This window comes from Suncus etruscus, chromosome 7 (genome assembly GCF_024139225.1).
Source record: "Suncus etruscus isolate mSunEtr1 chromosome 7, mSunEtr1.pri.cur, whole genome shotgun sequence".
In the NCBI taxonomy this organism is placed as follows: domain Eukaryota; kingdom Metazoa; phylum Chordata; class Mammalia; order Eulipotyphla; family Soricidae; genus Suncus; species Suncus etruscus.
The window spans coordinates 9,549,585-9,664,563 of NC_064854.1; the positions used below are offsets into that span (position 1 = coordinate 9,549,585).

At 55.6% G+C, this 114,979-nt stretch overlaps 6 protein-coding genes and 1 non-coding gene across 7 annotated transcripts; 3 read left to right on the top strand and 4 right to left on the bottom strand.

Annotated features, from left to right (window-relative positions):
• Window positions 1-10,480: 10,480 nt before the first annotated feature.
• On the bottom strand, window positions 10,481-27,604 carry GMEB2 (glucocorticoid modulatory element binding protein 2). Its single transcript, XM_049777144.1, has 10 exons — window positions 27,574-27,604; window positions 21,966-22,136; window positions 18,152-18,249; window positions 17,867-17,994; window positions 16,437-16,540; window positions 15,222-15,379; window positions 13,720-13,791; window positions 13,436-13,573; window positions 12,733-12,855; window positions 10,481-12,191 (listed from the first exon to the last, which is right to left on the bottom strand). The coding sequence occupies exons 2-10, from the start codon at window positions 22,094-22,096 to the stop codon at window positions 11,542-11,544; spliced, it is 1,602 nt and encodes a 533-aa protein (XP_049633101.1). The 5' UTR covers window positions 22,097-22,136; window positions 27,574-27,604; the 3' UTR covers window positions 10,481-11,541.
• Window positions 19,702-19,807, top strand: LOC126015265 (U6 spliceosomal RNA). The gene has a single exon (XR_007498148.1). It is a non-coding gene; the product is annotated as a U6 spliceosomal RNA (small nuclear RNA).
• A 5,007-nt stretch (window positions 27,605-32,611) lies between the features above and the next one.
• Window positions 32,612-39,039, bottom strand: STMN3 (stathmin 3). The gene is given in 7 exon segments (XM_049777732.1): window positions 32,612-32,974; window positions 34,119-34,305; window positions 34,880-35,072; window positions 35,160-35,166; window positions 35,168-35,224; window positions 35,226-35,257; window positions 38,928-39,039. Coding segments are annotated over 7 exon segments (555 nt in total). The 5' UTR covers window positions 38,947-39,039; the 3' UTR covers window positions 32,612-32,914.
• A 12,921-nt stretch (window positions 39,040-51,960) lies between these two features.
• RTEL1 (regulator of telomere elongation helicase 1) lies at window positions 51,961-64,516 on the top strand. The gene is made up of 32 exons (XM_049777105.1): window positions 51,961-52,129; window positions 52,470-52,668; window positions 52,756-52,849; window positions 53,162-53,240; window positions 53,555-53,615; window positions 54,493-54,568; window positions 54,988-55,072; window positions 55,328-55,393; window positions 55,824-55,989; window positions 56,519-56,557; window positions 56,633-56,711; window positions 57,146-57,243; window positions 57,419-57,474; window positions 58,679-58,753; window positions 58,884-58,965; window positions 59,928-60,060; window positions 60,145-60,258; window positions 60,474-60,514; window positions 60,620-60,705; window positions 60,780-60,857; window positions 61,117-61,194; window positions 61,288-61,431; window positions 61,603-61,718; window positions 61,806-61,929; window positions 62,009-62,159; window positions 62,248-62,394; window positions 62,573-62,676; window positions 63,137-63,338; window positions 63,414-63,536; window positions 63,783-63,899; window positions 63,997-64,197; window positions 64,296-64,516. Exons 1-32 carry the CDS (start codon window positions 52,028-52,030, stop codon window positions 64,400-64,402), a joined length of 3,423 nt encoding a protein of 1,140 aa, XP_049633062.1. The 5' UTR covers window positions 51,961-52,027; the 3' UTR covers window positions 64,403-64,516.
• Window positions 64,517-66,133: 1,617 nt separating this feature from the next.
• Window positions 66,134-69,440, bottom strand: ARFRP1 (ADP ribosylation factor related protein 1). The gene is made up of 7 exons (XM_049777737.1): window positions 69,216-69,440; window positions 68,879-68,966; window positions 68,648-68,730; window positions 67,438-67,519; window positions 67,234-67,304; window positions 66,996-67,096; window positions 66,134-66,919 (listed from the first exon to the last, which is right to left on the bottom strand). The coding sequence occupies exons 1-7, from the start codon at window positions 69,306-69,308 to the stop codon at window positions 66,832-66,834; spliced, it is 606 nt and encodes a 201-aa protein (XP_049633694.1). The 5' UTR covers window positions 69,309-69,440; the 3' UTR covers window positions 66,134-66,831.
• Window positions 69,441-69,633: 193 nt separating this feature from the next.
• On the top strand, window positions 69,634-75,357 carry ZGPAT (zinc finger CCCH-type and G-patch domain containing). Its single transcript, XM_049777738.1, has 6 exons — window positions 69,634-70,276; window positions 73,828-73,961; window positions 74,065-74,220; window positions 74,383-74,502; window positions 74,601-75,018; window positions 75,095-75,357. Exons 1-6 carry the CDS (start codon window positions 69,783-69,785, stop codon window positions 75,231-75,233), a joined length of 1,461 nt encoding a protein of 486 aa, XP_049633695.1. The 5' UTR covers window positions 69,634-69,782; the 3' UTR covers window positions 75,234-75,357.
• A 4,580-nt stretch (window positions 75,358-79,937) lies between these two features.
• On the bottom strand, window positions 79,938-107,530 carry ZBTB46 (zinc finger and BTB domain containing 46). The gene is made up of 5 exons (XM_049777285.1): window positions 107,432-107,530; window positions 86,972-87,949; window positions 82,649-82,933; window positions 80,608-80,783; window positions 79,938-80,336 (listed from the first exon to the last, which is right to left on the bottom strand). Exons 2-5 carry the CDS (start codon window positions 87,918-87,920, stop codon window positions 79,971-79,973), a joined length of 1,776 nt encoding a protein of 591 aa, XP_049633242.1. The 5' UTR covers window positions 87,921-87,949; window positions 107,432-107,530; the 3' UTR covers window positions 79,938-79,970.
• Between the last annotated feature and the right edge of the window lie 7,449 nt (window positions 107,531-114,979).

Sequence of the window (114,979 nt, forward strand, 5' to 3'; positions counted from 1 at the left end):
GTCTCCCTGGGCCACCTGCCCTAGTCCCTAGCTACATGTCCACTAGCCCCACAAAACAGGGGTCAGCCACGGCACACGGGTCCCAAGGGGATCCCCTACTGAGGTCAGACCAGCAGGGTGAGTGACTCAGACCAGGAAGGGCCTATGAGGTCACACCAGAGTCCCACACGTCAAATACACACTGAAAAGCAGAGTGAAGCAAGGGTCATATTTGAGGGGAGGCCTCACACCCAGTCGTGCTCAGGGATTACTCCTAGCTCTTCATTCAGGAATCCCTCCTGGCGGTGCTCTGGGGACTATATGGGGTGCCAGGATGCAAGCCTTCACCCACTGCACTATATCTCTGGACCCCAAAACATCAGCCATATTTGGGGCCAGAACGATAAGACCATGGATAGGGAGTTTGCCTTGCAGGCGGCCAACCCAGGTTCTATTCCCAGCATCCCATATGGTACCCCAAGCCCACCAAGAGTGACCCCTGAGTACAGAGTCAAAAGTAACCTCAGTGCTACCAGGCGTGCCCCAAAAGCAAAAATAAATAGGGATGGAGAGATAGCACAGTGGTAGGGCGTTTGCCTTGCACGCAGCAGCTGATCCAGGACAGATGGTGGTTTGAATCCTGGCATCCCATATGGTCCCCTATGCCTGCCAGGAGTGATTGCTGAGTGCAGAGCCAGTAGTAACCGCTGAGCACCACTGGGTGTGACCCCCCCAAAAAAAAACCCAAAATAAAAATAAACAAAAAACAAACATCAAATATTAACAACCAAGACCCAGAGAAAACTTGGAATGTGACCCAGAAGTCAACTCTCCTAAGAGACCCTTTGAGTCTAATAAGCCTAACCAAAGTACCAGTGAAAGAGCTGGGGACTGAATACTGAGTTTATTTATTATTTATTTATTTATTTTTGGTTTTTGGGTCACACCCAGCAGTACTCAGGGCTTACTCTTGGCTCTACGCTCAGAAATCGCCCCTGACATCTCGGGGGACCATATGGGATACAGGGATTCGAACCGTCCTTCTGCATGCAAGGCAAACACCTTACCTCCATGCAATCTCTCTGGCCCCTATTTTTTTTAACTGTGTGTTTTGACTCCATGCTCAGGAATCAATCCCGGCAGGTTTGGGGGACCCTAAGGGATGCAAAGGATCGAACCCAGGGTCAGCCACATGCAAGGCAAATGCCCTCCCTGCTTGTGCTATCACTTCAGCCGGGCCAGGAACACTGAATTTAAATTCACTTGCGAGCATTGGTACACACAACAATAGGCAGGAAAACAGGCAGGTCTAGCAGAGGCTAGACCTCGGATACCAAAGGAAGAGGAGGGCATCATGGTTGAGGTGAAAGATCAGTCTCCTGACATAACATCTCAAAAGACACTCGCAAACTAGAGCCAACATGTTCAAAGAGCATGCCAAGGGCCTTTTCTATGAGTGAGAGACATACTGTTGACTGTGGGCTCAAGGGACAACTCAAACCAGATGCACCCTGGCACTGGAACCACTGGCTCAATATGCTCACCCTCACAGCCACAGAAAGAGCATTCGGAACATCTGAAGTGCCATGAGCAGCTGGGTACAGAGGTACCATCCATAGCATCATCATAGCGGGGTCAGGACCCACCAGTCCCTGTCAGTTAGCAGAGATGGGCCTAGGGTCCTCAAACAACAAGGCCACACCCCACATGCACCACTAACTGCTTCGACTCTGGGAGGACAGGACCCTTGCCAGGAGAGAGCTAGAACAGGGAGAAGGAAATGCAGAAAAGGCCCAGTCGAGGAGAGGATTGGCCAGTGAGCATCAACCAGACCCAAAAAGCCACCGAAATCCTGCCTGAGGAAGTGATCTGAGCACCAAAGGACTGCGAGCACTGAGGGACAGTCCCTGCACTGTCCTTCTTCTCAGCCCACAACCAGGGAAGTGACTCGGGGCATTGTAGGACAAGAGGAACCAGCTGATCTCTCTTTACCAACCTCAGTCCCAAGGATGACGACAGAAGTGTTTCAACAGCATTGTTTTTTCTTTCGCTTTGTGGTTTGTTTTGGTTTGAGAGCCATGCCCAGCAGTCCTCGGGGCTTGCTCTTGGCTCTGTGCTCAGGGATCACTTCAGGCAGGCTCAAAGGAACCAGATATGAGTCGGGCGCAGAATGTGGGTCAGCTACATGCAAGGCCCGCGCCCTGCCTGCTGCACTATTGATTGCTCTGGGCCCCGCAGCAACAGCGAGAACAGCTTCCAACGATATTCCCAATGAATATGGATGCGGGAACCTCAGACTCCCGCATCCGTGTCCGCATCCATCCCTGTTCAGCACTGTAGCTGAACCCTGTCTGGCTCAGTGAGTGGCTGAGCACCCTGAGTACTGCTTGGGCCTCCCAATAATGAAAGGCTTTTAGGGAAGACTGGATCAGGGCCTGGGAGCAGGTGGGGACAGGTCCCAGTTTAGGAAATGTGAAACAGAGAAGCCAAGGCTCGAGTTGATTAAAGATTCTTAGTGACCATGGGGCTAAGTGATGGCACAGAGGGGAGGGTGTTTGCCTTGCACAGAGGACCCGAATCCCACCCCCAACATCCCACAGGGTTCCCCAAGCCTGCCAGGAGTTATTTCTGAGAATAGAGACAGAAATAGCTCCTGAGTGCCACTGAGTATGCCCACCCCCCAAAAAATGATTCTCAGTGACCTTCATTTTTTTGGGGGCCACACCCGTTTGACGCTCAGGGGTTACTCCTGGCTATGTGCTCAGAAATCGCCCCTGGCTTGGGGGGACCATATGGGACGCCGGGGGATCGAACCGCGGTCCTTCCTTGGCTAGCGCTTGCAAGGCAGGCACCTTACCTCCAGCACCACCTACCCGGCCCCTCTCAGTGACCTTTAAAAAGACTCCCTTGGGTCGAAGAGATAGCACAGCAGTAGCGAGTTTGCTTTCCACCCGATCCAGGATGGACCTTGTTTTGATTCCTGGCATCCTATATGGATGGCCAGGTGTGGTTTCTGAGTGCAGAGATGGAGTAACCCCTGAGCACCGCCGGGTGTGACCCAAAAACTGAAATAAAGAAAAAAGAAAAAGAAAGAGAAACTCACTCAGCATTTCCCCAGGACTACCAAAAGAACTGGAAAACCCATGAGCAGGGCCAAAGGAGAACCAAGCTGAAGCCCTCACTCCTGAACCAAATGATGCCAACTATCTGATGCCAAAGTGAGGTTGGCATGGAAGGACAAGGTGCAGGGAAGAAAGGGGTGCAGGGAAAGAAAGAGTGCATAGGATGGGGGGCCGGAGAGATAGCATGGAGGTAAGGCGTTTGCCTTTCATGCAGGAGGTCATCAGTTCGAATCCCGGCATCCCATATGGTCCCCCGTACCTGCCAGGAGCAATTTCTGAGCCTGGAGCCAGGAATAACCCCTGAGCACTGCCGGGTGTGACCCAAAAAATCAAAAAAAAAAAAAAAAAAAAAAGAGTGCATAGGATGGAGTGTAGGGGATGCAAGTTGTGCATCTGGAGCCTCAGGCACGATGTGCCCTGCAGAGCCTGCCCTATCCCTGTGCCCCATCACTGGGTGTAGGTGCTATGTAAGGAGCCAGTACTGCAGCCACCACCACTGGCAGAGAAGGGGAAAATGAAAAGAAGGAATGATGAGCCTGGGGGCTAGAGAGACAGAACAGAATGGCAGGAAGGAAGGATGTTTTCTGTTTGACCCCAGCACCACATAGGCTCCCCCTGAGCCTGACAGGGGTGATCCCTGAGTACAGAACCAGGAGTCCACCCTGAGATGGGTGTGGGCCAAAAAAAAAAAAAAGTTTTACAATATAATGTATGTGCCAAAGCAACAGCATAGCAGGGAGGGTGTTTGCCTTGCAGGCTCCCAACCCAGGTTCAATCCCCAGCATCCCATATGATCTTCTGAGCCTTCAAGGAGTGATTTCTGAATGTAGAGCCAGGAGTAACTCCTGAGTGCTGCCAGGTGTGGCCCAAAATCCAATAAATAAATAGATAATAATAACAAATAATAATAACAAATTTGGACCCAGAGACCTGGTGTCAGACCCAGCAATGGCTTGGGAAGAACCTGGATTCAGTCCAGAAAGGTCAGAACTCACAGCAGCTGCTCCCACTAGCATGCTAAGGGCAAAGCAATGGGTCAGACCCCAGAGAGAGGCAGTGTCGGGGGTTAAAGGGGCCGGCCCACTGCTTGGAGCATATGCAGTCCCCTGGGGTGGGGAGAAGACAGGACCCTGGAAGGTGCTAGAGTGTGTTCACACCCTAGAGGCCTGCGTACAGGGACTCAGGATTGTGTCTGAGATGGCTAGGACAGACCCAGGATTTGGGGGTTTTTTATTATTAATTTTTGTTTTTGAGCTGTATTCAGGGATTACTTCTGGCTCTGCACTCATAAAACATTCCTGGCAGGCTCAAGGGACCATATGGGATGATGGAGATCGAACCCTGTTTGGCCCCACACAAGGCAAACACCCTACCGGCTGGGCTGGGCTATTGCTCTGGCCCCTCAGACCCAAGTATTTGTATTGGAGAAGCAAGCACTGTGGCCCGAGAGGCTGGGATAGAGCCACTGTTTTCTGGGATGGCTCTGTGGTTCCCGCCTAAGACACAAACTGGCCATTAGAGCTGACAGGGAGACTGGATAGTGATAGTCACTGACAGAGAAGGACAGTGTGTGATGCGACAGAAGTGGGCTCTGGGCGATGGCAACAGAGAAGGGACAAGTCACGTGTGTCCTGTTGCACCGGAACGTGGCAGCAGCTGTGATCTGTGTGAATGGCTCTTTATAGGACAGGGATGACCCTGGCTCTGACTGTGAAAGCACCGGGTGAAGTTGCTACACAGACGTGGCTGGAACCGACCTGCGGCCATCTCCCACATTCCGTGTGGAGGGAGCAAGCAGACACACAGGGCAGTGTCGAAGTAGGGGCTGCAGCCTGGAGGGACAGGGCTTGAGGCTCAGCCTGGGAAGGATGGTCCCACCAGCAGACACAGCCAGACAGTCGTCCTTCAGCTGCTCAGAAGTGACCAGTCTCTTGAGACCCATGTGACAACACATGTACACACGAGGAGGCACGTATGGGAAGGACCTGTGTATACAGGGCATTGTCCACATGAAAAGACATGGGACGGGCCCGGAGAGATAGCACAGCGGCATTTGTCTTGCAAGCAGCCGATCCAGGACCAAAGGTGACTGGTTCGAATCCCGGTACCCCATACGGTCCCCTGTGCCTGCCAGGAGCTATTTCTGAGCAGACAGCCAGGAGTAACCCCTGAACACTGCCGGGTGTGGCCCAAAAACCAAAAACCAAAAAAAAAAGAAAAGACATGGGAGACCATGTGTGCATGAGAAACTGCATGGAGATGTGCTCTGTGTATGTTCCTGAAAAGGCAGATGTGAACATGGGGAAGACATAAAAGCACATAAAGAGACTTTTGTGATGAGAAGTGTGCACATAAAAACACATGTGGTAAATGTATGTGTAAGGAGATGTGCGTGTTAAACTGTGAGAAGACATGCGTGGCTAGACAGTGCACATGAGAACATGTATGGTATTATACATGTGAGGAGATATGTGTGTGAGGAGACAAATGGACATGCCTTGCCCAGAGCCGCCTCCACCCACACAAGGGGCCCAGGACAGCGGGTGGTGGTCCTCATTCAGCCAACCAGGGTTCCATCCCTAGCACCCCTTTTGGTCCTTGAGCTGTGTGATAAGCAGGCCCTAGATGCAGAGCCCGGAGTGAGCCCTGAGCATCACCAGATGTGATCCCAAAACAAAAAGTTTATGAATTTTTTTGTGTTTATTGAGACTGTACGTGGAGAAAGACATCTACCTGCAACATGCTATGATGTATGTACACATGAGAACAAATATGTTTGTGGCCCATCTGCATGCACATGAATTATATGTGTGCAGAATGACATCTGCACAGTCATGCCCGAGAGGAGGCAGGCTCTGCTCAGAGGACCTACCCGCTAACCTCTGATCTCTGAGTCTGACCCTCGGATCCAGGAACTCAGCCACTGCAGGAAGCAGGGGAGTGTGGAGGAGGGACTGTGAGCAGAGGTGTGGAGAGGGACAAGGAGCAGGGATGTGGGGGGAAGGGTTGAAAGCCCCTGAGAGCCCATTCCCTCCCCTGAGGTCTGGGTACTAGACAGGGCAGTGTCCTGGGTCCTTCACTAGGGCTGCTCTGTCGGAGTCCCTCCCCCACCACACTACACCTGGGCATGCTGCCCTGTTTGCTTTGTCTGTTTGCTTTTGGGTCATGCCCCAAGGTGCTCAGAGGTCACTCCTAGTGGGTGCAGGGGTTCAGATATGGTGCTGGGAGATGAATTTGGGAGTGCTTCAGCTTTTTCTCCCAGCCCCACTCTGAACCCCAAAGGCCCCAGGAAAGCCAGGAAGTGAGATTTGAGTCACACACTCATTGCTAGTAGCCACCTGACAGTTCTTCCTGGTGCCTCCAGAAGCTGGTGAGTGGGAGTTGGGTTGGGGCCAAGTCACACATCAGACCCCACCCCTCACCTGAAGCCCAGCTCTATGGTAATGGACACTGTCCACCCCCAGGAAACCAGAGCTGAAGGTGTGGCCCCTCCCTGAAACTCATACGTGGCTGGACCCTGAGCAAAGGTCCCTGCACCGGAGCCCAGGCAACAGCCACACCCACCAACACCTCACCTGGCTCAGGGGCACAGCTGGGCCCACCCAGGACAGGAGTAACACCTGGCCTGAAAGGGGGAGCCCCCACCCACAGAGCCAGCACAACACCGGGTCACCAGGCAACCTCCCACTCAGAGGCTCCTGGGATACATCCTGAGTTGGTGGTATATCCTGCATCAGAAACCAAATGTCATGCAGATGGAAAGACAGAGACAAATGAACATGCCTTGCCCAGAGCCGCCTCCACCCACACAAGGGGCCCAGGAAAAGCTGGTGCTGGTCCTACATCCGGCCAACCAGGGCTCCACCCCTAGCACCCCTTTTGGTCCTTGAGCTGCGTAATAAGCAGGCCCTAGATGCAGAGCCAGGAGTGACTTCTGAGCATCACCAGCTGTGATCCAAAAACAAAAAAATTATAAATTTGTATACACCCCTCCCCTAAGTGAATAAAACTGGTAGGCTAGAGTGATAGTACTGTGGGGAGGGTATTTGCCTTGCACACAGCCAACCCAGTTTTCATCCCTGGCATCCCATATGGTCCCTAGCCTGCTGGGAGTAATTTCTAAAATCAGAGCCAAGAGTAACCATTGAGGACCACCGGGTGTGGCCCAAAAACAAAAATGAAAAAGGGACTGGAGGCTGCAACTGTTACCTTGTGGCCCCCCTATGCCCAGCAGGGTCTGGGTATATCTACTGATTCAACACCCTACAGCAAAAACTGTGACAGCAACAGCCCCCAGGGCCAGAGTATGGATGCAGCCATACAGATGCAGAGTATTTGATGCAGCCAAAGGCATGAGTGTGTCCTTGTCATCACAGCCTCAGCACCAATAAGTTGGGGGACGAGGCGCAAAGGAGCAACACTGACCATGTAGTGTTGGCAGTCACTGAGAAAAGCGTCTGCTGAACCCAAAGCCAGAGAGAACCATCAGCCTTCCCCACGTCCCACCAGGGGCCCTGTCAATCCTCAACAGCCCAGCCTCCGCAGGCATCATGTTAGTTCCATGGCCTGAGTTGTGCAGATGAAGTTTTACTGGTTCCCCACATCCTATAACCTGGAACCCTGGGGGCCCCCCACCAGCATCAGAGGAGCAAAGTCTGTACGTGGGGTTTACTGGCAGCCATGACCGCAAAGGAAAATAGAAACAGAAAATGCCGCTGTTCAAGTTGGTTCATCATTAAACCCAGCCATTGCTTGTGTGGAAAAAAGCCTCTTAGAAAGCTGAGTTTTCGACCAGAAATCCAGACTGCTCCCAATCAAATCTGCAGAAGCAAGGTGAGCCCCCCAACAGGAATCTTGGAAGTTGTCCTGTGGGTTGCATCAGAAATATGGTGAGGTGTTTTTTTGTTTGTTTTGTTTTGTTTTGTTTTTGGGCCACACCCGGCGGTGCTCTGAGGTTACTCCTGGCTGTCTGCTCAGAAATAGCTCCTGGCAGGCACAGGGGACCATATGGGACACCGTGATTCGAACCAACCACCTTTGGTCCTGGATCGGCTGCTTGCAAGGCAAACGCCGCTGTGCTATCTCTCCGTATGGTGAGGTTTTTAAGGAGAGACAGAAGCAGCTCAAGAGCAGAGAAGAAGCACATAAGGAAACTTGATTGTCAAGAGCAAAGGTACAGGAGGTAGCAGTGCTGGACAGAATCGAGAGATGGTAGGTGAGAAGGCACACCATCACGGTGGAAGGCACTCAGTGCAGCCCAGTGACAGCGTAGGTGACAAGTCAGCTGCTGATGAAATGGCAGGAAATCCGGGCCTTGACGTCCTAAAGTGACTCAAACAGGGAGGAAAATGAGGAAACGAAACTGAAAGAGGCTTAACAGACCCAAATAAAACAAAACAAATAAAACCAAACCATTAAGAGGGGCTGGAGAGATAGCACAGCAGTAGTGTTTGCCTTACAAGCAGCCAACCCAGGGTTCAATTCACGGCATCCCATAGGCCCCCTGAGCCTGCCAGGAGTGATTCCTGAGTCTGAGCACAGAACCAGGAGTAATCTGAGTGCCACTGGGGGTGGCCCCCCCCCTAAAAAGGGCATGTGGCTGAGTGGTGGCGCAAGCGGTAGGGCATTTGCCTTGCACGTGGCTGACCTAGGATGGACCTGGGTTCATCCCCGGCATCCCATATGGTCCAAAAACAAAAAAGGGGGGGCATTAAGGGGCCAGAGAGATAGCATGGAGGTAGTGCGTTTGCCTTGCATGCAGCAGGATGGTGGTTCGAATCCCGGCATCCCATATGGTCCCCCGAGCCTGCCAGGGGCGATTTCTGAGCATAGAGTCAGGAGTAACCCCTGAGCGATGCCAGGTGTGACCTCCCCCACAAAAAAAAGGCATTAAGAGATGCTAATAGCAGCTCACACGGGAATGAGCTGGGCAAAGAGCAGAAGACCCAACCTGAGAGCAGCTGTAATGGGGAATGGGGGGATAGGGTGGGGGCAAGGGACAGGGGGCTGGGGGGGATGGGGACAGGGGATTGGGGAGGCAAGACAGGGAATAGGATGATGGGACTATGGGACTGGATGGACAGAGGATGGGGGTGGATGGGGAGATGGCAGCCAGGGTGCCAAGGTGTTAGGATGGAGTGACAGGGGGATTGGGAGTGAGTGTGTGTATGGGAGGGATACAAGGGCCAAGGGAACACGGGGAATGGGAAGATGGGGTACTGGATACAGGATGGGGGATGGAGGCTTGTGGGATGGGGATTGGGACAGGGTACGAGGAGATGGGACTGGAGAATGGGATGGATGGGGCAGAGGGACAAGAAGACAGGATGGGGATGGGATGGGGTTGGAGAATGAGAGGATGGGGGATGGAACAAAGAAATGTGGGACCAGGGCGATGAGGACAGGGAAAATGGGGGATGGGCCAGGGATCAGGGAATGGGTGGTCATAGGCCTGGGGGGGTCAGTGTGTCCCCAGGAAGGGCACACTCACCACCAACTTCAGCTAGGTTGAGCCATGGGTTCTCCCTCACCCCAGGCCTCAACAGGTATGAACGGTGGAGGTTCCAAAGCGGCTGGTTGGGCTAAAGGATGTGGGGTCCAGTGCAGGGACCCCAGGGCTTCTCTGGGTCCAAGCTGCCCTCCTGAGAAAGGACATGGAGCAGCCCCCTGAGGAGAGAGAGGTGACCCCAGGGGGTGTAGAGGATGGTCTCGGTCTCGGGGCCTTGGGCACCACGCTTACCACTTCCTGCCGGTCTGACATCCTCCAGCACTGGGGGCCACTAGGAGCTGTGGACAGGGCTCAGGGTTGTGTGCAGTGGGCTGGGAGCTCCTTACTGCCCCCTTGCTTCCAAGTGAGGCTTAACCACCAAGTTCCCAGACACACCTGCCACCTAAGTCACAAGGGGTCGTGGGGAATAGCATCCCATCCTACTGGCCCATCATCTTCTCCATTGGCCTCCAGTAACCAACCACAAGGCCGGGTGGCTGAGTAAGGGGGCAATGTGATATAGGGTCGCCCCCTATATCTTGGATCTTCAAGGCTCTGCCCACTTCCCCCTAGAGGACCCCCCAGTGTCCTAGCATGGCCAGGCTGAAGTCTTAAATCATGGCCCAATTCCCTCATTCTTCTTTCAGCCCATGACACCCTGCACCAGCAAGCCCATGGCCAGTGGGCATAGGAAAAGCCCACAGACGTCAGTGCTGGGGATGTCAGGGACACTGGGGCTGTGGAGGGTCACAGCCGCTGAGTACAGCCGGGAGGGCCCTCAGTGGGGGCCATATTGGCCTATGGGAAGGCTCAGCGCTCAGGAAAACTGGTCAGGAGTACTGAGTTGTCTTTGAGTCGACCCACATATCTCTCCCCGGACATGAACACCAACTATGAAAAATGCTTTTATTTGAAATCAAAGTACCAAGCAGATACTTTCAAAACAACGTACAAAGTGGAGTCCAGGTCCCTCTGCCCCTCAGTGGGCCAGGGGACCTGGGGGACCCTGGGTCTCCCCGAGGCTTGGATCGGCCCTGCCAGACGGCAGACAGTCTTGGGCAACAACCCCCCACCCACAGTTGGACGCACATGTGGTCCCCAGAGTCTTAGGACTCAGTAAAAATGAGTTAAAAAAACGTGGACAGACACCAATAGGGAAGGAGGAACAACACACAGAACCAGCCAACGGGGACAAACCAGAGAAGCAGAGAACCACCCAGTACACAGTCCCTCAGGGAAGCCCAGAAAGGGGCTCCAGCCTCAGGGCAGGAGATGTGGTCTGGCATGGGGTCCTCAGCATCTGCTTGCTGGAGACTGACCACCCCCAGCTGCAAGAGCCACAGTTCCCACGGGTCTGTCTGTGGGAACACTGTACGGGGGGCAGGGATTCCTTAGGAGCCAGGGTGAGTTTGCACAAACCCAGGCCCACCTGAAGCCAGGTCCCACCCAGCTCTGTCCTGCCCGTGTGTCTCCGAGGCCGACTCCGTGGGCTCAGCAGCAGCGCCACCATCTGTCCGTTCCAGAAAGCGGACCTGGGGCTGCCACACTAACCCTACAGAAAACTGTGGGAAGTAACCAAATCCATAGGATCCATGCGATTCCACTCTTGGGGACAGTCCCCAAGGCAGGTGTCACTGACGTTCCCCCCAGAGGCTCAGACCCGGGGAGGGCAGTCTTGGGCACCTCCATGCCCGCCCGTCTGCCAGGCACCCCGCTCAGGGCATGTGTAAACAGTGTTAATGAACAACAGATGAGAAACTACATCCCCCCCACACCCCGAGAAAAAGGGAAGTTTCTAACTCGAGCCCAGCAGCTCATTCACTCCCACTTGTCCCTTTGCATCTTCATCTGTTTGGCGTCTCCTCTCTTTGGTTCAGCAGCCCCTGGGGCCCACCAGGCCAGGCCATTGCCCGAGAGGCCAGCCTGTGTCCTCGGCGGCTCCCTGGACCCCGGCTACTTGTGCTCAGGGCCCTCGGTCATGGCTGCCACCTCAAGGGCAGCCGTGTGCTCCTCTGGCCCTGGGGCTGCGCCAGCACCCTCCACTGTGCCCGTGGGCACCAGCACCGTGCTGGCCCCCGGGGAAAGCTGTGTCACGTTCTGCAGGGCCGGGCCCAGGCCGGGCAATGTCAGCAGCTGCAGGGGGCTCACCACCTTCACCACGGTGCTGCCGTCCTGCATGGCTGCGGTGCTCAGCACCGTGAGGCTGGAGGCGTCGGGGTGCAGCTCCACAGTGCCAGGGAAGGTGGGGCCCGAAGAGGCCAGCACCGTGTAACCGCCGAGCAGTGGTGAGGCTGGGGAACCGGTGGCGGGAGGAGCCTGTTGGGGGCCCTTGCTGAGTACAGGTGATGGCAGCGTGGACAGCACCTTGCCCAGGGGGACGCCGGCCAGCTGGGAGACGGGCACGGCCGGGGCGAGGCCTGAGTGTGCCAGCACCTGGGAAGCCACGGCAGCAGGACCCGATGAGGCCCTGGCCAGACGAGGCCGCTTCATGGGGGGCGGCAGGGACACGGGCGTCAGCGTCATGAGCACGTTGCTGAGGTGCTGGGACTTGTGCTTGAGCTCCTTGGCCCGTCGGCGGTGCTCATCACATTGCTGCTCCAGCGCTGCGGGGGGTGGGAGGAGGTCCAGGGGAAACAGCATGAGGCCAGGGCAGGTGGGAGGCCCGGCCTGGCCCAGCCACCTCGCCGCAGGGGAAGGGGACCTCACTATGGGCCTCTTCATAGGACAGAACCTCCTCACAAGGGTGGGATCTTATAGGAAGGAAGCCTCATCACAAGGAGAGGGGCCTCATCCTGGGGGCAGAGCCTCACCACAGGGCAGGGCCTCATCATGGGGGGAGCCTCAACGTGGGGCTGGGCCTCACCGTGAGGTCGAGCTCAATACTAGGACAGAGCCTCGGCACTAGGATGGGGTCTCGTCACAGGGGCTCAGAGCCTCCCCGGGTGTTCCAAGTCTCATCCCAGGCCACCACCACCCCCCCCCCCCCCGTGGGGAGCCAGGAAGCACAACTTTAGCACTCCTGGGAGAATCCCACCAAGAAGACTCACAGGGTGCTCCGTAGTGCTCCAAGGGGAAGAGGCCATGCTCACATGGCCCCACTCGAGCCACTGAAGGCGCCCACTACCCAGACAAGCCTGCGGGTACCTGCTAAGTCACGGGCATACTGCTCCCGGGAGCGGTCCATCTGGCACTTATGGCTGGCCAGCACTTTCTTCACCAGGTCCAGCATGCCAAAGTTCTGCACAATGTTGTTGAGGAGGACGGCATCTGTGGGGAACAATCAGTGAGCCCCGGACAGGCTGGACTTGGGCCTCCAGCAGAAGACGAGCAGGGTAAGGGCAGAGAATGGGCAGGACAAGGTCAGGGTGAGTCTAGGGTGACGGCTGGTTGTGGGCAGGGAGTGTAGCTGTGGTGCAGAGTGGGTGAGGGCAGGATATAGGCACAGTGTACACTAGGTGTGGACAGAATATGGTCCAGGTGTAGGCTGGGTGTGGGCATGGTAAAGACTGAGTGGGGACAGGAAGTAGGCCTGGTGGAGACTGGGTATGGGCATAGTAGAGACCAGTGGTCCTCAAACTACAGCCCTCGGGCCACATACTGTATTTGTTCCCGTTTTGTTTCTTCACTTTGAAATAAGATATATGCAGTTTGCACAGGAATTTGTTCATAGTTTTTGTTTTTATACAGTCCGGCCCTCCAATGGTCTGAGGGACAGTGAACTGGCCCTGTTTAAAAAGTTTGAGGACCACTGGTATAAAGTGGGGACAGGAAGTGGACATGGTGTAAACAGGGATAGTGTAGAGGGGGTGAGGACAGGTTGTGGCAGAAAACCCTCATCTGTCCTCACCTCTAAGCTGCAGTGGGGGGTCCTGGGCTCGCTGCTGGAGGCCCCGCATGGTCTCAACGAGCTCCTGGTGGAACTCCTGGATGACCTCGTCTAGCAATCCTGCATCCTTCAGGCCCCGCCAGAAGGCAAATGTGTCATCTGGGAAGAGAAGCAGGAACCACGTTCCAGGGAAGGCCAGGCCAGTGTAGTCGAGAGCAGACCGGTTGACTCAGGGCTCAGAGCCTGGCACTGAGACCCTAAGCCCCCGACCTGCACCCCGCCCATCCCCCAAACAGCCCCCGTACCTCCAATGGCCGTGGTCCAGTCACTGGGGTCCTCACAGGTCTCTATGGTGATGGTAGCTGGGGAGCCATTCACTAGAATCAAGATGGGACAGTTGCAACAGACTGACCTGGCCCAATACCTTGAGTCCACTCAGGATGGGCTAGAAGCGCACACCCATAGGCAGGGACAGGGGCACGCACACATGCGAACAAGCATGGCGCAGGCACACACACACATAGACACAGGCGCACATGCATGCTGACACACAGATACAAACAAAGATACAGGCAGACATGGATACAGCCTCCCACGGGGAAGGAAACCCCCGTCTGCGCAGCAGTGCCAAAGGCACAGTCCCTCTCATCACCCATCTCACAAGGACAGAATCAGAGATGGAGACGGAGAGGGCTCTGTTCGGCCATCACCATCATGGGATCCTCATGCAGGTAGCGTCTGCACTGCCCAGTGCTTTGTGTGTGCTGTGAGATACTCCTTCCCCCAATGCCTTAAACTTTCTTTCTTTCTTTTTTTTTTTTTTTTGATTTTTGGGCCACACCCAGTGACGCTCAGAGGTTTACTCCTGGGTATGCACTCAGAAATCACTCCTGGCTTAGAGGACCATATGGGACACCAGGGATCAAACCAAGGTCCTTCCTAGGTCAGCCGTGTGCAAGGCAAACGCCCTACCTCAGTGCCTTCACTCCAGCCCAGCCCTAGACTTTCTATTGAAATGTTAATATCCCCTGGATAGCCAGACCCACCCATTCCTGGGATGGGGAGGGGGTATCTTGAATGGAGAATATAAGGTATGGCCTGGGGGGAAGGAGAGAAAGAAAAGGAGCAAGGAATCATGGACAGCAGCAGAAAAGAAGCTGCTTGGAAGAAGCTTAGAACAGAAGCCATGTGAAGAAATGCACAGGGAAGTTAGGGCCATGAAATAAAGCTGGCTGACTCCTGAAACTTTAACTGACTGCCTGTGAATTTTCTGTGCCATTATCCTGCACCTTCAGATCCTCAGGTGGAAGGGGTAAAGGCACCATGCAGAGAAAGACCTCACCTCAAACTAGGACTATATATTTTATATTTACACAACAGTATGCTAGGATGTAATGCCCTATCTGCACATAATGTATGAGTGCACCAAAAAGTTTATGTACCCATGAACTTATGTATGTGTATATGTGCTTATACATGGGTGCCATGTATGTATTGTATATGTGCTGTGTTCACTACTGCAGTTATGTGCCGTACTCATTTTCTCTGCTGTGGCCCACATGCTTGCTATGTATACTTTGTATCTGTGTGTCCCATGTGCAAAGGGCATGCCCATGAGTACACCCATGCTCTTGTTTGCTGCGTCCACGCATGTCTGCTAGGACCAGTGCACTACCGCTGCATATGTATCCCGGCATCTGTGAGTAGCACATGGGTATTGGCATGCTTGGGTATCTGCCGTCTGTGCTGCTCATGTGCACAAAGCGTGCTCTCAAGTAGGCCTGTGCCTAAAGACAGCTGCACTTACCGTCGGCAGTGGCGGGGGTGAGTGGGATGTACTCGGCGGAAGTGGGGCTACTCAGGGACACGCGGGCGCCCGACAGGTCGATCTTGGTGCTGCGGCAGGTGTTGGAGCAGACTTTGTCATGTTGGTAGAAGTCCAGCTCCCCCGAGTCCATGATCTTCCTGAGGCACAGCAGGGATAGGCACCTGCGTGAGCAGCTTTGTCTCAGCTGCTCACCTGGCTGGGGCCGCCACGGCAGGGCTCTGCTCACTGACGCATAGGGTGGGCATTGCCCAGCGTGAGCAATGCCCACATCGAGCTCTGCCCTGCCCTCGTTTCTCTGTGAGTGTGCTGGCCCCCCATGTCCTGCACCCCGGCCCTGGGGTGCTCGGTGGACGCTGTGTCTGATGTGGGCTCGGGGAGCCATATGTGCAGTCAGGGCTCTCCAGACCTGTGACGGCTGCCCTTAGGGCTTCACCAGGAGCTTCTGTGGCTTGTTAGGCTTCCCCAGCCGTCTCTCGAACTCTCCCAGGAGCCCCAAGTGAACGTTTGTAATTCACCCATTTTCACTGCAGAAATCTGGGAGAACCTGGGACAGCCAGGCAGCTGACCACACTGAGGAATGGACCGGGCATCAGTGACCTCACCATCCTCCCACACCTCCCCCACCAGCCCTGCTCAGGGTCAGGGATAGGGGACCTGGGTAAGATGACCTCTCTGATTTTCAGGCCAGACGAAGACTTCCAGGTCCCAGCCCAGGTGGGCTAAAGGGCAAGGACTTCAGGTTGATGCTAGGAGCCACAGTGGAAAACCACAGGGGTAAGCATATAAAGGGAGGGAGGGAAGGAAGGAGAAAAGAAAGGAGGAAGAGGAGGGACGAAATGAAGAAAAAGAGGGAAGGAGAGATGGAGAGGAGGAAGGCAGAGCCTAACCGGGAGAGGAAGGGGAACAGCAAAGTCAAGGCAGAGGAAGAAAAGGAAAGGCGGGCAGAGGAGAGTGGAGGAGGAAAGGGGAAGGCAGGAGTGGGAAGAGGAGGCCAGAGGAGGCGGAGAAGGGCAGAGGACAGCAACCACATGCAGCAGGCCATGCCCAGAATACAGTGGGCACTCTGAGTGTGGCTGCAGAGAAGGCCCAACCAGGCACGCACAAGGACACAGGATCTGTTTTAAGTGGGGACTCTAGAGCCCCACGGCCCCCAGAAACCAAGCCCCACAGTGGGCCAGAGTGGGACAGGCGCACCTGAGCATGATGCCATTCATCCGGATCGCTCTCTTCCAGTCCTTGAGCGTGGACTTGCCCGCCAGGTGCACAAACTCCTTGGGACTGATCACATGCTCATCATACTGCCGAAGACAACCAATGGTAGTAGGTCAGGATGGTCCCACCCAGGGTCCCTGTGGGGGCTGACCATAAAGGGGTCATGGAGAGCAAGGGACCGAGAACCATGGCTCAGACTCATCCCCTAGGCACCTCAGACATGCAGTTTCTGGTAACAGGAACTTGGGGAAGGGGTCTGAAGTGATGGCTCTGCACTCAGGAATCATTCCTGGTGGTGCTTGGGGGACCCTACAGGATGCTGGAGATCAAACCCGGGTCGTCTGTGTGCAAGGCAAATGTCCTCCCCAGGGGCTGGGAAGGTGGCGCTAGAGGTAAGGTTAGAGGTAAGGTGTCTGCCTTGCAAGCGCTAGCGTAGGACGGACCGTAGGATCCCCCAGTGTCCCATATGGTCCCCCCAAGCCAGGAGCAATTTCTGAGCGCATAGCCAGGAGTAACCCCTGAGCATCAAATGGGTGTAGCCCAAAAACCAAAAAAAAAAAAAAAAAGTCCTCCCCACTGAGGTATTGCTCCAGTCATTTATTTTTGCAGTGTTGTGACCACCAGGGCTGCCTGTGAGCTCTGTACCTCTGCACAGGGCCTGAGTGCTCCCCACTCAGGGTAACTACAGACTGCAGGGCGAGTGCCTGGGGTCTCAGGATGAGCCTCCCCCACTTCCCTGCCTCCCACCCCACAGAACCTACACTCCTCCCTTCGGCACCATCTACCCAGATGCAGTCTCTGCCCTATCTCTGCTCGTCTTTACTCTAGCACTGTCATTACTCTAGCCCTGTTATTACTCCACCTTTACTTCCACGTCATTATTACTCCAGCACCATTATTACTGTCTTTACTCCAGCACCATCATTACTCCGTCATTACTCCAGCAGTCTTCGGTTCTGGCAAGCTCCAATGGTGCTCAGGGATCACTCACTCTTGGCCAAGTCTGGGAGCCAGCACAGTGCCAGCTGTTCTGGGGCCTGCTTGGTCGTGGCTTCCCGCACACAGGCACAACCCCCTCTACCTTCCGGGCACCTCATGCTCTGCTGTGGCCTAACCCCCAGTCCGGCTCAATGGCAAAGTCCCTGGGTCCTCGTCCACTTGGCCTAGAAGGTTCTGGGAGTGTCTGGGGACTGTGCGTGAAGTGGGCCTGACGTCATTCTCCCAGGGCAGGGGACGGGGCCCACCCTGAGGACTACCCTGAACCTACTGGAGGAGGCAGAGCAGTGCTGGCCTGTCCCTGTCTCAGCCCCAGGCCTGAGCCTCTCCGACTTCCCGCCAGCTCCAGAGGCAGGTCGGCCAGAGCCCCTGCCGCACACTGGCAAGCCGAGAGGCATCGCTGGCTGCACCCTCACCTGCACACACTTCACGTTGATACCGGGACACACGAACTTCCTCCAGATGAGGTTAGCTCTGCTCTCCCCACAGGTGATGGGGTACACGATTTCGGCCTCCAGGCTGTCATCCTCCTCAGTCATCTTCACTTCTCACCGACAGGCAGGAGGGAGGTAAGAAAAGAGCGTCAGGAGTTTCTGGTGTCACCCACTGGAGCACCGTGGGAAGGCACCAACTCTGGCCCAGGCTCTTGACACCCTGACGGGCCAGGCCACTCCTAGGATGGATGGCTGTGTGGCTCCTACCTAGCACAGCCTCCTTGAGCTGCGAGGACGCGCTGAAGGCAGCAGCGGCGGCGGCGGCGGCATTCTCTGTCTCCATGTGCTCCTCGGTCAGGTCAGCCCTGGAGAAGCAAAGCAGGCTGAGCCCCAGCCTGGCCACGCAGCCTGAGGGGGAGCGGTGCTGGGCCTCTGGGGGGGGGGCCTCTGGCTGTTCTTTCCTCCCTCAGCAGTGTCTCAGACTCACCATTGCTACCCCACTTTATCTATTTTGGTTTTGGGGCCATCCCCGCGGTGCTCAGGGTTGACTCCTGGCTCTGCCCTCAAGGATCATTCTTGGCAGGTTTCAGGGAGCATCTGGGGTATCAGGGATAGAACTGGGTCAGCCCCCATGCAAGGAAAGCGCCCTGCTATCTCTTAGATCCCAAAATATTAGCTTTGTTTTGTATTGTTTTGTTTTTGGGCCACACCTGGTGACATTCAGGGGTTATGTAATCCTGGCTATGCACTCAGAAATCGTTCCTGACTTGGGGACCATATGGGACACTGGGGATCAAACCCAAGTCCATCCTGGATCAGCCACATGCAAGGCAAACGCCCTACTGTTGTGTTATCACTCCAGCCCCCCAAAATATTCACTTCTAAAAGAAAAATCAGGGGCCGGAGAGATAGCGTGGAGGTAGGGCCTTTGCCTTACATACAGAAGGATGGTGGTTCGTATCCCGGCATCCCAGATGGTCCCCCAAGCTTGGCAGGAGCAATTTCTGAGCATAGAGCCAGGAGTAACCCCTGAGTGCTGCCAGTTATGACTCAAACGCCCCCCTCCAAAAAAAAAAAAGAAAAATCAAATCACCATTTGATCGCCAGCCTCAGGTCATCTCACACCAAAGTAAATGCAGAGAAAGCAAATGTGAGGAAGAAGCTGAAGCAAGAAAAGGGTAGAGCAGGAGAGATAGCATGGAGGTAGGCATTTGCCTTGCATGCAGAAGACGGTAGGTTCGAATCCCGGCATCCCATATGGTCTCCTGAGACTGCCGGGAGTGATTTCTGAGCGTAGAGCCAGAGGTAACACCTGAGCACTGCCAGGTGTGACTCAAAAAAAAAAAAAAAAAAAGGGGGGGGAGGGTAAAAGAAAGGTAAACTTGAGGGGCCTTAGTGATAGAACAGCAGGAAGAGCATTTGCCTCACATGTGGCTGACCCAGGTTCGATTCCCGATCCCTGGCATCCCATATGGTCTCCTGAGCCTTCCAGGAGTGATTCCTGAGCACAGAGCCAGAAGTAACCCCTGGGTACTGCCAGGTGTGGTGCAAAAATCAAACAAACAAAAAGATGAATGGTTTCAAGCAGACATATTTTCTTTAAAATGATAATAGAAGGGCCCGGAGAGATAGCACAGCGGCATTTGCCTTGCAAGCAGCCAATCCAGGACCTAAAGTGGTTGGTTCGAATCCCGGTGTCCCATATGGTCCCCTGTGCCTGCCAGGAGCTATTTCTGAGCAGACAGCCAGGAGTATCCCCTGAGCACCGCCGGATGTGGCCCAAAAACAACAACAACAAAAAAAATGATAATAGAAGGGTGCTTGCTTTGGCAGCACATATACTAAAATTGGAACGATACAGAGAAGATTATCATGCCCCTGTGCAAGGATGATACGCAAATTTATGAAGTGTTCCATATTAAAAAAAAAAAAAGAAAGAAAGAAAAAGAGAATAGAAGGTGTCAAGGATAACACAGGAGTTAAGATGCTTAAGAAGGAATCAACGGGCCCGGAGAGATAGCACAGCAGCATTTGCCTTGCAAGCAGCCAATCCAGGACCTAAGGTGGTTGGTTCAAATCCCGGTGTCCCATATGGTCCCCCGTGCCTGCCAGGAGCTATTTCTGAGCAGACAGCCAGGAGTAACCCCTGAGCATCACCGGGTGTGGCCCAAAAAAAAAAAAAAAAAGACATAGCATCCTAACTGGGCCCGGAGAGATAGCACAGCGGTGTTTGCTTTGCAAGCAGCCGATCCAGGACCAAAGGTGGTTGGTTCGAATCCCGATGTCCCATATGGTCCCCCGTGCCTGTCAGGAGCTATTTCTGAGCAGACAGCCAGGAGTAACCCCTGAGCATCGCCGGGTGTGGCCCAAAAACCAAAAAAAAAAAAAAAAAAAAGAAGGAATCAACAGGGCAGACCAGAGTTTGATTTTTGGCATCCCATATGGTCCCCTGAACCTGCCAGGATTGATTTCTGAGCATAGAGTGAGCAAGCCTGGAGCAATGCCTGAGCAGCGCCAGGTGTGGCTAACCCCCAAAAAAAAGAAAAAAGAAAAAATGGGGCCAGAGTGATAGCACAGTAGTAGGGCACTTGCCTTGCTTGGGGCTGACCCAGGATGGACGCAGGTTTGATCCCCACTGTCCCATATGATCCCCTGAGCCAGGAGCGATTTCTGAGCACATAGCCAGGAGTAGCCCGAGCATCACTGGGTGTGGCCCAAAATCCAGAAAAGGAAAAAACAAAAAAAGAAAAGAAAAGAAAAAGAAGGAATCAGGAGTGGAGAAGAGTGAAGAGAAAAAGAGGGGCTGTGGGGGAGAGAGGGCTAGGTGGAGGGGTGGAGAAAGGGGAAAGGAGTGAGAGGGAAAAGGAGTGGGGGGAGAGGAAGAATAAAGAAAAAAGGGGGAGAAAGGTCAGATAGGAAGGAGTGTGAAGAGGAGGGAGGATGGGAGAAGATGAATGAGGTGATAGGAGGAAGAAGGGAGTGGGTGAGAGGGCAAGACGGTAAAGTAGGGAGGAGGGTTGGGGAAGGTAGGCGATGGGGAGAGGGTCAGAGGTTACTGCCTTCCAACCCAACAGGTACTTGGGTCCCTCTGCCTTGGGGACCGGAGGAGCAGCCCTTTGAGAGGTGCCTGTGGTTGCTGCCACGGTGACACAGCAGAGATGGGCTCTGGAGACTGCCACCACCCAGGGACAGGGTGGGCTGGTCATCCTGAAATACCAGGAGGACTGAGTGTAGGCTGTGTCCCATCCAAGTCCTCCTTGACCACCTCCTTGTCCAGGGAGGCAACAGGGACTGGACCTGCTCGAGGCAGTGCCCGGGTACCCAGTAGCAGCAGGGATGGGACTCAGGACATCACTTCTGGAAGACAGGCCATACTCTGGGACAGAGCTGCGGGGACAAGACACGTGTCCACCAGCCCCATTCCAGGAACCACAGGGCCAGGGAGCCAGCTGCCCACCACAGCCAAAGGGTATGAGGCGAGAGATGAGTTGGCAAAAAAGAACCCGGATACTGCCCATGGCTTCCTTTGGAAATGCTGAGAGATGGAACTGGGGGAAGGCACTTGCCCTCGTGTGGGTTCGATCCCTGGCACCACATAGGATCTGCCGGGAGTTATCCCTGAGCACCGCAGAGTGTGGGGCAGAAACAAAGGTAAAGAAAAACTTTCCAGCCAGGGGTCCAGGGGATCTTATCCGGAGACCATCAGCACATTTTCAGACAGCAGCAGTGAGGAAGTGTCACAAGAGCTGCTTTGGGCCACAAGCTACATGCCCTCTACCAATCAGGTACCAGTCTGAGCACTGGGCCACCACCCACAAAGCCCCTCCCAGAGAACTCAGAATCCCTCCTACACAGCCCACCCCAGACTCCACAGGCCCCGCCACAAGCCTATAAGAGGCACCCACGAAGCCCATAAGCCTTGCTTACAAAGCCCCTCCCATAAAGTTCCCAGGCCCTGACCACAGGCCACACCCACAGCCCCGCCCATGAAGCCCACAGGCCGCTCATGACAGGGGCTCACAGGGACCTGCAGGACACCTTCTCCCCCGGAACGCTTGAGGCCTACGGGCAGGTGACCTACCCGTGTGAGGCCAGGTTGGTGGTCACCAACACAGTCTTCACCTCCTCCACGCCGCTGCCATCCATGGCAGTGTCCGGTGTGGTCACCACCACCACCTCCTCCATGTGGACGCTCACATCTGGAGTGGCCATGGCCAAGATCTCGGGACTCACAGGGACAGGGCCGCTAGTCCTGCGGGAACAAAGGATGGAGCCGAGCCACGTCACGTCACATCACGTCACGTCACGTATCCTGTGTTGTCCCAGTGCCTGTCTCTGAGCATGCCCGCGGGCCCAGTGCACCTGAGGGGGACCTGTCTCTCTCCGAGTACCTGCAAGGCCAGTGCCTACTTGCTGCACTACTGCTCCTGCCCCAAACACTTAATGAGTAAATATTTAGAAACGTCCTACACGCCATTCTGTCACTCTGGCCCCTCCCAAACTTTCTAAATAAATTTCAATAAATAATTTTCTGACAGGCCTGAGCAACAGCACAGTGGGAGGTCATTTACCCAGCAAACTGGATTCAGTCTCCAGCATTCCATATGATCCCCCAAGCTTACGAGGCGTGATTCCTGAATGCAGAGCCAGGAGGAACCCCTGAGCACTGAGGGATGTGGTCCAAAAATAAACCAACTAAAACTCTTTCTTCACCGGTGAGTGGGGCTGGACAAGGCAAATAATGCCTCGCAAGTGGCTGACCTGGGTTCATCCCCTGAGCACCACTAAGGAACGATAGCATAGTGGCAGGGCATTTGCCTTGCACGCAGCTGACCTGGGAAGACCCAGGTTCGTTCCCGGCATCCCATATGGTCCCAGGAGCCTGCCAGGAGCGATTTCTGAGTGCAGAGCCAGGAGTAACCCCTGAACACTGAGGGATGTGACCCCAAAAAAAAAAAAAAAAAGCCTAGGAAAGGCAAGAAAGTGAAGAATATGGAAACTGCTGAAGGCCACAGACTTGGCTGAGGGTCAAGTACAGGCTCAATCACGCTGGCTGGAATATTCCAGATTCTTGCTTTTATCAGCTCGTAATGATGCAAGGACAGCGCAAGCCCAGCACCGCCCGTACATGTGACTGACACTGTACTTGCAAAACAACCCTTCATCCCCATCACCTTCGCTTCTACAATTACGTTGTGGTTGAGCTGCAGCCTGTGCAGCGTTTGGGGTCACTTGCATGGGTGCCCAGGGGCGGGGCCCCAAGCTCTCGTGGAAAGAATCAGTTTGAGACATACCCTAGGTTCTTGGGGTCTGAGTCAGAGACAGAACAGCAGGGAAAGCGATCGCTCACCTTGCATGAGGCAGGGTTCAACCCTCAGTACCCCATAGGGTTCCCCAGCCCACCAAGAGTAAACGTTGAGCATCGCCGGGCAAGGCCCGAAATCAAACCAAAAAGAGAGCTGGATTTCTTTCTTTTTTTTTTGGTTTCTGAGCCACACCCAGTGGTGCTCAGGGATTACTCCTGGCTCTGCACTCAGGAATCACTCCTGGCAGGCTCAGGGAACCCTATGGGATGCCAAGAATCAACCCTGGTTGGCCACGTACAAGGCAAACACTCCCCTCCCCACCCCCCAATGTGCTATCACTCTAGCCCAGGCTCCTTTCTTAGGTGGGCACGGGAGGCCCCACACAAGGAGGAATCCACACACCAAGCCAGAAAGGCCCCATGACCAGACCCTGGTTCTGTGAAGCTATGTGAAGAGGTGGAAGGATGCACACTGGGAATTTGGGCCAGAGTGATGGCACAACAGTTGGGTGTTTGTCAATTCGGGTTTGGTCTCCGGCATCCCATAAAGTCCTTTGAGCCTACCAGAAGCAAATTTTTGCAAGGCAAACGCCCTACCGCTGTGCTACCACTCCAGCCACAACAGAGCGATTTCTGGTCACTGAGCCAGGAGTAACCCTGAGTGCCGCGGGGTGTGGGCCAAAAAAACAACAAACAAAAAGACAAGGACGCATGCTGGGAATTCTCAGGGACGTTCTCTGGGGAACCAGGCCGTTCCATTTCCAAATGCCCCAAGATGCTCACATCGGGCAGGAGTTCTGACTGACAGCTGAGTAGTGTCAGGGCACAGAGGTCCCCTGACGGCAGGAAACGTCTGTCCTGGACACCCAGGATTGTGGTCCCAGGAATCACCAGCCGAGTCTCCAGGGTTGTGGCTCCTCAGCTGACTTGAGCCAATAGCAGATTGACTAGAAGTTGCAACAATGAATTCCTTTAAGTCTAAAATGTAACTTTTTGGGGGCGGAGCGATAGCACAGCGGTAGGGCCTTTAGGACTCAGGTTCAATTCCCGGCATCCCATATAGTCCCTCGAGCCTGCCAAAAGTGATTTCTGAGTGTAGAGCCAGGACAAACCCCTGAGCGCCTCCGTGACCCAAAAACAAAGAAAAAATAAACAAATAAAATGCAAATGTTTAGGGGCTGGAGCGATAGCATAGCGGTAAGGCATTTTGCCTTGCACGCAGCCAACACAGGATGGACGGTGGTTCGAATCCTGGCATCCCATATGCCCCGCCCCAGCCTGCCAGGAATGACTTCTGAGAGCAGAGCCCGGAGTGACCCCTGAGCGCCGTCGAATGTGACCCAAAAACCAAAATGAAATCAAATAAAATGCAAATGTTTAAGTTCTGAGCTTTGAAACCAAGTAAAAAGCAATGAAACTTCCGTTGCCAGGTGCCACTGGCCACCCAAACTGCAATGGCAAAGCCCGTCCTGCTGCCAAAGCTGCTCCAGATGTTCAGGTGAAACTATTGATCTGGGTTCCATCCCGCCCAGGACACCGGCATCAAGTACCCACCCAAACAGCAGCAGGAGTGCCCTGAGCTAACGCCAGCCAGGTGCAGCCTCCCCCGTCCCCCGCCCCACTGCTGAGATGTAGCCCCAGAAGCAACCCACTAGTAGTGGTCGGAAACCTTTTTTTCCAATTGAGCCAAATCTCGCCAAAATTAAAATTTATTTTGAGAGCCACACAGGGCGCAACTGACAGAGGCTAGGAGCAGAGTCCTGACTTCTGGAGCGGCTGCCCGGCACACAGAAAAGGCAAATTAAAAGTGTAAAGAGGGGGCCGGGCGGTGGCACTAGAGGTAAGGTGCCTGCCTTGCCTACGCTAGCCTAGGACGGACCGCGGTTCGATCCCCCGGCGTCCCATATGGTCCCCCAAGCCAGGAGTGACTTCTGAGCGCATAGCCAGGAGTAACCCCTGAGCGTCACCGGGTGTGGCCCAAAAAAAAAAAAAAAAGTGTAAAGAGCCACATGTGACTCGAGAGCCGCAGGTTGCCGACCACTGCACTAGACAAAAGAGCAGGTCACAAAGGTGACAGCAAATAGTGTAGATAGGGGCCCGAGTGATAGCACCGTGGTAAGGGTGTTTGCCTTGCATGTGGCCGACTCTGAATTTAAAATTCAATCTCCAGCATCCCATACGGTCCCCTGAGCTGCCAGAATTACTGAGCACAAAACCAGGAATAATCCCTGAGTGCCTCAGGGTGTAACCCAAAATGCAAACGAAAAAGAAAACAGAGTAAACAGAGAAGTCTCCCGGAAGAAACTCATGCCCTAGCAATGGAGGGAGGAGCTTTCCCTGGGGTGCCCACAGGGGCCTTGCTTCACTCACAAAATAGCACAGCAAGCCTTGCACACACCAGGACCATAATGTCCCCAAGCTTGCCAGGAGTAATGAGTCCCTAAGCACCATGGGTGTAGTCAAATCACAAAACTAAATAAATAAAAGTAGACCCTTTAGGACTCTTGCAAGCCCCACCACTGAAACCAAACCCCCACTGAGTCACGTCTGCGGGGATGTGGTCCCTCATCAGCACCACCAACAGAAAGGAACGAGTGTTGCTCTTTGTGCCCCAAGATCAGAGGAAGCACTTCAGTGGCCATTCTCCACTCTACTGGCTGTGGGGAAATTAGAGGCGCCTAGACCCTGGTCAGTGGGAAGGTGGCTCCTACGGGGACACACACACACTCTAAAACACACACCTAAACACACACACACACACACACACACACACACACACACACACACACACACACACGATAGGGCACAGGCAGGGGACACGGTGCTGTGACACAGTTCCCACCACCAGAGCAGCACTGCTGGTCTAGGAGCAAGGGTGCCCAGACAGACTCCCTGGGGTCGAGTAAGTGGGGGGAGCACTGTCCTGGGGGTCAGGAAAACGGGGAGAGATGCAGACCTAGAGCTCAGAGGAACATGATCCCAGGGGTCCCAGGAAGTGGGGGGACACGGTCCCAGGGAGTTAGAGGACAGGGCCCCGAGGATTGGGGGGAAGACAAAGTCTCAGGGTTCAGGGACTAGGGAAACATGGTCTTGGGGGATCAAGGACTTGGGGGACACGTCCAGGGGTGTGGGGACTAGAGGGGCATGGTCCTGGGGGTCGGGGAGTTGGAACAAGGTCCCGGGCTTTGGGGGTTTGGGGAAAAGGGTGCAGGGGATCGGGGGAGTGGGGAGACACAGCTTCGAGGTTTGGGGAGCAGGGGGGACACAGTCCCGGGGATCGGGGAATTGGGGGACAGCCTCAGGGTCTGGGGACTTGGGGGACACAGCCTCAGGGTTTGGGACTTGGGGAGGGGGCATGGCCCCGAGGGTCGGGGAGCTGGAAGGCAGGGTCCTGGGGATTAAGGGGACACAGTCCGGGGAATCGGGGACTTGGGGGACACGGTCCTGAGTATTGGAGAGCTGGGGACACAGTCCCGGGAATCGGGGGACACAGCCCCGGGGTTTGAGGACTTGGGCATGGTCCCGAAGGTTGGGGAGCTGGAAGGCAGGGTCCCGGGGATTAAGGGGACACAGTCCTGGGGATCGGGGAGCTGGGGGACACAGCCTCGGGGTTTGGGGCTTGGGGGGGCATGGCCCTGAGTGTCGGGGAGCTGGAAGGCAGGGTCCTGGGGATTAAGGGGACACAGCCTTGGGGTTCGGGGACTTGGGGGACACGGTCGTGGGCATCGGGGAACTGGGGGACACGGCCCCGGGGTTTGAGGACTTGGGGGGCATGGTCCCGACGGTCGGGGAGCTGGAAGGCAGTCCCGGGGATCAAGGGGACACAGTCCTGGGGATCGGGAAATTGGGGGACAGCCTCGGGGTCTGGGGACTTGGGGGGACACAGACCCGGGGGTCGGGGAGCTGGGGGACACAGCCTCAGGGTTTGGGACTTGGGGGGGCATGGCCCCGAGGGTCGGGGAGCTGGAAGGCAGGGTCCCGGGGATTAAGGGGACACGGTCCTGGGCATCGGGGACTTGGGGGACACGGTCCTGGGGATCGGGGAGTTGGGGACACGATCTTGGCGATCGGGGAGCTGGGGGACACGGCCCCGGGGTTCGGGGAGTTGGGGGACAGGGCCGCGCTCCGCACGGCGATGCAGCCGGGCCGGGCAAGATGGCAGCGCCGCCTCCGGCCCGCGGCCCGCGCCCCGCGCCCCGCGCCCGACGCCCGACGCCCGACGCCCGACGCCCGACGCGACGCTCCGCCCGGCGCGGCTGCCCCTCCCCCGCGCCCGCCGCTCCCCTCCCCCCGCCGTAACGTCCTGACGCTCCGCAGGGACCCCTGAGTGGACGGCGGCGCGCGGCCGGGCGCGGGCGGCGCGCGCGGGGCGGCGGGCGCTCACCTGGCTCGCCGGGCTGCGCGGGCGCCGAGAGGCCCCGGAGGGCGCCGGAGGGCGGCGGCGGCGGCGGCGGCGGCGGGCTCGGCTCCTGCTCGGGGATTCGGCGGCGGCGGCGGCGGCGGCGGCCCGGGCACGCGCTTCCTAGTGACGCAGGCGGCGGGGCCGCGCACGCAGGCCGGGGGCGGGGCGCGGGCGCTTCCGAGTGACGCGTGCGTGTTCGGGTGGGGCGCGAGGACTTTTGTGGCGCTTGCCGGGGTTGCCAAATAAAGACCGAGGGGGTGTGTGTGCGCATGCGCCACCTAGTGACGCCTGTGGCGGGGCCGCGCACGCAGGCACGCACAAGGGCCGGTGCGTCGGGACTTCTTTGGCGCCCGCAAGGGCTGGCGGGCGGGGCCGAGAAATAAGGTCCTGGGGCCGGAGAGTTAGCATGGAGGTAGGGCGTTTGCCTTCGATGCAAAAGGACGGTGGTTCGAATCCCGGCATCCCATAGGGTCCCCTGAGCCTGCCGAGAATGGTTTCTGAGTGTAGAGCCAGGAGGAACCCCTGAGCACTACTGAGTGTCACACAAAAATAAATAAATAAAAATAGGGGCTGGAGAGATAGCATGGAGATAGGGCATTTGTCTTGCATGCAGAAGGAAGGTGGTTCGAATCCCAACATCCCATATGGTCCCCCCAGCCTGCCAGGATGAATTTCTGAGCGTAGAGCTGCTGGGTGTGACCCATAAACAAAAATAAAGAGAAATAAGGTCCGGCGGGCTTTTTCACGCGTGTTCAAGGCTGGACTAAGCGGCCCAGTGCCAATGTCTTCTGGCCCCTGTCTCTGTGGGCCTCTGCAGACTTGGAGATGCAGCCTTGCCCACGGGTAGGGGCCAGTTGCTGGGTCTCTTGTCACTGCGGCCTGTGTATGTGCGTAGAAAGGCCAGTGGGGGTCCAAGAGATGCAGCCAAGTAGTGCCTCAAATTTGGTGCTCCCTTGAGGGGAGCCCGCACACTGCCCTGTCACTGCACAGATCACAGTCCATAATTTCATCCTGGATACGGGCTCGTCTAAACGGAATCCCCAAGACCCACATTCTCTCTCTCAGTCATTCCCTGGACAAGCAAGGAATCAGGGAGCCCATGCAGGTTCCTTGTGAAGAGCTGACATGTAAAGCACAGCAGAGAGAGCATTTGCCTTGCACCAGCCAATCCGAGTTCCATCCCCCAGCATCCCATATGGCACCCCAAGACCACCAGGAGTAGCCCCTGAGCACCACTGGGTATAACTCTGAGTGCCACTTTTTTGCAAACAAGCAAAATAAAGATGACATGCAGTGCCCTCTAAGTCTTGGGATCTCACTGAAGACAACAGTGATGGAAGTGGGGTAGGGCTGAGCCATAGCACAGTGAGCAGAGATCTTGCCTTGCTCACAAGCAATGCAGTTGGATTTCTGGCACCCTGTATATCCACCCTGAACCCAGCAGGAGTGTGACCCCTGAGTTTCACTGGATGTGACCCCCTATCCAATTAGAAGAGTGACATGAGGGCCTGGGGAAGCTCAGAGTAGGATGTGTCAGAGGGATGACATCCTGTGACAGACTTACCCCTGTCACAGGTAGACACCCCATTAAGCCCAGCAGGGAGGAGCTCTGGGTCCCATCTCTGGGCCCTTTCCTGTGGCTACATGGCATGTTCTGCATGGGTAACCTTGGGAAGGTTGGGTGCTGCCCTAGCAAAGGAAGCTGCTCCAAGGGGTTCTGGGGCAGAGGGACAAAACTTTGGGGCTGGTTCTGCAGCCCTAAACTCACTGATTCCCTCATCTCAGCTGCCTGGCCAGAAACTTGGGAGCCACACGAAGGGCCCAGGCTCCCCTTGGGAGGCATCAGAAACCCAGGAGCCTTTCTGGGGAAGAGCCAGAAAGGCCACCACCGGAGGGGGTGGAGGTACCAAGTCTTGGACCACCTAGTAGGGCATGAGCCCAGTCCCTCCTTCAGGCAGGGGCTTGCCAGGGCAGAGTGCACGGTGGGTTCCTCAGGGACTAAGTGGCCCAGCCCAAGCTTTAGCCTGTATGAGGGAAGAAACTGGCAGCCTTGCCACTCTCTGAGCTGGACAGATGCTCTGCCAGTGTGTATTCATCCTGGTCACAGTTGGATCCTGAGTCTTTGAATATCTGGTGCTCCCGAGTCCATGCTGGCCTGCACAGAGTTATTTCCACACCACCACTGTGGCCTCTAGTGGCCAGTAGGTTCCCCAGTGTGTCCCTGCTGTTTCCAAGGAGCAAGAGAGCCAGTCAGAGCTTTTTGTTTGTTTTGTTTGGGGGCCACACCCTGCGGTGCTCAGGAGTTACTCCTGGCTCAGTACTCAGGGATCACTCCTGACAGGCTTGGGGGATCCTATAGGGTGCTGGGGATTGAACCTGGGTTAGCCACGTGTAAGGCAGACACCCTCCCTGCTGTGCTATCACTCTGGCTATGGGCTTCTGTAACTTTGCAAGCTTAGCCCCACTTTGCTTCCTGTTTCAGGGCCCTCAGAGGCAATGTGGTTGATGCATCCTTACCTGGCTTGAAGGGTGCAGAGGAAGGACAGGCACTAGTGACAGAGGTCTATCTCCTACTGGATTCTTGAAGTGGCCCAGCCCAACTTGCCTCTCCTGGTGAGGTGCCTGTCTTCCCAGCCCAGCTCACAGACATTCCACAGCCGCGTGGGAGCAACTACACTGGAAGTGGATCCCCAGTGCCTAGACTATCCCAAGGGGCCTAAGCCTCACAGAGTTATTGGGCAGACACTAGGGTACACCCTGAGCCCAGCTTGGGACTGCAGAGACCAGCAGAATTAGTACAGCTTCTTACCAGGCAGCCGCTCACTCTAGGACTGCTACCTCTGCTCTCTGTCCAACAGGACTGTAAAGGACTATCTTCACTCATGGCCCCAAAGGGCTACATCCCCCCAAACATGTACATGCACCTGGGAACTGGGGAAAGGGGTGAATGTGGGACAGAGCTGAGTGGTCTGGGCCACTGGGAGCTGGCAAGCCTGGTGTCCCCAGCACTGCCTCCCACAGAGGGCCTGGGAACCTCCCAAGAAGATATCCTGGGGCCGGGCAGTGGCGCTAGAGGTAAGGTGCCTGCCTTGGACGGACTGAGGTTCGATCCCCCAGCATCCCATATGGTCCCCCAAGCCAGGAGCAACTTCTGAGCGCATAGCCAGGAGTAACCCCTGAGCGTCACCGGATGTGGCCCAAAAACCAAATAAAAAAAAAAAAGATATCCTTTCTTTTTGGGGGGTGGGTGGGTGTTTGGGTCACACCCGGTGGTGCTCAGGGGTTACTCATGGCAATGCACTCAGAAATCACTCCTGGTAAGCTCAAGGGACCATATGGGATACTGGGAATCGAACCAGGGTTCATCTGGGGTTGGTCGTGTGCTAGGCAAACGCCCTACCACTGTGCTATCGCCCCGGCCCAGATGTCATCCTCTTTTGAATATCAGACTTGGATGGGGCTGGATGGTGATGGGATGAATGGTGAGGACTTTCTCCTCCAGCTCAAACTATTCCTCTGTCACCCTGTTTAGGCCAGCGGGTCTGAGGTTCAGGGGATAGTTTCGGGTAGAATACTCACAGGCCGTCAGGCTTCAGGAGATATTAGCTTTATTCAGTGGATAAGGCTGAAGAATACTTCAGAATGAGCCCCAGCCTTCCTCAGGACCCTTGCATTTATACACTAGAATCAGGTACCACCCTAGGGTGGGAGCAGAATACCAGGTAAAGAAATAATCCAATATATTATTCATAAGGTCACACCCTAGAGGTGGGGCACAATTATTGATTAGGGTAGGATCAGTAACACAACAATCCTCTTCACCTCCAAGTTCCCCATCCTGGTTGGAAGCTGCCCAGGACAGTGCCCAGTCTAAGAGCCTACAAGGGGAAGCCTGTGCTCCAGTTCCATAGACTCAAAAGGAAGGTGGCTGTTGTCCTCGTCTAGCTCTCAAATGTTCCTAGTCGTTAGGTCTGATCACAGTGATGGGGACAAAAACAGGAGCTTGAGGGGCCAGCTGGGAAATGGCACACAGACCTAGACAGAGCCTGTCTCCAGCCCTCCAGCCCCAGAGCACTGACGGGTGTGACCAGAACCACGTCCCTGAGACTTCCAAAATCTGGGTGACATGACAGTCTGACCCTGGCTCCAGCACATGAGGTTTTCCTTCCTTTCAGCCAGTCATGGAGCTCTCAGTCATTCTGTGCTTTGGCTAGGGAAGAGACTCCAAAGGGATGGGACAGGGGTATGGTACCTGCTCCCCTGAGCACTCAGGTATCTATAGCTTTGTCCCTTGCATACTCCTAGAAGATCCACTTCCACATCCCCACAGGTATCTGTGCAGGGCACAGCATGGCAACTTTGGGTCCATGGGTCATGTCATGGCCCCACCCCCACCCCCTGTCCTGCTGTAGAACTGGCCTGGAGGCCTCCAGTTCAGGGAGTCCTTATCCTGGGGCACATCTGTCTCTGCCTATGCTCAGGATGGTGATGGCGGGGATGCCATAGATGCTGGAGAAACCTCTAGGTGGAGCTGGGGTGTGGCATGAAAACTGTCCCCAGCAGCAGAGTCTATAAGGAACACCCCAAGACCATTGCTTGGGCCCCCCTGGACCCCAGCTACTTGGAGGAGACCTGGAAAGCCTATAGCCTGAAGTGCCATGGGGATATTCTGTGAAAGGTCCAAGGATGCAGAATGCATGGGGTCGTGATGAGAGTATAGGGATGCCTTCAAAAGAGGGAGTTCTGAGTCAGTGAGACCAGCAGGGTGTGGATGGATGACCAACTCACTTCCATACATGTGGGACAGTGCAAGGCCCTGGCCGGCTCCAGGTACTGCACTCCCCTAGAAAAACCAGTGCCAAGAACTCCACCCCGGCCCGGGCCAATCCTGGGGGTCCCTGCAGAGTTCCACCCACTGGCTTTGCTCCCAAAGCTTGAGACAGAAGATGGTGGACCCCAGGCCACCAGAAACCCTAGCCAGCCATGGGGGGTTCAAATAAGCCACACAAGGACTCAGATCTGCTCCACCACTGCTAGATTTATTGAGAGTGCCACCAACATCTACGAACAGGGCTGCCGAAGGGGACCCAGCCAGTGCCAGGAAGGAGGGATCGTGGTCTGTGCCCGGTGGGCTCCTGACCAGGGAACCTGGTCAGCCATGAGCACCAGACAGCTCTGTGTGCGGAAAGCGGAAAGCTGGGGGGTTGCAGGACAGGAGGGGGGAGAAGGGATGAGAGTTGCATCTAGACAAAGTCAAACAAAAACAAAAATCCCGAGTGTGTTGTTTCTGCTCAGGATCCAGGCGCCGCCCGAAGAAAGTCCCTTAGCCAGACATCTCCTCCCGCTGCTCCTTGTTCCTGCGTACCTCGGCAGCGTGCAGCTCCTGGGGGTCAGCAAAGGGGTGAGGGAGATGCTGTAGCAGATGGTCCATCACCCCCCCCCCATTCCTAGGCCTCAGGGATCCTTATCCACCCACAAGGACACCTTAGTGGCCAGGACTGTGTGTCCTCTAGAATGTACTTAACCACAGCTTTGGGACACAGAATGTAATCTGTTTTAACCTACCCCTACCTATCAGGGTATTCAGGGAAGCTCTTACCTTCCCCTGAGCTGTCGCCCAAACAAGCCAGTTAATTACTGAGGACCAGAGAATGGAGGGATTGCTTTGGGCCCCACCTTTTGGCAGCTCCTCTCCTCATTTTTAATTGTTTTGGGGGGCCATACAGGACAGCGCTCAAGAGTCACTCCTGGCTCTGCACTCAGGAATTAATCACTTCTGGCAGGTTCAGGGAGATTAGGGATCGAACCCAGGTTGGCCCCATGCAAGTCAAGTCTGTAATCTCTCTCCAGGTGCCCTCAACCCCTCTTCTAGCTCATACTTGTGATGCACGTTTCCTTCAGAGCCCTAAACATTCTTCCCGCAGCTCTTCACCGAGTCCCATTTAGTGAACGAGGTTGGGCTCAGCCCTCAACCTCAAACCCATCTCTTCACCTTAATTAAGTCTCCAGCAAACGCAGGTGCCAACCCAGCCCCGACTTCCCGGCATGCCCCACTTCTAGCCACACCCACTCTTGATTGGTCTCAGCAGGGCCCGTCGTTTTCACCCTTAACAAAGATGGCTTCCTCTACTTCAAAGACTTACCTAGGCGGGAAGCTTCTAGAGGGGAGTGGCCGTGGTTCCTAATCAAAACTGCGGCTTTGGTCGGTTTCTTTCTCTATCCCTCTCCCTCTCTCTCTTTTGTCTCCTCCCGGACGTATTACAGCGTGTGGAGCCTTACAGCACTCCGTATCCGTGCTTTAATTTACTTCCGCCCGCCCTCTTTCGCCTCATCTTCGCCCCGCCCGTCTCATAAAGCCCCGCCCATTCAAAAACCCCACAAGCCCGCCCACATATTAAGCCACGCCCCGCCCGCACGGATCCGCCTATCCCGGCGCTCCATTTCAATCAGTCACGCCCCTTCGACGTCTAGTCCCGCCCCCATTTCAGGTAGCCCCGCCCTCCTCTCCGGCCCCGCCCCCGCCGCACCTTCTCGCGCAGCCGCTCTCGGAGCGCCGCCAGGTGCGCCTCGCGGATCTCCTTGCTGAGCTCCATCTTGTAGTTGAGCTTCTCCTCGGCCAGGCGGCTGAAGTTGTTGTTGTCCTCCAGCGCCTTGTGCAGCACCTCGCGCTCGTGCTCGCGCCGCTCCGCCAGCTGCTTCAGCACCTGCGCCTCCCTGCGTCTAGTGAAGAGGCGTGGAGTCGGGGGTGTGACCCGCACTGTCCCCCACCATAGGCCAACCCCCTGGCAGGGACCCTGGCACAGCCCAGACCAGCTTGCAGGCCCCCCACATCGTGTGCACAAGTCCTGGGTCCCAGGACAAGAATGGCAACCACTCCCCGGCTGTGCACAGAGCTCAGGAGCACCAGGATGAGAATTTTGTGCATGAGTTGGGGTGGGCTCCAGGGACCACAGACCGTCACTGACCCCCAGCATGGAGGGTCCCACATCTCACTCCCTGCCCTGGAGAAGGGGCCAGGATCCCTCCAGCCTGGTCCTCCATCGACTGGCTCCTGCTTGGGTCCCTGCACACCTGGCAGTGCTCAGGGGTTACTCCTGGCTCAGTGCTCAGGAATCACTCATTCCGGTGGTGCTCGGAGCATAAGGGATGTCAAGGATCAAAACCCCAGTCAGCATCATGCAAGGAAACACCCTACCACTGTGCCATCGCTCCAGCCCCACTCTTCTCTCTCGTTCTTAGGTTCAGGGAATCAGGAGCCTTCCCACCCCCAACCAAGGGCCAAACAGGCCTTGGGCCTGTCACCTTTCTCCTCTCCTCGGCCGCATCCAACCGCTTCTGCAGCTCCTCCAGAGAGGGGTCCTTCCTCTTGGGGGGCGAGGAGAGCACGGGGCCTCTCAGGGGGACAGGTCTGAAGGGGGACTTGAGAATGACCTCGAAGCTCTGGCCAGAGGCCCTCTTGTCCAGCTGTTTTACCTCCATGTCTGCAGGGAGGAATGCGAGAGCCAGGGTGAGGGGACACTTGGCCCTCTCCCCCCCAGCCCAACAGCAAGGTGGCAACAGGCACTCACCCCCATACTTGGTAGATGGTGGTGGGGTGCGGCTGTGAGTACAAGCAAGAGCAGATGAGTGACAGGAACGGACAGTTCCTTCATCTTCTCCTTGTAGGCTGTGGACACAAGGCTCAAGGGTAGTGTCAGGCCTCTCGCCCTTTCCTCACCCTCCCAGACCCTGGCATTCCTTTCACACTTAGCTCTCTTAGGGTTCCCCCACCCCAGGGCTGCCTCTCCTGGACTCCCCATCTCTCCTGTCTCTGTCCACACTTTCCTCATCCCCTTGTTTTCAATCTGTGGCTCTCCAGGCCCTTTCAACCCCGCCCGCCACAGTCTTCTCTCTCTGTGTCCCAACAAAAACATGAGGCCCCAGAAGTTATTTAGCTTGTTCATTTGGAGGGGGGTGGGGGTTGGGCCACACTCAGGGCTATGACACCAGCCTGGCATCCTCCTCAGGCAGGGAGCTGTCTACTCAGGGAGCTGTCTGTCTCAGGTGAGACAGTCCCCTCCAGGTGCAAGTGTCACAGGGTCCTGCAGACTCTGCTGGTGACATGAGGCCAGGTGAGGACTCCCCTGAGCCCCTTAAATGGCCTTTTGTTTTAGGGCACACCCAGCGCCCACTTCAGAGGCTACACCTGGCTCTGCACTCAAAATAGAAAGTGGTATTGGAGACTTGGGGGATCAATAGAGTCTTAGCTGTTGCCTGCAGAGGGAGGGGGTCCAAGTGGGGGGTGGAGCCTCAAAGGAACTTGGACCAATGTGCTAGTTTCTCTATGACTTTGTTACAACACATGGTGGGGTGGGTGTTGGGGTTGGAGTGGTAGCACAGTGGTAGGCATTTGCCTTGCATGCAGCTGATGCAGGACAGACACAGGTTTGATCCCTGGCATCCCATATGGTCCCCCTGAGCCAGGAAAGAATGTCTGAGCACAGAGCCAGGAGTAACTCTTGAGTATCCCTGGGTGTACCCCAAAAACAAAATAAAAAAACACATGGTGAGGGCTTGGGGCTGCTCCCAGATCAGTGCTAAGGGGCCATGTGATACTGGAAATGGAGCCCAGGAGTGCACATGTAGAGCAAACCCCACAGCCAACTGCCCCTCATTTTTTCTAGGTTCCTTTCTTTTTCTGGGGGGAGAGGTTGGGCCACATCCAGTAGCACTCAGGGATTACTCCTTAATCTGCACTCAGAAATCATTACTAGTAGACTCAGGGGACCATGTGGGATGCGGGGGATTCAACCCAGGTCCCAGGTAGGCATGCAAGGCAGACACCCTACCCACTATGCTATCGATCTGGCTCTCTGGGTTCCTTTCTGCTGGGTTCCTTCTTCCCCTGGTTAGTAAATTCTTGGCTTGGCTTGGGTTTTGGGGCCACACCTGGCAGTGCTCAGGGCTTACTCGTGGCTCTCTGCAGGGTACCAGATGGATTGAGGGAGACGGAACACAGGTTGATCACATGCAAGGAAGGCCAGTGTACCTTCCTTGGCTGTAATTGCTCTGACTTGTTTTGTTTTGCTTTCTTTTGGAGGCCACGCCCGTTGATGCTCAGGGGTTCTTCTGGGTATGTGCTCAGAAACCGCTCCTGGCTTGGGGACCATATGGACGCCAGGGGATCGAATCGCAATCCATCCTAGGCTAGCACTTGCAAGGCAAACGCCTTACCTTTAGCGCCACCGCTCCGGCCCTATTACTCTGGACTCTTAAGTCCTCTGTTAAAGGATGCTGAGCTGGTCAACTGGTACCTGCCAGGAGGGCTGCCCATCCTCAGTCCTCAGAGCCAGCCCTTCAGATCTCAGATCAGGAGCTCTGGAAGGCTAGAGGTGGGGACGGGCCACAGGGATCCAGGAGATAGGTCAGACTGGAGTGGCCAGGAAGGAGGGAAGAGAGTTTAAGCCCGCCTCACCTCTCAGTCTCTCATCACCACAGAGCCTTAGCAGGGCAGTAGCCCTGGTCTTTGGTGCCATCTGACCTGACTGGGATTGTCTCCCAGAAGAGCTAGACTTAGTCACATGGCAGTTGTGAACACTGTGTCTGAAGAGGGGAGAGGCATCATGGGCAGCTGGAGATGGACCTCACAGCTCTGCCCAAGGGACAAGTGTCCAGTGAGGAAGGTAGCAGCAGAGGCCCTTATTTGTACCTGAGAACCCATGGTCTGTGCCCTGGACACCCCCAGTTAGTTTCCCACAATTTGGTCAGTAACAAGGAGCCCAGTCCTGTCCAGGAGACTTTCTTAGGGGACCACATGCTGGTGACTGCAGGTTAGACAAGAGCAGATGGCAGGTGCAAAATGAGGGTAGGAACACTAGAGAGAAGGAGCTTGGGGGAAGAACAATGGAGGAGAGCACAGAAAGGAAGCAGAAGACCCAGCGCATGGCTCTGGTCACAGCCAGACTCAGTCCTGCCAGGGCTGGAGAGGCTACAAGCTTAGTCTGGGAGCCAGAGAGGCAACCTTGCCTGGCTGTGGGTGAACTTTGAGCATGGGGCATCCATGTTTGATTCCTGAGATTGTTCAGCCCCCAGGAGTGACCCCAGAGCCAAAAGTATCACCAGTGGGTGTGGCCCAACCAAAGGGTTTTGTGGGTCCGGAGGGCAGAGAGGGAGAGTGCTGGCCAGACACTCTTTGAGCAGTGGCCTCTCTCTGCTCCCTGCAGACAGGAGGGTCAGGCTCTTCTCTGACCCTGTCTTGTTGGATGGGAAATGAGCAGAGGTTACCAATGGAGGAGGAAGGCCCAGGTGAGCACAGAGGGCAGGTAGTTGACCCCTGCCAAAAGGACTACAGCTGCCCAAGTGCCTTGGCCCTGCCCACACATCTTCATGGAGCGTCTCTGCTTGGCCCAAACACCAGCTCCAAGTCAGACAGGCCACCCCTGCATGAATGGGGGAAACTGAGGACCTGAGACGTGAGTGGGCAGAGCCCCAGGGCCACCTGGCAGCGAGAAGTGGGAATCTGCACAACCCCCCAACACCGGCACTGTCCCAGCTTGTGGGCACCATGGGTCACCAGACTGCTCAGTGGTCAGCGCTGTGTGGCTCTGAAGGTGACAAGCCCCCCCCCCCAGTCAAAGAAGCAGAAATGCTGACCACAGTGACACTCGCTGTGACAGCTAGCATCAGGCTCCTCTGGTTCCACCTTGAGGCCTGGCATAGAGTTAATGAAAGTGGCTCCCACCATACTGGGCAGGTGTAGGGGGATCAGGGCGAGAGACCCCCCCCATACTGGGCGGGGCTGGCCCCATCCCATCCCTGGGCCCAGATCCCCACCCAGCCCAGCAGAGCCTCGGAGAGGGGTGGGCACAGCTGGGCTCCTGGGCAGGGACCCCTCCCAGGGTGGCAGCCAGCCAGACGTGGTTGTTTCAGCGATGGGGAGGGGTGACTCTGCTCACTCTGCCCCCCTCCCCAAATGCAGGCACTCCCTCAGCACAGGCCCTCTAGAGACTTCCCCCAGCTTCAAAGTCTGGGCACAAGCACCTGGCCTGCCTGCCCCATGCCCAGTGCCCGCCCTGCCATCCCCACAGCCCCAATGTCCCCATGGTTCCCTGCAGTCTCACTGCCCTGCCGTCCCCTGCAGTCCCCACCCGCTATCCCAACCATCCCTGCAGCCCCCCTGCTGCAGTCCCTCCGACCCCTCATTCTGTTGTGCACCCCACCACCCCACTGGGGCCTCCATGGCCATCCATCGCCATCGGCGCTTAGCTGCTCCCTGACCGTGCCCGCCTGCTAGCTCTACCGGACTAAGGATGAAGGACATGCAAGGAGACACCCCACCGCACCCGCCCGGGGCCTACCAGACACGGTGCTGGCCATGGTGCTGGGCGAGGGCGGCAGACTGCAGAGAGCAGGCGACTGTGGCTGCAGTGGGGGAATGCGGTCAGAGAGGGGAGGGGAAGGCAGGGAGGCGGAGAGACAGAGGGAGGAGAGAGGGAGGGAGGAGGGGAGGGAGGGCTGCGCAGGGAGGGGGAGGGCTGGGAGACAGAGGGGAGGAGGTGGAGGATGCCAGGGGTGAGGGGAGGAGGAGGGGAAGGAGGAAGGTCGAGGGAAGAGATGCTAGAGCAGGGAGAAAAGCAGGAGGGGAGAAGGAGAGAAAGAAGGAGGAGGAAGGGGAGATGGGAGAGGAACTGGAGGAAGGGGAGGAGGGAAAGGAGAAGAGGAGGGAGGGGGAGGAGGCAAGCTGGGGGAGATTAGGAGGTGGGGGAAGGAGAGAAGCTGGGGGGGAGGGGAGGAGAAGAGGGGGAGGAGCCCCACCCAACAATCTCTGGGCACTGGGAGATGGCAGCAGCCTGAACTGAGGTGTGATCCTGCCTTTGTCCAGTGGCTTTTTCACCTGATTCTGTGCAGGCTTTGGCGGGTGGAAGGGGGGCGGGCATGGAGACAGCTGGGTTCCTAGGGACTGTAGCAAGAAACGCAGTTGCAATGGTTGTCCAGCGGCAGCTCTGGGTGGGGCTAGTCCTGCAGGCACCCCCAGTAACCCCACCTGCCCACCACTAGGCACCCAGGGCAGAGAGGGGGAGGAGAGGGGGAGAGAGATCCAAACCAGGCAGTCGGGACTGGGACTGAATGTGATAACGCCAGCTCCAGCTCCTGCAAGGTCCCCCAGGCCCCCATTGCCAGTCCATGAGCTCAGGGGTGAGGTCAGTCCCACTCACAGTCAGGTGAATACGTGGGTGACCCAGCTTGTGGCAGGACACTGCCCAAGTGGAGCCAAAGGGATGGCACCTTCCCTGCAAGAGGCCAGAACACTGGAAAGCATTGTGCCTGGGATGTCCTTGCTCTGTTCTAACAGAAATGTAGGGCAGGGGCCTTGTGGGAGACCCCAAGATCAGGGGGTCACCCATGAGTACTCTGGAGCAGCATGTGGGCTCACAGGATTCACCATTGCCCCACGATCCTGTGAATTCCTGACTTTCACCATATAACCATCATGAAATAATTTGGGCCTATTGGGAACAGAGTATAGCTTAGCAGTATGGTGTTTGCCTTGCATGTGGGTCAACCTTGGGGACGACCTGGGTTCGACACCCAGCATCACATATGGTCCCCCGGAGCCTACCAGAAGTGATTTCTGAATTCAGAGCCAGGAGTAACCGTGAGCATTGCCGGGTGTGGGGCCCCCCCCCCCAAAAAAAAATTTGGGCCTATCAAAAATGTGGGGCCTGTGGAGGGGGGGGCTGGAGCGATAGAACAGCCAGTAGGGCTAGGGCACTTGCCTTACACATGGCTAACCTGGGTTCCATCCCCAGCATCTCATATGGTCCCCCAAGTCGTCCAGGAGTAATTCCTGATCGCAGAAACAGAAGTATGCGCCCTGAGTACCACCCTGTGCGGTCCAAAAGACCAAAAAACAACGTGTAAGGAACAGGTGTTTTCTTTGCATGTGACCAACTGCTGTTCAATCCCCAGCATACCATAGGGTTCTCTGAACCTGCCAGGAGTAATTTCTGAGCGCAGAGCCAGGAGGAACACTTGAGTGCTGTCAAGTGTGGCCCTAAAAAAAACAAAACAAAATTGTGGAGGGCCAGAACATTAACAGTGGGGAAGGCATTTGCCTTGTAAGCAGCCCACCAGGATTGATCTTTGGCATTCCATATGGTCCCCCAATGCTTCAGGGAGTAATTTCTGAGCACAAAGCTGTTGTGTATGTAAATATATTTACATACACAACACAAAGCCAGAAATCCCAGGGCACTGCTGGGGTTCCAAAAAAAAAAAAAATGTGAAGAGGAAATGAACAGACACTCCTCTGAAAAAGATAGATAAAGCTGATAGGCACATGGAAAAGTGATTCTTATCACTTATTACAGGGAAATCCACATCAATACACCAAGGGTGTGTTATCTCTCACCCGTGAGAATAGCACATATCAAAAAGGGCCCTGAGAGATGGTTACAGCAGAGAGAGATTAGGGTGTTTGCCATTGCACAAGGCCAATACAAAGTTTGGTCTCTGGCACTCCCTATGAGTCCCCCAGAGCTGTGATCCCTGATCATATATTTAGGAGTAAGCCCTGAGAACCAGTGGGGTGTGGCCTCTCACTCCAAAATGCTGGATGGAAACACTCAGAGTTGGCATGGATGTGGTGAAAAAGTAACTTTTTCCCACTGCTGATGAGAATGTCATCTGTTCAAACAGTATAGAGATTCTCACAAAAATGGGAATTAAATTGCATTATGTCCGGCAAAAAATTCCAATTCTGACACAAAACATCAAAAATATTCCTTCAGCAGGACAAAGCACATCACTATTGATTGCAGCATTTAGTACAATTATTAAGATGCAGAATCAGGGTACCGGAGCAGTGGGGCAAGCGGGTAGGGTGACTGCCATGCAAGTGCTAACCTAGGACGGACCAAGGTTTGATCCCCCGACATTCCATATGGTCCCCCAAGTCAGGGAGCAATTTCTAAGCGCATAGCAGGAACAATTTTCTGAGAGCATAGCCAGGAGTAACCCCTGAGCATCACCTCTGTGGTCCCAAAAACCAAAAAAAATAAAAATAAAAAATACAGAATCAACCTAAGACTCCTAAGAGTCTAATGATAGATGATTGGACAACAAAAGTGTGTGATTTATACACACACACAATGGCAGTTCTCTTTTTTTTTTTTGGTTTTTGGGCCACACCCGGCAGTGCTCAGGGGTTACTCCTGGCTGTCTGCTCAGAAATAGCTCCTGGCAGGCTCGGGGGACCATATGGGACACCAGGATTCGAACCAACCACCTTTGGTCCTGGATGGGCTGCTTGCAAGGCAAACGCCATTGTGCTATCTCTCCGGGCCCACAATGGCAGTTCTAACAATTATGCCATTATGCAGTTTACTGCAACTTGGTTGGAATTGAAGTATATCAAGTTAAGTGAGTCAGAAAAAAGGGACCAAAAAAAATTAAAAAGGATGATTTCACTTATCTGTGATATGTAGAGTAACAGGACAAAGAAATGCAAGGAATTAAAAGGGGACACCTGGATTACTCTGGTAATTAGAGAGCTGAATGTAGCTAACCACCATAAGCATACACCCAGTTTAAACACCCAGAGCACGGGCCGGAGAGATAGCATGGAGCTAAGGCATTTGCCTTTCATGCAGAAGGACAGCAGTTCGAATCCCGGCATCCCATATTGTCCCCTGTGCCTGCCAGGAGCGATTTCTGAGCATAGAGCCAGGAGTAACTCCTGAGTGCTGCTGGGTGTGACCCAAAAACAAACAAACAGAAACAAACACCCAGCTTCCCCTAATCCCTTTACTGTGTCTTGTCTAAACACAGAAGCACATACCCTGTTTTAATCCCCTCCCACCTCCTACCTGATTGGCTGACAGAGTCCACATCTTACTCTCCCCTAATATAAATATTAATTTCCCACCTACAATAAATTGTGTTACTCTGTGAAAGTGGTTGGTGGATGCTTCTTAGTGAGTGCTCTACTGCCTGGGATCTGACCTCATCTGTGTCTTCTACGTCCAGCGACTCTGACCTTCCCAGTGACTTCTACATCTTGGGATCTGATTTCACCAGTGTCACTTACACTGAGGACAGAAAGGAAGAAGTTGAGGGACACTACAAGCGTCAGACCCAGGGACCAGAGAGATAGCATGGAGGTAGGGTGTTTGCCTTCCATGCAAAAGGATGGTGGTTCGAATTCCGGCATCCCATATGGTCCCCGAGCCAGGAGTGACCCCTGAGCGCTGCCGGATGTGACCCAAAAACAAAAACAAAAACCAACAAAAACAAGCTTGAGACCCAAGCTATAACAACCAAACTTAAAAATGTGATTCTTGGGGCCGGAGAGATGGCACAGCGGTAAGGCGTTTGCCTTAGATGCAAAAGGACAGTAGTTCGAATCCTGGCATCCCTCGAGCCTGGCAGGAGCCAGGAGTAACCCCTGAGCACTGCCGGATATAACCCCCCAAACCCAAAAATAAATGTGATTCTTGGATAGCATAGAGATAGCATAGAGGCAGGGCATTTGTTTGCAGGACACGGTGGTTCAAATCCCAGCATCCCATATGGTCCCCCCAGCCTGCCAGGAGCAATTTCTGAGCATAGAGCCAGAAGGAACCCCTGAGCGCTGCTGGGTGTGACCCAAAAACCAAATCTAAACAAAGAAACGTGATACCTGGGGCCTGAGCGATAGCACAGCGGCAGGGCATTTGCCTTGTACACAGCCAATTCAGGACAGACGGTGGTTCGAATCCTGGCGTCCCATATGGTCCCCCCAAGCCAGGAGCGATTTCTTTTTTTGGGGGGATTCACACCCGGCAGTAACTCTATGCTCAGAAATCGCTTCTGGCAGGCTCGGGGGATCATATGGGATGCCGGGATTTGAACCAATGACCATCTGCATAAAAGGCAAATGCCTTACCTTCATGCTATCTCTCCGGCCCCAGCCAGGAGCGATTTCTGAGCGCGTAGCCAGGAGTATCCCCTGAGCATCACCGGGTGTGACCCCAAAACAAAAACAAAACAAAACAAAACAAAACAAAAACAAAATCAAACAAAAAGCAATTCTTGGCTCTGGAATGACAGTACCGCTGGAGGGTGCTTGCCTTGAATGTAGCTGACCTTGGTTTGATTCTCAGCATCCCATATGGTCTCCCCTAAGCATTACTGAAGAATAATTTGAGTGCAGAGCCAGAGCCAAGAATAAGCCTTGAGTGGGGCCGGGCGGTGGCGCTCGAGGTAAGGTGCCTGCCTTACCTGCGCTAGCCTAGGAGACGGACCGCGGTTCGATCCCCTGGCGTCCCATATGGTCCCCCAAGCCAGGAGCGACTTCTGAGCGCATAGCCAGGAGTAACCCCTGAGCGTCACCGGGTGTGGCCCAAAAACCAAAAAAAAAAAAAAAAAAAAAAAAAGAATAAGCCTTGAGTAATGATAGGTGTGGCCCAAGCCTTCCCTCTCCAAAATATTTTTTTGGGGGCACACCCAGTGACGCTCAGTGGTTCCTCCTGTCTATGTGCTCAGAAATCGCTCCTGGCTTGAGGGACCATATTGGACGCCAGAGGATCAAATTGCTGTCCCTCCTAGGTCAGCCGCATGCAAGGCAAATGCCATATTGCTCTGCAACCGCTCCAGTTCCGCCCTCCAAAAAGAATTTTTTTATAATTATCTTTATTTAAACACCATGATTACAAATATGATTGTAGTTGTATGATTACAGTCATGTAAGAACACCCCCCCTTCACCAGTGCAAGATTCCCACCACCAATTTCCCAGATTTCCCTCCTCCCCAGTCCCCCACACCTGTACTCGAGACAGGCTTTCTACTTCCCTAATTCATTCACATTGTTATGATAGTTTTCAGTGTAGTTATTTCTCTAACTGCACTCATCACTCTATGTGGTGAGCTTCATGTCATGAGCTGCACCTATCAGCCCCTCATCTCTCTTGTCTCTGACATACTGTTAAAATGTCTTTTTTTTTTTTTTTTTTTTTTTTTTTTGGTTTTTGGGCCACACCTGGCGGTGCTCAGGGGCTACTCCTGGCTGTCTGCTCAGAAATAGCTCCTGGCAGGCACGGAGGACCATACGGGACACCGGGATTCGAACCAACCACCTTTGGTCCTGGATTGGCTGCTTGCAAGGCAAAGGCCGCTGTGCTATCTCTCCGGGCCCACATTTTTCTTAAAGCCCATAGATGAGTGAAGCCATTCTGCATCTTTCTCTCTCCCTCTGACTTACTTCACTCAGCATAACAGATTCCATGTACATCCATGTATAGGAAAATTTCATGACTTCATCTCTCCTGACTGCTGCATAGTGTTCCATTGTGTATATGTACCACAGTTTCTTTAGCCACTCATCTGTTGAAGGGTATCTTTTTTTTTTTTTTTTTTTTTTTTTTTTTTTTTTTTTTTGTGGTTTTTGGGTCACACCCGGCAGTGCTCAGGGGTTATTCCTGGCTCCAGGCTCAGAAATTGCTCCTGGCAGGCACGGGGGGACCATATGGGACGCCGGGATTCGAACCAATGACCTCCTGCATGAAAGGCAAACACCTTACCTCCATGCTATCTCTCCGGCCCCTGAAGGGTATCTTGGTTGTTTCCAGAGTCTGGCTATTGTAAATAGCGCTGCAATGAATATAGGTGTAAGGAAGGGATTTTTGTATTGCATTTTTGTGTTCCTCAGGTATATTCCTAGGAGTGGTATAGCTGGATCGTATGGGAGCTCGATTTCCAGTTTGTGAAGAAATCTCCATATTGCTTTCCATAAAGGTTGTACTAGACGGCATTCCCACCAGCAGTGAAAAAGAGTTCCTTTCTCTCCACATCCCCGCCAGCACTGCTTGTTTTCCGTTTTTGTGATGTATGCCAATCTCAGTGGTGTGAGGTGGTACCTCATAGTAGTTTTGATTTGCATCTCCCTGATGATTAGTGATGTTGAGCATCTTTTCATGTGCCTTTTGGCCATTTGCCTTTCTTCTTTTTCAAAGTGTCTGTTCATTTATTCTCCCCATTTTTTGATGGGGTTAGTTGTTTTTTTTCTTGTATAGTTTTGTCAGTACCTTGTAAATTTTGGATATTAGTCCTTTATCTGATGAGTATTGGGTGAATAATTTCTCCCACTCAGTGGGAGAAATAATAATGATAGGGAAGAAATGGACATTTTTTTTTGTGGTTTTTGGGTCACACCCGGCAGTGCTCAGGGGTTATTCCTGGCTCCAGGCTCAGAAATTGCTCCTGGCAAGCACGGGGGACCATATGGGACGCCAGGATTCGAACTGATGACCTCCTGCATGAAAGGCAAACGCCTTACCTCCATGCTATCTCTCCGGCCCCAGAAATGGACATTAAGAGAGCAATCCCATTCACATTAGTGCCACACAAACTCAAATATCTTGGCGTCAACCTGACTAAAGACGTGAAGGATCTATACAAAGAAAACTATAAAACATGCTCCAAGAAATAAGAGAGGACACGCAGAAATGGAAACGCATACCCTGCTCATGGATTGGCAGGATCAACATCATTAAAATGGCAATACTTCCAAAAACATTGTACAGATTTAACGCAATTCCTCTAAAGATACCCATGACATTCTTCAAAGAAGTGGATCAAACACTTCTGAAATGTTTTTGTTTTTGTTTTTGTTTTGGTTTTTGGGCCACACCCGGTGACGCTCAGGGGTTACTCCTGGCTATGCGCTCAGAAGTCGCTCCTGGCTAGGGGGACCATATGGGACACCGGGGGATCGAACCGCAGTCCATCCAAGGCTAGCGAAGGCAAGGCAGGCACCTTACCTCTAGCGCCACCGCCCGGCCCCCACACTTCTGAAATTTATTTGGAACAATAAACAACCTCGAATAGCTAAAGCACTCCTTGGGAAAAGGAATGTGGGAGGCATTACTTTCCCCAATTTTAAGCTGTATTACAAAGCAATAAAAACAGCATGGTATTGGAATAAAGACAGACCCTCAGATCAGTGGAATAGGCTTGAGTACTCAGAGAATGTTTCCTCAGACATATAACCACCTAGTTTTTGATAAAGGAGCAAGAAATCCTAAATGGAGCAAGGAAAGCCTATTCAACAAGTGGTGTTGGCACAACTGGTTAGCCACTTGCAAAAAAGCAAACTCAGACCCCCAGCTAGTACCATGTACAAAGGTAAAATCCAAATGGATTAAAGACCTTGATATCAGATCTGAAACTATAAGGTATATAGAACAACATGTAGATGAAACACTCCAGGACATTGAGACTAAAGGTATCTTTAAGGAGACAGCACTCTCCAAACAAGTGGAAGCAGAGATAAACATATGGGACTATATTAAGCTGAGAAGCTTCTGCGTCTCAAAGGAGATAGTGCCCAGAATACAAACATTTTTTAAAAAGGGATTTATCGGGCCCGGAGAGATAGCACAGCGGCGTTTGCCTTGCAAGCAGCCAATCCAGGACCAAAGGTGGTTGGTTCGAATCCCGGTGTCCCATATGGTCCCCCGTGCCTGCCAGGAGCTATTTCTGAGCAGACAGCCAGGAAGTAACCCCTGAGCACCGCCAGGTGTGGCCCCAAAAAACAAAACAAAAAAAAAAATAAAATAAAAAATATAAAAAGGGATTTATCTCTTGCAGGTTTTGTTATTTTTCTCTGTGTGTGATATTTTATTTTTTCTTTTTTGGCCACACCTGGCTATGCTGAGGGGTCATTCCTGGCTCTACACTCAAAAATCACTTGGGGACCAAATGGGATGCTGGAAATTGTCATGGGCCAGCCGTTTGAAAGGCAAACGCCCTATCACTGTGCTATCACTTCGGCCCTTAATTTTTCTTAATTAATATATTTAAGCACCATGATTACAAAAATGTTTGTAGTTGGGTTTCAGTTATAAAAAAAAGAACACCCCCGTTCTCCAGCGCAACATTCCCAGCACTAATGCCCCCTTTTCCTTCCTCCCCCACCCGCTGCCTGTATTCCAGACAGACATTCTATTTTTCTATCATTGCCATGGTATCAGTGTAGTTATTTCTCCAACTGAACTCACCACTCTTTGTGATAAGCTTCATACTGTAGGCCGGTCCTTCAAGCCCTCATCCCTATTGTCTCTGGGTATTATTACAATAATGTCTTTTTTTGTGGGGGTCACACCCGGCGGCACTCAGGGATTATTCCTGCTATGCTCAGAAATCACTCCTAGCAGGCTCAGGGGACCATATGTGATGCCGGGATTCGAACCACCGTCCTTCTGTATGCAAGGCACTCTACATCCATGCTATCTCTCCGGCCCCACAATAATGTCTTTTATTTTTCTTAAATCCCATAGATGAGGGCCCGGAGAGATAGCACAGCGGCATTTGCCTTGCAAGCAGTCGATCTAGGACCAAAGGTGGTTGGTTCAAATCCCGGTGTCCCATATGGTTCCCCGTGCCTGCCAGGAGCTGTTTCTGAGCAGACAGCCAGGAGTAACCCCTGAGCAAAGCCGCGTGTGGCCCAAAAAACAACAACAACAACAACAAATCCCATAGATGAGACTATTCTATTCTGTGTTTATCTTTTTCCTTCTGACTAATTTCCATCAGCATAATAGTTTCCATGTCCATCTATGTATAGGAAAATTTCATGACTTCATTTTCCTGATGACTGCATAGTATTCCATTGTGTATATGTACCATATTTCTTGCAGGTTGTTGGCCCCACGGGGCTCGATCTAGTGGTCCTCTGGCCTAGTGAGTGTTTGGAAGCCTCAGAGTGACAGCAAAATGCCTAGCTGGTGATGGGCTGGAAACTGCTTCGAGGAGGGCAAGGAAACCTCCAGTTTTTCTTTTTTTTTTCTTTTTTTTTTTTTTATGGTTTTTGGGTCACACCCAGCAGCACTCAAGAGTTACTCCTGGCTCTGTGCTCAGAAATCACTCCTGGCAAGCTCAGGGGACCATATGGGATGCCAGGATTTGAACCACCGCCTCTGCATGCAAGGCAAATGCCTTAACTTCATGCTATCTCTCCAGCCCCCAGTTTTGTTTTCTTTTGGAGGCCACACTGTGTGATGCTCAAAGCTTGCTCCAGGCTTTGTGCTCAGGGGTCATTCCCGGTGGCACTCAGGAAAGCATATCTAGTTCTGGGTATGGAACCTGGGTTGTCTATGTGCAAGGCAAGCATCTCCCCACCGTCCAGTCTCCAGCTTTCCTTGCTGTGAACTAGCTGAAGGGAAGATATACTATCTCTTGGTTCCAGAAACAAGCTTTTGGCCATGGCACCAAACTGACACCCAGTGCCTGTGCTTCGATGCCCTTAGGCTTTCAATTCCTTGAAGAGGAATCGGGAGGGGAGAGGGTGTGTGTGCTCAATCCTCCTGAGTGACCCCATTGCTAGCTGCTTGGGTCCAGGACATTGCCAGCCTCCACTGTGGGCAGGTGAACTGCAGTGGTTGTGTAGACCCATGGACTTGGTATGTCTCTGTATTATTCACTGACAGTGTTTAGGGTTGACTCCTGCTCAGGGCTTGAGGGACCATATGGTGTGGGGTAAAAACATGGCTCTTCTGCCTAAAAAACTTGTACCCATTTCAAGCTCCCCATGTCCCCAGCCTAGTGTTCCTCAGTGCTCAGCTGTGAGTGGGATGGGGTGAAAGGCCCAGCACACAGCCACTGTGGGAGATTCTGCTCTGTACAGTGCTAGGCTGGAAGCAGATTCTGACTTTTATGGTTTGTTTTTGATTTGGGGTCATACTTGGTGGTGCTTGGGGGACCATATAGAATGCCAGGGTCAATCACATGCAAGGCAAATGCCCTACCCACTGTGCAACACTCTGGTCCCAGATTCTGACCTTTTTTTGGGGGCGGGGTACACCTGTTGATGCTCAGGGGTTACTCCTGGCTATGTGCTCAGAAATCGCTCCTGGGCCTGGAGAGATAGCACAGCGGCTTTTGCTTGCAAGCAGCCGATCCAGGACCAAAGGTGGTTGGTTTGAATCCCGGTGTCCCATATGGTCCCCTGTGCCTGCCAGGAGCTATTTCTGAGCAGACAGCCAGGAGTAACCCCTGAGCACCGCCAGGTGTGGCCCAAAAACAAAACAAAACAAAAAAAATCACTCCTGGCTTGGGGGGACCATATGGGATGCCAGGGGATCGAACGAACCATGGTTTGTCCTAGGCTAGGGCTTGCAAGGCAGATGCCTTACCTCTAGCCCCACCACTCCAGCCCCAGATTCTGACCCTTTTGGAGAGAGATTGGAGGCATACTTACTGATGCTCAGGGGTTCCTCCTGGATATGCTGGAATTATTATTCTTGGGGTCCTTGGGGGACCATAAGGGATGCTGTAGATTGAACTTGGGTCAGCTATGTGCAAGGCCAAAGCCCACTATGCTATTGCTTTGGCCCCAATTCTGACTTCTAACCTGGGCCAATTGAAGGTCATGTATGAGCAGCATTTCAAAGCATGTGCCCTACATGGCCCTTGGGAACTTGCTGCCAGACCCCCACTGCATCCACGGAGCCCAGTGTTTTCAGGTTGCTCATGTGCCAGCTCACAGGTCAGGGCACACAGCTCATGGCACCTGCTCATGCCCCAAAAGGGTTGCACTAGAGCCCTTGCTGTGCGACCTCCCAGTCCTGTGACTCTACTCTCTCCTATCCAGGCCCAGGGTCAGTGTCCAGTCAACCCCCCCAGGATAGGTAGTTTCCTCCAACCTCAGGCCCCCGTTCTGAGCTAGTGGACACTGATCTCTGAAGAATCCCTACACTTCCAAGACCCAGCAGCAGAGTGATTCAGAACTCAGGTGGCTCAAAATCAGTTCCTCTTTTTTGAGGGGGCTGGGGGGCTTTCAGGAATTCCACATCTCTGTGCTCAGAAATCACTCCTGGCAGGCTTGGGGGACCATGTGGGATGTAGGGGATTGAACCCAGGTCTGCTGTGTGCAAGGCAAAAGCCTTCCACACCATACAATCGCTCTGGCTCCTTTTTTTGCCTCTTACACGGTGCAGGGACCAGGTGCAAGGCCCGCACCCTGGGGGCTGACTGGCATGAGGGTGCTGCACATGCAGTCCTCGGCTGGGCCTCAACGCCCCTACTGGACCCTGCCTCACTGGATGGACATATGTAAGGGAGTGGGCTTAGTTGCTGCCTGGCTTGGCTTGGCCAGGCCTGGCTTTCTCGGGGAAGGCTAGCAGGTCCAAAGAGCTGGGATGGTGGGCCTGGGCGTGTGCCCCTACTTTTCTAAGACAATCCCTCCACGAAGCAGTGGCAAGGTCAGCGAGTGCAGGGCCACCAGGGTACGGGAGAACTCCAGCTAGACAAGAACACAGCCCGGGGAAACTCCAGGGCCCAGCTGGTCGGACCATAGAGCAGAGAAATCCCGGAGGCCCAGCTAGACGGGACGCAGCCTAGAGAGGCTCCAGAGTCGCTTCCGGTAGCACCGAGTGGCCTGTAGTTCTGCCTAGAGAAGCCGCAGACTGCCGTGGACCACGACCCGAAGAGACTACGTGATACCAAGGCCCCCGCGAGGGCGGGACTTCCGCCGGAAGCGCTTCGCCGTCCGGAAGTACCGCTGGTCCCGCCGCGCTTGCGCGTTCCCGCCCGCGTAATCCAAACGGGCTGGCAGCGGGTGATCCGATCGGCGGGACCCGGGTGAGCTGACGGGCACCGCACGCGCTGGACACTGTCCTAGAGGCGACTTGGCGTGAGTTTCGGAGACCCAGGTACTGGGGGTGGGCGCGTTGCATTCTGGGACTTGTAGTTTTCTCGCTCGGCGTGGTGGTCTTCGCTGGGATGTGATGCTCTGCGTTTAGGCAGCTGGCCAGATGTCAGCGACCTTGCTTGTCCAGATGTCAGGGGTGCTGCGGGGCATCTGGAGCCCGTGCCCTCTGGCTACATCCGGCCTTTCACCTTGGAGGGGAGCAGGCCCGGCCCTGCAGACCCTTGTGTGCGGTTGCCTTGGCCAAGCCGGGCTGCAGCCTCTTGAAGAGGAGAGGGATCAGATCAGCCTCCTGGTCCCCGGTTGGGTGTCCCGGCTCGTGTGGGGTACCCGCCTGCCTGCGACGAATGAGGGCCATCTGGGAAGGTCTGCTATCTATCTATCTATCTATCTATCTATCTATCTATCTATCTATCTATCTGTCTGTCTGTCTGTCTGTCGACGGATGAGGGCCATCTGGGAAGATCTGCTATCTATCTATCTACCTATCTACCTATCTATCTATCTATCTATCTATCTATCTATCTATCTATCTATCTATCTATCTATCTATCATCTAATCTATCTATCTGCTGTTTATCCCCTAGGGCTCACCTGTTACAGTCTGCTATCTATCTATCTATCTATCTATCTATCTATCTATCTATCTATCTATCTATCTATCTATCTATCATCTATCTATCTGTCATCTATCTAATCTATCTATCTGCTGTTTATCCCCTAGGGCTCACCTGTTACTTGCACTCCAGTCTGAGTCCTCACCACACGCAGCCATGCCCCAGATAACGCTGAGGGGGGTGACGGTGGATTTCCCCTTCCAACCATACCCATGCCAGGAGGTCTACATGAGCCGGTTGTTGGAGTGTCTGCAGGAGGTAGAATTAAAAGGGGGGTCAGAGAGGGGCCGGAGTCATAAGTGTCCTGGGCCCAGGGTTCACCCCCTCCCAGGGTGCACTAGAGCTTACTGGGCTTGTGAGTCCCGCTAGGTTGTTCACTCCATGGGTGAGTAGGGACGGAGGGGAGTGGAATTGGGCCCCCTGGAGAGCTATTTATGCAGCCATGCCTGCAGGTCCCTCCCTGGGGCCCTTTCCAGGGTCAGTGCCCAGATCTGGGGCGGGGCAGGGCAGTGCCTTCTGGCCCCCCCATCCCAGTTTGCCCCTCGCTCTGGGTGGAGTCCAGCTGGAACCCTTCCCTCCCATGCTCCTGTGCCCCCAGAAGGTGAATGGTATCCTGGAGAGCCCCACGGGCACCGGGAAGACCCTGTGTCTGCTCTGTGCCACGCTGGCCTGGCGTGAGCACCTCCGGGATGCCATCTCTGTCCGCAAGATTGCCGAGCGTATGAATGGAGATCCTTTGTTCCCTGGAGCTGTTCCATCCTGGGGGTGCAGTGCCACTGCTGATGGAGATGGCCCAGGTGTGACCCCTGTCCCCGCCCCTTGCCCCTCCCCCATGCAGTCCTGGTTAGCATCTGAGACCCCCTGACCAGCTCCTTGCTCGCCAGCTTCCTACATGGACATTCCTAAGATCATCTACGCTTCTAGAACACACTCACAGCTCAGCCAGGTCATTGGTGAGCTCCGGAATACTTCCTACAGGTGCGTCCTGGGTCTGGGCATCTGGGCTTATGCTCCTGGCATGTAGGGGGTGTTTGTGCAGCTACAGGTATGGGAAGAAGGCTCCACTCTGTGGCCATCCAACCCCTACCCCATCCTGCAGCCATCCACCCTTACTCTAACCCCCAGCTGTCTACCCTTCCCTGGCCAGCAGCCCATCCCCCCACCCCTTCTTGGCCACTTCAAGCCACTCCCGCAGCAGGGAAAGCCCTTCCTAGGCCCAGGATGTGTCCTGGCCCTTGCCCTCCATCTAGTTGCCCCCCGCCCCACTGCCCCTGTGTGCCCTCTCTGCAGGCCTCGGGTGTGTGTCCTGGGCTCGAGGGAGCAGCTCTGTGTCCACCCAGATGTGCGGAAAGAAAGCAACCACGTGCAGGTGAGGGGCTCTCACTCGGTCCCTGTGGGCAGGCGGGTGCTGTGGTATTGGTAGACCTGCATGCACGGCTGTGCTGCCCCCTTCACATCTCCACTGCATTGAGTCCTTGTCCTTTTTTAAACCTTTCTTGGGAGCCACACCTGGTGGTGCTCAGCGGTTACACCTGGCCCTGTGCTTAGTAATTACTCCTAGTGGGCTCAGTGGGACTTTTGGAAACCTGGGTCAGCCACATGCAAGACTAGACAGTGCCGAGAACACCTACTGTGCTCACTCTGGCTCACAGTCCTTGTCCTTCTTTCTGCTTGTCCTTTCAGATCCACTTGTGCCGCAAGAAGCTGACAACCCATTCCTGTTCTTTTTATAGAAATACTGAGGGTGAGGCATTGAGTGTCCGGTTTCTGCTGCCTCCCAGCCAGGGCGCCCCTTTTTAGTTGCCATTTAGGCATTTCCCTTCCTGTCCCATTCAGGCAGGATCTAGCCATGGCCATGGTTTCCCTGAGTCTCCAGAAGAGGGCCTTCTCTTACTCCCAGGCCCCTCATACTCCTCCCTGCTTTGAAAGGGTGCTGGGCAGATGTCCAGGCTAACCTCAGTTCTGCAGTGAGTATGTTGTGGCCCAAGGTGTGGCCATCCTAGTGTGCATCATTTTTTGCTTTTTGGGCCACACCCTGTGATGCTCAGGGGTCATTCCTGGCTATGCGCTCAGAAATTGCTCCTGGCTTGGGGGGCCGTATGGGATGCTGGGGGATCGAACCGAGGTCTGTGTTAGGTTATTGCATGCAAGGCAAGCGCCTTATGGTTTGCGCCACCGTTCCGGCCCCTCCAATGTGCATCTTTTATTTTATTTTTGGCTTTTGGGCCACACCTGGCAGTGCTCAAAGGTTACTTCTGGCTCTGCCCTCAGAAAAATCACTCCTGGCAGCCTCTGGAACTATATGGTATGTCAGGGATCAAAACTGGGTCAGCTAAGTGCAAGGCAAATGGCCTTTCCTCCCGACTATGCTGTGCTATTGCTCTGGCCCCCAACAAGATGCTCCAGTGTTCATCTTCTTTTGCCCTAGTGCCTGTGACAGGCCTAAGGGCAGATTCCCTGCAGGTTCTTCCTGGGGCTGGCCAACTGAAGACTCCCCCTTCCCTAGATGGCCAGGTCAAACCATTGTTAACTTAGTGGCTGGGCACCACATTCAAGATGGGCTGGAGGAGCTCTGCCCTTTATGAGGGGGACTGTGTTCATACCTTATTCATCCCTCCTAGAGAAGAGCCTGGAAAAGGATCTGACCACCCCTATCCTGGACATCGAGGACCTGGTCAAGGCTGGGGGCAAATACAAGTGAGTGCGGAAGACCTGGGCCTGCGGCAGTCCCAGACTTTAGGGGCTGATAGAGCATGGGCCCTGCCCTGCCCTACCCTGGTGCCCTCTGTGGTCCCAGACTCATGGCTGTTTAATCCTCCCTGCCTCTCAGGCCTAGCTCCCCATAAGATGTGCTTCCTTCTTGTTTGCTGAGAACAAGGCCCACGGGCTGGGATCTCAGAGCAGCCTGGGAAGGGAGCTGGAGCAGTGGTGGAGAATGTGTGTGTCATGGATGGACAGATGGGCAGGCTCAGATCCTGTGTCAGTGTAGCTCTGTCCTCTGGCCCCTGCAGGCCTGGGACGCTACCTGTGGGCCTGGGTCTCCCCCACCTATCTCCCCTGTTGGGAGGCTCAGCTGCATGTGGTTCTGTGACACACACACCCACTTCCCACCTCAGGCTGTGCCCCTACTACCTGGCCCGGAATCTGCGTCAGCAGGCTGACATCATCTTCATGCCTTACAACTACTTGCTGGATCCCAAGGTGAGGCTGGCTTGGGGGAAGTGGGAGCAGAGGAGAAATCGTTGGGCAGGGTTGTGGAGATGAGGCCCAGAGAGGAGCACACATGTGTGTGTGCATGCATGCATGTGTATAGGGGACTTAGGCAATGCGTTACTGATGGTGCTCAGACTGGCCAGAAAGCTCCACCTTCTACTGGCTCGTGGCAGAGCCACGATGCTGGTGTGGGCAAACCTGGACTGCCCCCATGCCTGACACCAGCCTGTTCACTCACTCCAGAGTCGCACAGCACACAATATTGACCTGAAGGGCACGGTGATTATCTTCGATGAGGCTCACAACGTGGTGAGTGTCAGGCCACAGCACCAACTGCCCGCAGCTTCCCTGGCTCCAGATCCCTGGCCCAGCCCCACTATCTGCCCAGAGCCCTGAGTGGTGCCTTTTCTGCTGGCTGTAGCTGCACAGGCTCCCACCTTGTCCTGCAGCCCTTCCTTCTAAGCCCATATGGCCATACTGGTCTGTTCCCTGGAAGGGAGCACTGGGACACCCCATTGTTGTTCTGGTGGAAGCCAGTCCCTAGTCTGGACTCACAGGGACTCATGGGAGGCTGGAAGACCTAGGATGTTAACAGCTCAGCAAAGTTCGTCTCTAGACCTTTCGCGGGTGGGACAGGATGCACCTGTCCCCTGTAGCCAGGTCTGGCTTCCTTAGCTGTGGCCCGTGCCGATTTCTGGGACCGGGTCGTTCCTGACTTGGATGCCTGCCTGGCTCCCAGGAGCAAATGTGCGAGGAGTCAGCATCTTTTGATCTCACACCCCATGATGTGGCCTCCGGGCTGGACGCCATCAGCCAAGTGCTAGAGGAACAGACCCGGGCCGCTCAGCAGGGGGAGTTGTCCCTGGCCTTCGGTGTGGACTCCACCAGTGCAGAAGACAGGAGAGGTGAGGGCAAGGGAGTTGGGGGGACAGGGGAGCCATAGGCAAGAGAACCATGGTAATGTTGCAGAGGGAAGGAAGTCTGGGGCAGGGGTGCTGCAGGCTGGTGAGTTGTGGCAAGAGCTGTCAGACCCTTTACTGCACTGGGCACTATTGTGGACCTTTGGGGGTGGCACCAGCAACTTGAAGCATCTAGCAGTGCTCAGGTGTTCCTCTTGGCTGTGTGCTTAGGAATCACTCCTGGCAGGCTCAGGGAACCCTATGGGAGGCTGGGGATCCAATTTGGTCAGCTGTGTGCAAGGCAAACAGCCTACCCACTGTGTTCTCCTTCCAGCCCCTCTTCACGCTTCTTTGCCTTTGCAGCGGCTGCTGCGCCTTTTTCTTACCCTGTGAGCACTTGGTTCTCCCAGTGCATGCCACTGTACTACTGTACTTGGGTCGTTGGTGGGGTTTTTCATGTGGAAAGGTACATGTGGGGCTGCCTAATTTCCAGGGTGGGCACAGAGATAGACTATTCTCTCATTCTTTCATGCAGGGCTGAGTCTGGGGCCAGAGGATGTGGCCAAGCTGAAGAGTGAGTGTGGCTCCCTTGTGGGAGGACTGGGGAGGGTGGCCTTCCGCCAGCCCCTGACCTCCTGCCTTGCCACAGTGGTTCTTCTTCGTCTGGAGGCTGCCATTGATGCCATCGAGATACCGGAAGACAACAGTGGTGTCACCAAGCCGGGGAGGTGAGGCATGGCACACAGGGCAGGGCAGTACTCTGACCTGATCTGTGCACCAACTCTCCTGCCATTGTGCCATATAGACCACTTCGCTAAACCCTGTTAGGCTAAGCTAGTGGGGAACCAGCTGCTTCCCTGGTAGGGCTGAGCCTCCTGACTCCAATATTCCACAGACATCCCCAACCATGCAGGCCTCTCCCCACCCATTCCACTCAGGGTGTCACTCCTGGCTCTGCGCTCAGAAATTGCTCCTGGCTTGGGGGACCATATGGGACGGCGGGGGATTGAACCATGGTTCGTCCTAGATCAGCCACATGCAAGGCAAATGCCCTGGCACTGCACCAGGCTCCGGCCCGTCCTGGAGGATCTGAGCTTGTTCCTGAGCAGAGTTAGGGTTGATCTTGTAGCAGCCGCCTGCATGGAGCACTTTCTCTTCCCAGCTTCATCTTCCAGCTCTTTGCCGAAGCCCAGATCACGACACAGACCAAAGACTGCATCCTGGACTCCCTGGACCAGATCATCCAGCACCTGACGGGGCGTGAGTCCCAGCCCAGGCTCCTCTCCCAGTCCCCACTGCATCACGCTCTGATCAATGCTGCTCATGTTACCTGAGCCTTCGTTCCTGCACAGGGTCACTGGGTGGGTGAATGGGCAGCATGGGCCTCCTGCTGGCACATCCCGCGGTGGAGGGTCAGCACCCACTGTTCCGACAGGTCCTGGGCCATTCATCTACACGGCAGGGCTACAGAAGCTGGGGAACATCATCCAGGTAGGGCTCAGGCACACACTGCCCTGGAGCACAGAGTTGTCTACCCCCAGCCTCATCAGCCGCTGCCACTCCAGCTGGCAAGGCCAGGGGCAGTTCAGGGCCAAGGACCCAGCTCCTCTCCTGAGACAACTGGGCCTTCCATGCCTGTGGGCACCAGGAACAGAGTTCCCGTCCAGGCTTTCCCTGGTCCTGCTCGCTACTCCTCGCAGTCTTTCTCAGCATGCCTGTCTCTTCTATGGAGCTCTGGGTGGCTTCTGGCTGGGAATCCTAAGAGGGTACAATGCTGAGGGGACCCCAGGGGTGTCCAGGATCCATGTGAAGGGCTGGCCCAGTTGCTGTCCATCAATGAACCTGTGTCTGGGTGGTTTTTCTTTTCTTTTTTGGCTATACCCAGCGGCATTCAGGTAATACTCCTGGCTCTGCACTCAGAAATTGCTCCTAACAGGCTTGGGAACCATATGGGATGCTGGGAATCGAACCCAGGTCTATCCACAGTTCAGCCATGTGCAAGAACAATGCCCTATCGCTGTGCTACTGCTCTGGCCCCATGGATGGTTTTTCTGTTCCCTCTTCTTGTCACCACTGTGGGGATGACACAGGTCACATGTGGGCAGGTGATACCCAAGGCTGGACATGCAGCCTGGTGCTAGCAGGCCATCCAGCATCACTGACTTGTCCTTACCCCTGTGGGTGCTGCTGGCTACATCGATATGCCTTGTGTAGGGATGACCCAGCAGTCTCAGTTTCCCCAGTTTCCCCTGCAATGGACCTTTTTTTTGTTGTTGTTGTTGTTTTTGGTTTTTGGGCCACACCCAGCATTGCTCAGGGGTTACTCCTGGCTGTCTGCTCAGAAATAGCTCCTGGCAGGCACGGGGGACCATGTGGGTCACCGGGATTTGAACCAACCACCTTTGGTCCTGGATCGGCTGCTTGCAAGGCAAACGCCGCTGTGCTATCTCTCCGGGCCCGTTTTTGTTCTTTTTTAATTTTTGGGCCACACCGGTCACATTCAGGGGTTACTCCTGGCTATGCACTCAGAAATCGCTCCTGGCTTGTGGGACCATATGGGGTGCCAGAGGTCGAACAGCGGTCTGCCCTAGGCTAGTGCAGGCAAGACAGATGCCTTACCGCTTGAGCCACTGTTTCAGCCCCTGCAATGGGCCTTGATGCCCCCTCCACTGAGCCTTTTGCCCCCATCTTTCAGATTGTCTTTAGCTCAGACTCTGCACAGGAAGGGCCTGGCTCGGTGACAGGATTCGAAGTTTCTCAATTCTACAAGGTGAGCATGGTGCCCGCTGTAGGCTTCCCTGGACTCCCTGCTGTTGGCGGTGCCTACAGTGGACTCCCCTGGGGTCCCTGCTTTGGCCTGTTCCTGGGGAGTCTGCTCACACTGCCGGCACCACCATCAGGTGCACATCCACACCGACACCAACCAGCGGAAGACGTCTCAGCATTCTGCTTCCTGGAACAACCCTGTGGTCAGGAAGTCAGGTAGGGGAGTCCTACGTCCTCCTTCTTGGCGTCCTGCCCCAGCATGCTGGGTGAGCCCACAAGACTGAGATGGCCTAGCCTCACCATACCAGGTACCTCAGCATTAGGCAGAGGTAATTGTTCCAGGGTCATGCCCCTGCGGGACCTCACTTTCTAGCTCTTGGCTGCAGCCCACGTGAGGGCCTAAACCCTCAATGGCAAACCTATGGCGCTGGCACGTGGGAAAGTCCTCAATTAAGATATGCGGCGTGTGTCACATAGTTCTTAGATACTTTAATCTTGTTATTAAGGTTTAATTGACTTGCTGGCACTTTGTGTGTGTGTGTGTGTTTTGGGTCACACCCGGCAGTGCTCAGGGGTTATTCCTGGCTCCAGGCTCAGAAATTGCTCCTGGCAGGCACGGGGGACCATATGGGATGCCGGGATTCGAACCGATGACCTCCTGCATGAAAGGCAAACGCCTTACCTCCATGCTATCTCTCCAGCCCCTACTTGCTGGCACTTTTGAGGAAACTCTTTGGTTTTGTGCGGCAGTTTGGGCACACGGGCTCAAAAAAGGTTAGCCATCACTGGCCTAAACTGTCTCGGGGGTCATATCCAGACTGTGTCTTCCTGAGGAGCTGGGGGAGTCAGGGTGAGCCTGGGGTCTCTGCTGGGGATTGCCTGCTTCCTCCTGTAGCACCACCTCCAGGCTGACACCCAGCCCTTGCCCGTGCCTGAGGCACCCAGCCTCACACTGCTTCCCACTGAACTCCCTGTATGTGTGTCTGTGTTGTCCACATGTGCCTGTAGGTTGTCAGGCCGTCCCTGATCCTGAGGTGCCTAGCCTCACACTGCACTCCTTGTGGGTGTGGCTGTAGGTGGTCTGTGTACCCCTTATTCTACATGCGCCTGTATACTGCCCTGCGGGCGTCTCTACTGCCCCACCCACCCACACTGGGCTGCTGTCCCCCCACCCCCAGGGAAGGTGCTGAGTTACTGGTGCTTCAGCCCCGGGCACAGCATGCGGGAGCTGGTCGTTCGAGGTGCCCGCACCATCATCCTTACCAGTGGCACCCTGTCGCCCGTGTCCTCCTTCGCCCAGGAGATGCAGATGTGAGTCTCTGCTGTATCCCTTGGTGACCCCCACCAAGGTTGGGGCGTGAAGGTTCGATCTCCCCTCTCCCTCTGTGCCCGCAGCCCCTTCCCAGTGTGCCTGGAGAACTCCCACGTCATCGGCCAGCACCAGGTCTGGGTGGGCATCATCCCCAGGGGTCCAGATGGAGCCCAGCTGAGCTCAGCGTTCGAAAAGCGGTAGGGGCGGGCAGGGAGGGTAAGTGAGGGTAGGTGGGAGCTTGTTCGGGGAGGGGTTCCTGGGATGGGAGGGCCCCAGAGGGTGGGGAGAATTTCAGAGGGGAGACATCTCATGGGGCCAGGGAGGGCACCCATGAGGGTGTGGAGGGGTTCCCAGGGGGCAGGGAGGGCCCTGGGGGAGAGGACACCATCCAGCATTGATGTCTCTCCCACAGGTTCACCGAGGAGTGCTTGTCTTCCCTGGGGAAAGCACTAGGTGAGACCCCTTGTGCCAACCTGGCCCTCTTTGCCAGTGCCTGGGACACCAGACTCGCCCTGCCCCCAGACTCTCATTCTCCCCCTAATGGATGCCCCCCCGCAGGCAACATTGCTCGAGTGGTCCCCCACGGGCTTCTGGTCTTCTTCCCTTCCTACCCGGTCCTGGAAAAGAGCCTGGACTTCTGGCAGGTATGTACCCCCACTGGTCCCTGGGGCTCTGCTGGGCCAAAGCCTGCTTGGTGTGACACCCCCCAACCCCACAGGCCCATGACTTTGCCAGGAAACTGGAGGCCCTGAAACCTGTGTTTGTGGAGCCCCGGAGCAAAGGAAGCTTCTCTCAGGTGTGAGAACATGGGGCAAGGCTATTATGGTGTATATAGAGGTGGGGCATGACAACAGGGCAGGACATGGTAGAAGGAGAATGGCATGATGGAGGAGGAGTGGGACAAGACATGGGACGGGGAGCCTCTGGATCTGAGCCATCCCACACCCTTACCTGTCCTGGTTGCCCCTCTCTCCCCTTTGGTCTCCCTGGACCCCATCTTCTTGGTGGGGTGGGTGTGATCCTTGAGGCTCAACCCTTGCTTTCCACTCTCGAAGGTCATGGATGCCTATTATGCACGGGTCATCGCCCCTGAGTCCAGTGGGGCCACCTTCTTGGCGGTATGCCGGGGTAAGGTAAGTCCCCCCAGGAACTCGGGTGGGACTTTGGGGTGCGGTGGGTGTCTTCCAAGAGGCACCCACCACAAGACAACCCCAACTGCCCCCCAGGCCAGTGAGGGGCTGGATTTCACCGACTATAATGGCCGGGGCGTCATCATCACGGGCCTCCCTTACCCACCACGCAAGGACCCCCGGGTGGTGCTCAAGATGCAGTTCCTGGATGAGATGCGAGAAAAGAGTAGGGAGGGCCAGGTGAGGGGCTACCTGGTGGGTGGGGTGGGGTGGGATCATATGGAGCTGTCAGGCTAGGTTGAGTGGAGCTGCAAGTGTCATGTGACAGGGATGGAGCCTTGGGTGGGTGGGCAGAGTCCAGTCAGAGTGGGTTGGATCACGAGTGGGATCCAGTCTGACTCCACTCTGCAGTTTCTCTCTGGGTACGAATGGTACCGACTGCAGGCAACCAGGGCCGTCAATCAGGCCATCGGGCGGGTAATCCGCCATCGTCATGACTATGGTGCGGTGTTTCTCTGTGACCACAGGTGGGTGCGCTGCCTGTGGGCAGGGTCGGGAGGTTGGGCCCTGGGATGTGAGGCTGATGGCAGGACTTCCCCCCCACCCCACCCCAGGTTTACCTACGCAGACATCAGAGCCCAGCTGCCCTCCTGGGTGCGCCCCCATGTCAGGGTTTATGAGAGCTTTGGCCATGTGATCCGTGACGTGGCCCATTTCTTCCGTGTGGCTCAAAAAACAGTGAGTACAGGGCACACCCAGGGAGGCTGACTGGCACAGCTGGGAACCCACCCTTGACCCAGCCTTGTCGTTTGTGCAGATGCCTGTGCCGCCCCACCGGAATCCGGCCCTGGGTCCTGGTGCGGAAGAGGGTGCTGTGCCACTGCTGTCTGCATCGCACAGCCCTCTGCCCACGAGGAAGGCTCGGACCCTGGACCTGCATGTGCCCAGCCTGCAGCACAGACAAGCTGGTATTGGTTAGGGGCAGAAAGAGGGTTGAGGACCAGAGCTTGGGGGGGCACCCATGGGGTACCATCCAGGAAGATTGCTGTTGGGCAGGATCCCCGAGTGACCGGGACACCATGGGCAGTCTGTGCGTGGAGTACAACCAGGAGTCAGCCCAAGCTTCGAGGAGACCTGGGGGGCTGCTGGCTGCCCTGGAGCACAGCGAGCAGCAGGCCGGGGCACCTGATGATGATTCCCCACGCAAGGAGGAGCAGGTAGGGCTGAGCAGATGGAGCATCCCTGACCCCCCTCTGCTCAGCACCCCGTCACCCACACCTGCCTTGTTTGTGGCATTGCCCAGTTCAGACCCTACATCCGGCCTCTGCCCAGAGCCTTCCAGCTCCTCAGAGATAAGAACTGGGCCTGTCTCAGGCTGGAGTGTCAGGTGTGGGTACTTCACTTTTCCCCCAGCACAAGAGACCAGTGGAGCCCCGAGCCTTCCGGAGAGGTGGGAGGAAGAAGATCCGGCTGGTCAGTGGCCCGGTATGGAAGCCCCTCATGCCCGGGCACCTAGCAAGGGTTCTGGAGGGCCCAGGAGGTACCCTCACCCACAGGGCACAGCCTCTTTCCCCCCAGTGAACAATGCAATTTTCCACAGCGCTTGACTTGCAAATGTTTCGGTCTCTATCAAACATACAGAACTGGCTGGTGCCCCACAACCCTCCCTGTCAGGGTGTCTCCACTCTGCAGGCCTGGATTAAGAGGGGGGCTCTTCATGGTGACTGGGCTCCTAGTCCTGGCTCAGAGCATCTCTGGAGGGAGGGTTGGGGGCTTGTCTCCACACCCACGTTGCCACTCCATACATTTCTTGGAAGTGCTCACTTATAAGGTAGCAGTGGCGCTGTCAGGATGCTCTGGGGGCTTAGCCGTAGCTGGGGCTGGAGACTAAGGCTTGTCATGGCCAGGGTGTGGTCACGCTGACCAGGGGATGGACTGTGTCCAGCAGGAGGGCTCAGCACCCGAGGCACAGACCGAGAAGGCCAAGCTGTTCATGGTGGCTGCAAAGCAGAGGCTAAGCCCAGCCGGCTTCCAGGTGTTCACGAAGGCCCTTCGGGCGTACAAGGCCTCAGACGACTTCCAGGCCCTGGGGACCCACCTGTGTAGTGTTTTTGGCGAGGACTCGGAGAAGCATAACCTGTTCCGAGGTGCGATGGGGCCTGCCAAGTGCTGGGTGAGGAGCCTGGTGCAGAGCTTGCCCTGCTCAGATTTCCTCTTCACAGGCTTCTACCAGTTCGTGCGTCCCCACCACAAGCAGCGCTTTGAGGAGCTGTGTCTGCAGTGGACGGGCCAGCGCTGTGGTGGTGCTGAGCCGGTACCCTGCCTGTCCAGGGCCAGGGTCTCTGGTGAGCTTGCTCCCCTCTAGGCCCCTGAGCCCCTCCCAGTTCCTCATGCTATGGGCAGGAGTTCACTATGTGCCCTTCCTTTCTGCAGTGGTACCCCCAGAGCACCGGCTCTCTCCCCTGCTTTAAGACCCTGCCCCTTGTGACCGACAGGGGGCCACCTTTCATTTCCTCCCCATTTCATTTCCCCTTCTCTGGCACACTTGGTACCCTGGAACCCATCTGGCCCTGTATGTCCCGGCCCTGCAGGAAAGCAAGATTCTCAGTCCAAGCTGACAGTGTCCGAGGGTACGGCCAAACAGCTGGACTCCGAGGGGCACCTGAATGGAGGTCGTTTGCACCTGGTGTCTGGGGCACTCCCTGCAGGTGAGAGCAGAACCTGCCCACTGGATAGGAGCTGACAGTATCAGCGCTGCCCAAGCAGGCCCCTCAGTAAGGTCCCAGTGCTGTCTGTCCGCTGCAGGAGCCCCCCAGCCAGAGTTCCCCGGGCAGGCTTTGGAGCGTGAGTACCTGGCCCAGGTGCACAGGGCCCTGGGTCCAGCAGGGAGTGGTCGGCTGCAGGAGGTGCTGAGAACGTACAGGCAGGACGGAGACCTGGGGAATGCACTGGCTGTGGTGGCTGACCTCACTACTGAGAGACCTGAGGACTTCCCCCTGCTGCAGGGTCAGTAGGCGGGCCCTAGGCTGGGGGTGGGGGGCTGAGGGAAGCCCCTGAAACTGAGCACTCACCCCTTCTCTCCCTCCTGTCCCCATCCTCGGCAGGCTTCAGCTCGTTCCTGAGGCCTCAGCACTTGCCGCATTTCCTACAGATCTGCTCTGATCTGAAGGGTCCACCTGCCTCTCCCAGCCCTGGAGGGGGCGGGTGCTGAGCCACTGGAACTCCCACTGAGGAGCCTGACCCTTGCTCTGGTTCCCGGGGCCTGCGGGCCTGGTGGGTGACTGCCCATCCTTGCCCAGGTGAATACCTCAGCCAGTGCTGGACACACTGTGCTCTCTCCACTCCAGGAGAGGTCCACTCCAGGCCTCTCACCAAAGCGAAGCACACACCTCTGGGCGGCATGCAGGGGAGCTGGCCCTCCACTCACTCATCCTGTCCCTGGGTGTGGAGAGACTTGTGTCATCTGGCAGTGGCCCTCTCTGTGACTCTGTACTGCTGACCCTGGGTACACACCAGTAGACCCTGCACCACCGGCCACAGTGTGGCCTGAAAGAAAGCACACAGAATTGTGCAGTTTTTCTGACCTGAGGTCTGGTGAACACAGCACTGCCTCCTGCAGGGGACCAAGGATGCCAGGAACTGTGGGGTGCTGCTGTGGGGGGCCAGCCCAGCAGGAGAGGACCTCAGGGATGCCAGTGTGGGCAAGGGGCCCACTTTTAGGACACTGCTAATAAAATAAGTGAAGGAAAAGGTTATCTGGCCCAGTTTGTAGGTGGTAGGACATGGGAGTGGTTGCTTTGCAACAAGTTTGCCCTGGGGCACTTTGGTGCAGAAGCCCATTGGTCTGGAAAGCCCCACTCTCTGTGGCCCATTCCCATTGCACCACTAATGCAGTTCTGGAACTACCTGCAGTGCTACTGCAAATTGGCAGCCCTATGGGCAAGTGCCTACCAGTGACACACCTATTTTGTTTTGTTTTGGGCCACACCTGGTGGCTCTCAGGGGTTACTCCTGGCTCTGTGCTCAGAAATCACTCCAAAAACAAAGAAACAAAAAGATATCACTCCTGCCAGGCACAGGGCTTCGAACCACCTTTCACACTGGATCAGTTGCATGCAAGGCAAACACCCTACCACTGCTATCCCTCCAGCCCCTGACGCTCTAACTTATATGAACACACTGCTGGCTCCTGCCTAGAGCACTGGCCCTGCCTGCAGGGCACTAGCAGGACGCAGGATACAGCACACCTTGTGGGTGTGATAGGAGAAGTATGTGGTGTGAGTGCATAGGAACAGGCACTGTCATGCCAGACACGTGGTGCCAGCATGCACCTGTGATAGTGTTGACACTGGAACCTGCTGACCACATCACAAATGCACATTCCTGGCCCTGACCATCAATGTGCCCAGCTCCTCGTTCCATGATGCGCTGTGCACCACCTTTACCAGATTCCCCAGACAGTGCACCTGCTGAGCCAGAGCCAGGTGCACTGGGGAGGACATGAGAGGAACAAGTGCAGCAGCTTTTCTTGCCCTTCCTGACCTTCCCTCAGGCTCCCAATCCAGTGGCTGTCTGCCGTGCCCATCCTTCCTGGAGGAGTGAGAACACACCATTATTGATTTCATGGTGTTCGGGAGCTGCTACCCTAGGACTTCCTGATGGCTGTGGCAGGCGCCGCAGGGCTTGGACACATGACTCCCTGCTCCACACCCTAGGCTCCAAGCCTGGTAGTGGCAGCTGCTGGAGTCACTGCCCTGGGTCCAGAAGGCTCCTGTAGGTGTTATAGGTCACTAAACTGCAGAAACTGGAGCTGGGCATGTGCGTGCAATTCCTCCCATAACACTGAGCTGTTTTTCCCACTCCCTTGGGTCTCAACCCCTCTCCCACCTCCCCACCCACCCCTAGAACACTCCCTAGGAGGCTGAGGCAGGCTCCAAAGTTTAATAGTCTTTTGTAAACTTGGTTGTCCATTGTCTGGTTAGTGCTTAGCAGGAGGCCGGGTAGGGTAGCACCTAGGCCCCCTGCTGCCCCCAACACGATGGGTGCAGGGAGGGCCAAGGTCAGCCAGGGCATCCACAGATAGAGGTCTGGGCCTGCCCCAAGGCGTGCCTCCACAGGGGGACCATGGGACATTCCAGGCTTCCTGAGAATTGCTGGCAAGCTACCCCGAAGAGCTCCAGAGAGCTAGGGGGAATGTCAAGCCTGGCTCATCTCACCTGCAGCTGGCCCCCACCATTCTCTAGCAGCACCTCTCCTGTGTGCAGGGATACAGCTAGGACACTGGCCCCATTTGAGGGTCTCTGCTTCCCCCATACCTGGGCTTCTTTTGGGATACCACAAGGGGATTCAGTGTCTGGGGCAGGTCCCCCACCTGGTCTCAAGGCCCCAGCTGGCTGCTGACATGGGCTGGAACACCTTAGGGATGGAACAGCTCAGGCCAACCCAGCCTTGGTGCCAGGTCCTTCCTGGGGCAGGGTAGGGGGACCCTTGGCTGAAGCCGGCCCAACTGCTCAACAACCCTGTACAGAAGCCCCAGGGCCCACACACTTCCAGACACACAAGTTTGTGGGGAGAAAATCCAAAGCCATTGAGACATGGGGAGGGGAAGGGCTGGAGAGGGCAGTGGAGCCGGCCGGGTGGCTACGTGATGTCGGTCTGCCGTGGTGGTCGGCGCAGGTTACGCACCACACACTTCACCATCCACTCAATGCCCTCGCGCACACCTTGGCTGTGGAGACATCAGTTGTGAGTGTGGGCGGGCCAAGCTTGGCCCATGGGTGCTGGGAGGGCGACAGGACACTCACCCTGTTAGGGCTGAGCAGGCCTGGGTCAGGCAGTCGCGCCTGCCGATCTTGGAGGTGCAGTCGCTGAAGGCTGTCTTGAGATCAGGGATGGACAGGCAGGTCTGGGGGGATAGGATTGAGGGTGGGCGTGGCAGGTCCCTCTGCAGTGCATACACACTCCCGGTGGACAGAAGGCACATTGCAGGACAGGGCACCCAGCACCCGACACCCTGCACCCCAGCCCAGGGATACCTCTCACCTCCACATCCTGCTTGTTGGCCAGCACCAAGATGGGCACGCCGTCCAGAGCCTCACTTGTGACCATCTTCTCTGGAGGGCGGAGAGTTGGCCCCATGACCCTCCATCCTGCCCTGTATCAGCCTCCCGGGGCCCGCGGAGAGAGTAGGAGGGAGCAGCACCCAGTGCCCTCCCGTCCCCTCTTCACCCACCACACTGCACCCACCAAAGGCCTGCTTGGACTCATTTAGCCGCTCCTCGTCTGTGGAGTCGATGACATAGATAACACCATGGCACTCTGCATAGTACTGGGGAGAAGGAGATAGAGACAGAGATCATGGGCTGAACCACAGGTACCGGTGCCCAGGGCAGGCCTCAAATGCAAGTCCCTCTGGAGGACATAAAAAGTAGGTTGTGCCCAAGACCTTTCCAGGAAATGACGGCTGACCCTTGGGGATGGCCTAACCCCACAAACTCCACACCAGGGTCTGCTCCAAGTCATCAGAGGCCCAATGGAGGGACCTATAGAGGGATCCTGCCAGGGATGATGAGTGATGGGCCACATAAGACAGCAGGGCCAAGCAACAAGGCACTGTCCCTAAGCCTGGTGCTTCCCAATGGGTGTATGTCCAGAGGGGACAGAAACCCCACCGCTTTTTTTTTATTTGGGTTACACACAACAGCGCTCAGGGGTCACTCTATGCTCAGAAATTGCTCCTGGCAGACTCGGGAAACCCCGTCAATTAATTGCTAGGGTCCAAGGATAGCTATGGAACAGAGTACTTCTGGCTGGGGTCCCAGGGAGCCTGAACAACGAATCATGCCTGCTCTGCCCGCCTGTCCCCAGAATCTAGGGACTAGTGCCTCCATGGTCTGTGCTGAAATATGCTGATCAAACTCTGCACGGCTTCATGCAGGTAGGAAGCAGACCTAAAATGGCAGAGACCCACAATTGCACACAACTCCACTCACACCTGTCCTTAAGGACACAGACCCTGACATGGTACATAACCCACACACGTCCTGGAGGATCCAAACCCAAGATGGTACAGAACCCACACCTGTGCTCACACCTGTCCTGGAGGACACAGACCCAAGATGGTATAGAACCCACACCTGCGCTCACACCTGCTCTGGCCCCAATGCGGTCGGCCTAAGATGCCCCAGCAGGAAGTCAGGCCTCGCTCTTAGAGGCACACACAGGGCTTCTAGCAATGTGGCCCATCTGAAGAGAAGGCCCTGGGAGAGATGAAGCACCCCATTTGAGGGACAGGACCTGGAGACATCCAGGACCATGTTAGCACAAGTACTTTGGAGCCTTCCTGTCACCGTAGAACTCGGTCAGGGCTCCAGGTCCTGTCTCTGAGGTAGGGGTAGAGCAGGAGAGTGTGTGTGTGGTGGTGGTGGTGGTGGTAGTGGGGAACACAACGACTCACCTTATCCCATAGAGACTGCAGCTCCTCCTGGCCCCCCAAATCCCAGAACATGAGGCGCGCCTTCCCCACATCCACGGTGCCGACTGTGAAGAGAGACGGTGTGTGTGTGTGTGTGTGTGTGTGTGTGTGTGTGTGTGTGTGTGTGTGTGTGTGTGCGTGCGCGCACGTGCGCTGGATCCGTGAGTCCGAATGCCTCCCCGACCCCTATCCATCCCCCAAGGCAGTCCTTACTGTTAAGCCCCACAGTGGTGGTGATCTTGGACAAGCTCATGCCCTTGTAGCTCCTGCTGAAACGGGTCTTGGACTGCTCCAGGAAGGTCTGGAGAGAAGGGGTGATGAGAAGGGCCCCCCTGGCCTTACTTATCTCCATGGAGGGAGGAGACTCCCCAAGGCCAATGGGGGGGGTGGGGAGAGAGAGGAGTGGGTTGTCTCCTACTCCAGTGGGTACGGTGGGTTCAGATGAGGGGACTCGGGGGTGCACGAAGAGGATGTGGGGGACAGCCACAGGCAATGGGGGAACCCATAGGGGGGAGAAGTGTTGGGGTGTCGGGGTAGGGGCCCTACCTACCGTTTTGCCCGCATTGTCCAGGCCGAGGATGAGGATGCAATACTCGTCTTTCCGGAACATGTACTTGTACAGGCCCGACAGGAGCGTATACATCCTGCCCTGTGCACAGGGCAGCGCAGGGGCGCCTGCTGAGCCGCGCTGGGACACCCCCCGGGACCCCCTAGGCCCCCAACATCCCGCCAGCCCGGCTGTCAACCCCCTGGCCTGGCCTACCTGCGCCTGACCCCGCGCTGACCCCGCGCAAGGCCCGACGGGAAACGGGGCAACAGCCGCGGCAGCGACCACGGAGCAGCGGCTCCGTCCCAGCAGCCCTCGCGCCGTGACGCACTTCCTGCGGCGACGGCGCCGCGCGAGAAAGTGACGTCACATACCGGAAGTATTTCCCCCACCCAGTACGCTCTAGCCGGCGGCGCGCCGCTCTATGCTCTTAATGGCGGCGCCCAGAGCCTGCGAAGAAGAACCGAGCAGGGTTGCGGCGAGCGGGCCGGAGCAGCCCGGGGTGCGGGTGCGGGTGCGGGCGAGTTGAGCTGGGGTCGCCCCTCGGGGTTCCTGTCAACGGGGCGCAGCATGGACGAGGAGAGCCTGCAGGCCGCGCTGCAGGCGTCGGGCGCGCAGCTGCAGCAAGTGGAGCTGGCCCTGGGCGCCGACCTGGACCCCGCCGAGCTGGCCGACCTGCGGCAGCTGCAGGGCGACCTCAAGGAGCTGATCGCGCTCACCGAGGCCAGCCTGGTGTCGGTGCGCAAGAGCAAGCTGCTGGCCACGCTGGACGGACAGCCCCCCGCCGCCGGCCAGACCCCACCCGCGGCTGCTGAGACGCAGGACCTCCCGCAGGAGGAGGAGCCGGAGGACGAGGAGGACACCGACGAGGAGGACGCCTGGGCCGGCCGCAGGGTGCAGGCCCCGTTCCGCAGCGCCTGGGGACCCCTGGAGTACCACAACGCCATGGTGGTGGGCGCCGAGGCAGCGGGCGTGCGCGTGCTCTGCCTCTACCCCACGCAGCCCGCGCTCAAGCCCTGCCCCTTCTTCCTGGACGGCAAGTGCCGCTTCCAGGACAGCTGCAGGTGAGCCGCTGAGGGCCGCCCTCGCACACCCCTCGGTGGACGGGGGGGGGGGGGGGGGTCGTGCACGTTTAGAGGGTCGAGGCACTCGGCCCCTGATTCTCAGGAATGGGCCTGGCTTCGCCCTTCCGCTGTGGGTACACGGTAGGTTGTACCTGTGACACACCACACACACACACACACACACACACACACACACACACACACACACACACACACACACACACACACACGAATCATCACTCCATGCTGTGCAGACTCCGCTGAAAGTGGCCCTCGCACTCTCCATGCCTGCTCCCCTGTGCTTTATCCCACACTGGTCTGGAGCTTGTGCTTGGGAGAGCTGGGAAGGGGCACCACCCCCTTGGCTGCTGTCAACAGCCTCTCTCCTCGGTCCTATGCCCGGCTGTTCTAAGCCTCCAGTGTCGCGTCCCGTCTGCTGTGCCCATCAGATGAGGCAGAAGTGCCTTCCACCTGCTGGGGCTGACCCATGGGTCTTGCCCAGGCTCTGGTGGCAGCTGCCTGGTCCTTTCTGTTCATTCATACACGACAGTCTTGGTGGCAGAAAATACATTTGAAATGGGCTTAGATGTTCTGGCTCATCTTCAGGTTGGGTTTTCCTGGCTGATGTTGTTTGTTTACCACTCCTTGAGGATGTATTCCGCTGTATTTTGTCTGCATCTTTTTGTTTGTTTGTTTTGTTTTTGGGTCACACCCGGCAGCGCTCAGGGGTTACTCCTGGCTCTACACTCAGAAATTGCTCCTGTCAGCCTCGAGGGGGACCATATGGGATGCCGGGATTTGAATCACCGACTTTCTGCACGCAAGGCAAACGCCTTACCTCCATGCTATCTCTCCGGCCCCTGCATCTTTTTTTTTTTATTTGGTTTATTGAACTAGAGGACATCTTAATCCATGCAGCTGCCCTCTGTCTGGTGAGGCCCAGGTGTGGATCCCTGTTGGCAGGTGTCTATAGTTTCTATTTCCTGTCAGTTTCCATAGCCCTCAAGTGACCCAGCTGCGAGGAGGGGCTCACTGGCCAGTGCACAGTCCCCTGGCTGGTTTGAGCCCCAGCACCATCTGGGTCCTTGAGCACTGCTGGTAGCGAGCCACAATAAAAGTGGGAGAGTTGCTTCTGGCTTGAGATTGCATCTCCTTCACGGATGGCTGGCGAGATAGAACAGCTTTTCATGCTTTTGTGATGACTTGAGGACAGGCATCTTCTGTAGTTGTTAAGGAATGGATTGTCTTAGAATGTACAGAAAATTCAGAATGGACCTAACACAGAGAAGGTAATAGTGGTATTATGTTTATCTTGTTGCTGTCAAATAGAGATTGTGATTCAAGAAATTGTTCTCCAGGGAATCTCTACCAGTCTCACTTGAAAGAACTACAATTTTGCCACCTCCCCTAAGAGGCCTTGTTTGCTTCTGATGTCAGTACAGTTTTCTTCTTTTGTTTTTTGTTTTTGGATCACACCCGGTGGCGCTCAGGAGTTACTCCTGGCTCTTTGCTCAGAAATCACTCCTGGGGCCGGGCGGTGGCGCTGGAGGTAAGGTGCCTGCCTTGCCTGCGCTAGCCTAGGACGGACCGCGGTTCGATCCCCCGGCGTCCCATATGGTCCCCCAAGAAGCCAGGAGCAACTTCTGAGCGCATAGCCAGGAGTAACCCCTGAGCGTCACAGGGTGTGGCCCAAAAACCAAAAAAAAAAAAAAAAAAAAAAAAAGAAATCACTCCTGGCAGGCTCAGGGAACCATATGGGATGCCAGGAATCAAACCCTGGTCTGTCCTGTATCAGCCATGTGCAAGGCAAATGCCTTGCCACTCTGCTATCGCTCCAGGCCCCCGTTTTTTCCTCTTCATGTTTCTGATCCCTTGTGTCTCTGTGGCTGGCTGGATCCCCATGGGGCTGCTCTGTGGTCCTGGCCATGATCTCCTGTGTGGCCGCTCTGTGGTCCTGGCCATGACTTCCCCATGCCTGACTGGCTCCCTTGTGACCATGTTGGTCCTGACTATGTTATCCGTGTCTATAGCTGGTTTCTATATGGCTCTCCCACTTTTAGTCATGACTATGGCCCCACCATACCACACCCATGTGTTTGTGCTGGGCCACACCTGGCTGTGCTGTAATCCTAGTGATTTATTTTGCCCTGGTTGTGCTAGGCCCCAACTGACCATGCCCTGGGTGTGAATCTGCTGCAACTTCTCCTGACTGCCCTGTTATAGGGTCTGTCCGCAGATGCCCCCTGCATCCTCCCACGTTCCTGCTGAGTGAGACTGCCACCTGCTGCTGGCCCTTGCCTTCCTTCTGCAGCTTACTCATCTGAGCATAGCACTCCCAGTCTCTAGCTGTCCTTAGCCATGCTACAGCTATGAATGAATGAGCCACCGCTTCTCTGCTGTCAGTTGCCCATAGGTGCTTTGAGCCCTCAGGTGTGTGAGGTGTGTGGGAGTGCAGAGGAATCGGCATTAGGGTGTCTGCTTGCAACCGCCCACCTGTAGTCACTGCTTGAGGATTGTGGCGCGAGGCTGAAAATCTCGGAGTCTTATTCTCTACCTTGGCATAATTGTCTTGAGTCTTTGATCTCTTTTCTCTGATGTGGTCTGAATGTCCGGCTTCATTGATGCAGATGAGGAACACACAGACCCCTCTGTCCACCCTTCTCCTTCATTCTGAATGTCACTGGCTCACTCATACAAATGAAGGGCCTCATTTGGCTGTTTTTCAGCCACACCCAGTGGTGCTCAGGGATCAGTCAGGGTGGGCCGCAGGGTAACCTGCAGGTTATCTGTGTGTAAGCCCAGCGCTCTTGCCATCTGCTTCAGTCCTGTAGCACAGAACCCCTTTCCTATGTGAGGCCTAGGGCCTCACCCACGCGAATCAGGCTGTGCCGCCCCGTCCAAAGGTCCCAGGTTCCAGTGGCATCTCTCCTATCTTGGCGACTCTGGTTGAGTCTCCTGTCCGGGATATGAGGACACTCCTGAGGCCATGCTGAAAGAGGAACAGACAGCCGAGCAGGAGCCAGCATGTGCTATGTGTCCAGGAACACGCACATGCATGGTATATGCTCCATTATGTGTATGCAAAGTGAATTTGTGTCCATGCTGTGTGCTTATTACATGTATGCTCCATTATGTGTACCCATTTGCCATACATGTACTGTGCTCAAAAAGGTGCACAGTGGTGTGTATTCTTTAACACATATATGTGTTGTGTGCTTTGGCACACATGTGCAAATGCAACATGTCATGCGTGCACTGTGCTAGGTGTACCATGTATCCAGGAGTGCACATGCAGGTATTCCAAACGTGTGCAAATGTGAACATGTGTAGTATGTGAGCTGTGCTAGGTGTGCTGTAGTATGTGAGCTGTTCTAGGTGTGCTGTTGTGCCAGTGTGTACACATGGGATCACTTCGTGCAAGTCCATGCCTGTGTGTGCTGTGCTGTGTGTAGCATGCATGGTGTGGGGCACAGACCCCAACTGAGCCTCCTGCACTCTCCCGGCTCTCCTCCATGGCCCCGTGTGAGCCTGTCCCTGCCTCTCTCTCACAGGTTCTCCCATGGCCAGGTGGTCTCCGTGGACGAGCTGCGGCCCTTCCAGGCCCCGGACCTGAGCTCCCTGCAGGCAGGCTCTGCGTGCCTGGCCAAGCATGAGGATGGCCTGTGGCACTCTGCCCGGATCGTTGGTGAGGCTGCCCTGCTCCTTCAGCCCTGTGCTTGCCCACACACAGCAGGGTCACGGCCTGCCTGGCCTCCGATCCCTCACCTCTGGCCCGGCTTTGTCTGCAGATGTAGACAGCGGCTACTACACAGTCCGCTTTGACTCGCAGCTGCTGAAGGAGGCTGTGGTGGAGGGGGACAGCGTCTTGCCCCCTCTGCGTGCTGAGCCTTCCACAGACTCGGACTCGGATGGCAGTGACACAGATGACACCAGTTATGCCCGAGGTAGGTGTAGGAGCTGGCCTGCCAGTCTTGCCTCCACAGGTCCTGGGGGCTGTGGATGGGGCAGAGCAGAGGCCTCGGCAAAGGGCTGGGCACTTTGGGGAAGGACCCGAGTGCCCAGTGTATGGTTCTCAGCTCCCTGCTGAATGCTGCCTGTCCCCACAGTTGTGGAACCTGCCCCCGAAACCAGCGGGCCCTGCAGTTCCGCCTTTGCTGGCTGGGAGGTGCACACGCGTGGCATCGGCTCCAGGCTCCTGGCTAAGATGGGCTACGAGGTCGGCAAGGGTGAGTGCGTGCACCGTGGCTCTGCCATTCTCTCCCCCTGTGCCCCGCAGCGGGTGGAGGGCTGCCCTGGCTGCCACACTGCCCCTGTGTGCCCCCAGGTCTGGGCCCTCGGGGCGATGGGCGGGTGGAGCCTATCCACGCTGTGGTGCTGCCTCGGGGGAAGTCGCTGGACCAGTGTGCGGAGATCCTGCAGAAAAAGACCAAGAGCGGCCAGACCAGCACCCCCAGGCCCCCCAAGAACCGGAAGCCTGGGGCCAAGGGCCGCCCACCACCACAGCCTCGTCGCAATGTGTTCGACTTTCTGAATGAGAAGCTTCAGGGCCAAGTTCCTGGGGCACCGTCCGAGGCAGGTGCCACGCCTCAGGGCGGGAAGAAGAGCAGCAAGGACTTGTACCACGCGGGCAAGAGCGCCAAGCGCGCCCTGAGCCTGCAGCTCTTCCACACGCAAGAGAAGATTGAGCAGGCCCAGCGGGACATCAAGGGCATCCAGGAGGCCCTGGCCCGCAACTCTGGACGGTAGGTGATGGCACTGGCGGGCAGAAGGGTTTGGGCGGCTGCCCAAGAACCCCAGTGACCCCAAGGCCATCTCCAGGCACGGCGTGACAGCGGCCCAACTGCAGGAGAAGCTCACCAGAGCTCAGCAGCTCCTGAGCCAGCTCCGGGCCCAGGAGGCAGGTCTGCAGCGGGAGCAGAGCCAGGCAGATACCCACAAGAAGATGACAGAGTTCTAGCATCTCCAAGGATGATCTGGGATGCGCCTGCAGGGGGAGGGCGGCCTGGGGGTACCTCCCTGTACCCCCCACTTGTCATATCAAGGTGGTGCTTCTTGAGGACATTAAAGACTCTTGTTTCTCATGGGATACTCCTCTGGAGATAGGGATGGGAAGTAGGTGGGTGGGTGGGGCAGGAGGGTAAAGACGTGTTGTGTGTGTGTGTATGTGTGTCACCCCATCCCCGTGTAAGGGTTCTGCACGTGCATCCGTGCTTGCGTGCATGTGTGTGACCTCATTCCCGTCTAAGGATTCTGCACCTTTCAGGGGCTGGTGCTAGTTCTGAGACTGGGAACTACCCTGGGCTGTGCATCCGAGGCTGGGTTCAGCCTAAGGGCCCAAAGCACTCCAGGTATCTCCCTTCCTGCCCCTGTGAACCTCCTGGGGAGGGCCCTGTTCTCTGCACATCTGCATCTACTAGCTGACTCTGGACCAAGAGGCACAGCTGGCCTGAGACTGGAAGTGGTGGCACAGAGTTTGGCCACCTGCCTGCCAGTCTGCAATGGGCATCAATAAGTGCTCACTTGGCCCCCAGTAGTTGAGCCAGGGCCCTGGAGGAAGGGGTGACCAGGACAGCAAGGTACCCTCTGCAGGAAAACCCACCCTGGAAACAGTGGCTGCTCCCCTGGAACCAGCTCAACCTGTGCCATTGCATTCAGAGGCCTTGGCCACTGCAGTTACCTGCCCACTGCCCTTTTCAGGCCTGGGAAGCAGACTTGCCAGCAGGAGGCTGGAGAGGACTGGTTTGGATCCATGGTGCTGGCTTGTCTCTGGAAGGGGACCAGACGTGGGAGGAGCCTGAGACTTGGTCCTGAGTTATGGGGGGCCCTAAGGCGGGCCTGGGGCAGGGAAGGTAGAGAGGGCCTTGACCTCCAGAACTTCTCTATGTTTGGATTCCAGCTGCAGCAACCACAGCCTGCTTTAGGCCCTACCCCTGTTCTGTACCCCTTGCTAGCCAGTCATCTACCCCAAGGCCTACATGAACTCACCAGGTCACAGGCCAGCACTTTCACTCACATGCACCTGCCCCGCCTAGAGGCTACCTACTGGAATATGGGGCTGGCACCCAGTCCCTTGGGGCCAAGGGCAGAACTGGCCAGGTCTGCATGGACATGTGCAGAACGCCTGAGGAGTCCCTGGGGGCCTTGGACAGGGATAGGTTCTGGCAGCATCTGAGACAGAGTGGGTGGCACTGACACCTCCTTGGGAGCATCTTCTCTTTTTAGGGGCACGTCCTGTGCTCCAGATGACCCAGAGATCCCTGAAAACGTGCACTACAAGCCCAGAAGGGCCAGCAGCCTCCTGCCAACAACCTATGAAGGTCCAGGGGCCATCGAGGGTACAGCTTAGGAGAGGCCAATGGGGACACGGGGAGCCCAGCACACTGGCTAATGAGAGCGCGGCTAGCCAGCAGGAAGGGTTCCAGCCCCTGCCAGAAGCTAAGTGCCCACAGTTAAGATGGGGTTGGCGTGCCCCACAGGTTCGGTCCCAATAGCAGTTTGTAGTTGTGGGTTTGCACCTTGGCGGGCTGAGTAGAAGCACTGGTGCCTGGCTCTGCTGCTGCTGGGCAGGCAGGGCTGGCTTTAGCCCTGTAGTGCTTGGAACCAAGTCTCTCCTGCTGTCCCTGGTTGATGTGTCTTCTGCCCAAGTAAGAGTTATTGTGGGCTGGGGCCAGAGTGATAGCATAGCGGTAGGGCATTTGCCTGTGAGCTGCCGACCTGGAACAGACCCGGGATCGATCCCTGGCATCCCATAGGGTCCCCTGAGCCTGTCAGGAGCGATTTCTGAGTGCAGAGCCAGGAATAACTCCTGTATGCTGCCAGGTGTGTCCCAAAAACAAAAAGACTTGTGCAGAGGTCCAGGGGACAGGAAACCTGTACATGTGCTCAGGCCTGAAGGCTGAAGTCAGGTGGGTGGGTCCTGGGGGTTCCACATAATCTCCTCAGAGCAGGAGTGGAGCATTAAGTATAGTTGGCAGGGTACTTGCCTTGCGCGCAGCAGACATCTGCTTGGTCCCCAGTGCTCTCTTGGAATGATTCCTAAGTGCAGAGCCAGGAGTAAGTCCTGAGCATTGCCAGGTGTGGCCCAAAAATCAAACCTTGGGGCCAGAGAGATAGCACAGTGGGAGGGTGTTTGCCTTGAATGCGACTTATCCAGGACGGACCTGGTTTGAGTCTCAGCAACCCATATGGTCCCCCATGCTGCCAGGGGCAAACAATTTCTGAGTGCAGAGCCCCTGAGTGCGCTGGGTGTGGGCCAGAAACCACTCAATCAATAAATAAATAGTTTTTTGGGGGGGTGGGGTCACACCCAGTAGTGCTCAGGGGTTACTTCCGGCTATGTGCTCAGAAATCGCTCCAGGTAGGCATGGGGGACCACCATATCGGATGCCGGGACTTGAACCACCATCTGTCTTTGAGTGGCTGTGTGCTAGGCAAATGCCATAGCGCTCTGCTATCTCTCCAGCCCCAATAAAGTTGTGGTTTTTTTTAAATCAAAACAAGAAGGGGCCAGAGAGAGAATAGAGGTAAGGCATTTGCCTTTTATGCAGAAGGTAGGTGGTTCGAATCCCGGCATCCCATATGGTCCCCTGAGCCTCCCAGGAGCAATTTCTGAGCATAGAGCCAGGAGTAACTCCTGAGTGTGGCCGAGTGTGACCTAAAAACAAAAAAACAACAACAAAAAACAACCCAAACAAACAAAACAAGAAGAAATATCTTCAGAGCCCCCTAGGAAAAGTCAGAGCTGCAGCAGCCCCAGAGACTCGTGGCCTTGCTGAGGGTGGGGAGCAAGGCCAGCAAATGCCAACCCCCCCCCCCCCGAGAAGTACCCAAGAGATTCATCTCTGCATTGCCAGGGCCACCCTCCCTCCAACCTCCCTCTTCCAACAACACATTTGCAGGGCCCAAATCAGGCTTGGAACTGTCCATTGCTTCATCCACCAGCCACTGGGAATACATGAGATTTGTGATTTCTCCAGACCCAGCCTCTATTCTTGGCAGGGAGGGCCCAATCGCGGGGTGTCTGAAATACACGGAAGGCACTGGCTAGAGCAGCAGATTCCCACTTTATTGAAAGCGAGCGCCTTGCACGTCTAAGCTAATCCCATCACAGAAAGAAGCCGAGGGCAGGCCAGAGCCCAGCGATAGACCGATAGCCTACAGGGCAGCATCCCACCGCCTCCAGGACGGGAAGAGGCCGCCGGCACAGCAAACACGTCTCCAATACAAACACAGGTTTACTGCAGTTCATGTGAAGTCAATAGAATAGAATATAGATTATTCCCCCGAGAAAACGCTGCCTTCAGACACTGCCCGTGTGTTTTTGTTGACAGGTCGAAAGCATGTTGGAAAAATAAATATCTCAGAAAAAGTACACAGCACCCTCACCATAGACAGCTCCAAAGGGCTGCGTACAAAACATGAAGATCTCAAAATAAAACCCACGACCACGGAGTTATGGCTTTCTCGAGTCCTACACGTCACAGAACAGGCTAAAATAAGATTGTTTCATAATATTGCAAAAAGTTCCAGTTTCTGCATTTTTTTTTCTCAGTTTTCTTGGTAGAAGATGTGCAAAGTCGGAGCAGTGGCTGTCGCCGCAGAGTCCTGGCATTTGCTGTGACTGAGTTCCCTCCCCAATACCCAAGACAGGCCAAAAGCTAGTCAGGATCTGGAGCGTGAGGCCATGGCTCCACGGACGCCCACCCAACCCACCAGGGTTTCCACTTTGGTGCTACAGACACCAAAACACACAAACGGAAGGTACAAAAATTTGAAATGTCATCTACACATTTCTCCTCTTCATAAAAAAATATTTATTAAACATTGGTTAAAAAAAAATCGTCACATAAAAAATCCTGGTCCGCAAGGCTTCCGCTGTGCACACCAGAGCCAGCAGGGCCCTCATGTCAGCGTGCCAACTGCAGAGTGGGCGAGTGGCCCTGGGCCAGGAAGGAGACATTTCCCCAAGAGCACTACTAGCCAGGCAGGACCCCAGGTGGCTATATGGGGCAGGATGACCTGAGAGCAGATGCAGGGGAGCCTTGGGATCTGTCTGCCAAGAGCGTGATTCCTGCACAGAACAGCCTGGTGGGGACGGTCACACCCTAAGGTCCCCAACGGTGCTTCTAGGCAGCTCCCGGGTCAGCCAAACCTTGAGGCTAAGGGCAGCTGGACTGTGGAGGGCACAGGGAGGCAGCAGGCCTGAGCAGAGTCGACCTTAGCCGGGGCCTAGTGGCCGGGGAGCCTTGGAAGGGGCTGAAGCCAGGCGGCGGCCACACACAACCCTAGAGGACAAGACTGTCCATCACAGGATGTTAGCAGCAAGGAGGAAATAGGGGTGGACCCCCAGAAGTGCACACAGAACGAGGGGAACCAGGCCTGGGGAGCTGCCAAGGGAGATAGCACCTGAACCGAGCCTGCAGCGGCTGGAAGGGAGCGAGGCCATGGGCAGTCAGGCAAGGGTGGGGTGTGGACCCCAGCACCTCCTAGGTGCCCCCCTATGATACAATGACCTAAGGTTGCAAGGCCATTGCAGGAGGAGGCCAGGCTGGCAGGGGGGTGTCCTAGAACCCTGCCCCCAGCTGTGGAGACACTGTATGGATCGGACCCAGAGCCCCACCTCAGCACCAGGTGACACCTACTTCAGCCTCTGCAAGGGAGCAGCTGGGTAGAGGGGCCAAAGCACTCTCACGCTTTAAGACACCCAGGCCAGGTCTTTGGGGCCCCCATCCAGGTCCTCCTCGTCCTTGTCCAGCAGCGCATCCTCGTGGACCAGCCCCATGTCCTCCTTCCACTTGGCCTCATCCTCGTCGTCGTCCAGCTCCTCCTCGCCATCCCCGCGTGTGTCTTCAGGGTCATCCAGGTAGGGCCCGTCTCCCGCAAAGAGCTCTGGGGAGCCACCACCGGCACCAGGTCCGTCCAGGGGCCCCGTGGTGCCACGGCCCGCACAGTCCGTGCACACGCCATGGCGCCGTGAGCCGTGCTTGATGCCCACGCTAGCGGCTGACATGAAGGCACGGCTGCACAACTTGCAGACATACTTCTTGTCCTTGCTGTGAACCTGCGGGACAGGGGCAGTTGTGGACAGAGCAGCCACACCCGCAGCTGTGGCTTCCAGTGAGGGACAGCAGGACAGCCACATCCCATCCTGTGCACTTGCTTTGCAAGTGGGGCTGGGGCTCAGGGTGACGTGGCTCCCCCAGGGTGCAGGTATATCCTCTCCCTGCCTTTCCCCTGAGCACTCCCTCCCACACACACCCCTGCATCCAACCCTGCTCCGTATGCCCCTCACCCTGCACCTTGGGCCCCGCACCCACAACCACACCGCTCACCAGTGTGTGGCGCTTCATGTGCTCGCGCCTGGTGAACTTCTTGCCGCAGATGTCGCAGGGGTAGGGCCGCTCGCCCGTGTGGGAGCGCATGTGACGCTTGAGGATGCACTGGTGCATGGCCGAGAAGCTGCAGTACGGGCACTTGAACTTCTTCCTGATGACCGTGAACTCATTCACTGCAGGCAGCAGGTGGGGCCATCAGAGCCCACCCCACAGACCCACAGACCCCATGGCCTCCCTATAGCCTCGAGGATGCCACAGATCCCCCCGCACAGTCGCAAGACTCACACAGAGCCCACATAGATGCCACAGACCCACATAGTCTCATATAGACTCACACAAACCCCACAGACCTCAAAGATCTCACAGACACTCCCCCCCCCAGACCACTAAAAAAACCCCATAGATTCAGGATCACTCCTGGAGGTGCACAGGGGACATTGGGGATGCCAAGGTCTACCCAGGTTGGCACGTGCAAGGTCAGTGCCTTATCAGCAATACTTATCCAGTTCTTCACTGCTCACCTCCTAGTATTTTTATTTCTTTATTTGGGAGGGGGCACACCCGGCGGCATTCAGGGGGTTACTCCTGGCTCTGTGCTCAGAAATCATTCCTGGTGATACCCGGGGGACCCTATATGGGATGCCAGGGATTGAACCTGGGTTGGCCATATGCAAGGTACATGCCCTATCCACTATAGCACTCTGGCCTCCAGAATTATCTTATTTCCAACTAGAGTGAAAACCAAAAAAAGATTCATTTCCCAAGTGCCCAGTTTCAAAGCTTCGTTCAGGGGCTTGGGAAGTCCCTGCCTCCCACTACTAACACCCTGACCCTTCAACCTACACCTGAACACTCCCAGGACCCACTACTCAGGACTCCCCACCTGCATGCTCCTGGGACCCTTAAGAAAAGGGTGGCTTAGGGCCAGAGAGATAGCATGGAGGTAAGGCGTTTGTTTGCCTTGCATGTAGAAGGATGGTGGTTCAAATCCCGGCATCCCATATGGTCCTCCAAGCCTGCCAGGAGCGATTTCTTAGCATAGAGCCAGGAGTAACCCCTGAGCGCTGCCGGGATGACCCAAAAACCAAAAAAGAAAAAAAAGGGTGGCCATAAGCAAAACAGGGGCAGCCTCTGAACTGGGCTGAGGGGCTGGGGTGGTGGCACAAGCAGTAGGGCATTTCCCTTGCACGCGACTAACCTAGGACGAACCTTGGTTCAATCCGTAAGTGTCTCATATGATTGGTCTCCAAGCCAGGAGCAATTTCTGAGTGCATAGCCAGGAGTATCCCCTGAGAGTCACTGGTGAGGCCCAAAAAGCAAAAGCAAAAACAAAAACAAAACCCTCAGGAACAAAAGGGGTTTTTTTTGTTTGTTTTTGTTTTGTTTTCTTTGAGTTTGGTTTTGGGGTCACACCTGGCATCGCTCAGGGGTCACTCCTGGTTCTATGCTCAGAAATCACTCCTGGCAGGCTCAGGGGGACCATATGGGATGCCGGGATTTGAACCACCAACTTTCTGCATGCAAGGCAAATGCCTTACTTCCATGCTATCTCTCCGGCCCCAGGAACAAAAGGTTTTAATAAGATGAACTGGACTGAGCCTGCTGCCCTCCAGCTGGGAATGTGGGGGGCCAGAGCGACAGCACAGTGGTAAGGCATTTGCTTTGCACTCAGCCAACCAAGGATCAATTCCTGACATCCCATATGGTCCCCCAAGCCTGCTAGGGGCAATTTCTAAGCGCAGAGCCAGGAGTAACCCCTGAACGCTGCTGGGTGTGACTCAAAAAACAGAAACAAAAATAAACAAAAAAACAGACACACACACACACAAACCTACACAAACCTACACACACACACACAAACACACACACACATACACACATACACACACACACACACACACACACACCCCAAGCCTGCCCTCCCACCCACAATTGCCAGTATCCTGCGAGGCCCAGCAGGACAAGCAGACATTCCTCTCCTCTCACGCCCAGTCCCTCCCGCTGCCTGACCGCTGGCATCCTGGGCTCCACCACTTACAGGACAGGGAGTGGGCACCCCGAGGCAGGCACTCCAGCAACAGTGAGCTCTCCTCGCCGAGGACGTCCGCCTTGAGAGACAGCAGGCTGTTCTTGCTCATGAGCGCCGCCCGCAGGTTGGCTACCGCAGCCGCCTGCTGCAGAACTTCATCCTTGTCAGGCGTGAGTGGGGGGCCCAGGTAGCTGGTGTCCCCTCCCAGGAGACTTTCCTCCGCGTGGGGATAGAGGTCAACCCTGTCCCCGTGCCGCTCGGAGCCGCCAGCTTCAGGGACAGTCAAGTCTGCACCTGAGGGGAGACATGGGTAGCCAGAGGTCACTGCAGGCTGCAGGCCTGAGGATTCAGGGGGGTGGGCCCCACCTGGGCCCCACAGGGCATAGAACAGGGCACCACCAAAGCCCTCCAAGACTTGGCTCAGCCTGGAACAGGAACCCAAGAACAGATGGTCCAGTTCACACTGAGAGGAACCAGCCAGGACCTTGGAGGGGCCAGGGGGTCAGTGACCAGCACAGGACAAGCCAGACTAGGAGGAAATCCAGGCAGAGAACTCTGGAAGGAAGGAGAGCTGGCAAGTGAGGGCTCCTGGGTCCCCGGGCATCGAGGTGATGGAGGTTGTGCATGTGTGTGAATGGACTATGGGGTACCTCGAAGTTCATACAAGGTGCCAGAGATGGGGAATAAAAAAATGGACTACTGGGCCCGGAGAGATAGCACAGCGGCGTTTGCCTTGCAAGCAGCCGATCCAGGACCAAAGGTGGTTGGTTCGAATCCCGGTGTCCCATATGGTCCCCCGTGCCTGCCAGGAGCTATTTCTGAGCAGACAGCCAGGAGTGACCCCTGAGCATTGCCGGATGTGGCCCCCCCCCCAAAAAAAAAAAGACTACAGGGGCCAGAGTGCTAGCACAGAGGGGAGGGCATTTGCCTTGCACAGGCTGATTCAAGTTCGATCCCCGGCATTCCATAGATTTCTCCAAGCCTGTCAGAAGGATTCCTGAGCAGAGATAGGAGTGACCCCTGAGCGCTGCTAGGTGTGCCTCCCCCCAAAAATGGGCCACATACTGAGCTCCGGCAGTCAATGAGCTGCACTCCCCTGGCTGGACACTGAGCCTAGTGACTCTACAGCACAACTGGGTCATGTGTCCCATTCCCACCCACCCCCCCCACCCCCCAAAAAAAAACCTGGGCTGCAGAGATAGAACAGAAGGGAGGGGTGTGGAGCAGTGGCACATAGGTCAGGCGTCTGCCTTGCCCAGACTAACCTAGGACAGACTGGGATTCGATCCCCGGCATTCCAGGAGCGATTTCTGAGTGCATAGCCAGGAGTAATCCCTGAACTTCACTGGGTGTGGCCTCCCCCCAAAAAAAGCAAAAAGCAAAAAAAAAAAAAAAAAAAAGAACAGAACAGCACGTGGCTGGCCCAGATTCAATCCCCAACATCCCATAAGGTCCCTGAATAGCACCGAGGGTAATTCAGAGGTGCCTGTACCTCACTCCTGCATTGGGCTATGCCTGTGCCAGCCTCCCTCAGAGCCCCCCCAGAGCTCAGGGCAATGTGCTTTGTCAGGTCCCCCCAGGAGCCCATGTCTGGCTCCCTCTAGCCCCCAGAGGACCGTCTCTGGCCACAGGGATCTCTGCAACAAGGAATTGGGATCTCTGCGGCGAAACAAGTCTGCAGAGGAAATGGGGGTGAAAGGCAACAGCGGCCACAAGGCCTGTGCTGGGCTTGTAAGGGTCCACACCCCCAACAGGCTGTGAAATTGCTCACGGTTGCCATGGCAACACACAGGGCTCCGCCAGACCCACCTGCTGCGGACTAGGAGTGTGTCCCCCTTCCCTGCCTCCCGCAGCCACAGATTCTGGCTGCCCAGCAAGACCAGAGCTCAGGACCATGAGACACAGACCCACAGTCCCTCCCATGGTGACAGGCTGGCTGGACCTCCAGCCCAGAAGCCTTTGCACAATTGGGACCTCGGATGGGCAGGCAGTATTACCAGTGCACACCAGCTTTTGCTTGGGGACAATGATTTTGGCAGCTACCCCTATGCAAGGCAAGTCTATGGCGGTCACACTGGCTCACACGGGCCATGTCATGGTGCCACACCGAAGCCAGTCCTGTGCAGGGTCATCCACAGCATCCACAGCCGTGTAGGATCTGGGCAGGTAACTGAGCACACAGAGACATTGCTCCTGCCACTAAAGAGGACCCCCATCCCCAGCCCTGGCTCAGCCCCTTTTCTCTACTGCCTCCATCAAGCCTGGAAGTCACCTAGACTTTGGTACTCATAGATGTCACCGTGACCGTGAAAGGCAAGTGAATGGGAACCTGGCAGCTCCTTCCTGCTCCTGTCTTGACTGAGACCACCCAGGGCCAAGTCCAGCTCCTGTCCCCGCTGCATGCTCAGGAAGACTCTCCTGCCCCAGCAGCTCAGTGCTCATCTTCCAGGGCCCTCTCAGAACACATCCTCGCTGAGGGGTCTCCCCCAGCCTGGCCTACCCGTTCTCTATGGCAGACCATCTGTCCCCCTGGGCCCAGCCCTGAACCACACTGCCCCAGGTGGGAAGGCAGGTGGCTCCCTGGAGCCACGTATGAGGACTCATGGGCCAGGCTTGCATCAGGCACCTCTGGGACTGTTTGGGGCAGGTCTGGAGTTCAGACTTAGGGACACTAGTGCCAGAGGCAGGGTTGGGGGAGAAGCAACTACTCACATGCAGGCAGCAGAGAAAGGGGCTCTGTCTGTTTCCATGGGACTAGGACCACGGCAGCACCAGGATCATAGAGAGGACCATGGGTAGAGATGTATGTTCTGTGCCTTCACATCATGTCATCCTTTCAGTTTGTTTTGGGGCCACACACAGCGGGCTGTGTCAGTCAGGGCTGACTACCCACTTTATGTTAAGAAAGCACTCCAAGGGGCAGGAGAGATAGCATGGAGATAGAGCATTTGCCTTTCATGCAGAAGGACGGTGGTTCTAATCCTGGCATTCCATATGGTCCCCTGTGCCTGCCAGGGGCGATTTCTGAGCATAGAGCCAGAAGTAACCCCTGAGCGCTGCCGGGTGTGACCCAAAAATAAAAAAAAAAAAATCACTCCAAGGGGCCGGAGAGATAGCACAGCAGTAAGGTGTTTGCCTTGCACACAGCCAACCCAGGATGAACAGTGGTTCGAATCCCGGCATCCCATATGGTCCTCCCTGAGCCCACCAGGGGTGATTTCTGAGTACAGAGCCAGGAGTAAGTAACCCCTGAGCACTGCTGGGTGTGCCCCACAAAAAAGAAATCACTCCTAGGCACCCCAATTAAACAGACTAGATATATAGCAAGAGCTTACTAAACCTCTGCCATTACATCAATGACTTTATTGGGGATCAACAATTTTCACAAGTGAGCTGCTACTGTACTTTTTCTTTCTTTTCTCTTTCATTTTCTTTTTCTTTTTTTTTTTTTTTTTGTTTTTGTTTTTGGGCCACACCCGGCGATGCTCAGGGGTTACTCCTGGCTGTCTGCTCAGAAATAGCTCCTGGCAGGCACGGGGGACCATATGGGACACCGGGATTCGAACCAACCACCTTTGGTCCTGGATCGGCTGCTTGCAAGGCAAACGCCGCTGTGCTATCTCTCCGGGCCCTCATTTTATTTTTCTTTTAAATTTTCCCCAATAACCTTGCTGTGACTTATTCAGAAACAAATGTATTATGATTAGCTATGTCAACTATGTGATACATTTTTTTAATACATTGTAAAATATGGTTAGAAAAAATAAAGAAATCACTCTTGGCAGGGCTTGGGGACCCTAAGAAATGCAGGGGAGAAAAAAACGCAGGGGAAGAAACCCAGACTGAATGCTTGAATACATGAAAGACCAGCGTCCCAATGCTGCTCTCTCTCTCTCTCTCTACCCCCCTCTCTCACACACAGACACAGACACAGACACACACACACACACACACACACACACACACACATGCATGCATGTGCCTTGTTTCACAGTTGCATGCCTGAACTGTTGCAAGTCATTAACCCAGGGCATGAGCACAGCTTGGAGCCCTGTGAGGCCTGGCTTCTGCCCCGGAATCACCAGGGAAGAAAATGAAAACCAGGTGTCACCAGAGCAGTGCTGGTGCCAAGGCTGCTCCACACCCATACCAGGCACTGGGGGAGCTTGTCCTGGTAACCCACTGCTCCTGCTGCACCCCCCCACTGCCTCAGAGAAGCCACATACAGAGGAAGTGGGGGCAGTCCTGAAGGCAGTGGGTGGAACTGCCAGAAATGATGGTGCCAAGAGCCCGGCTGTGCCCCCATACGCCCAGAACCAGGGAGAGGCTCACCCGAGTCGCGGCTGCTGAAGGACCAGGCTGCGGCAGGTAGGAAGGAGGGCACCCCCGGTGAACTGGGCTGGCTGTCATCATCTGCCTGCTGCGTGATGTGCCTCACAGTCTCCTTGTTCTTCCGATTCTTCCGGCGGCCGGAGGGCTGCCAGCTGTCGCCCCCAGCCTGCTCGGAGAAAGGGTTCTGGGCACCAGCATCCCTGGTGCAGGGCAGCTCGCTCTCCTGGTAAGGAGCCACAGGCGAGACCTGTTCCTCTTTGATGGGCAGAGCCCCACAGCCCACGTCACCCGGCCACAGGGCCTGAGCTGAACCCAAGTCCTCGGCGCCATCGGCCTTGGGCTCCGAGTCCTCCTTCCCGTAGCTGCTCCCACCTTCGTGGCAGCTGGCTATGGCCGAGTCCCCCGAGGAGTTGGTGGGGCTGGTGCGGCGAGCCAGCCAGGGGGAGATGCTCCTGCCGGCCATTACGGCCGAGATGAGCGCGTCGGTGCCACCGCCCGGCACTGCGCCCATCTCGAATTCGGAGAGCTCGTCCGAGGCGTCGGGCTTGATGCTGATGTCCAGGGCAGCCTTGATGAAGTCGTGACAGGCCTGGACGATGTCGGTCATCTGCAGGAAGCTGGCGGCCGACATAACCTCGATGACATTCCTGCTGGTGAGGGCCAGGTGGGCCGAGTACATGAAGTCGATGATGGCCTTGAAGCCCTGGGCCGTGACGATGTCCAGGTGGGTGACCGTGGCCTGCTCCGTGGACGTCTTCTGCACCTGGCAGTAGAGGGTCTTGAAATAGCGGCTGCTCCCCAGCAGCACGTTCTTGTGTGCTCGGAAAACCTTGCCCTCCACCACCACGCACGCATCGCACAGGACACCATGCTGCCGCTGCTCGTCCAGCTCTCGCAGCAGCTGCCGGTAGTGGGACGCGATTTCCATATCTTCCCTGTGGCTGTGCATTCGGGAGTCTGGGAGGTGGCCTAGGGCCGCTGCGGGAAGAGGAGAGAGTGAGTAGGGCTCGGGAGAGACCAAGCTGTGGGAAAGAGTGGGCCACGGTGGGGTGCACAAGACAGGATGGGTGAGGGGATGCACAAGATGGAATGGAAGGGTGGATAGGAAGGGGAGAGCAGTGTGGGGTGGGATGGGATGGGCAGTGTGGTTTGTTTTATTTTGGTTTTTGGGTCATACCCAGCGGTGCTCAGGGGTTACTCCTGAATCTGAGCTCAGAAATCGCTCCTGGCAGGCTCAGGGGAACATATGGGATGCTGGGGATCAAACCCGGGTCCATCCAGATCAGCAACGTTAAGGCAGATGCCCTACTGCTGTGTTATCACTCCACCCCTCAGCAGCGTGGGGTTAAACGTGGGATGGGCAGTGATGAGGGTTGACAGGATGGGAAGTGTCGGGGTGCACACGACACAGTGTTGGGTGGACAGGAGCACCATGCTGCAGGCCGGGAGCATGGGGACAAGCCCACCACCGAGAAACACATGAGCTCAGTGAATTCTGAGCAGACGGACAGGCAGGGCCACTAGGAGCAGGAACAACACCCAGAACTAAGAAAACACCCGCTGGCACTTGGCGTAGCTTTGCACTCTCATGGCCTGAAGTGTTTATAATATTTCTCTGTAAAATCCTTATCTCTGCCTGTTGTCCCACCTGTCACCTTCCAGGTGGGGGCGCTGTGGAGAGCCTAATAAATAGTGGTTGAGTGTCCTGCTCAGGGTCTTTGGGGGCAGCTAAAGGCAAGCTCTGGAGTTTTGGAGTTGCTGGCAGACTTGACAAAGGATTCTGCATCTGACCTTCTTGCCCTTTTACCCTCCTGTCTGAGTGGATTATTTGCCACAGATAAATATTACCAAGATGGCTTCCCTTTCCTAGGGGAATGAGAATCAATTTCTCATTCTGGGAGCTCTTTGAGGATGCATCGATAACCAGTCAAGGAGCAAATCTAAGCCAACAGAAGCACATGGAAAAATCCAGAAACGGAGCAGGAAAGAGCACAACTGGACATATATGGACAAGCCTCATATATGAGGCAGACCCAGGGCCCACCCTCAGCACCACATGGCCCCGAGCACTCAGCTTGAAGCAGACCCAGAGCATTGCCAGGTGTGACCCCCAAACTTCACCAAATGGGGCAATACAGCTCAGCGACAGAACCCACAAGGACAGAGACATTTGATGTATCCCTCCTGGTACACCTGATCTGGTATATCCCTCCCAGTACATCTCACCTGGCATACATGTTCTGGTATACTCTACCAGGTTATGCCCATCCTGGTATACCCAACATAGTACACCTGGTTGGTGCACAGAGTCTGGTATATCCTTCCTGGTACACCCCACATAGTATACCTGGTCTAGTATACCCCACCAGGTTAAACCCCTCCTGGCACACCTGGTCTGGTAACACATGGTCCGGTAGATTCCTCCTGATACACTCCTCCATCTGGTACACCTGGCCTGGTGTTTCCCTCCTGTTGCATAACAGCCCTTGATGGGGCTGGCTGAATTCTGAAGCCAAAAGCCCCAGAATCAGCCCTGGAAAAAAGCCCCTGCCTTCCACAGACCCTTGCTTTTATACATTAGAATCAGGGACCACCCTAGGGTGGGAGCAGAATGCCAGGTCACACCCTAGGGTAGGGCACAATTATTGATCAGGGTAGGATCAGTAACATAATAATCTTTTTTCTTTTTGGTTTTGGGGCCACACCTGGCGGTGCTCAGGGGTTTCTCCTGGCTGTCTGCTCAGAAATAGCTCCTGGCAGGCACGGGGGACCATATGGGACACTGGGATTCGAACCAACCATCTTTGGTCCTGGATCGGCTGCTTGCAAGGCAAACGCCGCTGTGCTATCTCTCCGGGCCCAACATAATAATCTTTTTTTTTGTTTGTTTTGTTTTTGTTTTTGTTTTTTTTTTGGTTTTTGGGTCACACCCGGTGACGCTCAGGGGTTACTCCTGGCTATGCGCTCAGAAGTCGCTCCTGGCTTGGGGGACCATATGGGACGCCGGGGGATCGAACCGTGGTCCATCCAAGGCTAGCGCAAGCAAGGCAGGCACCTTACCTCTAGCGCCACCGCCCGGCCCATCCAACATAATAATCTTATAGAAATGTTTACATACATAACACCTTCCAGTACACCCCGCCAAGTTATACCCCACCTGGTATACCTCATCATACACCTTGGTACCTGTCACACCACCACACTCTACAGCTGGATGAAGCCCCTGCTCCCCTAACCCTCAGGATTCTGTTCTCCACACCAACATAATTCCTGGGGTCTCCGCAATTTCAGGGGCAAAGTGATGTCACCCAGCCCAGAGTGACCAGCTCACAGGGTGGGACCCCAAGGAGCCTCTGCCAGAGATGAGCCTGTGGGGCTCAGAACCCTCAGCTCTTTTCTTTCTTGGTCTGAGGCTGAGGTCAGGGCCAGACGGTGCTGTTTGTGACCCACCATATACCACATGCCGGTGCTGCAGTCCCGGGGGTAAGTCTACCAAGAACCTGGTCCTACTCGTCAATGTATTCATCTGGGTGGGGATGGAAACCTGAATCCCTGCGACAGAAGGGGAAGGTATGGCAGCATTGGAGATATAGGCTACTGTCTTTCCTCAGGAAATCCTGAGAAGAAATGCGTCACCCTGGGCTGGAGAGATAGCATGGAAACAGGGCGTTTGCCTTGCATGCAGGAGGACGGTGGTTCGAATCCCGGCATCCCATATGGTCCCCTGAGCCTGCCAGGAGCGATTTCTGAGCATAGAGCCAGGAGTGACCCCTGAGCACTGCCGGGTGTGATCCAAAAAGCAAAAAAAGAAATAAGGAAATGAGTCACCCAGATTATGAAGAGCCACAGGGATCGGCACAGCCCAGTGGGCCAGGAGTCCTGGGGACACTCAGACCCTTCAGCAACTCTGCCTGTGAAGGTGGGTCAAAGTGGGAAACTTTCCCTGGGCATCACAGCCCCACAGGGCCAGAGAGGCAGGCGGGCAATGGAGCCGGCCAAGTGTGCTGAGGACCTGCTATGTTCCGGGTTGACTCAAGGCAATGGTGAGGTGAACCAGAGAGCTATTACAATGGGGAAGGCACTTGCCTTGCACGTGGCCAACGCGTGATCAATCCCAATGTCCTAGACCTAGAGTGTCCCCTGAGCACCACCTGGAGTGAATCCTAAGTACATAGCCAGGAGTAACCCCTGACACTGCTGTAACACCAGCTGCTGCCGCAGGGGCGTGGCCCCAAAACAAAACAGAAAGTCATGGTGAGGGGCCCCAGCAAGACTGACTGGTAGCATGTGCGGTAAGGGGCCTGATGTACTAGGGGGGGTCGGGGAGCAAAAAAGCCCTCCCAGCAACCCTACTAGGTTGATATAAATGAAGAAGTTGCTAGAAACCCCGACAGGCGGGGGACAGACCCTTCCTGGAACCAGCAGGGGGCCCAGGATCAAGTTCTCTGTGTCTAATTTCTCCATTCCGTCGTTTTGACTGTCATCCCAAGGGCTCTGACCCTCCGTGACTCGGGTGTGGGAGCACTGAAGGAAAAGGACACACACATGCAGAGACATGGGCACACACACACAGAACCCAAGAAACAGTGAACATAGGCACACGCATAAAGAGAATGTGCACAGACTCAGATTCATGCAGACTTGGAACACACATTCACAAATGGGACATGCATGCAAACAGATATATGGAGACACATACAAAACGCCCACACATCCATCAGTAAGACATAGAATATGTAGGGATGCACATACAGACACTAGGACACAGACACGTATACCCGGGAACACAGGAAGACAGACACACGGGGACACACACATAAGAACACACAAATAGGGGCTGGAGCAGTGGCACAAGCAGTAAGGCGTTTGCCTTGCAAGTGGCTAACCTAGGACAGACCGTAGAGTTTGATCCCCTGGCATCCCATATGGTTCCCCAAGCCAGGAGCAATTTCTGAGTGCATAGGATGTGGCCCAAAAACCAATAAAACAAACAAAAACACCCAAAAAAAAACACACACAAATATAGGCACACATATGCACACCAATACACATACAAAGGGACACAAATAGACATGCATATTCATGCATGTAGACACAACAGCCAGCTCCCCTCCCTCTTGCCCTGCATCACCCCTGCAGCATCCTCTGTCCCAGGCTGAGGCTTATCGGAGGCTTCTGAACTGAGGGAGAAAGAAAGGCATGGGAATAAAGGGAAAGCTCGTGGGGACAAGGGCTTCTTGATACCAGGGGTCAGGGTGGGCCCTAGGGCTTCTCGGGACCAGGTGCCTAGGTCCTCAAACAGACACCACCCACCTGAATGAAAGGCTACAAGGTGCTGGAAGGTCCATTTCTATTTTTCTCTCTTCAGTTTTTTGATACACTCGGATGCTCAGAGCGTCCTCCTGGTGGGGATCATTCCTAGTGGTGCTCAGGGGACCAGGGAATCAAACTTGCTTTGGGTACGTGCAAGGCCAAGTGCCTTCCCTGCCATACTATCTTTCTTGACCCATCTCCTCTACTTTCTTTTTACTTCTGATGGAATTGCTCGAATATCGGACCCAAATGCTTAGCAGTAAAGATGTTATTTATTGGCCAATTAAAATGTTTAAAGCGTAGGGGCCAGAGCAATAATACAGTGGTAAAGCATTTGCACTGCTGATGGCCGACCCGGAACGGACCCGGATTTGATCCCCGGCATCCCTTATGGTCCCCCAAGCACCACTGGGTGAGCGCCCTCCCCCCAATTCAGTTCAGTTGTTCAGAATGAAAGCAAGGTTTGGGGCTAGAATGGAGGCCAAAGGAATCACTGGTGCAAATGCCATTCAGGAAAGTGAATGTGGCTGCCGGGACTGAAGGGGGCAAAATCTCTAGCAACATCTGGTCTCTGAGACTTGGGGTAACTTAAAATTTTAGACAAGTCTAGATGAAAGAAGGTACCATGAATGGAGATATTTTGGTTGAGAGAACAGGAGGAATATTCTGTCTCCAAGTCAAACCAAAATTGAATGAAATATCTAGGACATAATGTGCAGTAAAGGACTGGGCAGAAGGTTGTGAGTGATGGGAAAGAAAATGTGGAGGGCAGGAGCAATAGCACAGCAGGGAGGGTGTTTGAGTTGTACATGGCTAACCCAAGTTTGATCTCCAGCATCCCAAATGGTCCACCTAACCTGCCAGGAGTAAATCCTGAGTGCAGAGCCAGGCGTAACCCTTGAGCGCCACTGGGTATGGCCGAAAATAACAACAACAACAAAAACAACTGTGGAATAGAAATTAATTGCTTTCTCAGGGTGAAGAGTTTGGAGAGGAATTTCTCCCGGCACTTCTGGCAGTTCTTAGGGGACCATATGGGGTGCTGGGATTGAACCAGGATCTGTCATGTGAAGATAAGTGCCTTAACCTTATGCTATCTCTGGCCCTCTAATTGCTAGTTACTTTGTTTTGTTTTGGGGCCACACCTGGTGACACTCAGGAGTTACTCGTGGCTCTGAACTCAGAAATTGCTCCTGGCAGGCTTGGGGGACCATATGGGATGCTGAGATCGAACCCGGGTCTGTCCAGGGTCAGCTGCATGCAAGACAAATGCCCTACCGCTGTGCTATTTCTCTGGCTCCTAGAGTCACTTTTTTTGTTTTGTTTTGTTTTTTTGGGCCACACCCAGTGACGCTCAGGGGTTACTCCTGGCTATGCACTCAGAAATCACTCTTTAAAAAAAGGGGGGGGCGGAGAGATAGCATGGAGGTTAAGGCGTTTGCCTTGCATGCAGAATGTCGGCAGTTCAAATCCCGACATCCCATATAGTCCCCCAAGCTTGCCGGGGGCAGTTGCTGAGCATAGAGCCAGGAGTAGCCCCTGAGCACTGCCAGGTGTGACCCAAAAACCAAAAAAAAAAAAAAATCACTCTTGGCTTAGGGGACCATATAGGACGCCAGGGAATCAAACTGTGGTTCATCCTAGGCTAAGCGCGGGCAAGGCAGACACATTACTGCTAGCAACACAACTTCAGCCCCTAGAGTCACTTTTTAAATTTTTTCTTATTATCTCTCTTTATTTATATCTCTTTATATTTGCATTTTTTACTTTTCTCAAACACCATGGTCACAAAGTTGTTCATAATTGCATTTCAGACTTATATACTACCCTTCCCCCATGAACGAAATATTTCCTGCTGGGCCGGGCGGTGGCGCTGGAGGTAAGGTGCCTGCCTTACCTGTGCTAGCCTTGGAAGGACCGCGGTTCGATCCCCCGGCATCCCATATGGTCCCCCAAGCCAGGAGCGACTTCTGAGTGCATAGCCAGGAGTAACCCCTGAGCGTCACCGGGTGTGGCCCAAAAACAAAAACAAAACAAAAAAAAAAAAACAAAACAAAACAAAAAAAAAAAAAGAAAAGAAATATTTCCTGCCACTAATGTCCCCAGTTTCCCTCTCACCCTCCTGCCCTTCGTGCCTCTCTCTCAACTTTTAGATTGGATTAATATGGGGCAAGAGCAGCACAGCTGGTATGGTACATGCAGCTGACCTGAATTTGATCCCCAGCATCCCATATGGTTCCCTGGAGCCTGCCAAAAATGACCCCTGGGCTCAGAGTCAAGGGGAAACCCTAAGTACAAATGAGTTAGGCCCAAAATTAACAAAAAAACAATAAAATAGATTGGTTTAAGATCCAAGGTACATGAGTAAAAACAGAATTCAACTTTCCTTCACTCAAAGGACAGATCAGCCAGCTTTTGGGGGCTGTAAATTAAGACACATGCCCAGGAAATAAATGTTATTAGAAGAACTAGACTTGCTCTTTCAAGTCTATATTCTCTCTTTTTTTTTGGTTTTTGGGCCACACCCGGCGGTGCTCAGGGGTTACTCCTGGCTGTCTGCTCAGAAATAGCTCCTGGCAGGCACGGGGGACCATATGGAACACTGGGATTTGAACCAACCACCTTTGGTCCTGGATCGGCTGCTTGCAAGGCAAACATCGCTGTGCTATCTCTCCGGGCCCCTCTATATTCTCTCTTAAACATGTATTCTTCTCTACCTCTCCCCTTACATCCATGTGAATTTTGATCATTAAAAACTATCTTGTGGGGGGCCGGGCGGGGGCGCTAGAGGTAAGGTGCCTGCCTTGCCTGTGCTAGCCTTGGACGGACCACGGTTCGATCCCCCGGCATCCCATATGGTCCCCCAAGCCAGGAGCGACTTCTGAGCGCATAGCCAGGAGTAGCCCCTGAGCGCCACGGGTGTGACCCAAAAACCAAAAACAAACAATCTTGCTTCACTAAAATAAACCTCTACATGTTTTCTATCTTTTCTTTTTGGGGAGTTACTCCTGGCTCTTAGCTCAGAAATCGCTCCTGGCTTGGGGGACCATATGGAATGTCAGGAATCAAACCCATGTCCGTCCTGGGCCTGCTGTGTGCAAGGCAAATGGCCTACCACTGTGTTACCACTCTGGCCCCTATAGCTTTTCTTTTTGGTAGGAGGGCCACATCTGGTGATGCTGAGGGGTTACGCCTGGCTCTGTGCTCAGAAGTTACTCCTGGCAGGCTCAGGGGACCATATGGAATGCCGGGTATCAAACCCAGACCTACAGCCGTGTGCAAAGTAAATGCCCGACCCACTGTATTACCACTCTGGCCCTAATTTTCATATCATTATTATCATCGCTTTGATTTTAAGAAAGCTAAATGAAATTTGCAGTTTTGACATCTTTGCTACATTGGGTGATGGGGTACTTAAGTATTGTTTCATAATTTGTATGAATATTTTGTTTGTTTTTTTTTTTGGGCCACACCCATTTGATGCTCAGGGATTACTCTGGCTAAGCACTCAGAAATCGCCCCTGGCTTGGGGGGACCATATGGGACGCCGGGGGATCGAACCGTGGTCCTTCCTTGGCTAGCGCTTGCAAGGCAGACACCCTACCTCTAGCGCCACCTCTCTGGCCCCTTGTATGAATATTTTAAACTTCTTAAATACCTACGAAACAATGCTTCCCAGAAATCAAAATTCTGAAAGGATAAAACATTGGAGCGATGGCTCAAAGGGGAGCACAGCCCTGCAAGAGGGAGCACAGATCTACTTAATCTCCATAGTTGCCAGGAGTAGCCCCTGAGTTTGGAAGCTGGAAATGGTCCACACCCAAAAAAGGGGGAAATGGCATCTTTTTTTTTTTTCTTTGCTTTGTTTTGTTTATTGATTTTGGGCCACACCCGGTGGTGCTTAAGGCATGCTCCTGGCTCTGCTGCTCAGGGCTCAGGAGCACTCCTGGCAGGGCTCAAGGGATCCTATGGGGTGCTGGAGAGCAAACCTGGGTCAGCCGTTGCTAAGGCCAACGCCCTCCCTGCTGTGCTATTGCTCCGGTCCCGGGAATAGAATCTTAATTGGTTAAAGCGAAAATAAACATGGGAGCACTTCGAAGAAACTGTGGAGAGAAAAGTGAATGCAGACCAGACCTCTTCCACACTCAGAGCATCATTAAGAGCAAGTGCGTGGCCACTTACGGAGCATACAGGCAGCATACAGGCACCATTTGCTGTTCGGTTTGGGGCCCACACCCTAAGGTACTTCTTCAAGCTCACTTATTAGGGATCACTCCTGATAGTGCTCAGAGGATCCTTTGCAGCTCTTGCAAGCAAAATTTGCGTTCAGCCTTCTAAGTCATTCCTCAGTCCAGTAATTGTTCAATTCTGAGTATTCTTTTTTTTTTTTTTTTTGATTTTTGGGCCACACCCGTTTGACTCAAGCTCAGGGGTTACTCCTAGCTATGTGTTCAGAAGTTGCTCCTGGCTTGGGGGGACCATATGGGACGCCGGGGGATCGAACCGAGGTCCGTCCTACTCTAGCCCTTGCAAGGCAGACACCTTACCTCTAGTGCCACCTTCCCGGCCCCCAATTCTGAGTATTCTTTTTTTTTTTTTTTTTTGGTTTTTGGTTTTTGGGCCACACCCGGCCATGCTCAAGTGTTACTCCTGGCTGTCTGTTCAGAAATAGCTCCTGGCAGGCACGGGGGACCATATGGGACACCGGGATTCGAACCAACCTTTTGGTCCTGGATCGGCTGCTTGCAAGGCAAACGCCGCTGTGCTATCTCTCCGGGCCCAATTCTGAGTATTCTAAAGACATTTTCCATTTGCAGAATTATTCTAATGATTTATGTGCATTAAGAAGTCTAAGGTAGGGGCCGGCGAGATAGCATGGAGGTAAGGTGTTTGCCTTCCATGCAGAAGGACGATGGTTCGAATCCCAGCGTCCCATATGGTCCCTCGTGCCTGTCAGTGGCAATTTCTGAGCATAGAGCTAGGAGTAATCCCTGAGCACTGCTGGGTGTGACCCAAAAACAAAAAAAATTAAAAAAGAAGTCTAAGGTAGGGCCGGAGAGATAGCATGGAGGTAAGGCAGTTTGCCTTGCATGCAGAAGGATGGTGGTTCAAATCCCGACATCCTATATGATCCCCCGAGCCTGCCAGGAGTGACTTCTGAGCACTGCTGGGTGTGACCCGAAAACTAAAGAGAAGAAAAACATAGTCTAAGGTAGGGCCTTAAACAAAAACAAAAAAAATTAAAAAAGAAGTCTAAGGTAGGGCCGGAGAGATAGCACAGCGGTAGGGTGTTTGCCTTTCAAACAGCCAATCCACGACGGACAGAGCTTCGAACCCCAGCATCCCATATGGTCCCTGTCTCTGTCAGGAGCAATTTCTGAGCTCAGAGCCAGGTGTAACTCCTGAGTGCCACAATGTGTGTTACCAAAACAAAAACAAAACAAAACATAAAAGAAGTCAAGGGGCCGGAGAGATAGAATGGAGGTAAGACGTTTGCCTTTCATGCAGAAGGTCATTGGTTCAAATCCCGGCGTCCCATATGGTCCCCAGTGCCTGCCAGGAGCAATTTCTGAGCATGGAGCCAGGAGTAACCCCTGAGCACTGCCGGGTGTGACCCAAAAAAAAAAAAAACACCAAAAAAAAAAAAAAAAAAAGAAGTCTAAGGAAGGGGCTTTTGGGCATGCGGCCTACTTGAGACAAACCCGGGTTCAATCCCTAGCATCTCATATGGTTCCTTGAGCCTGCCAGGACGGGTTTCTGAGTGCAAAGCCCTGAGCACTGCTGGGTGTGGCCCAAAAGCAAAAATTAAAAAAAAAAAAAAAAGTAGAGGGGCCGGGCGGTGGCGCTGGAGGTAAGGTGCCTGCCTTGCCTGCGCTAGCCTAGGACGGACCGCGGTTCGATCCCCCGGCGTCCCATATGGTCCCCCAAGAAGCCAGGAGCAACTTCTGAGCGCATAGCCAGGAGTAACCCCTGAGCGTCACAGGGTGTGGCCCAAAAAACCAAAAAAAAAAAAAAAAAAGTAGAAGTCTAAGAAAGGGGCCAGAGCAGATGTGCTCCTAAAACAAAGAAAAAGCTGGTCTCTGGGGCCGGGCGGCGGGCGGTGGCGCTGGAGGTAAGGTGCCTGCCTTGCCTGCGCTAGCCTAGGACGGATCGCGGTTCGATCCCCCGGCGTTCCATATGGTCCCCTAAGAAGCCAGGAGCAACTTCTGAGCGCATAGCCAGGAGTAACCCCTGAGCGTCACAGGGTGTGGCCCAAAAACCAAAAAAAAAAAAAGAAAAAAAAAAAGAAAAGAAAAAGCTGGTCTCCCCAAACTATAGGATACTGACATTTTTTTTGCTCTATTTTGTGTTGGGGCCACACCCAGTGGCACTGAAGGATTACTCCTGTCTCTTCGCTCAGAAATCACTCCTGGCAGGCATGGGGGACCATATGGGATGGTGGGGATTAAGCCTACATTGGTCATGTGCAAGACAAACACACCCTACCTGCTGTGCTATCGTTCCAGCCCTGGATACTGACATTTTCTATGAGGGCTGTTGAGGACAGAATTTTTCCCACTCTTTGTTTATCTGAAACTGTGGGTGTGTTTGCAGATTATAAAACCTTTCCTTTCTGACCCGGGGCCTGGGCAGATCAAACCTAACTGTGAACCTAACTCTAGCGACAGGGCTAGCTTGCTCTGCTGACACTCTCAGCTTAACCATTTTCATATTTCACAGCACAGTGTCTGTTGGGAAGCGATATTTTCCATCTGTGATGGATCATTTGGACGTCGGGGGCACCTTGGAGGCTCTTGGGGAACATCTGAGACCTTCCTGTTTCTGAAGTGAGAATGAGTTTCTTGTGTCTATTCAGAGAGAACAGGCTGGGGCTAGAGAGATAGCATGGAGGTAAGGCGTTTGCCTTGCATGCAGAAGGACGGTGGTTCGAATCCCAGCATCCCATATGGTCCCCTGAGCCTGCCTGGAGTGATTTCTGAGCATAGAGCCAGGAATAACCCCTGAGCGCTCCTGGGTGTGACCCAAAAACAAACAGAGAGAGAGAGAGAGAGAGAGAGAGAGAGAGAGAGAGAGAGAGAGAGAGAGAGAGAGAGAGAGAGAGAGAGAGAACGAGAACAGGCTGGGGCCTGAGTGATAGCATAGCAGTAGGGCATTTGCCTTGCCTGCAGCCAACCTAGGAGGGACCTGGGTTCGATTCCTAGCATCCATATGGTCCCCCGAGCCTGCCAGATGCAATTTCTGAGCACAGAGCCAGGAGGAACCCAAGTGTCACTGGGTGTGACTCCAAAACCAGCAAAAATAAATAAATAAACCAAATAGTGAAGCCCCCATAGTCCCCACAGCCTGGATCTGACCTTGACATGGGCACCAGCAGGAGCTCCACTGCGGCTTGCACAGGCCTGACACGGTGGTCAAGCACTCGGACACCAATGCAGGAACCAGCGAAGGCAGGAAAAGCACTCTTAAAATGGCCAGGCTCTGAGCAGGAAGGGGCACACGGAATGTTCCATTTCTCGCCCCAATATTGCTCCTAGGCTTTCTCTTTTACTTACACATCGCTCTACTTTAAAATTATCTTAAATTTTGGGCCAGAGCAACAGCAGTAAGGAGGGCATTTGCCTTATATGTGGCCAACACGGATTTGATCATGACATCCCTGAATAACCCAAGTGCTGAGAGTGTGGCCTGTAGCATATGAAAAAGTTTCCATAAGATGATTCTTGGAATTGTATATAAAAGTGTTTCCTTAGGATTGTTCTGTGACTTTTGCCCCACCTAACCCTTCCAGGTGGGGCGCTGTGGAGTTGGCAATAAATAGCTTGAGGGACAGGAGTGAGGGGTCCTTCTGTGAAAAGCTGCTGGCTGCAGGAGGATTCTCTGGCTCTCCTTGCCCTATCTTTTAAACCCTATCGTTCTTGTCTGTGTGGATTATTACTTGCTGCGGATAAATATTACCAAGGTCTTCCCCCGAAAGGGGACAAGGGGATGGGAAGTAATTTCTCATTCTGGGGACTGTTTTTGGATTCACAAATACCCAGCCAAGATAACGGCGAAGAAACCTTGCAGTGGCCCAAAAACCAAAATTAAAGGAAAAAAAAAATAGAAGGCCAGAGTGATAACACAGCAATAGGGTGTTTGCCTTGCCCGTGGCTCATCCAAAACTGACCCAGGTTTGATCCCTGGCATCCCATATGGTCCCCCAAATCTGCCAGGAAAGGTTTCTGAGTGTAGAGCCAGAAGTAACCCCTGAGTGCTGCCGGGTGTGGCCCAAAACCAACCCCCCCCCCAAAAAAAAAGGACAGACATGGGAACAGACTCTGGGTTGGATCTAACCCAGACAGAGTTGGCAGGCAGGAGATCCAGGTTCCAATACCAGCAGCAAACGGTCCCCGAGCACTGCCAGGAGCAATCCTTGAGCAGCCCTTGAGCATCCCAAATGTAGCCTAAAAACAAAACAAACGGAATAAAAAGAAAAGACTAGAAAAATCTAGATTTTTCAGTGAGAAAACCCAACAAAGGAGCAGAGCAATAGCACAAAGGGAGGATGCTTGCCTTGCACAAAGTCTACCCCGGTTCAATCTCCAGCATTCCATATGGCCCCTGAGTCTGCCAGGAGTGATTTCTGAATGCAGAGCCAGGAGTCAGCCCTGAGCACCACTGGGTGTGGCAATAAACAAACAAACAAACAAAAACCTGTCATGGGTGCAAACTGACAATCATGGGAGAGCCCTGAATGTAGAGGCAGCTGACTTCTGAGGAGACATCAGCTCCCTGCCAGGTATCTGGAGTGACCCTGACTTGGGACTTCTCAGGAGACAGGACACAGCTTGTCTGTCACAGGTGAAGATGTGAGGATGGGGACACATGGGCAGCAGCACAGCGCCACCTGTGGGCAGAGCTGAGACAGACAGAGAGGAGCCCCCACCACTTACCCACTCTGGTTTTTCTGGGGTTGTGCCCAGGGCAAGCTCCTCACCCACGGGTGCAAGCTTTCGAGAGAACAGGGGGGAGGGGGAGCTTCCCTTCCCCTCAGGCCAGACCCAGCAAGAGGGAATAAGGAATTAAGGAATTATTGCTCCCAGCATGTCTTCTTGCACCCCACATGACACAGCCTGAGGATCCGAATGGGTCCATGGATCAACCCAAGAGCTAGGGGGCTGCAGAGACGCTCTGTGGGCTGAAAGGTGCATCCTGCACCTAGGGTACAGGTGCGACTAGCCCCAAGCATTGAGCTGGGAATAGACTTAAGCACTGTGGGTATGAGAGAGAGAAGAGAAACAGACAGACAAACAGACAGACAGACAGACAAACTTGAGCACCATGGGTATGAGAGAGAGAAGAGAGACAGACAGACAAACTTGAGCACTATGGGTTTAAGAGGGAGAGAAGAGGAGAGAGAGAGACAGACAGACAGACTTGAACACCACGGGTCTGAGAGAGAAGATGGAAGAGCAGACAGACACACAGACAGACTGACAGACAGATAAACTTGAGCACTGTGGGTATGAGAGAGAGAAGAGAGAAAAACAGACAAACCAGCACCGTGGGCATGAGATGAGGGGGGTATTAGATCTGAGTTTAATTCTCTTTTTTCTTTTTTGGGGGGAGCATACCCACAGAGCTCAGCGCCTATTCCTGGCTCTCTGTTCTGGAGTGACCGCTGTCAGTTCTTGGGGAGCAAATGTGGGGCCAGTGACTTGAACCGGGGCCAGCTGCTCATAAGGCAAGCCTCCTGCCTCTTGTACTATCTCTGAAGCCTCTAAATTTAATCGAAAAAAAAAAAAGCTACTCTTGCTCCTCAAGCCCCTTTTCTTCCTTGAACATGTGTCTCACTTGTTTCTGGAGTGGCCTATGTTCTCTCTTGAACATTTATTCCTCTTTCTCTCTTCACTTACTTCCTAAGGAATTTCCACTTAAAAACTGCTTTGTCGGGCCTGGAGAGATAGCACAGTGGTGTTTGCTTTGCAAGCAGCCAATCCAGGACCAAAGGTGGTTGGTTCGGATCCCGGTGTCCCATATGGTCCCCCGTGCCTGCCAGGAGCTATTTCTGAGCAGACAGCCAGGAGTAACCCCTGAGCACTGCCGGGTGTGACCCAAAAACCAAAAAAAACAAAAAACAAAAAAACATTGCTCCTGACTTGGGGGACAATATGGGATGCCAGAGGATCAAAGCCGGGTTTGTCCTGGGTCAGCCGCATGCAAGGCAAACATCCTACCACTGCACCACCGCACCAGCCCCAGTTCTAAGAACACACCCTGTTCCATTCTCCCAGGTTTGACTGCCCAGCTTCTGACCTGCTTGCTCTGGAGCATGGAGTGCTGGTGCTTGGGAACCAGGTCTCCTAATCAACAAGGTCGGCGCTTCCTCTGCACGCCTGTCTCCCTCCCACGTCCCCAGGATACCAGGATACCAACTCCACCTGCTCCCACTCCCAGGGGCCATGTTTCCCTCTGAGCCCAGCAGCCCTGCCTGGAGCTTGCTGGCAGTCCTCCCACTGGCCCCCACCCCTGCCCAGGCCAGCAGCACTCACCAGAGGCTTTGAGAATGTGTCTGTAAGGCCAGTGGTCACACACGCTGTCCTCTTCCCCAAGAACCAAGGCCCCAGCACTCATGTTCTATTTGCCTTTTATTTTTGGTTTTTGGGCCACACCCGGCAGCGCTCAGGAATTACTCCTGGCTCTGCACTCAGAAATCGCTCCTGGCAGGCTCGGAAGACCATATGGGATGCCAGGGATCAAACCTAGGTCCATCCTGGCCAAATGCCCTGCCACTGTGCTATCACTCCAGCCCCTCTATTTGCTTTTTTTATTTTTTGGTTTTTGGGCCACACCCGGCATTGCTCAGGGATTACTCCTGGCTATCTGCTTAGAAATAGCTCCTGGCAGGCACGGGGGACCATATGGGATGCCGGGATTCGAAACAACCACCTTAGGTCCTGGGTCGGCTGCTTGCAAGGCAAACACCACTGTGCTATCTCTCTAGCCCCTATTTGCTTTTAAAAAAAATGGGGGGTACACCCAGTGGTGCTCAGAGGCTACCCCCTGACTCTGTGCTCAGAAATGACTCCTGACAGGTTCGGGGGAAGAAATCAGGTTGGCCGCATGCAAGGCAAAACGCCCTCCCTGTTGTACCATTGCTAAGGTTCCAAGTAGTCTATTTGCTTTAAGGTCACACTCAGCATTGCTGGTGTCTGCTCCCAGCTGGGAACTCAGGGGTTACTGCCTTCTAATCTGCCAGGGGACTGTGTATGCAGGCACTGGCCTGGGTCCCCCAAAGCCATCACCCTGGGATGCAGAGGCAGTGGGAGAAGTGAGGGCAGAGGTGCCTGTTTTTTTTTTTTTTTTTTTTTTGGTTTTTGGGCCACACCTGGTAACGCTCAGGGGTTACTCCTGACTATGTGCTCAGAAGTTGCTCCTGGCTTGGGGGACCATATGGGACACCGGGGGATCGAACCGCAGTCCGTCCAAGGCTAGCGTAGGCAAGGCAGGCACCTTACCTTTAGTGCCACCGCCCGGCCCCAGAGGTGCCTGTCTTATGTAGGGTCTAAACCTGACTCTAGGTGCCACAGTGCCTGCTGTTTCGGGTGGCCCTGTCCCCAGCACAGGTCAGAGGTCAAGCCCTAGTCTCCAGGGTCCCACACCACTAAGGAGGGTTCGGCAGGCCCCAATGCAATAATTTGCTGTGTGCTTGGCACCCAAATGCTGGAACCCACTGCCAAGGCTTCTCCTGGTAGCAAAAGGTCCTGTCCAGGGCCAGAGTGATAGCACAGTGGGGAGGGCACTTGCCTTGCATACAACAAAACTGGGTTCGATCCCCAGTATCCCATAGGATCCCCTAAGCGCAGAGTCAGGTGTAACCCCTGAGAACTACTGGGTGTAGCCCATCACCCCCAAAACAAACAAAAGTCCTGTGGGTGGTGAACTATAGGTCAGAGGAAGGAGAGAGGCGGGAAGGGCAGGGAGAGAAAGGCCTGAGCCAGCTGCACGCAGCTCCTGCCCCAGGGAGGGGCCAGGAAGCTGCATCCTGTGGGTGCCCCTAGGCAAGGAGGACCCTTCCCCACAGTGCCCTGGAGTCCCATATCCTGTGCCACTAATACGCACGCTCCCTATAGCCCAGTGCTTCTCAAATAGTGGGGCACGCCCCCCAGGGAGGGCACGAGGCTCTGTAAAGGGAGGCGGGTTTGAGCTCAGCAAACACTGTCATAACAAGCTAAGCCCCGTGTTTATGTCTCTGTATGTCTATTTACAGTCATGGGGGGGGGCGAGAAAAATGTTTTCTTCTTCCTAGGGGGGCATGACAGAAAATAATTGAGAAGCACTGCTATAGCCCCACATGGGGCCAACAACAGGGCCAAGAAGTGGGGATCAGAGACCTGCACCTCTCACCGGGCAATGGCTTGTCACCCACTTGGGAGCTGTCCCCAGCCTGGGAGCCACTGAGGCACGCCCTGCCCTCACAGCTGTGGTCTCTACGTGGCAAATGCTGGGAGGGGAGTGCGCGCCCGTCTCTCCAGAGAGACCAACAATTCCAAGCCAAAGTTCCGCCTGACCACGCCTGGGTGGACCCTCACGGGCTGGCCTGTTTTCTCCTTTTGCACAAGCCTTGCGGGGCCAAGAGAGAGAGGTTGGGGGTGGGGGCCACCTATGGTATCCCTGGGCATCACTAGGTGTGGCTCTCAAATGAAAAAAAGGGTAGCTTTCAGAGCACAGAACAGTCTCCTGGTTTGGGAAGGTCATTACTCTGTCTACAGCTCCCCTCACAAGACATAGATGTGAGGGCACCATTGAGGTGACCCCTACTGTGACCCATATACTATGACCCCCCCCATGGGTCACCATCACAGCCAGGTTGAAACAGAAACCCCAGTATCAAGAAGAGCTCAAGATATGCATGCCCAAGACGTCCAGCACCCGCATCTACCACTGGCAGGACTGGGGTCAGTCTCTGGGGAGGGTCATCAAAGCCAGCTGGAATAGCAGGTCACAAGGACCCCCTCCCTGGGTATCACCTTATACCTGCACACTCAACGGATGTCCTAGGTCCAGGAGACAGTAGTGAGGTTGGACCATGGTGCGGACACAGGGCATGGAGTGAGAGAGAGCTAGAAGGGCACTGCACCCATTGTGGACTTTCCTTCTATTCTTCTCATCAACAGAGTCTGGAGGGCGCCTGGCCCAGAAAGTTCCAGTGCGCTGGTTTCTTCTCTCCCAGGCCAGCCGCAGAGACCTGACAGCACAGAGGAGAGACAGCTGCTGTCCCAGAAACAGGCCACGGGACATACACGGTGGCCCAGTTTCCTTCATCCGCAAAGCCCCCCACGGACGGCGCTGGGAGGTCACCCGTGGCACTGACTGCATCCTAGTTCTGCCACGGGAGCTTTCTGCAGAGCCCTGGTGGAGGCCTGGCCACCACCTCCAAGGGTCACCCCCTTCCATGCCCACGTGATGGCGAGTGTCGCTGGGCTCTGAGCCACCCGGCCCTGAACTGAAGAAAGGAATCAGGTGCTGTGGTGCTCCCAAGGGCAGGGCCACAGGTGGCCTGCGGGGAGGGAGGGAGTGGATGATGGATCAGCACAGCAGCAACACTAAACAGAGCTGGAGAGGCCGAGGCGGAGAGACCTGGGCTAGTAACCACGGTGCGCGCTGCCCACTGTGCTTCTAAGTGGGCCAAGAGGGGCCTCTTAGGAACCCTCCTAGAGGAGTCTGGAGTCCAAGTTCTCTTGCAAAGCTCGGGGAAAGTTGTGCCTAAGCCAGCCAGCCTCACCAGCAGCTTGGGCTGCTCTGGTTCAGTTCAAAAAACCCAAAAGGAATGGGGTTTTCTCGGCGACAGAACGCAGCGGGCGTGCGTTCCGTCTTGCGCGCCCCGCTGGGGAATGAATCCACAAGTCCCTTTCCATCCCCGGCGACAGCGGACAGCGCTTAGCGAGCGAGCGAGCGAGCGAGCGAGCGGGACGCACGCAGGCGCGGGGCGCACAGGTGTCGCCGCGGGCACCCGGCTCGGCCTTTCTGGCAACAAAGAGCCGGTGCCAACCTGCGCGTCCGCGGCGCGCTTGGACAGGAGGCGCCCGGGAAGGGAACCTCCGCCAAACTTTCTATCCCCGTTTTCGTTCCCGATGCTCGGGCGTCGGGGACCCCCCATGGCGCGCGATCGGTCCGTCCGTCCGAACCCACAAAGGACGCGTGCGCTCGTGGGGGAGTTGCGCAGCCCTTGGGGGGCCCCGGCTGGAAATTCCCCATTCGCCACCGGGATGCAGTGGTCACCCCGCCGGCGAGCAAGGCCACCCCGGGGTGGGGGGGACCGAATGACACGTTCCATGGGCCGAGAGACAAAGAGCGAGTGACGGTGGCTCGCGCCGGACTCCGCTCTCTCCACGCGCGCCCCGCGCGCCCCGGGTGCGGGGCTTGGGGCTCGGCCGGTGATTAAGATGGAGACGTGGGGGGAGTGTGGGGGAGACGATGCCATCCCTCGAGGCCCCGAGGGGCGTTGTGGGGAGCCGCCCGCGCCCACGGCCCGCAGTTGCGACTCTTGGCAAAGTCGGCGCGCGGGCGGGTCCCCGGGAACGCTCCGAGGTTTGGCGAGGGGGGCGCGCCGGAGACAGAGGGGAGGTGGCCGGCTCGGGGCGCGCGGGCAGGCGGGCGGGGGGCGCCGGGGACGCCCCCGGGCTTGGCTCCCCGGGCCGGGCGTTGACGCAGCAGAAATTACCAGCTGGAAAATTCCCCTTTCGGAGGTGACGGGGGCGGGAGCGCGGCGGCCGCGGCAGGCGCCGAGGGGCGCGGGGCAGAGGGAGGCGCAGCGCCGTCGCCTCCAGCAGCTCCATCTCCAAGCGAAGGGAGACACCCCCCCCCCCAGCTAGCTGGCCAGCCGGCCGCGCCCCGCCGCGCCCCCGCGCTCGGGAGCCCGCGGGGAGCCGGAGCTCCGGTCCGGCAGGGTGGGGTGGGGTGGGGTGGCCACCGGTGCCCAGCGGAGCGGGGCTGCGCGGCGGGCAGGGCGCGCTCGGTCACCGCCCGGAGAGCGCCCCAGTGGGGCGGGGCGGCTGCAGCGCGCCCCCCGATCGCGGCGAGTCGCCCCCGACCCCGGCCCCGGCCCCGCCGCGATGCGCCGGCCCCGCCGCGCGGACAATGAGCCGGCGCCGCTCGCTCGCTTACCTGTGACCCCATGGGGCGCGAGCGCGGGCGAGCGCCGCGGCCGCCGCTGGCCGGCCGCCGCTGCGACGGGCGGGTCCGAGCCGCTCGCCGTCTCCTTCGCTCGCTCGCGGCTCCGACCGTCCGTCCGTCCCTCCGCGCCTGCGTCCGTCTGTCCGCGCGAGCGTCCGTCTGTCCGTCCGCCCGTCAGGCCGGCGCGCCCCCGCGCCCGCTCCAACCCCGCGGCCCCCGCTGCCCGCCCGCCCGCCCGCTCGCGCGCGCGCCCCGCCGGCCCCGCCCGCCCGCCGCCCCGGCCCCGCCCCCGGCGCGCGCCCGGACGCCTCTGATTGGCTCGCGCCTCCGCCGAGGCCCCGCCCACGCTCCGGTCACGCCCCTCGAGGCGCGCCGGGCCACGCCCCTCGCCTCTCGCCCGGCTTCGGAGCTCGGCGGCTCGGCGGCGCGGCGGCGCGGCGCGGGGTGGGCGGGGGCCGCTGCGGGGGTCGCGTCGCCTGCGGGCGGTCACCCCGCCCGCCACCCGCGGCCGGACGGCGGAAATGCGGGCTGGAGCTCGCTGGGCATTGTGGGAAGCCCCCCGCCCTCCCCGGGGCCGGAGCGGGGTGGGGGTCACCGGCGGCGCGCCCCTTCCCTGCGGGGGGCTGCGAGCGTTTGGGGGACCCACCCACGCACCCACCCACCCACCACGCGGGCGGTGTCCGGACTACGCGCCCGGCTGTCCGTCTGTCTGTCCCTCTGACCATCTATGTGTCCGTCCGTCTGTCCGTGTATCTGTCCGTCCTGCCTGCCCGTCTGTCCCTCTGACCATGTGTCCATCTGTCCGTCAGTCGGCCTGTCCGTCTGTCCGTCCCTGTCCGTCTGTCTGTCTATCCGTCTGTCTATCCGTCTGTCTGTCCTGTCTGTCCGTCTGTCCCTCTGACCATTTGTCCAACTGTCCGTCAGTCTGCCTGTCCGTCTGTCCGTCCCTGTCCGTCCGTCTATCCGTCTACCTGTCCGTCCTGTCTGTGTGTCTGTCCCTCCGACCATTTGTCCATCTGTCCGTCTGTCTATCTGTCCGTCCTGTCTGTCCGACTGTCCCTCTGACCATTTGTCCATCTTCCGTCAGTCTGCCTGTCCGTCTGTCTGCCCGTCCTGTCTGTCTGTCTGTCTCTCCGACCATCTGTCTGTCTGTCAGTCGGCCTGTCCGTCCATCCACCGTCTGTCCATCTCCCTCCCGAGTGTCTTCTCCGGACCCCCGGCTCCCTTCCCCTTCCCCTGCCCCTTCCCCTTCCCCGCGCTCCGGGACACGCACTCGCTGGCGCCCAGCAAACTTAGCCGCGCGCTCCCCACGCCTGCCCCGCGGCTGCGCGCCTTCCTCTCCAAAACCCGGCACCCTGCGCGCAAAGACGCGCCCCCGCCGCGCCGTCGGGGAGCCTGGGCGCTCGGAGCCCCGCGCGCATCTGGGCAGCTCTGGGCACCACTGGGCGCCTCTGGGCGGGGCTCGCTCTCGCGCCCGGCCGACTTCGGGCCTCCCCCACTTCCCCACTGTCCCGCGGGAGGGAGCCCCACCTGGGGCCCCGCAGCGCGCTCCACCCGCGCGCCCGCGCTGGCCATCAGGCGTCCAGCAAGGGAACAGGCCGGCGCGCCTCTCTCAGGCCCCCGCCCCGCGCCCTGCAGCCTCCCCCGGACCGGGAAGCGTCGCCCCGCATTCCTGGCCGGCCTGGGCGGGGGCAAAGGCCACGGCGCTTCCTCCGGGCGGGCGGGCGCGGCGGTGGGCAGGGAGGTGGCCGTGGCGAGCGGGCGCGCTGGGGAAGAAGGCGCAGCGGCCGGCTGCACCCAGCCTCCCTCGGGGGCCGCGAATTCCTCGGGAGGTGGGAGGCGGCGGGCTGGGGTGGATGGTTGGTTGCTCGGGATGCGCATTCCGATCGCGGGGAGCACTGGAGGGGCGAGCGAAGGGAATGGGGAGGGCAGCCGGCGCGCAGAGGCGCGGACACTCCCAGCGCCTGGGAATGGCCGTGCAGCGCCGCACCCGCTAGCCTCCCGCTGCCTGGCGGCTCCTTGGCCCTGGGAGCCCCTCGCAGCCGCTCCCCGAGGACCCTCTCGGCCCTTCCCCTCCCCCTCCTGTCTGGAACAGCTGGCTGGGGGTGGGGGCAGGGCCGGCCACCCCAGAAGTGACTGTGCGCTTCCGGAAAGAAAGGCCGGTCACTCACCCTCTGGAAGGGCCAAATCCTCTGCCACCTCCCTCCCCCTCATCAGCCCTGCACCTGCCTGCCTGGCTTGCGATGTTGGTGGAGGGAAGGGGGCTTGAGGGGACTAGATAACCCCCAGACCTGCATAACCCCCAGACCCTGCATAACCTGGTGACATGCACTATGACTGGGGTGGTCCCTACGGAGACCCAGATGGTCACATCCTCACCTCCAGGGTACCTGGGCCGTTACCGAGCCCTGCTGGGTAGAAGCACCCAGCCCTGACTACACCAGATCTGAGCCAGAGTTGGGGATGGAGGGTCCTCTCCATACACAGCCCTGGGGTCCTTTATTTTGCTCCAAGAGCCAGCGAAGCCACTAGCTAGCGGTACTCCAGCAGCTCAAGCCCAGACTTTGCCCCCACACCATTTGCAGACCCTTCCTTATTGCTTCTGGAGCTGAGAGCCCCCCAAGGAGCAGCAGGTGCTGGAGGAGGAAACATGTATTGAGTACCCCCTTACCCATCCCTGACCACCCTGGAGCCTTCCTCCTGCTTCCTCTGCTGCAACAGAGCAGCTGGATTTGGCCTGGGCGCCCCATTGCCCCTTGCCAGTCCCACTCCAAGTGTCATGTGGCCCTCTACTGTGGCTCCTGGGCCCAGCCAACCTCACCTTGGCCAACCCCCCTGGGCCACAGTAGCCTGGTTTGGTCTTGGTGCTTAGGCACTTTGCCTTAGGCACTCCATGTCCGGAGAGACAGAGGATGCTGGTTGGGAGTTCTCAGAGGTCGGAGTGGACAATACCCCTCCCTAGTGTGGGACTCCAAGATCTGTGTCGCTTGCTGACAGCCGCCTCTGGGTCTGGCCATAGGGATGCTATGGCCACCGAGGGAGGCTCCTTGGGCAGACTGGCAGGGAGGGCCCGGTTGGGTTGGTCGCCCCTTGTGCTCAGCACTGTTTCCGTTCTTGCCCCTCCTGTACCCCGAATCACCGTGAGCCTAGCTGTCCTCTCCTCCACCTGACACCCCTTCCGCCCGCCCACCCTGTATCCTTGAGGTTCTCTTCCCTGATTGGTAGCAGACCTGCCTGTTTGTGCTCCACCATTCCCATGGCAACTGCCCTGCCGCCCCCTCCCTGAGAACTGCCCACTCCAGGCCTCTGCTGGCAGGGATGTGGGGCCGAGAGCAGGCGGTGGATGGCCCAGGATGCTCAGCCTGGCTACGCGGGTGGAGCAGAGAACTCCCCGGCTTCCTTCCGCAGGGCAAGGAGCCCCTTGTTGCCTTTGCCCAAGGGATGTGGAGGCTGGGCCTGCTGCAGAACCAGGCCTGCCCTGCCTGCTGCCAGCTCACCCTGTCCTGCAGCCAGGCCTCCTGCGACCACCGTCCAGCACTGCCAGGGGCTACCTGCCAAGCCCAGAAGGCCCCACCCCGCTGTCCTCCAGGCCTGTGCCCCTGCCAAGCCCCAACTGCCGCTCCAGCTGCCACCGCCAACTGTCATCCCGTCTCATTCCAAGGCCCCCCACCGTCCTGAAAGACCAGCGCCAGGGCCAGCCCCTCCCTCCCTCCCCCAGCCATGCTGCACCCCCTCGGCCAGCCAGCCCTTCCTTCCTGAGCCCCTGCTTCTACCCCCCAGGCAGGCCCTCTGCGTTCCACGTTCCACGGCTCTCGCTAGCTCTGCCTGCTTGTGTAGGGCTGGGCCCAAGCCAGAGGTCAGAGGCAGAGAGGATGGAAGAAGGGTCCCCAGTGCATTGGATTTGTGGCCAGGGGGGAGGAGCGGGGCCTGTCTTGTAGGCTTGGGGGTCTTGAACAGAGCTGGGACTGACTGACCACCAGGCCTGGTGAATGCTCAGGGAGCCCTTGTGCTGAGCTTGGTCTGCTCTTCCTCGGGCAATCTGTCTGACGGTGCCTTCCTCCCACATCCGCCATCTCTGCCCACAGCCCCTTCCCTTCCGCTCTCCATGCCTGCTCCCCTGGGCCCCACGGGAGGGGACCCCGCTGCTGACATGCCATTCGGGGCCCTGACGCCCCCAGCAGGCAGCCAGCAGAGCATCCCCAAGGCCGTGCCCGCCCACCTGCAGGTGTTGGCCGGGCTGTAATTCCATCTCGGCTCTGGAGACCGCCAGGCAGCCTGCAGCAGGCAGCGGGGGCCTGGGCCTCAGCCCTGAGGAGGGACGCAGCTGCTTCTAGGTCCTGGGCTCGCGTTGCAGCCAGCGATGGCACAGATAGAGCCAGAGAAAGGGACACCACTCCCTGTCATGGCCCCACAGAGGGGTGCTCCCTGCCATGTTTCCACAGACGGATGCTCTCTGTCAGATCCCCACACAAGGATGCTCTTTTGTAGATCTTCATGGAAGGATGCTCAGTGCCAGGGTCCGCAGTGGCTATTTTCATTTCTGTTTCTTCTGTTTTGAATCCCAAACACTCTGCTCAGGGTCTACTCTTTTTTGGGGGCAGGGTTTGGTCACATCCGGCAGCGCTCAGGGGTTACTTCTGGCTCTGTGCTCAGAAATCACACCTGGCTGGTTCGGTGGACCATATGGAATGCCGGGAATTGAACCGTCAGTCCTGACTTGGTTGCATGCAAGGCAAACGCCCTGCCGCTGTGCTCTTTCTCCAGCCCCAGTACTGTCCATTCCGTTCTTCTTTAAATCACATAATGAGGGCCTCCCCTGTCTGTGCATCCTGGGGCCACAAGTGTCTGGCATGTGCCCATCACAGGGTGTCCTGGCTCTGGGCCCAGTTAGGGCATCTGAAAGTTAGTGCTCAGGCAGCTCTGGGTTCTCAAGCATGGGTAGGAGTGCAGCCCACAGCCAACTGGGGACATCTGCCTTGCAAGGAGCTTTTCCTGTAGCAGCAGGCGTTGAGTTGTGTCCCCAAGGCCCCAGCTCCTGCTGTGTCATTATGTGTCTCTTCTGGGCCAGAGAGATGGCACAGTGGTAGGGCATTTGACTTGCACGCAGCTGACCTGGGACAAACCCAGGTTTGATTCCCAGCATTTCATAAGGTCCCCCAAGCCTGCCAGGATCAAATTTTTTTGTTTGTTTTGTTTTGGGGCCACACCCAGCATCGCTCAGGGGTTACTCCTGGCTATCTGCTCAGAAATCGCTCCTGGTAGGTACAAGGGACCATAAGGGATGCCGGGATTAGAACCACCATTGGTCCTGGGTTGGTTGCTAGCAAGGCATTTGCAAGCACTCTGGCCCTCGCCAGGAGCAACTTTTTTTTGTTTGTTTGTTTGTTTTGGGGCCACACCCGGCGTTGCTCAGGGGTTACTCCTGGCTGTCTGCTCAGAAATAGCTCCTGGCAGGCACGGGGGACCATATGGGACACTGGAATTCGAACCAACCACCTTTGGTCCTGCATCGGCTGCTTGCAAGGCAAACGCCGCTGTGCTATCTCAGGAGCAACTTTTGAGCACAGAGCCAGGAGTAACCCCTGAGCGTGGTCGGGTGTGACCCCCCAAACAAAAAACAAACAAAACAAATGTGTCAGTCCTGTGCCCCACTTATTTTTTGTTTGTTTTTGGGCCACACCTGGTGACGCTCAGAGGTTACTCCTGGCTATGCGCTCAGAAATTGCTCGTGGGGGCCGGAGAGATAGCACGGAGGTAGGGTGTTTGCCTTTTATGCTGAAGGATGGTAGTTTGAATAATCCCGGCATCCCATATGGTCCCCTGTGCCTGCCAGGGGCGATTTCTGAGCATAGAGCCAAGAGTAACCCCTGAGCGCTGCTGGGTGTGACCCAAAAACCAAAAAAAAAAAAAAGAAAGAAAGAAAGAAAGAAAGAAAGAAAGGAAGGAAAGAGAGAGAAGAGAAGAGAAGAGAAGAGGAAGAGGAAGAGAAGAGAAGAGGAAGAGGAAGAGGAAGAGGAAGAGAAGAGAAGAGAAGAGAAGAGAAGAGAAGAGAAGAGAAGAGAAGAGAAGAGAAGAGAAGGGGCCGGACGGTGGCGCTGGAGGTAAGGTGCCTGCCTTACCTGCGCTAGCCTAGGAGACGGACCGCGGTTCGATCCCCCGGCGTCCCATATGGTCCCCCAAGCCAGGAGCGACTTCTGAGCGCATATAGCCAGGAGTAACCCCTGAGCGTCACCGGGTGTGGCCCAAAAACCAAAAAAAAAAAAAAAAAAAAAGAGAAGAGAAGAGAAGAGAAGAGAAGAGAAGAGAAGAGAAGAGAAGAGAAGAGAAGAGAAGAGAAGAGAAGAGAAAGAAGAAATCGCTCCTGGCTTGGGGGACGTCGGGGGATCGAACCACAGTCTGTCCTAGGCTAGCGTGCAAGGCAAATGCCTTTGAGGCTTGCGCTACCGCTCCAGCCCAGTGTGCCCTGCTTTAATGTTGTGAGACCAAGATGCTCTTGCTCTTTCTCCCTCTTTCTCATGTTACTCTGGACTGGTGGTGCTTATGTGCAGGCTCACTGGGGTCCTGTTCCTCAGGCTCCTTCCTGGAGTGACTTCAGGGCTTTCTGGGTGCAGAGCCTTGTAAATTAAGGGGTCACACTCACAGGTGCATATGAAAATGGTGGGGGTCACCAGGATCACAGACACATCCTGAGTGCAGAAACACACACACCTGAGACAGAAACACACATGAGCACAGATACACACCTGAGCTAGAGTACACATCTGAGCACACACATGTATACAGACCTATACACCTAAGGACATACACCTGACATTGACTCACCTGAACACAAATATGCACACACATGCACCTTAGCACAGACACATTTGAGTGTGCAAACACACGCAAGCACGCACACACACACACTGAGCTCAAGCAGTACCTATATATGGGTGTTGGGGGGGATCGGGGATCGCTGGGGACAACCTGAAGTCTGGCTCAGGCTTCCTGCAGGCATGTGTTTTTTTTGTCCTGCAGGCGTGTGTTTTATTTCCCACCCCCACATCACCTGTCATGCCGATCTCTGCTCAACCCAATGCAGACACACCAAAGTGCGACTTGACCCCATGTGAAGTCATCGTGTCCACGGGGCTGTGCCCCTGCCTTTTCTCTGCCCATGTGCTCCTTTTCCAGCCTCCTATTTTCTGGAGGCTTCAGGGTTTGAACCAATTCTTCTACTACCCATAGCCTCAGTGGACCTTCATGGGCCCAAGTATCCAGGGCAGTCTTCCTGTCTGTGGCCATGTCCCATGAGCCTGTTCCCTGTCCCCAGGGCTCTGCCCCATGGCCCTATCCGGTGAGCCTGTCCCACAGCCCTGGCCCATGACTCGATCCTGTGGGGCTGCTCCCTGTCCTGCAGTCCTGATCCCTGTCCCCATGGCCTTGTCCGTTTGTTTGTTTTTTTGTTTTGGGGCCACACCTGGTGACGCTCAGGGGTTACTCCTGGCTCTGCACTCAGAAATCGCTTCTGGCAGGCACAGGGGACCATATGGGATGCCG

Bases quoted from the DNA above. Each gene is read 5' to 3' on its own strand.
- GMEB2 (XM_049777144.1), bottom strand. From the start codon at position 22,096: ATGGCCACTCCAGATGTGAGCGTCCACATGGAGGAGGTGGTGGTGGTG. The intron at 15,380-16,436 runs GTGCGCCTGTCC...GCTGTGCCTCAG, and splicing joins ATGAATGGCATCATGCTCAG to GAAGATCATGGACTCGGGGG. The intron at 13,792-15,221 runs GTAAGTGCAGCT...TCTTGATTCTAG, and splicing joins CACCCCCGCCACTGCCGACG to TGAATGGCTCCCCAGCTACC.
- ZGPAT (XM_049777738.1), top strand. From the start codon at position 69,783: ATGGACGAGGAGAGCCTGCAGGCCGCGCTGCAGGCGTCGGGCGCGCAG. The intron at 73,962-74,064 runs GTGAGGCTGCCC...CTTTGTCTGCAG, and splicing joins GCACTCTGCCCGGATCGTTG to ATGTAGACAGCGGCTACTAC. The intron at 74,503-74,600 runs GTGAGTGCGTGC...GTGTGCCCCCAG, and splicing joins GGGCTACGAGGTCGGCAAGG to GTCTGGGCCCTCGGGGCGAT.
- ZBTB46 (XM_049777285.1), bottom strand. From the start codon at position 87,920: ATGCACAGCCACAGGGAAGATATGGAAATCGCGTCCCACTACCGGCAG. The intron at 82,934-86,971 runs GTGAGCCTCTCC...GTCTCCCCTCAG, and splicing joins CTTCAGCAGCCGCGACTCGG to GTGCAGACTTGACTGTCCCT. The intron at 80,337-80,607 runs GTGAGCGGTGTG...CCTGTCCCGCAG, and splicing joins ACATGAAGCGCCACACACTG to GTTCACAGCAAGGACAAGAA.
- ARFRP1 (XM_049777737.1), bottom strand. From the start codon at position 69,308: ATGTATACGCTCCTGTCGGGCCTGTACAAGTACATGTTCCGGAAAGAC. The intron at 67,097-67,233 runs GTGAGAGGTATC...CTATCCCCCCAG, and splicing joins CCAACAAGCAGGATGTGGAG to ACCTGCCTGTCCATCCCTGA. The intron at 66,920-66,995 runs GTGAGTGTCCTG...ATGTCTCCACAG, and splicing joins GCCTGCTCAGCCCTAACAGG to CCAAGGTGTGCGCGAGGGCA.
- RTEL1 (XM_049777105.1), top strand. From the start codon at position 52,028: ATGCCCCAGATAACGCTGAGGGGGGTGACGGTGGATTTCCCCTTCCAA. The intron at 63,900-63,996 runs GTGAGAGCAGAA...TGTCCGCTGCAG, and splicing joins GTCTGGGGCACTCCCTGCAG to GAGCCCCCCAGCCAGAGTTC. The intron at 64,198-64,295 runs GTCAGTAGGCGG...CATCCTCGGCAG, and splicing joins GGACTTCCCCCTGCTGCAGG to GCTTCAGCTCGTTCCTGAGG.